Genomic DNA, 144,179 nt, shown 5'->3' with positions numbered 1-144,179 from the left:
GAGGGGGCAATACAGGCACCCAGATCATGTGAGGGTGGGTGGAGTGTTCCCCAAAGTGAAACTGAGGGAAGTTTCCCAAAACTGTGCCAATAGATTGGGAGGCAGATCACAGGATGAAAGGACGGAAAGAGGGTGAAAACAGTTGCATCGTTAGCAACATACAAAGGAAACCCCACATGCATACATAAATGTACCAGCACAACTGAATTTTTCTTTATATTAAAGCTTAGGAAACAAAATTGGGTAATCAAGTACCCAAACCGCAATCTACATTCTTACCTATTGAGGGGAGCATAACTCAGAAAAGATGGCAGTATTTTCTCTGGAATTCTGGATTCTTCTCCCTCATCAGGTTACCTAGAAGTTCAAAGGTTACCAGGGAATTCTAGATTTGGAGGGGATTGTTAAAGAAAACTAATGGGAGGTGATGGTTTTAGTGTAAATTCCTTCAACAGCCCCTAACAATCCAAATGGCTTTATTCATTCTAAATGTCCTATGACCAAACCAAAGCATTAAAGAAGCAGATAATTCCCCAAATAGCAAGTTTTTCATGAAAACAGAACATTCCAGTGTACCAGAGTTAGCATAATAACAAAGTTTTCTGTCTTTAACCTTTACCGAAAAAAAGAAGAAAGAAAGAAAGAGAGAGAGAGAAATAACCAACAGTAACCTCATGCCAACCAGTCATTTTTAAAATTGTCCTGCTTCCTTGTTCTTACCTCATTTATCGTACTGTTCTGCTATTGTTAAGTGGGAGCTTTCATTATATTTTGTAGAGCAGAGGCTTTCCCTGGTTCATAAATTATAAATAATATCCAGTTAGTTCTAAAACTGAATTTGGGTAATTTTGCCTTTGTCAGTCTTGGCAATTACAAAAGGCCTTGAAAGACACTGCTGAGGAATGCAAGGGGGAGTCACTTTTGAGGTCCCCAGTCTATCACAGGGAAACTCAAGGGTTGTACTTTCCTCTCAAGGTGAACTCTGCTCCTTTCTGCATTTGCCCCCACCCCCATCCTCACATCATTTTTCAGCTTTTGAGTTCAGGATTAGTGAACTGTGAAAGAGCATGAGAGCCTGGCACAGTGGTGTAGGCCTGTAAATCCAGCCAGTCACAAGGCTAAGGTATGTTCAAGGCCAGCTTGGTCAAGTTAGTAAGATTTTGTTGTAAAATAAAGTTTTAAAAGGGGCTGGGGATGTAGTTCATTGGTATGTACCTAGGATGCATGAGGCCTTGGGTTTATCCCCAGCTCAAAAAAAAAAAAAAAATATATATATATATATATATATATATATATATATATATATATATATGACCCTGGGGTTAGTTTGTGCTGTAAAGAAGCATGTGACATTTTGGGGCTGAGTCACTGGTAAGACCAGAAGATGTGGCAGAAACAGGACTGGGTTCTGCAGGGAGGCCTCAGGTATCTGACTAGTATAAGGACCTGGGAAAGGGGACATTATTAGAACCTCTGCAGTAAGTCCTAGTCTCCTGTGAGCCATGGCAGCACAAGGCCAATTAACTTATTATACAGGGAAGGTAGAAAAAATGAGACTTGGAGAAGAAGCTGAGCTTTGGGCCTGATCAGTGCTGCTCTGGGCAGCAAAGACAAAAGCTCCTGAGCTTGGGCACCCTTTATTCAGTACACTGGGAGAAACAAATGTAACAAATGAAATGCAGAGAGTTCAGTACCTCACACCCGGGTAAACAAAGTGTAACAAAAGACTGGGGGGCAGCAGAAATCCAAGAACAATGAGGAACTATGCAGATGAAGATTTGGTTCCTCCCAGGATGTTGTCCTGGAGCATAGGAGCATCACAGCATCACTGGATCATTGACGTCTCAGTTGTGACCAGATGTCAAAATGGAATTATGTCTGGAAATGCCATAGCTGGCCTGTAGACAGGAGAACTAGGCCTAATCAAATGACTATTCCCTAAAATTATGTAGCATTGCTCCCGACATATCTCCCTTTCTTTTTGTTTTATGTGAGGGTGATTTCAGGAAAAGTGAGCACACACAACCATGGCTTGTCCCTATATATTGTGAGACTCTATAGTGTGTTTGACTGCTTAGCTTTCTATAATAAGCATAATTTCTCTTAATTGGGGCTGTAAAAGGATTAAAAATCTAATAATTTTTTTAAAACAATGTTGGCTAAAAAACAAAACTTTTGTTGAACTCAAATAAATATTGTCTTCAGTTATACTTTTCTATTGGGTGTTTAAAACCAAGTTACAGTGAAACCTATATTAAATAAAATCAACCTCTTGCTATCTAACAAGGTCAATTAAGTCTCCGCAGGCACTGTCTTGGAACCATGCATAGACCCTCTTAGCTCCTCTGTCACTGTCACCCATCAGGATATGTCACAGCCTTGCTTGACCATGTTGCTTTCTGTGAAAGCATGGGAGATTTTTTTCCTCCAGGTGACATTCCTTTGGCACACTTTTTGTTGGATCTTTACTGTTTTGGTGTTCAGCAACCTCCCTGCTCAGGAGGTTGGATGACTCACCAATGATGTAGGATCTTGGAGAAGGTTCCCTCATGACCTGGATCTTTTTATTATTGTTGTTGACCTTGGAGGGCCAGGGGCAAAATATTGGCTGTCATCTTAGCCCAGATACCTTTTTAGTTCTGGTCTCTAAATGTTGGTTGTTGAACACCCAGAAGAGAAGATCAATAACATTAGCATTGTAGGAAGAGTAGTGAACTCAACTATTATAATTTTACCTGGATATTAAGCATTTTGGAATAAAAATATAGTTAAAAGACTGTTATTATTGCCAATCATGCTTGTTCTTGTGGTTGAATCCCTAAATAGCTTTTTATAGGATGTCATCTAAGGAAAATATATCAGCCTACAAGTGTGCCTATTATCATAGGTGGCTGGAGTGTAAGAGAAAGGCAAATATCTGAATCAAAAGATTATTACCATAAACAATATGTTAGAAGACCCATTCAATTAGAGGCCATGAATACATTTTGTACACCAGAAAAGGAGCAGTAATAAATATCACAGTTATATAAAACCTTATGTTCTTCAATGTAGTTTGGTACCAAAAGCATCTTTCTAATAACACTCTTTTGTTAATGTCACAGAAATTAATCTTTTGAAGGTGACCAATGTAGACATATCCAGTAACATATTTAGAACTTAACCAATGTAAACATTTTATAATAACATATTTAGAGCTTAACCAATGTAAACATTTTATAATAACATTTTGAGACAATATTTATTGTGGTGTATCTCCCATAAGATTATGAAAATTACCAGGGAGTCCCTTTAGTGGATTAAGACCAGAATAATTATTTTCTGGGAGGCCACTTCTTTAGTCACCAAAGGGAGTACCCACGGTCTCTATTTACTGTGACAAACAAATAATAAAAATATATATCTTTTTATTTTTATAACTGCTTATTGCAATTTGATTATTGCAAGTAGGTGACAATACACATTACTTTTGTAAAATAAATCTCAATGGCACTTCAGTCAGTTAGCAACCTGGGAAGGAGGGCATGCCTTTAACTTAATAACTTTTATCTGCAAGCCAATTTAATAATAGGTGAATATCTTTTAAGAAAAAAAATTTTGAGCTCAACTGTACAAATGGACAAATAGACAATAGACAAACATATAAGATAATTTATAAAACTAGAGTGCACTCAAATATATTTGGCCAAATTGAATTATAATATCCCTTTTATGGTTTTTAGGTTTATAATTGTATATAAGACTAGTCAAAAACTTTTATAGTCAATTAACAGAGATCTCTTGAAATTAAAATCAGAAGGAATGCAAGCGCTTTTATATCTGTAAATGTAAAAAGAACATTTTTAAGTTGTCCACCCCCCCTTTTATTTTACCATAAATCTATATTTGTTCTTCCTCTGGGGGCATCATCTCAGTCCTGGACCCCGCCGTGGATTTGTTGGTTGTCGCTGGTGAAGTGGGTTGCTCAGGTGTAACTGGCTCATCGCTCTCAGGGGGGATGCTATCCCTGGTCTCTGAGATGTTGGCAGTTCCACCAGTGTGACCCATGATCGCACGTTCCAGGAGGGCATCCACAAGGTTTCATCCTTATCTGTCAGCACACAGGCAAAATCTCTCCCCCAAGTTATTAAGGCAGGAGAATTTTTTGATGTATGGCCTTTAGTAATCTTAAAAAAAATTTAATAATTTAGGTTGTAAGGTACAGCAGACTATAGCTCCTTCCAGTCTTTGAGTCAAATAAATTGCACAAGAGGAATCAGTGAAAATATTAAGAGGTTGGGAAGGGAAGTTTTCAATCACAAATAAAATGGCTAGCAACTCTGACCTCTGAGCAGAAAGACCAGGTGTAGGCAACACATACCTAAAGGAAGAGCTCCAAATTGCTGCTTGGCCCTGAGAGGAGCCATTGGTGAAATAGGTTGAGGCACCTTGCAGTGGCTGAAATTGAGTATTCTTGGGGGGAATAAACTCATGTCGAGAAAAAAACTGAAACAGAGGATCACTGGGGTAATGATTATCTATCTGTCCAATGAAATCTGCAAAGGCTACTTACCAATATAGAGCAGTTTTTAGCAGCATCTGCATTTGAGCCTTATTAATTGGGGTAATGATGAAATGAGGATTAGCACCAAATAATTGTCGGGTTTGAATATGTCCCAAGAAAACTATTTTTGCAATTTGCTGTAGATATAATTGTAGAGATTTCACTAACTGGTTAGATAAAAACAACCATTGCATGGGAAAGATCTGTTTCTCATACCATTGCCCTATTAAACCTGTAGGTGGATGGGGGGTGTTAAGTACAAACAAATGAACTAGATAGTTAGAGTTGATAAGAAAAACCTGCCAGTTATGTGTTCTTTGTTCTATTAATTGTAATTCCTTTTGTGTCTCTGGAGTTAGTCTTTGCGGGGAATTAAGATCAGAATATCCCTGTGATATTTCATACAAATTCAGCAATTAAGTTGCTATCCAAAAAAAAAGAAAAGAAAAGTTGCTATCCCTATTTTAGGCCTAATCCAATAAAAGGCAAATCAAAGTTGGTTACTTGGCCACAAAGGAATGTTAAAGAAGTAGTCTTTTAAATCTATAATTATAAGTGTCCACTTCTGGGGACTGCCACTGGGTTTGGTAAGCCAGATCGCAATGCCTTCATGGGAATGAGGCTGGCATTAACTCTCCATATGTCATGAGGCAAATGCCATTTCCCTGACCTTTTTGGAGTAATAAAAATGGGTGTGTTCCAAGGGCTCATGGATGGGTTTAAATGCCCTTTGTTAAGTTGTTCTAATATAGGTTATTCTAAAATGGTTAGTTTCTCCTGCGGTAGGGGTCATTGATCAACCCAAATGGGGTCATTCAATTTCCATTGTAAAGGCAAACCTGCCTTGGGCAGAGAAACTTCAATAGCCCCAACTAAAAAATTTTTTATCATATCCAATTCCAAGGTGATTTTTCTGTTGCTGTTCTATAGGCTACATTCCACCCTGAAGTTGCTTGCCTAATCCTATTTCTGATTCATATCCCATTTTAGACATCATGTGTTGACCCAGTGAGGTTTCAGGGGGCAAAGTAGTCACTACAACTCTCCATTCTTCCAATAAATCTCTGCCCCATAAATTTACAGGTATGGGAGATATGTAAGGACAAATATGTCCCAACTGACCATCAGGCCCTTCATGAGGCAGGGGAATGGAGCTTTGCAAAACTTGTTGGGGGGAGCGCCAAGGCCTACCAGAGATGTTTTAGTTGGTTTTTTGCCCCAAGATGATGGCCAAAAACATGTGCCAATCATGGACATGTCTGCACTCATGTCTATCAGTCCTGTAAAGAATTTGCCATTCAATTTAATTTTGCACATGGGCCAGTTTTTAGAAATCTCTTGGATGAAATAAACCTCTTCTTGAGGAATTTCTGGCTGAGGATCCTCTCTGGAATTTTTAAAGCTAACATTATTTAATTTTGCATTAGGCAAGAGCAACAATTGTGCAATATAATCTCCTTGTTCTATTACCCAAAGTACTGTGGAACTAACAGCAATGCACAATTCAGAATTACAAGCAGAATCAGCAATAGCCAGAATAACAGTAATGCCTTTCAAAGTTAGAGAGAATTTTCCAAGTATCAAACCAATGGTTCCAGGGGGTGAGGGTCCATGAATTCCTGTGGGGACAGATACCGGAGTCTCACCTCCCAGCAGGTGAACTCTCTGACAGCAGGAAGATCTATCTACTCCTGAGCTCCCGAATGTTCCCCTGATGAGGGAAGAAATGTCCCTCCGGACACCCATGCCGTCTGATTTTGTACTTGTGCATGGGTCTAAACCAGGTACTGCTGACTGAGGGGGACTGGAGCCCCTTGGCCCTGATCTCCTATAGTTTCCTGGGCCCAATTTCCATTTTCCTGGCAGCAATGTGTCATTCTTATCATATTTAGAGTGGCAGGCTTTAGCCCAGTGAATGCCTTTTTGACAGCGAAGGCAAGGGCCAGGCAGTAACTTATTTTCTTTGGATGCCTGACCTAGTGGCTCTGGGTCAGTTTGTAAAGTGACTTTCATTTTGCAGTTTTTTTCTGAGATGCCCTGATTTTCCACAATTAAAACATTTTAAATCACTGTGTGTAATGTGTAAATGTTGGGAGATGGCTTGAGCCATCAGAGCCGAATTATATAAAGGAGACCCAATATTCTGGCATGCCTTAATATATGCTCCAAGATCTTTAGAGGAGCGAACAGGATTGCCTGTTTGCAATCCATATTAGCATTTTCATAGGCTAGCTGTAAAATCAGGATGTCTGCTGCCTGGGAATTAGAAATCGGTCTCCTAATAGTTTGTTGTAATCTTGCTACAAATTCTGTGTAATTTTCCAACAGTCCTTGCATGATTTGAGTAAAAGATTGCATAAAAGATTGCATTGGCGCACCATCAACTGGCACAGAAGCCCAAGCCCTCCACAGGAGGTCCTCTAGCTGGTGAAAGGGTAATGCTGGGCAACAGGCCTGCCTGGTTAAATCCCAAAAGTCACCTGTGCCAAATAACATGTCAATAGTAACTTCGCTTGGCTGAGCATCTCCCTGAGCATTCTTATGAGTCTGTTCCCTGATTAATGAACATAGTTCCACCTCAAAGTGGAGATACTGAGCAGGGGATAGGCATGTTTTTGCAAGGTGAAAAACATCATGTGGAACCAGAGAATAAGTCTGAAGTACATTGTCCAACAAACCCACTGTATAGGGGCTTTGGACGCCATTAATGAGCATGCTCTGTCTGAGGTCCTTTAGGATGTTAAAATTGAATGAGGCATGAACATATATGTTCACCTCTGAGTTGTCAGGATCTGGCAAAATTGAGATAGGAAAGCACAAAGGGTCTCCAACTGCCTTGCTTGATGTCACAGCCTTTTGCAGGGTACAGTGATAGGGAGTGGCCTCAGAAGTGGGCTTCACAAGAGGGGCAGCTAGACCTTTGCGAGATGGCTGAGGGCCTAGAGAATTAGGGTCCTCCTCAGCACGCTGCAGTGGTGGAGCAGAAGCCACAGTGAGATGAAAGCAAACCTGAGAAGCTGAACAAGGGGAAGCCTGATCAGAAGGGCGGGTGGGGGGAGAGGTAGCCAAGGTTTCCTGAGTTGACTGAGAGAATTTGAGAGCAGAGTGGACTGAGGCCCAAGTGGGGAGCTTTCGGGGGGGAAAGATGATCACCCCTTCACTGAGCCTCACGGAGAACGGTACCTACATGTTCCCATGCTATTAAGTTAGTAGTTGTCCCTTCCTGAGGAAAAGATGAGACGTACATTTGTATGTCTTTTAACAAATCTATCACAGCATCCTTAGGTACTGGGTACATAGCTTGCTTTAACAGCAACTTAAGTAATTTGGCAAAGTTACACTGCTCTGATGACAGAGACTGACCCTTATTTGTAACTCAGCAAAGATAGAAAATTACCCCCAGCTGGACTTACCACCAGTGTCCCTCGTCTGAGTCCAGAAATTGTCCTGGGAGATCTGTGTGCTGTCTCTTTTACTCTGAGTTTGTCTCACAGACAAGTTCACTAATGGATCTGGTTCATATCCACGTTGGGCCCCAAATGTAAGGAACTGGGAAAGAGGATGTTACTAGAACCTCTGCAGTAAGTCCTAGTCTCCTGCAAGCCATGGCAGCACAAGGCCAATTAACTTATTATACAGGAAAGGTAGAAAAAATGAGACTTGGAGAAGAAGCTGAGCTTTGGGCCTGATCAGTGCTGCTCTGGGCAGCAAAGACAAAAGCCCCTGAGCTTGGGCACCTTTTTTTCAGTACACTGGGAGAAACAAATGTAACAAATGAAATGCAGAGAGTTCAGTACCTCACACCCGGGTAAACAAAGTGTAACAAAAGACTGGGGGGCAGCAGAAATCCAAGAACAATGAGGAACTATGCAGATGAAGATTTGGTTCCTCCCAGGATGTTGTCCTGGAGCATAGGAGCATCACAGCATCACTGGATCATTGACGTCTCAGTTGTGACCAGATGCCAAAATGGAATTATGTCTCAAAATGCTAGAGCTGGCCTGTAGGCAGGAGAACTAGGCCTAATCAAATGACTATTCCCTAAAATTATGTAGCATTGCTCCCAACAGACTAAGAGAAACTAGCATTTAATGGCAATTACAGTAACCCCCACCTCTATCCACAGGGGATGTGTTCCAAGAACCCCAGTGGATGCCTGAAGCCAAGTATAGTTCAAATCCCTATGTTTAAACACTGTAAAATAGTGGATCTGATAACCAAGGTGGCTGCTAAGTGACTAGTAGGTAAGGGGCATGTATAACATGAATATTCCAGACAAAGGGAAAATTCTTATCTTGGACAGAATGTAGTAGAACAGTGAGAGGTTTTGTCACACTACTCAGAGTTGTGTATAATTTAAAACTTATGTTTATTTCTGGATTTTTTTATTTAATATTTCTGGACCACAGGTGACCACTGGTAATTGAAACTGCAGAAAATAAGTCCATTAATAAGGGGACAGCTTTCCTCAGCAGATATTCTATGTTTCTCCAATGTTGTGGGGTCTCCACTCTCACAGTTTCCCATATTGTCCTCTTAAGGGGGTATTTCTTGGCCTCCTGGACATTCCTTTGAATTCCAGGTGGAATCCTCCATGACCCCACAACTCTTGCCTAAAACCTGCACCATTTGGATGATGCTAAGGTCTGCCACAAGCATGGGCACTAGCCAGGCACACCATAACTGCAACAGCCTCTGAAGGCCTGGATAGCTGAGAATAATGAAATAAATCCCAGGGAACCAATTCCCTCAACAGGCTTTCTCCATCAGGGGGCCCAAGGGCTCTCTTCTCAAATGAAAGGTTTACACTTTTGCACCTTTGGAACTATACTGGGTATGATTTTACTGATTCCTGAGATGCTCTTAAGGTATCTGGATACAAAGTACCTATCTTCTTTTTAATGCTAATCATTTCAGCAACCGTGATCTCCTTTGCCCCAACTTTGTAGATTCTCCCTTTCTGGTAAAACTGCAAACTTTGTAAATTGCTCAGCTCTGCTGTTTACTCCTGATTCTCACTGTAAATGTAGCTCTTTTTTTTTTGGTACCAGGGATCGAACTCAGGTCCTTGCTCTTGCAAGGCAGGCAGCAGAACCACTGAGCTAAATCCCCAACCTTCTGTAAATGTATCTTAAAAGCAGCCAACAGTATCCATGCCACAGCCTGAATATTGGGCTACCTTGCAATTTCCTCTGCAAGATCAGTTAGTCCACCACTCTCAATCTCAGTCACCTGCAAAGTCTCAGGATGTACACAAAATGTAAACAAACTTTTTGTTAAAGTGTAATTCACATGGCTTCTAAACCAGTTTCCAATAGAGTCTTTGTTCCCAACTGAAACTTCATGAGCCTGGCCTTTAGTATCCTCATACTTTTCCTTCCTTCCTTCCTTCCTTCCTTCCTTCCTTTTTTTTTTTCTATATAGTTCAGGGTAGACTTGAATTTACAATGTAACCCAAGCTAACCTTGAACTCATGGCAATCTTCTTGCCTCAGTCTCTTCTGTGTTGGGATTACAGCCAGGCACTACCACACTCAGCTACTGATCTTCTAATCAGCATTCTGGTCCTCTGAGCTCTGACCAGTATAGAACATAAAGCTCTGCTTATCACAGCTTAGGGATTCTTTATCCTCTTTCTCCACACTTTTCCAATCTTCTCCCACAAACAAGTTCCAAAGACTTCTAGCCAGGATTTAGCTCAGTGGTGCCTCCTCCTGCCTCACGTACTCAAGGTCCCGAGTTTGATCCCCATACCAAAAAAAAAAAAATCACACCAAAGACTTCTAAACCACATGGTAAGGTACAGTGGGTCACAACAACAACCCCACTCCTATTGCTAATTTTTTGTATTAGTCACTTTCCTATTGCTGGGACAATATCCCCAATACCTGAAACTTAACAGAGGAGAAGTTTATTTTGGCTCACAGTTTCAGTAGGTTAAGTCTATGCTCCACCAGCTTCAAGGCAGAAGCAACATGGCAAAAAGGCAATGGTGGAGGAATGCTGCTCAACTCATAGCATCCCAGAAATAGAGAGAGAAAGGAGCTTAGGACAATGTAGCCTCCCAAGTTATATTCCAGGGACCTGCCTCCTCTGGCCAGGACCTACCTCCAAACACAAGACTTCTGGGGAACGTTTTAGATCTAAACCATCACACGCCTCTGTCTAATCCTATAATTCATTCCTATGATATTTTGTTGCCTCTGCATCTTCCCCCACCCTTCTCTCCTGCATCCATTTGAATCCCTCATGTCTCACTTATGAGACAATGGGACACACTTGAACCTAATTCTCCTCCTGGTTAAGGCTCTTTTAAGAGAGTGGCTGTTTTAATAAGCCAGTCAGGGCAAGGCCAGGTTTCACAGCCTTTCTCCAGAGAAAAATTACAAGTCTAAATACTAAAGGAAAATCCAGCTTTAGCAAAAACAGATGTTTTGTCTACCCAAAGGAGCTTTGGAAACAGTCAGATTTAAAATTAAGTCCACAACCCCTGTAAAATTCATCTCTAATAATAGATAACATGCCTTGGGCTCTTTCTTGGAGAAAAAAAAGCATTCTTTTTCCATGTATTTGAGATGTGATATTAGTCATCTTTATATTCCTGGGACAAAAATAACTGGCATATACAACTTAAAGAAGAGAGGTTTACTTTGGCTCACAATTTCAGAGATTTCAGGCCATGGCCATGTGGCTCCCAGGCAGAAATATCATGGCAGAAGAGCTAGGGAAGGAAAGCTGCTTCCCTCATAGCAGCCAGGAAAAAGAGAAGAAGCCATAGAAGCCAGTGAGAGAGAAAGAGCCAAAGAAAGGGATGCTCCCAGAAAACAACTTTCTCCAACTGGGTCCCATTTCCTAATAGTCCATTCAGCTATGAACTTATCAGTGGGTTAATACATTTATGATGTCAGGGCCTTCACAATCCACCCACCTCTTCAAGTGTCTCTTAATTCAATCAAGTTGACAAGAGTGACTGTCATAGATCTAAATCTTCCCACTGAGAGTTTACCGTTTGGAAGTGCTGATTTATAGTTTCATGGCTAACAATTGCCTAGAACAAAGGAACAGGTAGTGGAAAGATAAACTGAAAGAAGAGAGAAGCTATTGAGAAAGTGACAAATGAAAAATCTTAATGAAAGCTGTGAGATCTGCTTATGATTGTGTGTTTATGTATGTCTATACATGCATGTATGTTAGTATATTGATAGTTTTCTAACAATTCTAATGTTGTGTTGCCAAAATTTACAAAGAGCTCCATTTTATTGGCTTGAAAAAATGTAAGCACTTAAATAAATAAAATATTCTTTCAGAAAGATACAAAGGCATGCAGATGTCTTTTAGTTCAAGTTATCTGAGATAATCTTCAGTAAATAAAGATAATATTTAAATTGTTGTTAAAATAACAGAAATGTCTTCAGAGCTGACAGCAATAATTAGAGTGCAAATATGTTTTTTGAACCTAGATTTACTGATGAAACAAGTTTGTTATCTCCTACATGTGGAGGTTCATAAAACTACAAACCCATTTAAGAGCAGAAGGCACAATGAAAATAAATTGCTTCATATATGTTAGTCATGACAGTAGAAAGAAATGGAAAAACTCATGTTTAACTTCTTAGTTTCTTTGCTTCTGTGATATTTTTGATACTTGCCTAAAGTTTCAAAAAAAATAGCATAAAATGACAACCAGCCTTGTTTTCCATGAGCAATTAAAGAATAATTGCTGAGAATGCATAAAGTAGGTGAATGTAAATAGGATATTTATACTTTCAAATCTTTTTTCACTAACTTGAAATCTTAAAATTATGTTAAACATAACAATGTAGAGAGAGAAATTGTTTGAGAGAAAATTTTAGTGCATCTGCTATTGGATTGTAGTCCTAATCTTCCCCCCCCCCCAAGTTTTTGGATCCTAAGTTGCTCTAGGTTCCTCCAATCCAATTTTCTCTCAAAAAATCACTAACAAGAACTGTTCTGATCCTGAAGCACTCTAAGCAAGCTAGAGCTGAACAGCTTTCTGTAAATTTCAGGGGAAAACCCTCCTGCTTGACGTGGAGGTGCCACAGAGGGTTCACCAGAATGCCTCATGTTATAACCAAAGACATTCAAATTGCAAACCCATATGAAAAGATGACAACTTTTGTACTATGGACAGTTTTTCCCAAGATGTTAGAACAAGACTGTTCACCATTATGAGATTCTTACCTTATTTTGATTTTTCCTTGCTTGGGCCTATCTCTCTCACTTGGCAGGATAGTACAACTGAGCACTGGATCTGTGATTGTCAAATCCAAATCTTTACATGACCTAAGAGATCCTTTAGTTTGTACAATGGCCAACTTTAGCAACACTCCTAATGCAACTGTTGTTCAAATTGTACAAACAGTCCCTTTATAGATTTATATTTCTAGATCCTCTGGTTCTCATTCTTTGTTTTAATGAAACCCAGTAATGGGATACAAGATAATAGAATTACTACCTACTAGTTAAACAAGGAGGAGTCTGCACAGTTGCTGACACTCCTTGTTGCATGTGGATAAATACATTGTAGAGACTTGTTTTGAAGGAATTAACAGGCTCCTGCCTTAAAATGGGTAGGTTCCTCATCTAACTCACTCTTTGATTTATTTTATTTTAGCTGATTTGGTTCATAGGAACCCTGGCTAAGGAGTATACTCTAAACCAGTGGTGGCGAACCTATGCCACACATGTTGCAACAGTCTGTTTGTATCATTAAGAGCTTGGAAAGAGCCATCATTGCTTTAAACTCTTGGTACTATCCATCAGATAGCCATAAGAGGAGTTTTTATGAAGCATTTTATTATCTCAGAAGTTTTAAATGTTTGTGTTCAGCCATCTGTCAAATGTCAAATGGTCTCTCATCAGCAGAAATGACAAAAACTCAAAGAAAGGCAGCCCCCCCCCCGCACTGCCATCCCACACTCATAGGGCAGAGAAGCTAAGCCAGTCCCAGCACCCAGAAGGAAGCTCCCCTGCCACCATTCCACACTCCTAGAGCAGAGAAGGTGAGCCGTGTGGGTGCCAGAAGGAATCCCCCCCCCACCTCGAAATGAGAAGACGCATAAACAAGCTTCAAAAGCAGACTTCTGGATCACCTACAGCAACCCCAAAGGGAAATGAGATGGAACAATCTGATACTCAACCACCTGGACTCTCTGAACTGGCAACAAAAGAGGATCTGGGAAAAATGAAATCAGAAATAATTACTCAGATAACAGCAAAGATTGTGCTCATAGTGCAAGACATAATTAATAAATCTAGAGAGGACACAGACAAAAAAAAATAGAGGATCTGAAGAACATGATGGAATCCCAACATAGGAAACAAATGGAATCCATAAAACAGATGCAAATAGATTTCTAGGAGATTAAAAACTCCATCAAAAGTCTGCACAGCAGAATGAACCAATGTGAGGACAGAATTTCAGATATGGAAGATAAGATTGCAATTAGTGACCAGGAAAAGAAAAATTGCTTCAAAATTGTAAGGGACCATAAGAAATCAATCCAGCAGCTGCTAGATGATGCAAAGAAGAATAACATAAGACTGATTGGAGTCAATGAAGAAACAGGAGAGAGTGCAGATGACATAAAAAAAACTGTTCACAGAAGTGATGGCAGAAAACTTCCCAAGCAGAGGGAAAGATCTTGACATACAAATAAGTGAGGCATATAGGACTCCAATGAGCCTTGATCAAAAAAAATCTACACATAGGCATATAATAGTTAGGATTCCAGAAACCCAACAGAAGAACAAAATTCTACAAGCAGTGAGAGAAAAGAAACAAATCACATACAAAGGAAAGCCCATCAGAATCACAGCAGACTTCTCAATGCAAACCCTCAAGGCAAGAAGAGCTTGGACTGATGTATTTCAAGCCCTAAAGGAAAATAGCCTCCAACCCAGATTGATGTACCCTGCAAAACTATCTTTCAAAACTGATGGAGAAATAAGATACTTTCATGATAAAGAGCACCTCAGGAACTTCATGAATACCAAACCAGCAGTCCAAAAAATTTTAGGCAATACCCTAGGAAAAGACAATGAGGATCACAACCCCAGGAAACCCAGGAGAATGAATCCATTGGGCGTGACAAATTAAACACAAAGAGGGAGAATCCAACAAAAGAAAGTCATGACAAGGCTTTTAATACTTTTAACTTCATCTCCCTAATGAGTGTATAATCCAATGTTGTTATTGTACTGATTAGTATTTTTCTGATTCTAGAGTTGCACACCTTTCCTTGTGCTGTACTGGCTATTTATCATCTTCTTATGTCTACTTTTTAGTAGGGTTGTCTATTAATGAGCTGTAAGAGTTCTTTATATATTCTGGTCATAGGTTATATGCATTGTAAATATGGTCTGTTTAAGGACTACTTTTCATTTTAATGATGTCATTTAAAGTTCTAAATTTTGGTGGAATCTCATTTATCAATTTTTTTCTTTTATACATCATATTTTTTATATCCTAGGTAGTTCTACCTACCCTAAATTCATAAACATTTTCCCTTATAATTTCTTCTTAAAGTTTTATACTTTTAGGCTTTCATATTTAGGTTCACAGATCCCTTCAAGTTATTTTCATGTATGGAAATAAAGGGTTGAGGTTAATTTTTATATACAGATACCAGGAGTTCTAGTGCCATTTGCTGAAAACACTATCTTTTCCTCGGCTATTGAATTGAGTTTATATTCTATAAAATGCTGATGTTAAACAATCTTTCAAAACTCAGTGGACCATATATGTGTGATTCTATTTCTAGATTCTCTGTTTTATTCAAATGATCTATATATCTTTCCTTACAACAACACTGCCTTGATTACCACAGCTTTAGAAGAAGTCTTAAAATTAGGTACTAAGCATCTTCCAACACTGTTTTGTTTTACTTTTTTACTTTTATAGGTCCTTTGTACCCCTGTATAACTTTTAAATTTCAATATCCAATTCTTCATTTATAGCAAGTATACGCAGACCTGAATTTTTATATATACCTTGTGTTTTCTAATCCTGCTAAGTTCAAATACAAGTTCTAGGGGCTCCTAGAGATTTCTTAGTATTTTCTCTGTAGATGACTATTTCATCTACATATAAAGATTTTGCTTCTACCTTGCCAATCCTATCCTAATTGTGTCATTTTATTGCCAGACTATTTTGATGGGGCCTAGGTTTCAAAGTTTAATGGACAGATGAAGACTAAGCATATCTGCCCTTGTTCCCCACCTTAAAGAGAAAGCATTGTATCTTCTCCATTCACATAAGGCATTCTCACTGGAAGTATGGAGTACATGTCTTTGATCTGTTGAGAAGGTTCTGTTCTACTTCTAGTCTACACCATGAACAGGTGTAGAATTTAGTCCAATACTTTTTCTCCAACTAATGATAGGATCATATGGCTTTTTCTTTTCCTCTCTTAAGATGATGACTTTTGGGGGTGGATCTTCCAATGCTGAACCAACACTGCTATCCCTATAATAAAACCACTTTCTACATACTGCCAGATTTGACCTCTAATAGTTTGTTTTGTTAAACAAATTTCTATCTATGTTCATACTTTTTTTCTTCTATTATCTTTATCCAGTTTTAGTATTAGCAGAATGTTGATTTTCTAAAATGAGGGGAGAAGTGTTCCTTCTTTTTTCTGCTTTAAATGTTTGATATACTTTATCACTTAAAATATATACGGGCCTGTTGTTGTCATATAGGTAGGTTTTCAAGCTAGGAATATACCTTCTTTAATAGGTGCTATTCAAATTTTATATTTCCTCCAGAGTTTGTTTCATTAATTTGTCTTCCAAGGTACTTCTTAGAAGTTGTCAAATTTATTTCAAAACAGATTTTTGAAATATGCTTTCTATATCCTTTCAAATTTTATAAAATCTGTGGTAGTGTCTCCTAGATCTTGATATTGTAATGTTTAAAATGTATAATTGATATTGTGTAATAAGAAGTGAAGGTCTAAAGGAGCAGGGGAAGTGGGAAGGATAGAGGAAAGGAAAGAAGGGGGAAAATATGAGAAAAGGAAAAAAATGGAAACAAAGTCTTTGCAAATAGGGAAGGGTGGAGGGAGTGAAGGGAGGGCAGGGGAAGGGGAAAAAAAAAGAACCAAGATACTCATGTAATGGTACAGGATCCCAATGATGAATGTAACTGTATTTGATACCTAAAATGTACCAATAAACTTAATGGGGAAAAAAAATTTAAAAAAATTTAGAAAAAGAAAGGCATGCTCATAGCCAGGTACAGAGATGCATACCTGTGATTCCAGCTATTAGGGAGGCGGATGCAGAAGGATCCCAAGTTTGAGGCATTCTGAGCAATTTAGCAAGACCCTGTTGCAAAATATAATTTAAACTGGGTCTGCATATGAAATTGTTAAACAGAAATTGTAGTAGGCCATTGTTTTGTGGATTTTTGCTTGTTTTTTTTGTTTTATTTCTTTGAGACAATGCTAAATGCTACTCATGCTAAATGTCACAATCTCAAAGTGGAACTTTAAAGCAGACATCCAGATAGGCCACTTGTTCATTGAAAATAAGATTCCAGTCCACTGGAGTCAGCATAAGTGTCTTCTGTTTTAACACATACAAAAAAGCAGACTAAGGTAATCAAATGTTAACCAGTTTTTAAAAATAGTTTCCTTATTTTCACCTTACAGAACCCATGGTTCTGTTATTTCTCAATAGGAGTTTTCATTCTGTTTTGAAAAAATAGGCTCTCCTGTCCATAACTAAAATTAAAGTCAATTATATCTATAAGAAAATGTGTTGTAATTTTGTCTTTTGATAAGCCTTAAGAAACAAAAAGTTGGAGGATCAAGTTTCCAAACTACAATCCATATTCCCAACCAGCTAGAGGCAGTATAACTCAAAAGACAGCCAAGTCCTCTCAGAGGCTCTCAATTTTCTTTGCCACCATCAAGTTATCTAGAGGCCCAACCAGAGCCTGTAAGCACATGAAGCTAGAGCTACTGCTTGGAAGCTCACCTTCTCTTGCAGAAAGAGCATAGGCATTTTAGTTCTCAGATGCTGGAGTGGCTGTTCCCTGGCTGAGACCCAGGTTCAAGACTGCTAGAACAGAGGATCAACTTCTGCTCCAGACTCGGCTTGGGTGCAGCAATTTACCTCTGCACTCAGAAACTTTTTCCATGTCTTAAATGGCAGAAGGCTGTCCCCACTCAACCCAGCTCTGCATGTATTTCCTTGAGATGGGAATTTAAAGGCTATAGCAGTGGGCAACTCTATCTTGAATTTTTTTCAGACATCTTTTTCCCCTTCCAACAAGGAGCAAGGGTCATATAGCTGGTTGGTTTAGGCAGTCCGAAGAAGAGTGGGAGGGGGGAAGTAAGGAGAGTGGGAGGAACAGAGTTAAGCAGGGCACTAGCCAGGTTGTTGGATGTTGCAATCACCAAGATCACAGTCTTTGCCCCAATAAAATGACAATGATGCTTCTGCTGCCAACTCTGGCATGTCATTGGCAAAGGAACATTTGTGCCACCATGTCCTATCCCCTTTCTGTTGGCTCAGTGAATCTGCTCTTCCCACTGCTTCCAGGTCCTTGCCCCCTTCCATCTTTTTCTTTTTCTTGGCTTCTCTTCCACTGACCTCTGGGTCTCTGCTCAGCACTCCACAGTCTTGAGAGTGCTCCAGAGATTTCTTTTTGAAGAGCAACAGCACCTAGTCCTATAGTGAGGGTTGGGTACAGGCAGATCCCAGGAGTTAGGCAAATGGTTGGACACTTAGGAACCAGTGGAGAAGCCATGGTGCTGTCCATCATTCACAACTCCAACCTGTTCTCCCATTACCCCAATCACTTGGGCAAGGAAACCTGGCCTTCAGCCCAGGGTTGTAGCCTGGCCTCTCCACCTAGTGAGTGACTGGGACTCAGGCAAACAATTGCTCAACATCTTTCCCTCCTCCTCCCCTCAGCTCCAGGATGCTGACCAGAGACCCGGCATAGCTCTAGCCACATCTGCACACTCACATGCATGGATCTGTGCACCTACTCATGCATACCACACTTAGCCACTGGGCATTTCACCACTGGACACTATCAGTCAATCCCATCTCCATGCTCACACCTCAAAAATTTGTGCAGGATGATTTGAAGATTCTTCTGGTTGTGCAGAAGAATTTTAGTCTTCTATCTAGAAAGAGGCAGGAGGCACAAGCTTGTTTTGACCCAGCTTCAGATCAAAACCTAGTATGTAGACTAAAAATAGAAAGCAGGTATTGAGCCAGGCATGGTGGATCACACCTGTAATCCCAGCATTCTGGAGGCTGAGCCAGCAGGATTGCCATGAGTTTGGGGCCAGCCTGGACTTCATCAAGAACCTGTCTCAAAAAACTAACCCAAAACAAAACAGCAGGTATTGAATGATTCCTACAATTCACAAGAGTCATTTTCTGGAGGCTTCACTGTGACTCTCAAGATGGCTGTTGCATGATTCATCCCCAACCCCCACCCCACTGAAGATTGTATCCAGGGTGATGTGCATTCTAGGCAAGTGCACTACAGATACTGAGCTATATATATCAGCATGATTCCATTTTCAAGATGAAGAAAGTAAGAATCAGAGAGATCAATAGCTTGCTTATGGCTTATGGTCCACCAGTAAGTAGTGGAGCTAGAACTTGAACAGAGAAATCTGATTATGGTGCCCAAGTTTTTAACCCCAGCTCAAGACTCTTTTACCCAGGGATTCCGAGGGGCTCTGACCTCACAAACCTATCCTTCATGGCCCCATCTTTTCTGGGCTTTAGGCAGCCTTATTAGGAGTGCTTGGAGCCAGCCAGGCTGTGCATTCTCAGTCTGCTTCCATGACCAGCTCTCTCCATTACTGGTCCATTTCCACCCTCACCTTGACCTCAGCTCCACAAAAGAAGAAGATAAGGAGTTCTGTGCAATGACTGGCTTCCCCGGAGCAAAGGCACCTGAGATTGCCTAGGAGGAGGACGGAGGTCCGCCCTCTGGTATCAGGGACTGACCAGCTCCCTGACTCATGACCAGGCGCCTCCATTCCAGGCCTGGCTCCCTGGCCAGTGGGAAGGTGCTGAATGAGACTAGATGTTTTCAGAGATGGGCAGCTCATCTGGTGACAGCTCAGAAATGCAGGGCATAGAATAGAAATCTACATGTTCTGCTCTTCTTTGAGTTTTCTCTGCAATATCTGATCTGCTTCATTCCTTTACTGACTACAAGTTTGTTCTTTGTCCTAGTCTAGTCAAACTGCTAAAACAAACTACCATAGGATTTAACAACAGAAATGGATTTCTCACAGTTCTCTTGAGGCTGAGGTCTAGATCAAAACACCATTACATTTGTTCACATTGTAGTAATGTTCACAAGTAGGACACAAACATATATTTATATGATTTCAACAATATAAAAGAATATTGTAGAAGGGAGGAAGAAAAGAAGTGTTTAGGCTGAGATCCTTGTTCTGAAATTTTGTGAGATACCAGCTAACTTTGGGTTAGTTGTTCTGTGAGCTTAAACTTCCTCATCTAGAAAACTGGGATAATACTTTCTGTTTTGCAAGACTCTTCAAGTATTTAATAATATATTGCATTGGAGGCATATTGAGGCCATACTCTTAAGTGAAATAAATAGGACACACATGTGTAAATACCGAATAGTTTCTCTGGTGTGAGAAACTGAAAGTGTAAATAAGGATTAAAATGATTAAAATGAATAAATGATAATTTGAAATAGGAAGAAAAGGTCCAAAGAGGTAGGGGAAGTGGGAGGGGAAGGGGAAAAGAAAGAAGGGAAAGGAAAAATTATGAGAAAAGAAAAAATAGAAACAAAGTCTTTGTAAATAGGAAAGGGAGCACAGGGAATGGGGAAAAAATAAGAAGCAAAATACATCATGTACAGGTACAAGCACCCAATGATAAATGTAAATGTATTGTATACCTAAAATGTTTGAATAAAAGAATTTAAGCAAAAAAATAATAATATATTGCATTTTAGTACATTATTAGACACATAATAAGTTATTATTTACTTGCATAGTAATTTGTCTATTAATTATTACAATCAATACTTGTTATTATTTCATTTACATCCAGACTCCTTCATTTTGATATTCAAGAAAGTCCATGACTTTACTCTAAATGTGCTCTTCCAGCCTTAATTTCTGTCTTCCACTTGGTATAACTTATACCTTCACCAAGCTGCGCTCTTACCAATTTCTATACTTGATCTTAGTCACAAGGCAAAGAAGCAGTAACTCCTACTGGTGTCTAAACATGCTTTGTTGTCTCAACATTTTCTTTTACTCCACTTTTCCTGTCAAAATGTTATTCATGACCCTGCTATTCCACTCCTAGTTGTATACCCAAGAGGTGTGAAAACTGATATACACACACACACACACAAAAACTTTCATATGAATATTCATAGCAGCCTTACTTATAACAGCCAAAAATGCAAACATTCATCCACTGGGTAATAGATAAATGAGGAGTGGTATATTCACACAATGGAGTATTATTTGGCTGTTGAATGGAATGAAATATTGGCACATGCTACAACATAAATGAGCCTTGAAAATAGAATGCTAAGTGAAGGAAGTCAGTAGCAAAGGAACACATAATACATTATTCCATTTATATGAAATGTCCAGAATAGGCAAATTTATAGAGACAGAAAGCAGTTTAATTATTTCCCAGGGATCATAGGAAGGCTTAAGGAAATGTGTGCATCTGAGTGTATGTGTGTGTGTCGGGGGGGGTGATGCCTAAGGAGTGCAGCCTTCTTTTTGGAGTATGAAACATTTTTAAATTGATTGTGGTGATTAACCTGTGAATACGCTAAAAGTCATAAAATTGTGTTATTTAAAGGAGTGAATTCTATGATCTAAATATTATATCTCAAAGAACCTTTTAGCCAGTCATGTCAGCCACTGCAGATCCTGAAATTGTCAGCTTGTTCAAATAAACAAGCACATTGAGACATATTGTTATGCAACCAGCCCCACATAGCTGTGACATCGTGGTATTTGGATAAGAGGTCAGAGCTGCAGAAACTGCCCTCATAACTCTGGACCTCTCAGGCTTTTCTATGACTTTAGCAGCATGGAGGGAGGGAGGACGCCAGCACATGCTCTTGTCCCAGCGTGGACCTCATTCAATTCTCCAGGCCCCAGAGAAAGGACAGGGCTTTCCCAGGCTGTAGGCTCTGTCCTGTCCTCTCATCCAAGCTGACCCCCAGAAACAGACAGCCCAGAGCAAGAGCATTCCCCTTTCTCCTGCCCAAAGGCCAGGGCCCAGGTTGGCCTACCCTCCTGTATCCTGTCTGGAAACCACTGGCCTCCAGAGAAAATGGCATAAAATGAGCCATCAGGCTTCTGCTGTTGTGACATAGAGTTAGCTCATTTAGCATGTTTATGAACACTCTCAGGGTCCCAGGCTAAGGATAAGAGCTGAAGTTCCAGGAGCTCCCCTTGGGCAGTACTCATAATGGAAGAGATCTCCATGTCTCCAGCTGATGGAGCTCAGCACAGATTACTAAAGACTCCAGAGGAAAGAAATAGGCCAGGTGAGCATGGCAGAAGCAGGGAAAATTTCCTGGTGGAGGTAGTGATGTGAAATCCCACGAGGCCATTGGAGTTCTGTGTGGAGAAAAGCAAGTAACAGTTGAGAGACAAAGGATGGAAAGGGACTCTAAGGTGACACTTCACTGACTAGAACTGTTGTAGATGGCTCCTCCAGGACTCCAACCCAGCTCCCCCAGGGTGACCAAACATGGGTCTGTCCACACTATGCTCAGAGCTGTCCCTGACCTCTCTCTCACCCTAGCCCTTCTCCACCTGCTTCTCTCCTGTTGTACAGATATGCATGTGTACAAACACACAAATGTGTGTGCACAGACCTGTTTGCAAGTACATGTACGTGGACTAGGGAAGTAGCCTGTATCAGGTGATCACTACCTATCTCTGAGATCTGGTGACAGTTCTGCAGATCAGAGAGTGAGTGTAACTGGGACATCTAATGTCTCTGGGGCAAAGTGTGTGAGCTGGGGGCTGACAGCTTGGGAAGGCAAGACCTGAGGACAATGGTCTTGAGATAAGGGTGTTAGGACAGGGCCAGGGCTAGAGAGTTCTACAGTGGCCTGACCTTGTAAGGATGGCTCTCTCCAGGACTCAGCCACCCCCTTCTTCCTCTGGAGTCCTGCAGGGAATATTTCCCCAGCCTCAAGAGCCAGCCACACCTGAGCCTTCCATCTAGGATGGACACAGACAAGACAGGCAAATACAGTCCCAAGGCCTCCAGTGACAAACTAATGAGCTGAAAGGAAAGTCCTTCTTGCTCTGACTCAGCTTCTGGCCAAAGTGAGGAGCAAAAAGAGGCTTATTCCAGCTCTGCCTTTGTGATCACAGAGAGACACCCCCACTGGTTTCCTGTAGTAGCCAGGGTACCCAGAGGGAGGTTCTAGCTGTCCTTTAGAGTATAAACTAATAAGATAAATGTTTAATTCATTTTACTTTATGCATCATGTAAGTATAATATCCAATAAAATTTGGATTCTGTTATATTGTAGGTATGTATCCCAGCATTTTCCACATAATACATGATGAGCATTAAGTATTTAAAAATATTGTGGATTTCTACACAGTAGCCCATCATATTAATGTATTTATTTATAATTTATTTAAACTTTTCATCTAATGTTGAGTATTTATCTTCCCATTTTCAGTTTTGAAAAAAAATTTTATCAATTATGCTAATGGAAATAGCAGGATGGATTCCTAGGGTCAAGGGAATGAAGGATCTTGCGACTGAATTTCTGTTCAGGAAATTGTTAATTGCTGGGTAGTCTCCCTAGCTAGTTTATCTCTTTCATGAATGTCTGTCTCTTTTCCTGGTTCTGAGGAGATGGCACAGTTGAGGAATAGAAAAGTGGTTTGATCCATGTCTTCAACAAAGGATTGGTTGCAGGGTGCAGACTCAGCTCAGCTCACATTTCAGTGACCACAAAGGCTCACAGGTGGTGCAGTTCAGCCTTTCTTGCATGTTCTCTTTGGTCTTGTAACTTGGTCTCTTCCTCTGTGCTTATTAGCAGTAAAATGCTTTTGAATCTCAGGAAACCTTGTTTGCTGCAGGGATAAGAAGGCAGAAAAGAAATAGAAATCATCTTTATATTTCTCCATATCCCCAGAGTGGATCTCCTACTGTATATCCTCACAGCTCCATCTTTCCCTTGCAGTATTTCATGTGATTATACAAAATGAATTATTCACTCATCTATGGTGCCTATCTTCTTCATCATAGTGTAAGTTCCATGAGGCAGGGTCATGATGGTATTGTTTGCTGCTTCATCCCTAGAGCTAAGCATTGAACCAACCATACAGTTGATACTCAGTAAATACTTGTGCAATGAATTTGGACTGGAGTGAGAACTCCACAGAAGAATATGTCTCCTGTCATGGGGTGCTAGACTAGAACCCCACAAGGCTAGAACAAGATGGTATCTTGGGTGACTTTCCTTAAACCCTGAAATTTCACTAAGAATGTGTATCCCAATAAAGGATCTGTCCTCTTTACAGCCTTTGGACACACAGCCAACCAGCCCTCAGGTGGGTTTATGTAAGTAGCTCTGAGGGTAAGAAGAATCACCTTCTCTAGGGTACTCTTCTCCAATCCCCTGGCCTACATTTCCTTTCTCTCTCATGCCTTTCTTGATCCCCTATCCTCATGCAAAAGTATCCCTTTTTCTAGCCTGCAGCCTCGTACTCAAATGGAGAACTCTCAGCTCCTTGCCCCCCTGCCCGGCCCCACAAACACCATAAGCTAGCTACAGGTCCTTCCTGGTACCACTGGAACTCTGCCTAGAAGTGGTAATGCTGATGGATTGCTTAAAGCACATGAGTACATGATGTCTGGACCATACTCAGTAGGAGGGCATGATTGTGACTACAAAATAAGTCACTATGGGTCCAGGGAACTAAAGATTTGCTTTCTTTCTTTTTTTTTTGCAGTACCGGGATCAAACTTGGGACCTTGCACTTGTGAGGCAGGCACAGGGCCACTGAGCTAAATCCCCAGCCCCTTGCTTCCTTATTTTTGTTGTTGATGGCATCATCTACCTCTAACCTGGATTTACTTTATTCCCTCCATTATCAAATCTCCCACAGAAGGTGTGAACAAATAGACAGGCATATCTAGAAAAACCATCTAGAAATGGAAACAAAGCTGAGATCTCATTCAAAAATGATCCTGCAGGCCGGGGATTTAGCTCAGTGGTTCCGCTGCCTGCCTCGAAAGTGCAAGGTCCCAAGTTCAATCCCCAGTACCAAAAAAAAAAAAAAGATTCTGTGGGAGACATAGAAGGTATAAAATGTGTTCTACCAAGACTTGTCACATAAAGGAGATGATAGGAAGGAAGGAAAAGGATAAAGTATATCACTTTGATGAGAAGGTAAATCGCCTCTAGCTTCTGTAAGGTCCCTTTTGAAACTGAAAAAAAGTGTTATTTTCTTGGCTTTCTGGAGGAAAGGATGGTTTTGGTTCTGACAGGCCTCAAAGTCGACAGTGTGATTACAAACTCCTGCAGGAGCTCTCTCATTCAAAGATTCCTTTCAAATTTTCTCTATCTCAAACAGCATAATTCCATTTTGCTGGTACCAGCTGCTGGGAATGGTACAATGCAGACAACAGTTCTGAACCTATGTCCATCAGAAACAATGCTAACAGACTCTTGCCTGAAGGTATCCACCTTACTATGAACCACTGGGTGAGTGGAATATATAAGAATAGATGCTATGGGGGCTGGGGATTTAGCTCAGTGGTTGCCTTGCAAGCACAAGGTCCCGAGTTGGATCCCCAGTACCAAAAACAAAAACAAAAGAATAGATGCTATGGGAAGATTTAATTAATTTGTTTTGCCCTTCAGATAACACAGCTTATAAAGCCTTCTACATTCTATTATTTCAATCCTAAAACAGTTCTTCTGTCAGGCATGGTGGTGCACGCCTGTAATCCCAACACTTGGGAGTTCAAGGCTAGCCTGAACTCCACAGTGAGACCCCATCTCAAAAAACAAACAAACAAACAAACAAAAAGTTCTTAGGTGGAAAAAAAAACAGCCCTTCAGGTTATCAGAGCAGAGATTTTTATCAACAGTTTGGAAATAGGTAAACTAGTCTCAAAAGTAACTTGTCCAGAACCATATACCACTAGTAAGTTGCTGAGCCAACTGTTAAGCACAGAAATTTAATTCAAATTCAAAATTAAGACTCAGGTTTTGCTAAAGTAGTCCAAAGGCCGCCTGAGCCTCAGATGCTGCCCCCTGGTTGTCCTTTTTAACAAAAAAAGTCAATAGTCTGTAGAGTCTCAAGGACATGGAGAAGTACTGGTCATGAAATCATTAGGAAAGTCCAGGGGTGAGCTCCAGGGCTACTTGATTACCATATTTGCAACCTCTAAAGGAAGTTTAAACAATATAGGAATGCCAAGAACCTCCTGAGAAAATTTTTAAGCTATGTTGCATAACCTGTCTTCTGAGGCCATATGGGCTGATCCACACTAGGGAAAGGCTCAACACAGAGTAGGGAGTCCTGATAGGTGAACAGCTTGGCCTGGCCTTGAGCTCTCAGAATGGGGAAGCTTGTTGGATAATGAACTTCCTGGAGTCCACTCAAACCTCTATTGATCACAGGCCTTCTCCAGAACTTAGGATTACACCAAGGGGAGCAGAAACCATCCCTTATTTCTCTCCCTGCTCCTTGGGGGCCACACTGTTGGATTCTTGTTCCTCATCCTTTTTTGGAGGCGCAGGACAATTGTTCAAAAGATTCATGGGTGAGAGGCATCAGCATCCCTTTCCTGCTCACTCGGCTGATATAACACAGATGGTTAACACTGACTCAGCTCCTCATCCTTTTCCCCAAAAGAATGAGGTACCTTAGAGTGTGTCTCATTGCCTGGTACAATGGAGAGATGGATACTTGCTCACCTAGGAAGGATCCATGAAGTCTCTAGTTTCAGACAGGCAGAGAGTTCATTGCTTTCTAGTGTAGGCCTGGGGCACGAGATTCATGTGGCAGACTTGAGAATCTGCCACCCACATTTTCAACCCTGTTGTAGAAGATGGGGTACACTGGTTCATCAAGGGGCTCAGCCCAGCCCTGGGTTGTCTAGGAGCGAGATCTCCTGATAGGGACACTCAAGACTGGAGATCTCCACCAGGCTGATTCTTCGCTGAACTTGAAGGTGGCCTTCAGTCTGGTGCAACTACAAGCATTCCTGGTACTGCCCAAGGTGGGAATCCAGGAGTTGGAAGAGAACAGTTCCTTGCAGCCATCTAGGATGAGGAACTGCAGAGTGATCACCAGCACATGTGGGACCAGCATCATTCTGGGGCACAGTACTTGCCTGTAAAATGAGTCAGGATAGGTTATCAGAGGCCAGAGCTGGCCACAGGCAAGGATGTGCTTAGGGGCCCATGCCTTAGAGACTGGGGTGGAAAGAAAGCAGACCAATCTTGATATTTCTCATATTCCTGTTCTGTGCTCAAGCTTACAGTTCTACATTGAGTGCTAAATAGAGCCCTAGGAAATTATGAGCAGGTCAGTTGAGTTAAGATATTCACTTCCAGTGAAGAGTCCCAAATCATATTGTCCATGCCCTTTGCTCTCTGGCCCATCCTCCCTATCAGGACATATCCTTTTCCTAAGCTAAGCCCCATAAATTTATGAAACACTCTTCTATGTGTATGCCTCATCCATAGAACATGAGGGAAACTCTCAGAAAAGGCTCCAGCCACCTCAAACTCTACTGTCTCTTTTCCATCCCCATCAGGGGACAGAGACTTTGTCCCTTAAGATTTGAGATGGGAGCTCCATTCACCATTATTCCCTTTTTCCAGATTTCAGGGCAGGATGAGGGAGGAGAGCTGCCCTTCTCCACTCAGTAGGGGACAGAGGAGAGACATTGAAGAAGCCCGAGACACCACTGGCTGAGCCTGGTGGGGAGGCAGATCTTCTCAATCTCCCATCCCTGGTCTTAGTCCTAACTCCATGTTGGCTCTTTCATGAGCTATTAGTCGAAATCATCTCAGACCTGCAAGGGACTCCCACTCCCTCTTTCCTCAGCACCTCCCAGTTCCCTTTCATAATCTCTTCCATAGCCTCTGCACATTCCTCCTCAGGTACGATCTGGGCACACAGCATTCACCTCTGTCAACCATCCTTCCTTCCACTCCAGCTGCACATCATTCTCACCTTGCCCTCTCCCCCTCCTATTCAAACTCCTGACTCCTAGTTCCCTCCCAAGCCTTTTTCTCTTGTTCTCTGGGAGGGAGGGAGGGAAGGAGGGAGGAGGGAGTGGAGGAAGGGGGGGAGAGAGAGAGAAAGAAAGAGAGAGAGAGACTGATAGGATTGGTGGCCATCTTACCTTGTCCTCCTCTGCTCCTTCCCCCAGGAGGCCACAGCTCTCCCACTAAGGCAAGAGGCAGAGGCAAGTGAGAGCAGCTGCTCTCAGACTCCTTTGGCCCTCTGCTGGCTCAGCTAGCCATACCTTTGTCCCCTGTTTCTCTAGGTGAGAGTAGGCACCTGCAGGGCCAGGTCCCTGTCTCCTTCCCCATAGATGCTATGGGAAGTTCTGAGGGGCAGGAGCTGCAAAAACTGGCAAGGGGAGCCTGGGACAACCCAGCCTACAGTGGCCCCTCTTCCCCACAAGGGTCGCTGAAGGTCTGCACAATCTCTAGTGCAGCACCCACCCAGCCCCAGCCCAGGAAACCTGAAGATGGACCCCGAGAGAAGACACACAGGGGCCTGGTATCCAGCTGCTGCCTCCATTTCTGTCACAGTATCAGAGGTACTGGTTGAGGGGATATCTTTCTTGAGGTATTGGACTGAGGGAGAAAGGGCCACCTCAAGCTTTTAGTGAGGAAAGGTGACCTGAAGAAGAGGTGAATCTTAGTGTCTCTGTGACTTACCTGTGTTAGAGCTGCTTGCTCAAGACACAGAGGCCAGTGTCATAGTCTTCCAGAGAGAGCACCTGGCAGTCATTACCTGGGGCATTGTGGGGCATGTGAGAGCCAGGTTGAGGGAGGACATGAGGTGATGAGCCCCTAGACACTCCCATCTGGTACAGACACCTCTCTTTCATGACTTCGTTCTCTGTGACCCAGTGCCTGTCTACCTCAGGGAGTTTGGAGGATGACAGGCATGGGTGTGGGTAGAGTAGCCAGGTTTTACCAGGGAATGGATAAGGGGCTGGATTGGAATCAGGGTGAAGCCCAGGGTGGGACAACTCTCTAGGAGGAATGTTGCTGTTGGAGACTCTGCACGTCTCTCCAATATCCCTAGGACTTTGGGGAACAACGCTGACTGAAGACACAGCTGAGGACAGAGAACTGTATGTCAAGACTACCCTCCGAGAGCTTCTGGTATACATTGTGTTTCTAGTGGACATCTTTCTGTGTGAGTAGCCTCTATCGTCGTGGACATCTGACTGTGAAAAGCACCTATGTGTGTAGTATCTATACGTACACATCAGCAGGCAACACCTACGGGGCACCATCCATCTGTGTGAGCAGACTGCATCCTGGGAACTCTATATATCTATATTCAACTCCCATTTACTGCCTTTTCTGCTTAATATATTTCCTAGAAAAAGAATTTGTCATAGTGGAAGAAGGCAAATTATTAGAAAGGCTTTTAATATAAGTTATTTTGTCCAAAATTGCAAGGGAACCTAGTTTTTGGGTTCAAGTTCCTAACACCAACTCAGAAAGCACTATTTTCTGTTGGAAATGTAGAAATTTTTGTCCTTCTGTAAAGGGAAATCACCTCTTTCCGTCTGGAGTTTTTTGCATGGTTATTTATTACATACATCTTATCCATGTTTCTTTAGAGAGAAGAAAACAATTGAGCTCAGATCCCTAAAAAGAAGGCTAGGATACAATAGTGATAGCAGTCCCATGTGAGAGCCCACCTCCCCCCACACACACACAGAGCTATTAGCAGAAATCATCTCAGACCCGCAAGGGACTCCCACAGTCTCCCTCTTCCCTCAGCATCTCCCAGTTCCCTTTCATAATCTCTTCCATAGCCTCTGCACATTCCTCCTCAAGCACCATCTGGGCACACAGCATTCACTTCTGTCAACCATCCTTCCCTCCACTCCAGCTGCACATCATTCTCACCTTGTCCTCTCCCCCCTCCTATTCAAACTCAGAAGGCACAGGCAGCTGGGGACTCTTCTGTCAGGCTCTAGCTATTCAACAGAGTTGGAAAGGTTTGGTCACTAAGGTCACAGAAGCAAATGGAAAGAATGAAGGGTAGACTATGAGAAGATAGAGTCAAAGAACTATAGGTAAGAATAAGATTGAACCACATATACTATCAGGCCATATAGATAAGGGTAAAAATCCTACTTAGTTCATTCTTTCCTTAAAGTGTTGCAGGACAAGTGAGGTCTACCTCATTCACTAGAGGTGTGTGTGTGGTTTTCTGTATGTATTTGGTGACTAGAACTACAGCTTGTACCCCCACCCTGTGGAGCCTCCCTTGCTAGATGGACTCTGTCCTCCAGTAGCCTCTGTGGTTTTGAGAATGCAAGGATACACAAAACTTTGGAAAGTGGTTTGTGAAGGTCTGATAGCAGAGAGGTGGCTAGGAAATATCATCAACTCTTGGAGCCATGCAAACTTATGTGAGTCCCTGAGGGCTGGGCAGAAGCATTTGTTTCTGGACATGCTCTGAGACTCACTGTACTTGGCAGAGGGAGCAGCTCTAAGTTCTTCTTTCCTATAGGCAGCAGAGCATGAAGAAGACCATGTCTGTGAAATCAGTGGCCCAATTGGGGCACACTTTATGGGGTCCATTCCATCTTTTTCAGTATATTTGTTGACATATTGATTGTTCCTTCTAACCATCTGCTAGGAAGGAGAGTTTCTCTGCATCTACCATTCCCATGACAGTCACCAAACCCACAGGCAGAGCTTTTCTCTACCAATGACTGAGATGTATCTAGTTCCACATCAGTTTAACAAAGAGTTGGGAGGTATCTACCTCTCCAGAGCTACACCAAACCATTTTGGACTTCTCTGAATGGGGTTGGAAAGGTGGAAGCTTGGGTCCTGGACATGCAGAAGTCCCATCTGTCCCATGGTCTCCACTCCCTGAGATCTCAATGCCTTGATGGATGCCAGATGCTCTGTGCTTGCCAAAGTCTGAGTTACAGACTCAGTCAAGCAATTATAGAATCCTGGAGTGGCCAGGGGCTCTAGAGGTTATCTCGGTCAAGGTTGCAGAATATGCAGAATTCCTTCCCTGTGGCCTCTCCAATGGGACTTGGTCAAGTGTCCAACTAGCCCCATCCTTCATTGTCTCATGGGGAGCCTGTTCTACTGTGAGGAGCTTTAATTCTTTCCATTTATGAAGCTTCCTCTTCTGTGCCAGGCATTGGTCAGAGATGACTGGTACCTGAGCTATTACTTTCAGAGTTTCACCTCCTTTTGAGAACTGTCTTCTATTGAGCCATCTACTTTTCTGCTATTCTCCTATTCTCCTTTGAACTGTTGGGATGAATGTAGTGATAATGCTTCTCCTTGGTCATCTGTTCTTCAGGCTAAATAGCTTGTTTTCTTACCAAAGCAGTCAGTATAACATGGTGTGCAGAGATGCTATTATGCATAGATTAAAGCTATGGGCTCTGAATTTGAACTTTTGGATCCAAACACTACACTGTACCATTAACCATTTGAAGAAACTTAAACAAGTTGCCTAACTTCTTTGAGTCTGTACCTACCTAATCCAATCATCTCATCTGTACCTACCTAATCCAATAGGATCATGTGGGCATTATGTGGGCTACTATTTCTGAAGTCAGAAACTCAGCCTGGTATATCCTAAAAACTTCTTCAACTGCTGGTTGCCTATCTCCAGACCTGATCAATTTGATGTCCATTACTGAAGAAAATGCTCCATGAGCAATGTGATCCATTACTTCTGTTGTATCCAGATTTGGGGGATCCATGAGTACATGCACAGGAAATGATATCTAAGCTGAGACTGAAAGAGGAAGATCTGGCCCCTTGAAAGAGAAGTTTCTGGAAAGAAGGAACAGTTTGGCCAAGGTCCAGTAGGGACAGAAGGCACAGTTTAGTGAAAGTGCATCATTGTGGTTAAAGCAGAAGACTGAAAGAGCAGAGTGGAGAAGAAGTCAATGCTGGCTGCAAAAGCAGGCAGGTCATGAAGGCCCTTACTGGCATGACATGGAGATGGACCTCATCCTAAGGCTATCAAAGGAGCCCCTGAAGGATTAAAATTATAGGAGTGACACTATACATCTGAGTCCCTCTAATTCTGGGGAGAAGATAAAGACCTGTACTTTGTTCAGGGAAGAGAAGTATCTCTGGGAAAGTTGCATGGGAAAGAAGATGGGCCTGTACTAAGCACACTCATGGAATATTTTATTTAACCCTCACAACAGCTTCATCAGGACTACTGAATCAGCTTAATCAATTTAGTATAGCATGCTGGTTAGCACTTGGGCTCTGAAGTCAGGTTATCTGAGTTCAAGGCCTGGCACTTTCAATAGTTAGCTGTGTGATCTCAGAAAGTTTGCTTACCTCTTTTAGCCTTGGATAATGATCATACCCACCTGATAAGATTATTGTAAAGAGCTAGGTGAGGTGCTACACACCTGTAATCCCAGCCTTCTATGAGGATGAGGCAAGATCGAAGGTTCAAGCCCAGCCTGGGAAATTTAGCAAATTAGTGAAACCCTACCTCGAAACAAAAATTTAAGAGGCTGGGGATATAGGTCAGTGATGAGGTCCTGGGTTCAATTTCCAGAAACACACACACACACACAAACACACACACACACACACACACACGCGCGTGCCCAGATGGTTGTGAAGTTTTAATAAAAGTATTCTACCAATATTGTACTAAGCATTTAGTGCAATGTCTTTCTGGAATATAGTAAATAAGGCCTATTATCCTTTAATCACAACAGATATCATAAAATTATACTAAAGTGTCATGAACCCAAGTGCTGATGGAGACTAAAAACAGCAGAATTAATCTGAGACCCTTATATCTCTGAAAACCTTATATTCCTCTGGAGTTGCAAACCTTGAAATCATTATACTACCTGAAAATGTGCCATGTAACTGCTTTGACCTTAAGAATTGAAGTCTGCACCTAAATGCACCAGTTTTACAAGAACATTATGAAACACAGCTGGGCGTGGTAGTTCACACCTATAATCCCAGCACTCTGGGAAACTGAGGCAGAGGGATCGCAAGTTCAAACCCAGCCTAGGAAATTTAGCAATTCAACAGGACCCTGTCTCAAAATTAAAAATAAAAAAGGGCTGAGGGATAGACTTCAGTGCTGCAAAAACAAACAAAAAAACGTTTTATGAAACAGAATCTGATCATTTCTACAATAATTAATAAATAATACCCCTGCTAGTTTCCTAGCCCTCATTGTTTTCCTGCCTCTTCCTTCTTTCAGCAAGTCTTTAGGCAATATGGAGCCTTGAACAGGGTCTCAGAAGGGCCACTTTGGTTCTATCCAGTGTCCTGGCCTCAACTTCCAGGCCTCCTGCTCTCTGTTAGCCTCCTTAAGTCCTAGCCATTTGAAGTTAGATGATACATTCTCGGTGGAGATGATGGAGCCCCCAAAGGTATGAAAGGAGATTCTTGGAGGATAAAACATCAGTAGATATTACAATAACTTTAGGCATTCCATAGGGTCACAGTATATAAACAAATATAGAATCTATCTGTGGTATTAAAATTTAACTGGGGTGAGGGGTTATTAGGAAGAAAATGTCTAAAGAGGATCCTGGAGGGATAAATAATGCAAAAGGAGTTAAGAAACATGAGACTGGACTCATCCAATTTTTCTGGTCAGTACATTTATTGGACTCAATATGTTGACTCCTAGCTAAGGATAAGGAATATAAGTCCTCCTATACCTAAGGATAAGGAATGCAAATCTGATTCAAAACAGGCAGCAGTTGTGTCATTCTATTGGGATGCTGTCCTCTAATAACTGGAATGCCATACATGGGCTATACTTCTCTGCCTTTATCCTTGACCATGTGACTAGTTCAGTAAAGCTGCCCACTGCTCCAGGATTCATGTTTAGTGTCAGGGTAAACACGATGGCCTAATGGAAACATAAGAACACTGGAGTCAGAAAAACTGGGCTGGAATACTAGTTCTGTCACTGATTGGCCCTGTGACCTTGGGCACTTTCTTGTCAGTAAAACAAGGATAATACTACTTATGGAGATAACATATACTCTAACTCTCCTACTTTTTTTTTTTTTTGGTATCAGGGATTGAACTCGGGATCTTGCAAGCTTGTGCGTCGGCGCCGGAACATGTACTCTAACTCAATGAATGGTAGTAAGTACAGTTTGTCTTAAGTCTCTTATCTTTGATTACTAGTGAGGATGGACAGTTTTCTCATGTTTTACTTTATAACATATTTTTTGTGTGTAAATTGTATAAGCTATATTTCATGGGGGAGAAGTCCAGCGGAATTGGGAGAAAGGGGGAGGATTTTCAGGGAAAATAGACCGTTAGATTCTTGGTAGGAAATCAACCACAAGGGCTCTTATTTCCAGCATATTGTTTCCTGGGAGTGAAAAGAGTAGCCAACCATGTTGGACCTTACCTGCACAGCAATTTGGCCTGGGATGAACCATTAGAAACTATTGCTGACAGCATATTGACCATTTTTCTTCTCCCTTATGCTTTATTCTAGCAATTTGATGGGCTTAGAATTCAGAACTATTTGGAGTCTTATCTGGCTAAAATAGAGCTATCTTATTATGCAAGTAATGTGGATAAATCATCAATCTTCTCATAGCAATATTAATTGTGCAGCCCTTGAAACCTTACAAAGACCTTTCGCACTTATCATTCCATTTGACCCTGACAGCAGTCCTGTAAAGAATAGATACTATTATTTCTATTCTGAAGATGAGAAAAATGTCCTTACAAATACTTGAGGAATTATCTGTCATACTAAATAGTTCCTGATGGGTACAACTGGGTCCTGTCCCAGCTATTATTCAGCAGAGAAAATGCTGGAGAATGATAATCTTTCTGCCTTTCCCTCCTGCTTTCTTCCACACTACCAACATGATACTGATGAAAGGGCTTCCAGCCCTTTGTCTTCTTGGAGGGATGGTTGTGGCCTTTTGTTGATGGAAGAAACACTGAAGCCCTTTGTGTTGAAACAATGGCTGTTTATTTTGGGAGCCATTATTTTTATCTCAAAGACACACCTGGGACTGTCCTTGTGTAGGAGAAACACTGAGCCAGGACAGGGCTAGATCTGGTCACAATGGAGTCAGAGAGGAAGGCAGAAAACCTGGGCCTTTGATGCCTCATGTTTACCCATCTATTGGTATCAATTGTGTACCCTTATCCATCCCTGGCTGGAAAGAATTGCTTGCCTCTATGCACTGCTTTTATTCAATGGGTTTCAGGGTTCTTCCCAGTTTGGTAGAATCTTGCACCATCAGGAAGGATGCCGTGAACTTGGCAATCACTAAGAAGTTGTCTTTTTTTTTTTGACAGGGTCTCACTATGTAGCTCACGCTGTTCTTGAACTCACTGTGTAGCCCAAGATGCCCTCAAACTCTCAGTGATCCTTCTGCCCCAGTCTCCCAAGTACTGGGATTATAGGCATGTGCCAGCACCTTAACTAAGCATTTCTAGAATTGACAAGGAAGGGAACAGTAATGTATTGGAGGTCCAGGTAGTGTTTGTGGGTGAGCCCTGCTGTGACTCTAATGAGGGCAGAAGATAACTGGTCATACAGAACCATAACTTTAGTGAAGGTGCAGAGGTAGAATGGAAGAGCACAAGGCCTGGAATGAGGCCATCTCATTTAAAGAATGATGCTATTGAGCCAGTCAGAGACTACCATAGGGACAAGGAACAAATTCCTGAGTCCTCAACCTGTTAATTATTAAAACCATTATTTGTGTTTTCTTCTGAAGCAGTCAGGGAATTGAAAGCTTCTTTTGCTAAAAACAAACAAACAAAAGCAGTAACTCTTCACAGGTAACTAAAAGCAGAACAAAGCTTGACCTTCATTGTGCACCTCTCTCCAGTGTTATCTTAAAATTCTGGGTCAGATCCTTGCTCAGGTATAGGCAGGTTAATCATTTAGAGAGTGTCTCTCTGAAAGCTACCAATACAAACTGACCAGCCCTAAATTTGTATAACTTGTTTCATACCTCTTCAAGACTGAGAACATTGAGATGTAAGCTTCACAGTGCGATTCAACTACCAATGGGTGCCTAAAAGCCTAAACCTATGGTTACCACAGTTTCTAGCAGACACTCTGCAAAACTGAAACTGCCCCAAACAGAAACCATCATCTCACTGAGATCAGATTTCCTCAAGTAATAAGGACTTCTCTAGGACCCCCTTGTAAAATTAGAACTGAGATAATGATCAACCAGACTGTAGACCACTCCAGCCACTCCATAAAAACTAGCCTTTTTCCTTTGTGAGGGCCCAGTCTGCTATTCATGGAGCAATTCCCCCTTCAGCTCCTCAAGTTGAAGTTCCTTCCCCATTTTCTCACTGAATTTTTTTTTGTAACAGTAAGTCAAGAATTTGCCCAGGTTGTGTTGAGGTCTCCATCTCGTCTTTAGGGTGATATTCACAGTGATACGACCATTTATTAACAAGATGTCTTTGGCAAGATAATCAAGATTCTTAAATATCTCTGAACCTTGATTTTCTTCTCATGAGAAAGTAATGTCTCCTTTTGTGAGGTTTGTGGAAAACAAAGAAAGTACTTTGTGCCTGTTGTAGGCTTTCAATAAATATCAGTTGCCATTCCACATAAAGGAATAGATTAGGAAAGTACTGAAAAATCACCTCAATATTCTACATCAGTGATGGTGAATCTTTTAGAGCTTTCAATGATACAAACAGTCCGAAGTGGCACGCATGCGAAAGATTCACCAAGACTGCTCTAGATTGTCGTAGTCAAGATCAGGCTCTGACCTAGTGGTGTAAGTGACCAGGGATAAAGCAAGTAGCAAGTATCACATGGCACAGGCACAACTTCTGCCTCTCAACAGCTGAATGACCCTGTGCAAACCATAGAAACTCTGATCTTCATGATTCATAAAGAACTTTCCTCATAGGTAAGGTAGAATCATCAGATGTGTCTGGCAAGCTGTTGGGTGACATTCTTTGGAAAGCTCTGAAAACTATGTAACAAAGACACAGGTAAGAGATTATAAGGACACAATATTGAATTATTTATGTTACTGGTGGTGGCAGCAGAAAGGCTGATGTTTTAAGTTTAGCCAGTTCCTCAGGACTGGGCGAAGGTTCTAGTCTCTGAAATAGCCATATGACAATGATTCTCCAAGATGTATTTTGAGAAGCCCTGGGCCCCTCTGTGATCCTTTCAGAAGGGTTGCAAGGACCTATTTTATTCAATAACCTATTTGTGTTAGGCCATTTTTCTTTATATACTCCACCCAAAGCAACATTGCAACAATTGAATGCGGAAGCAAATAGTAGAATCCAGCTGTCTTCTATTAAGCTAGACATTAAAGAGGCTTGCAAACATGTAACACAGTGCCACATTTCTCAGTTTGCATTTAAGAAAATATAGTGATTTTGTAAAATAAAAATGTTACTTATGTTTATATGTATTGGATTCATTATCCTTTTTCCTGATGCTGGGGATTGAACTCAGGGCCTTGTGAATTCTTAGCATGTGCTCTACAATTGAGCTAATCCTCAGCCTGTTACAATTTTTGAATAAATTAATTAATAGTTACATTTTCCTTCAGTTTTAATTTCTAGTAAGGTGATTGTCACTGGACTGGTTCTGAGAGATTCTCAAAGCTGAAATGAAGAACTTAACCCACTCAAAACATAGAATGTTTGGAGGTTCACTGACTCTCATTTTGGAAAAAGAATTTTTAGGACACATCAGTAAAAGGCACAGGAATAGTTTCTTGGGCAGAAATTTTAGTACACACTCAAGAGTAGAGTGTGGATGCTCAGAGAAATGAGACCCAGCTGGAGCTGGGTATATTTAGGGGCCTTGAGGGAGTTTTTAAAAATGGGTGATCCAGGCTGTGTATTCCCACTGTCTGTCAGGTTACCCATTTGGCAGGCTATGATAGAATGCAAACCATTTGCACATGTTTGAAGTTGAGATATGCTACCCACTAATATTGCTGCTTTTATGAGGATGGAAGAAGCACAATGCACAGATAAAAAGGACAGGTCCAGAGCCCAAATCACAGGCTTACTGTGTCTTTAAGGTCTTAGGGTTTTATTTGTTTATTTGTTTTTTGTTTGTTTGTTTTTTGAGTGAGTTTCCTGGAAGGGAAAAAGGCTTGAGTAACTTTTGTGTCCTGAAGCTTCAGGGGTTTTTTTTAAGTGCAATTTTAAAAATCCAGACTTTTTGTCTATTTTTTTGGCCTATTTTAAAATTTCTTTTATCCTACCTCATTCCTCTCACACCCTCAAAATTGGATCTGTTATTCTTAAGGGGTACAGAAGACCTAATTATCTGTCTTCATATAACCACTTTATGCCAAGGAGGGGTGTTGAGTCTGCCTGGCCAAAGACCAAAAGTCTCATCCTGACTGATTTAAAAGAGACATAGGAATATTATGTTCCATCTTCCGAAGAACCATCATCTTTTAATAGTCTGAAAACAAGGGCAGGGGCATACGAGATATTAGCCCACCACAACAATGAACCAGGCAGTATAAAAGAATTCCTATCCACAGTATCATTGCCAGAAAAATGAGAGCTCTTTCCTACCAGGTTGATTTGAAGAACCAGGACATCAGCCAATCATTGAAGATTAACCATTTACCAGTCGAATTATTTCAATACAGGATGACCAATTAATTTTTATAAGATAATATAACAAAAAATATAACAATGACAATTTTATCAAATTTATTCAATACAAGAATCAAGTGGTTGGAATGACACCTGTATACACTGATTACATACATAATCAGTACGTAAACAAATGCACTGCCTAAATGACCCTCAGGATAAATCATTAAGTGGTTAAGGCAGAGTCACTCATTGCACTAATCTGAGAGCACAGACCTTGTAATGTCGAATACACCTTTGCAAAGTTGTCAGGAGTCTATACATAACATTCTGTTTTGATAATAACATGGGTTCCACCTTGTGCTGCTGTCAGAACATCTAGGGCAATTTGGCTTTGTAGAATGGCTTTTCACATCATTTTTACTTCTGAATTTAGTAGTGAAATACCCTCTGCAGTGTCATTTAGAGCCTTTTGTATATAGTTAGTAAGAGATTCAATATGCCACATTATATCTTTAAGTCCTATTTCGGGAAGAAAGATGGAGGCCAAACGATCATACCAGTGAAAAATTGATCTGGTACATCAATGTTGCAGACTAGGAAGTTAGCTGGTTGATCTATGGTTTTAACCCAGTGCCCTTGTAATATAGATATCCTACTGTGCATCTTTCTACCCACCCTCAAGGCAACCATGGCCATAGATTTGTGCCACAGAGTCACTGGGTCCTGTTTGAGTCTGCCCATCTTATTCAGCTCTTGCCTTCCAGTCAGTAGCAAACAAGTTTGTATCTACTAACACAACAATGTGATTACAGCTTTGTGTAGGAATCCATCCCATATTTTTGGTGGCATTGTTCCATTTATCATAAATATGTTTTAATATGGTCTAAGATAGTATACAAGTTAAGGCCTATAGAATGCTTCATTAATAGCTCTCAAATCTTGGACTAATCAATATTCCCCGTTTGGTTTTAGTACTGGAAGGATGGAAGTATGGCATGGGGATTGGTAAATGGACCCAAAAACTATGTTTGAGGAATTTAGAAATTAGAAGCTGAGGCCCTTGGTGGGCTTTGGGCTTAATAGGATATTGCCTTTTATGGGGATAGATGTTTGGGTATTTTAAGGAAATGACAACAGGTTGGGCATGAACAGCCTTTACTGGAGTTTTCATATCCCAGACTCATGGATCCACCTCTGATAAAATTTCCCTAGGCATGTCTCTAAATATATATTCTAGTGTGTTGGATGTTAATATTTTCCAAATAAGAGGTAAATATAAAGGTAAACGTTTGCTCCTAATGAGGCCAAAAAAATGTCTCTTTCTAATAATGGTGTAGGATTCTGGAAAAAATTAGGAAAGCTTGAGTGAAAATTATTTCCCTGAGATCTATAGGTTAAAGCTATTTTAAAGTGTTTGGACTTAGGGACACTATCAACACCAGTTACCACACAGGTCATATTAGAATAGGATCAATATTAGAAGGCACAGAATTATGCTCCAGTGTCCAAAAGAAAATTGATATTTTTACCTGTCATGTCAAGAGCTACCTAAGATTTTTCCAGGGTGATATTTACTTTGTCAAAAGGGACTTTGAGAGACCTCAGTCACCTTCTATCTTCCAGGGCAGCCAAAATGGAATTAAGTGGCTTCTTTTACCTTTGGAAGACAGGGCAGTCTCACTTGCAGTATTTTCCTATTTCCAGAGGTGTACATCCTAGGTGGAGGATCTTGCTTACCACAGTATTTTCACCAGTGTCCAGGCTCTCCACAGTGATAGCAACCATCTTGTCTCAGATTCTCATCTTTACATGTGGAGACTTGGGGTTTTTTTATTGAGGATGAAGGATTTTTTCTAAGGCCAGGGTGATTGACTGGGCCTATTCTTGTGCCTGTAGTCATTTACCCTGGGCCTTGGGACTCACCTCTATTTTGTTCCAGTTGTTAAGGCCCAAAAGGCCAAGTTTAAAAGTTCATTAATGGAGATCCAAGCACAAATAACCTGCTTCTGAACTTTCTATGAATATATGGACCAGACTGGCTAATAAAATATGTTCCTAATAAAATTTGTTCCAGCTGTGAGTTAGGATCAATATTAGTATATTTATGGAAGGTTTCAGTTAAGCATCCCAGAAAAAAAATCAAGATTTTCTTTCTTTTCTTGAGTCATTTCTCTAACCTTTTTATGATTGACTGGCTTCTTTATGCATTTTCTCATTCCCTCAGTCACATAAGTAATCTTATCATTACACTTCTCATGACCCTTGTTTCCAATTTAATATTGCCTATTAGGAGCCCTTGTTGATACTGCTACTGTCCATACACAGGCTTTTTCTTCTGGGATGCAGGAGGTAGAAAACAATACTTGAAGATCTGCTCATTAGACCATAAGTTATATTCAAAGTCTGAAACTCTTCTATAAATCTATCTGGATCCTCTGAGAACTGTGCTAATTTTTGTTTACCCTGGGCCAGATCACTCATGGAAAAGGGGACATGAATGCTCATAACACCCTGTTCCAAGACTTCTTGAAACAGACACATATTGGGAGGTCAGACACCTATTAATTTTTGAATCAGTGGGATGGTAAGAAGTGTCTCTTCTTGTTACATCAGCAGGGCTGAATTCTTTTGGTAATGGAAGATAAATAGGTTTATAAGGAGGTGGGATGGAGAAAGTGGCCCTGAGAGAGGATGAAGTACAGGAACCAGCCGAGCTAGGTTCCAAGCCTTCCTCAGAAGTCTCTGAAGCCTCTACTGGCTGTTACTGGTGGCTCTGTTACTGGTGCTCTGCTTTGGGCACTTAAGCATTCAACTTCTACAAGGTGTGGTTCCATTCTGACTGATCCTGTTAGCACATGAGCATAACGTATTGTACAAAATTCATGTAATTTTGTATCATGTATAGGACCATAAAAAACCTAGACAAATAGGATTTCTGTCCATTTTTCCTCCCTCTTTCAGAACAAATCAATTAAAAGTTAAAGTTCCATTTAGAAGCCACGTCTCTGTGCCTTCTAACTTGCACTGAGCCCATGGTAAGCTGCAAAGAAAAATCATCTTTAAAAAAAAAATCCTTGGCTTTAAAACGGCCCCAATTTTCCAAAATACAACCTAAAGGTAATGTTTCAGAGATAGATACCAAGTTATCCATACCCTAGTAAAGTGCACTGTATGCATTCAAGATTTCCCTTGTGTATTTTTGGAAGAGAAAAAGAAAAGGAAAAGAAAAGGAGAGGAGAGGAGAGGAGAGGAGGGGAGAAGAAAGGAAAGGAAAGGAAAGGAAAGGAAAGGAAAGGAAAGGAAAGGAAAGGAAAGGAAAAGAAAGGAAAAGAAAAGAAAGGAAAGAAAGGAAAGGAAAGAAGAAGGATGAGATCCTATTTAAGTCCTTGAAGTCAGGTTGTATAAGCTGTCCACCTCATCCTGGGGTCATGCTGCATGAGCAGCCTGTTCCAAACTGAGGTCAGGTCATGCCTGTCTGTCCTTTGCAACTCAATATACTCATGTACAACCCACCCTGTTTCCCAGAGCCAGAAATGCCCAAGGAAGCAGTTCTGTCCCATTATGTCAGGATCAGAGCCACCCAAGATTGGCAGTTCTGTCCTGTTTTCTGTCACTGACTAGTCTAGGCATCCTTGTTAGTCATGCAGAAATTTGTTCCTCTTGTCCAGGACAACTGTCCTTGTTCCTGACAGAGCTACTTCATCCACAGATCAGAAAAGGAGGAAAAAGGAGTTGTAAACAACAGCTGGGCTTTACTAAAAAATTTACCCCAAAGATCTTTAGAACTAGCACCCTATAACATACATAAGGAACTCACAGAGAGTTTTGGGGGGTTTCTTTTGGGCGGTTGGTGTTTTTTGTTTTGTTTTTTTGTTTGTTTGTGTTTTGAGACAGAGTTTCACTATGTAATTTAGGCTGGCCTTGAACTCATTATGTAGCTCATGCTTGCCTCAAACTCACGGCTATCCTCCTGCCTCAGCCTCCCAAGTGTTGGGATTACAGAAGTGTACCACCACACCCAGATTCACAAGAGGGTTTTAAAAGTCTGGAGATGTCACTCAGCAACTACAAATCACACACTATTTTAGATAGGGAGATAAACTTGAGGGTAGAATTATTACAACAATATCAGAAGCAAATAAAGTGGAGGGAGGAAACAAGCCATTAGAGAAGCAACCTCAAGAGGCTCCAGGAAAAAAAAACACCTATAGGTATGGCTCAACAGGTGACTCTAGGACCCAGGAAGGCCATGGCAGACAGCTCTTAGGGATTTAAATGGAGACTTTCTTACAACCCAATGGGCCTCTCCTATCACGTTCTTCCCTCCCCACTCTGTCATGGTGGGTAGGCCATGGGGCTTCCTTCTTCCTCAACTCAGGCAAAGGCATAACTATCCCCAGAGCCATAAGAAGACTTCCCAAGCTTTAGCACTCCCACCAACCTCCCTCCACTTTCCAGTTCCCTGCCTTTCCCTAATAACTAATATCAGAAAAAAATTAAAAGGGGATTGGGGCTTTCTTAAGGGAGAGAAAAGGAAAAAAAGAAAACCAGTGGGCTTCTTCTTGTTTTGAGTCCATAAACATCACCAGGTCCTGAGGATAATATCAGTTATCACCTGAACGACCACTTGATTCTCCCATGGCTTAGGAAATGTTCCCAGCCTCCAACAAAGGGGAGCCATGACATCAAGCAGACCAAATTTATGCCCTTCAGGAGAGAGAGAGAGAGAGAGAGAGAGAGAGAGAGAGAGAGAGAGAGAGAATTTAAAGAGCAGTTTAGAAGATCTCCTTTTATCTAAAGTGTTTAGGACCCAAAATGTGCATGATTTAAGGAAATTACTTCCTTGAGTGTTATCCAAAAGTCTGGTCCTCTCCATGATGGCTTAGGTCTGGGTTTCCCATACCAGTTGGCTGAGAAACTTTGCTTGACAGTTTGTCTCCCCAGTGAGCAAATTTTAAAATCACCTGACCCAGGAACAAGGTATGTTGACAAGGCAGAGTATCTAATGAGGCTGCTACACATTACAGAGAATACCTCTTGACATCTCTTCCTATTTTTGGTAGAGAGAGCCAATGCTTCTTGGCTTTGGTGCTTTTACATCCAAGCACTCATTTTCTAGGGACTTGGGTCTTATAGTAGCAAAGGAAGAAGCTAAGGCTGTTTGTAGATAGGGAGAAAGAAAATGGAAAAAAGAATAGACAAAGTGTGCTTCAGAGGGCAAGGGGATTGGGGAAAACTACATATCAGAGGGTAAGTGGTTGAAGGAAGTGGGGGATTAAAAATGAAAAGCCTTTGGCTGAACTTACCACAATCATGGTCCCTATGACACTTTCACTTTCTGACTGGCTCACCAAGGGAAAATATCACCAAACTGGGTCTGAGAGGTTCCCAAAGCTGAGATGAGGAACTTAATCCACCCTAAACAGAATGTTTGAAGGTTCACTGACTCCCATCATGGAAGAAGAATTTTCAGGATGCATCAGTAAGAGGCATGGGAAGAGTTTATTAAGCAGAGATTTTAGTACACAGAGTAGAGTGTGGATGCTCAGAGAAATGACACCCGGCTGGAGCTGTGTATTTATGGAGCCTTAGGGGTGTTTTCAAGATGGGTGATACAGGATGTATGCTCTCACTGTCTGTCAGGTTACCCATTTGCCAGGCTATGTCAGAATGTGAACCATTTACAAGTGTTTGAAGTTGAGGTATGCTGCCCAATAACATTGCTGCTCCCTTGAGAATGGAGGAACTGTAATTTACAGGTGAAAAAGACAGATCCAGAGCCCAATTTACAGGCTTACTGTATTTTTAAGACCTTTAGGATGTATCCATTGGTAAAGATGGCAGCCTCATGATCCAATTACCTCTATTGGCCCTACCTCTGAGCATTGCTGCACGGGGTATCAAACCTTCAATACATGAGTCTTTGGGGAATATTTCATGTTTAAACCATGACAGTCTCAAAGCACAAGCAAAAAGGAAATGTGTGAGAAAATTTCTCTTCATTCCATTATAGAATATTTGTACTAAATTTGAACCTAGTGCATTGTACTTGTCTTTGAAAAGTAAATAACATAATCTCTTCTCTGTAGTCCCTGCTAAAGTCTGGTGTGTATCATCTCAGCTATGTTCTAGACACAAATTAGTGTATATATATTTTTATATATATATACTGGGGATCGAACTCAGGACCTTGCACTTGCGAGGCAGGCAGTGGAACCACTGAGCTAAATCCCCAGCCCCTAGTGTATAAGATTTTTAGACAATAAGCTCTGGTTGTTTTCACCAAAAGTATGCGTGGGGCCAATTGAGGCCATATGACAGATCAAGTATCCCCTGGAGGTGACAGAAGCAGTGCAGTAGGTCTCCTACAGTGCTGACAGCAGATGGCAGTAGAGTCAGTGTAAGAGGACTTCAAGGTGCATGCTGTGGAATGTGAATCATGCTTGCTGTGAAACCCAGGATCAGGAATCTGCCACTTGCTGAACACTTCTGAGTCCTGGACTGGCTCTCCCAGCACCTCCTCCTTCCTTTTCTCTCTTCTCTTTCCTCAGGTACTGGCCCATTTGCTTCCTCCTCACCCACTTCTGGCCACAGCTTTGGTCTCCTCTTTATGCCCTAACTCCTGTCTCATAGCTTTTCCCCTATCCTTTTGTTCCTGACACAGGCCTAGGGTTTTGTGAGATCTCTTAAGGATCCTCTGCTAGGAGCTCCAGGGATACATTTCCACGTTTAGTTCTTAAACTAGTGGGAAAACTTGATAAATGGTAGCTTGTGTCCTTCAAAGTAGTAATGACATAATGCTTGTTTAAATTAGTTTAAAATCAATCAACATATCAGTTACTGAGATATGCTTTCTCTTCATGTAGATCCATTTGAGAGCCTTCTGATGTGTCCTTTAGGGAAGAGGGAAAAGCATTTCTCTGGGGTGATCAAAACTGTCTTCATCAACTCTTCCTGGACTGCTTTTATTTTCTAGTACTTCATGAGCCAATCAAGACAAGGCTATCCAGAATAGACCCAATAATTCCAGAGAGAATCAGTTCTTGGCATTAGGTGAACATATGGTTTGGTCATGGTGTTCATTATCCTATAATCATCACAGGACCTTATTGACCCATGTAGCTTGGATTGCATAATTACAGGCAAAATCCAAGACATGTATAGTGAAATCACCCATTACCAACTCTATTAACTAAGATAATTCTCATTTATCATTATTAAAACAGTGCATGAGATGGTGGCACCCCAAATGTTGTGACCCTTATTATATATATGGCTGTTAGTTTTTCCTGGCTCTTTTCTCCTTTCTCTTTTGGGCCCACATTTTCAAAGACTCTGGCTTTGGCAGTCTTTAACCTCAAAGACTATACTTCTAATGCTTCCTTCATTTCTAACTAAACATATTTTTTATTCAAATAGATATAGACAGCACAATGTCTCTGGATCTCAGTTCTATCTGACTCTCTGTGACTTTAGTTTTTCCAAGATCAATCTCTGGGAAATCTTGGGAAACATAATTTAAGGTGGTACATGCTTATAATCACAGCTACTCAGGAGGCTGAGACAAGATGATCATAAGTTTGAGGTCAGCCTGAGCAACTTTGCAGGACTCTGTCTCAAAATAAAAATTTTTAAAAAATAGGGCAATGATGTAGCTAAGTGATAGAGTACTTGCTTAGCATGATCAAACCCCTGAGTTTAATACCCCATACTGCAAGAAAAAGAAGGAGAAAAACATGGAGAAAGTTCAAGGAACACAATAAGCACAAGTACAAGCTTTGCTCTATAACCTTCTACGGGAACCTGCAGACAAGCCGCAGCAAGAGAATTCTCTATATTCAGAAAGGTCTCTCATGATATATTCAAATTGGAGTCTTCGGCTCTCCTGAAACAGTGTGCCCTCCTTCCCAGACACCATAGCTTCAAAAGTCTTAGACATCTTTCATGACATTGAAAGTCTTGGGCTTTCTGGACAAAACATAATGATGTTATCTGGGAGGCAGTATTTTCCAAGATGGCTCTAAAGACCATCCATCTTCCTCGGGACCTTTGACCTCCTGGTTTGATTGCTGTCTTAACAACTTTTCAAGTATTCTTAAATGATATAAGAATTGACAGGACCAAGGATTTAGCTCAGTGGTTCTACCCCTGCCTCACAAGCGCAAGGTCCTGAGTTCAATCCCCGGTACCAAAAAAAAAAAAAAAAAAGGAATTGACAAACTACTGGCTAAGGCTACATTAAACTTATGAGTCAGTTGCTGTGCTCTCTTGCATCTGTATTCAGAATTGAACAAAGAACTTCCTGTAGCTAATCGCAAATGTACCCAGTGCCCTGTTTCCTAGTCCCATTTCCAATATTCTAGCCATTTGGTTTCCATATTTCTTCCCTTCAGATACACTGACCCAGCATGCATTAGTATATATAGATAGTTCTATTGCTCCTTCTATGCCAAAGTCTTGGAGCTACTAGAAACTTTAGGGAGATCACCAATCAGTTCTTGGATTTGGCTTTCATTTTTCCAGAGTGATCCCCTTCAGCCTGGTTGAATTCCCTTCAGCAGAAACTCTTAAAACTCTTTGGCCCTGAATTTGATTTCCTAAGAAGAAACCAGGCATATATTGTCATAGGTTCTCGTGAATTTGAATCTCCTGAACTGAAGTTCTAGGAGGCTTGCTAATGCTCATAAATGTTGTTACTGGGACAGGTGAGAGTGCCCTAGTTTTCTCAGGTATCAACTCTGTGAAGACACTGTTGAAAAACACACTAGTTTTTCTACAATCCTTCAGGTAATGCATTGAGAATACAAGTAATACACTCTGAGAATGTAACCTTTCCCTCATTTCCAAGTTACAACCTTCTCTTGTCTACTGCCTATTCAAAGATACATGAGGTATTTGAAACCCAACTTGAAATGATCCAATAACATCTACCAGAATGTGTGGGTGGAATAGGAGCAAAGAAGAGATTGAATGGGGAATTGCCCTAGAAGAAGAAAAACAACTATAAAAGGACTTTTAAATAATGGACTTTCTATTTTAAAAAGGGACAGGGCATGTATACCTAGTAAATAGTTTTAACGAAAAGATCTGTGATTAGATTTACTTTTCTAAGAATAGAAATTTTTGCCCTATCAGTTTTCTTTTATCTGTGCCTGTTCTGATTTTCTTAGAAAAGTTCCTTTTGCAAAGTACCAACCTAACATGGATAGATTCATGTAAAACCTCCAGTTAGGATATCGATTTATCTGTAACAACAGAACCAAAATGGTAGTGGCTTAAATAAGATAGAAGTGTATTTTTCTGTGGCACAGCAGTCTGGGGTATAAGAGGCCAGAACTAATATGGGGCTCCACAGTCATGGGTCCCAGGCTCCTATTCACCAAATGCTCTGTCATCTTCAACACATAACTTCCATTGCATGTTCTAGCTGCTGCACTTATAACCATACTCCAGCTAGTAGGAAGTAAGTAAGTAGAAAGGAAGGCATTTCCTTTCCTTTTAAGGACATGGCCATAAGTTGTAAGTGGAAGCCTGTCACTCCACTCACATTCCAGTGACTAAAAATTAAACAGTTACCATACCTGGAAGTAAGGGAAGCTAGTGGAGTTTAGTTAGGCAGAAATGTGCCCCCAGAGAAAAGTATATTACTGTGAAGAATGGGAGGAAAAATATTGGGGGATAACTAGTAGTCTGTGCCAAATGAGGTAAGAAGAAATTTTATCCATAGTTTGGCACTGGGGAGAGCATTGGTTAATAGAGCTTATAGAAATTGATACATTGCCTGAAATAATCTTCCTGAGACAGAATCACTGGAGATATTGATGAAAGCTGATTCTTTTCTACTAGGAGAGGACATCACAGTGCTTAGCTAAGCTATTGTATAACTGTTATCAAGAGGTATTGGGGAGGCATACAAAGAAATTGTTTCATAATGCTGTATTTTATTTCACAAGAAAGTAGAACCAGTCAACAGAGTTCCCACACCTCTCTCAAACCCAAATTGTTTATATTATCAAAGCCAAGCTGTATCCAATGTGGTAAGAAACAGGTAGAGTTGTTTCAGAGAACTCAACTTGTCAAGTGATAAGAGGGATTCAAGTAGAAGCCATCAGAGGAGCTGCATGATCAGTTTATAGAACTGGTTGCCCAGGGATCCCAACTCTTCAGCCATGCAAAATGACAGAACAGAGAAAGCTCTATCCGTACAATGGCTGTCAGAGCTGAGATAGGGTTGGAATAGACTTCCACATTGCTAGAAAAATATTTTCAATGCTTCTCTCTGGAGGTATAAAGTAGAGAAAGGAGCAGTTGGCTTTTGAGTGTCAAAAAATTAAAGGTGTAAAATTTCCCACATAGGAGTAGTGTAAGTGCATGAGGGAACTATATACTTGCTGGCAGAAGCATCCAGCTCTTTGAAATTCTTTGTCAGTTAATTGAAAAAATGATCCTTTTTCTGGCCAAGGAGAGTGCTGCTAGAAAAGAACAGCTGTATTCCATTAAATAGTAATTAGGAGCAGGGAAGACCCTCCATAGCACATGATGGCTTATATGTCAATTACTTGGGAGAAGGAAGCACAAAGCACTGTGTTGACTTCTTGTTATTTCTCTTTGCCAACAGTTCAAATGAGAGGACAGAACTATACAGTCTCTACTATAAACACAGGGACGGATAGTCAATTTAACGTTCAAGCTTATGATGATGATGATTAATAATTATAACTGTCATACTTCTTTAATAACAATATATTTATCTCCCACCCATGTCTAAAAGGGATCTGAGACATAAAAAAATAAATAAAGTAAATTACAGCCTATTAGAACTATAATAAGAAGACATGGGGAAAAATAAGGGAGGGATATAAATAAAAAGACTTGGGAAAAGATAAGGAAGGAAGATAACTTGTGCTGGAAACCTTAAGATTAAAAAATACTACAAATAAAAACAAAGCCAGAGGTTACTGGCAGTCAAAGCAAATGAGAAAATACAAGTAGGTTGCCTAATTTTCATTGTTGAGTAAGAAAAAAGCATATTAATTAATAAGGAGCTGCAAACTCTAGAATAATTTGCATTGTTGATTTTGATATAAAGGGCATGGAATAATATAATGCATAAAAACAATGTTAAAAAATTAAAGCTATTTTTCATTGGACTACCTTTTGTATCTGCCTTCTTTACCTCATGTTCAAAACTCATTATATAAAATATGTGTGTTTACTTATATATGTGCATATGTGTGTGCACATATATATGTGTGTGTGCATACATATTTTTTTCATGGTATCCTAGAGATGTAGCTTTGGGCCGGGGATTTAGCTCAGTGGTTCCAGCACCTGCCTCGCAAGTGCAAGGTCCCGAGTTCGATCCCTGGTACCAAAAAAAAAAAAAAAGTAGAGATAATTACCCAGAAAAAAAGATTGGAGAGCCTTGAGGATTAATAGTGGCATGTTCCTACATTAAAGGAAAGATAGCCTCTTTAACAAATGGTGCTGTTTGGGAAAACTGGCTGTCCATATACAGAAGATTGAAGCTAGATCCATATCTCTTACCATATACTAAATTAAAATTAAAACTGATCAAAGGTTTAAGCGTTAAACAGACACAGAATCTGCTGAGAGATAACATAAGTAAAGCTATGTCTTGAAGACATAGACATAGATACATAGGTGAGGACTTCCTGAAAAGAAACCCAGTTGCCCAAGAAATAATGTTAAGAATCAAAAATAGAATCATATCAAATTGAAAGGCCTCTACAGAGCAGAGAAAACAACTGACAGAGTGCAGACACAACCTATATATTGGAGAAAAAAATTTTGCCAGCTATTCCTCAGAGGAATCAGAGGAAAGGTAATATAATAATAATGATGATACAATAATAAATAATCAGAGGATTAATATCTAGAATATATAAATAATTCAAAAATATAACGACTCCCTAAAATTTAAAAAATAATAAAAAATAGGCAACTGAAATGAATAGACAATCCTCAGAAGAAGTACAAATGGCCAATAAATATATGAAAAAGTGTTCAACATCTCTGGCCATTAGAGAAATACAAATTAAAGCAACACTGAGATTTCATCTCACTCCAGAAAGAATGGCTATCATCAAGAAATCAAGTAATAAATCTTAGTATGTAAACTAGTACAATCACTATGGAAATCAATATGGAGATTCCTCAAAAAACTAAAAATAGAAATTTCATTTGACCCAGCTGTTCTCCCTCTAGATATCTTCCCAAAAGTTAAAACATCATATTACAGTAATATATTTATACCCATGTTTATAGTAGCACAATTTATCATAGCTAAATCTTGGAAGTGGCCTGTATGTCCATCAAAAGATAAATGGATAAAGAAAATATGGTATTTATATATAATAGAATACTTTTCTGCCATAAAGGAGGATCAATCAGTCATTTGTAGGAAAATGGATACAGCTTGAAACTATAAGGTTGAGTGAAATAAATTAGACATATTAAGCTTAAATATTACATGATTTCTCTTTTATGAGAAACCCAAAATATAAATAAAGAGCAAAATAAAAGATAGTAGGAAATAAGGAGATAGATCTTTTGCAATAGGGAAGAAAGGAGGGAGGAGAGAGACTGGGAATGAAAAAGAGAATTAAAATGTGCTATGTATATGTGCTAACTCTCCACAATGAATCTGATCATTATGTGCTACAAACATGTACCAATAAAATATTCTAAAAAACATAGGCATGTTCCTAAAATATCATAGTTATTTGATTTGGTCAGCAAGCTCCCTTTAATGTAGGGTAAGAAAGTATTTAATATAAAGATTCTTTGAAGATGGTAACATTTTGAGTATAACAACTGTTGCAATTTACCTTTGCCTATAAGAACATCTTTAAAAACTTGAACAATTCTAACTGTTTGGATTGATTGTTTGAAGAACAAGTTCCTAATCAGAAGGATTTAAGGTGGTAGAATGATGCGTTAGTGTACTGTAGAATGATGTTCAATTTTATGTTCTTTGGACTAAGGCAAACTTGTCTTTGAATCCATATTTTGCTTGCTTGTTCTATGACCTTTCAAGAAGCTGTTGAATAGCATTCTTCACAGAATGAAGATGGTAGCTCATACTTTATCTGGAACTTTTTCAGAATTGTGAGAGACAATGTGTACAAAGCCTGGTGAGTAAGTGTTAATGGTTGTGATCATTATGATTGGGTAACTACAAATTTAATATGAGGCCAAGATTAACAGCCATGACATGGTGTGTGTAGAACAATTTCATTTCTGTCCAAGAAAAAAATTAGATATTTTGTGTATTAGATGATGAAACTACCATGCGGTCTCTAAATTCCCTTCAGAGCATTCTCTTGTTGTCATTGTCCAGTCTCTGATAATCTCCTGAAATAAGTACTTCAAAACGGTAGCAATGTATTGACATACAGTACTGGCATTTGACATAGTCAAATTCTGACTCCTTCTATTTTTGGTCTAATATCGCCTTTTGAAATATATACAGAAGTTCCATTCCTGCATTAGGTCTTAAATGAAAGAATCTAGAAGGCCAGCCTTGTCCAGGTCAGGCATCCCATCAGTGTGCCCCTCAGCATATGTTCCTTTGCTGTCACCCTCAGGGGAGAAATGGGTGTTTGTGAAATGTCCCACTACATGATGGAAAGCTCTAATGGCAAGGAAGGGCTACCTTTTGTGGAGCCTTAGTTTTAGCTTGCATGTGGTTCTCTCCTTGGAGCAGTACAGAACTAGTGTACTCTGGAGGCAGACAGATTTGCAGTTGAAACCATTAGATATCTATCTTGGTAAGCGACTTAAGCTCACAGGGCCTACAAAATGGGGACAACAATAGCATCACCACATAGGGTTGTTGCATTAAAAAGCATGTTGGCCAGGGATTTAGCTCAGTGGTTCTGTCACCTGCCTCGAAAGCATAAGGGCCTGAGTTCGATCCCCGGTACCAAAAAACAAACAAACAAAAAAGCATGTCAAGTACTTAGCACAGGGTACATGAGAGGTGGCTACTCTGGTTATTTCTTTACTTTATACCGAGAAGGGTGATGGTGCAGTGGATATGCTGAGTCCTTGTCAGATTTAGAAATCTCTGAGCAAAGTGTTCCAGTTAGACAAGCTGGTTCTTCATGGTAGTCAAACTAGGACACTTACTAATGGGGAGTTGAGGGAGGGAGAGAAAAAGACCAACAAGTTGTTTTCAATCTTCTTCTACCACAATGTACTGAGGGATATAATCCTCTTGAGTGACTATTGGTGGTTAATGCGGATTATAGATTCAGTGATTTTTCTTTTTGCCCAGGGCAGGGAGGGCTTCTTCTAAGTGGTCTGTTGTAAAACTTTCCTAACCCCAGGGAGATCCTGAAATCCCTCAAAAGAGGTGTGTTTTCCTCTTTCCCATTCCCAGTCTTGAGAATCACTAAAACAGACATAAGGAAACCCACTGCCTGACATCTCTGTGGAAGATGAGTGGGATTGATTGATTGCAACAGTGGTTCTAAAAATGTGAATCCTGGACCCATAGCACTGATATTATGGGACTGGACAGAAGTGAACATATTAATCCTATAAAAATGTGTAGAAGAATAAGAACTAGAGAACTAAACTGAGTCAGGAAAGAAAAGTGAAATTCCAGAATGATAGCGTCAAGACACAATTACTGAATAGAGGTGATCTTGTAGCCATACCCTTCCCTAATGCATTCCCTGACTTACCCAAAACCACAACCAGCCTCCCAGACAACTCTAAGGAGTAGATCTAATGGCTTCCCATCTAGAGAGCATCTCTGATTCCTGAGAAGTGTGCTTTCTGTTTCTTCTGGAGAATGGAAATGGAAACTCTGAGAAGGACATGATCTCTGGGTTGTTTCCTAGTGACCTATGGAATGACAAGCTCCAGTGCTTACTACTGCACTAAAGTGATGGCCGAGCTCTTCTTATATACCCCATCAGACCCTGGAGTCTCCTTTCAGGCCATCGGCAGCATGGGAGACTTCTGGGATGTGAGTATGAGATTATCTCCTCTACTCTCCCTCCTTATCAATAGCCTGAAACCACAGGTCAGAGCTAAGGCCAAGTCAAAGGATCAAGTTGAATTAATAGGTTAGGCTAGAGTTCAGTTGGAGGTGGGTGAGTGATCCGGATGTTGATCTGTGAATCAAACCAGCAATTAGGTTAGAACTGGGAATCAGAAGGTAGGCTGAACTCAGTTTTTTGCTTCATTTTGTTTTGTTTTTGTTTTTAAAAACAGAGTCTTACTATGTGGTTCAGACTGGCCTTGAACTCACGGCATTCCTCTTGCCTCAGCTTCCTGAGTGCTGGGATTATAGGTGTGTGCAATCTTGACCAGCCACAAAGTAGATTTTAAATGTGTCAAGGATCTGGTCAAGGTCCATGAGATAGTTGAGAAGTCCAACAAAAAAGCTAGAGATGAGTTGGGAGTCACAGAGTGAATGTCATCCTAAGGGTAGGGGTTCAAGAGGAGCATGGCTCAGGACCAACTCAGCTCATGGTCCAGTTTGCCCAGGACCCACTCCTGGACAGTTCGTACTGGACCAAGTGGTACAACAACCAGAGCCTGGGCCATGGCTCCCACTCCTTCATCTGCTATGAGAATCTGCTGCTGGGTGTACCAAGACTGTGGCAGCTGCAGGTCCGCAATGACTCCTGTGTGGTACATGAGGACTTCTGTGGGGATATTTTGAATTGCTACGAAGTCCACTCTCCAGTCAAAGAAGAGCAACTCCCCTTTGGGCCCCTCAATGGCACAGCATGAGTGAATTTCCCATCAAGGTCACAGGGCTTCCCCTCTAAGCCTGACAGCATTCCAAGCTGGAGGTGGCTATTTCCACTGAATCTTAAACAGATTTGGGGGTGGCTTCCTGAGTCTCAACTGTGATTCTTTGGAGACCTTGGTGAATGTCACTCAGAAATAGGACAGGCAGAGCCATAGACTCTAGACCTGTTCCCACACACAGATCACTATCACACTTCCTTTAAGGAAGTCCCCCCAGAAAAAGCATCTCATGGGCCACTTTGCCCAGGGCCCACTCTGGCTGTAGAGAATGGATGAAGTTGGGCTGGGGATGTAAGTCAGCAGTGTTGCCTCTGCCTGGCAAGCATAAGGTCGTGAGTTTGAGCCTCACCAAAGAGAGAGAGAGAGAGAGAGAGAGAATGGATGAACTTGACCCTGCCACATGAGTCATTGTTGGAAAGTCTCACCCTTGGGACAGATGGAGGAAGCAGTAAAAGGTTGAAGGTGGATGAGGGAAGAAAGGGAAAAGCCTGGTCAGAACAAGAAAGAAGGAGGAGGAAGCAGGGGTCCAGGATAAAAATTTGGTGGGGGAGCTATGGAATTATGGGGTCAAGCAGCCAGTTTCACAACTACAAGAGACAAATGATCTTTTCTGAATATATGGTCCAAATGCTTCCCTTATGGGGATTACCTGGGTTTGGGCCAAAAATGGGTTTTGGCTTTGTTATCCATAGCTTTGAGAAATATAGTAAATGATAAGACTTATCTCTGAGTTTCAGTACTATCTCTATGTAGCTGTTTATCTTGAAAATCACTGAATCCCAGTTTTCTCTTCCGAAAAATGTAGATAATACTTTTGAGCAGTTGTTAGTATCAAACAAAATAATATATATATGAAATACTTATGTGATATTGTATATTTGTATTATATACATATCTCATGTAATACATATCTCATATATAGTATGAGATATATTTCACATGTACTATATATTTATATCACTTATAATATATACATATATATCCATATGTGTGACCATATATGTAAACATAGTTTGTGTATATAGGTACATGATGTGTATAATACTGAAGTGACCCAGATGATCATAAAGTGTTGGCATCATCTTGGGTGATGAGCTTTCAGGCTGGCTCAGACTTCTCTCGGCTCAGATGGATTTTTCTGTGGCAGGTGGACATACCACTCACAAGATGAGCTGGGAGGCTCCTCCCACTGGGGCAGGCTCACAAGCTACAGTGGAGGTGGCTACTACCTGGACCTGCCAGGATCCCAACAGGCCAGTGCAGAGGCACTCCAAGATCTTCAGAAGGGGCACTGGCTGGACAGAGCCACTCGTGTGGTGTTCATTGACTTCTCGTCTACAATGCCAACATTAATCTTTTCTGTGTTCTGAGGTGGGTCTCCTTTCCCTACTATATCCTTCCAGCTGTGGTTCCTAGTCTTAGTATGTTGTGCTTCAGATCATTCCCCAAACTTGTAGCCCTGGTGGACCTGGGAAAGAGAGGAAGTGGGAGGTACTGTCCCAGGCCCTACTAGCCACCTCCCTTTTCCACAGACTAATGGTGGAGTTCCCAGCTACAGGAGGTGCCATCCCATTCTGGCAAATCCGCATAGTGAAGCTGATCCACTATGTCAGCAACTGGGACTTCTTCATCATTGGCTGTAAAATTGTTTTCTGCATCTTCATCTTCTACTATGGGGTGGAGGAAATCCTGGAGCTCCACCTGCACCGGCTTTACTACTTTACCAGCATCTGGAACATAGTGGATCTGGTGGTCATCTTGGTGAGGGATATGTTGGATGTGTAACATAGTGAGAGGAGGAAGAAAATTCACCTTACTAGGGGCTCCAAGTTCTTCCTTTCAGAGCTACAATCCCTCCTTATTTTTGGTCAAATCACCATGCCATAGCTGCCTGAGCAGCTGCCCTGGGTCAGCCCCTGGGAAACCCTGTCTTGCTCATCTTTCCTCCTCATCTGTGATCTGTCCCCTGCTTTATAAGCACTTGATATTCTCTCTTCTGCCTCTTGCCTATATGACCTTGAAAACAGTGTCTTGGCTTTTTCTCTTGTCTCTTCTTTCAAGTATTCTGCCCCTTTATCTTCATCTCCTCCCTATTAACAGGACACATTCATTTCTTGACCTAAGTGTAGAAGTGGGCATGGGAGGAGTCATGTTTCTTGGCTTCAATTCCCTATGGCTCTTTCCAACCAATATCTGTCACTGACCCCAGAGTCTACTCATGGGCTTTAGAACACTTCAGCTGCTCCCCAATCATCCTATGCCATTCCACTGGAACCTGAACTAGTGAACCCCTTATCAGGGAAGGATGTTTCTTGTCCACCTGTCTTACTTGTTCCAGCTCTCCCCTAGGATCTCATATTTTAACTTCCATTGAGATCCCCTTAATTTCTCTGACAGCCCCATGCTTCTTTCTGACAGCTCTCTATTGTGGCGGTGGGCTTCCACATATTCCGAACTCTCGAGGTAAATCGGCTAATAGGGAAGCTCTTGGAACAGCCAAACACATATGCTGACTTTGAGTTCCTGGCCTTCTGGCAGACTCGGTACAATAACACGAATGCTGTCAATCTCTTCTTCGCCTGGATCAAGGTAACTGGGGCTCCCCCTGACAGTTCTGCCTCAGGGCACTCACTGTCCCTTCCTTAATACCTGTCTCATTTTTCTTGTCTGCTTTGACACCTCCAGTGACCTCCATATGTCCCTGGGGTAGACTTCTCAGTGCTTTTCACTTTTTCTTCTTCACTACCTGGTTCACCATTACCCTTACAGATATTCAAGTACATCAGCTTCAATAAAACCATGACCCAACTCTCCTCCACACTGGCCTGCTGTGCCAAGGACATACTGGGCTTTGCCATCATGTTCTTCATTGTTTTCTTCGCTTACGCCCAACTTGGCTACCTGCTTTTCGGGATGCAAGTGCAAAACTTTAGCACTTTTATCAAGTGCATGTGTCTGCCCCGCCCCTCCTTACCTTCCCAGAATTTGTGTAACTTGGGGAAGATGGAGGGGGGAGGTACATGGGCATATCTGTACTTAAAATATCTGAGTGAGAGTCTCTGGAAGCCCAGGTATGTGCTCAAGTAATTTACTCACCTGTTCTGTTGCCATTAGATTGGGTCAGAAGTGAAATCAGGGGTCCATTTGTAGTTAGGAAAGTGGGATAGGGCTGTGGAATGGGGTCAGGGTTTCGTTTGGCTCTGAATGAAGCCTAGATCTTCATCTTCAGTTTCACTCAGTTCTAGATAATCCTTGGGGACTTTGGCTACAATGCTATCAACAATGCCAACTGCATCCTGGGTCCCGTCTACTTTGTGACCTATGTCTTCTTCATCTTCTTCATACTCCTGGTAAGGGTCCTTCTGAGGGCTAGCAACATAGAGGGTCTCTAGGGTAGAATTTTGACCTCTTCTGTCCCACATTTAGAATCATGATGGGTTTAGCAAATCAAAGATGGAGAGAGGCCATGTGTATGCTAGAGGTAGGTATTTTTTTAGGGGGGGTGGTCTTCTGAGAGCTGGCTAATTGGTCATTATGGCCAACATGGTAAAGTGGTTTGCAAAATATAAGGGAACCTGGTGACTCTCTTGAAAAAATCAAATGCCTGTCCACCAAGGATGGTAAAAGAAGGAAAATTTCTCACAAGGAGAAGTAGCTGCCCCTAGAATCTTTTATGCCTATTCTCCAAAACAAGACCCCTGTTCCTCTGGGGCATCTTACTGTTTCTACTGTCACTGCTTGATAACTCTCTCTCTCTCTCTCTCTCTCTCTCTCTCTCTCTCTCTCTCCTGAGTTTGATTTTTATTAACATGGCTAGCAAGTTTCTTTATTTTATTGATGAATGATGATACAAACAGATGGGAGGGGCCAGGGATTTAGCTCAGTGGCACCTTGCCTGCCTCCAAGCACAAGGTCCTGAGTTTGAGCCTCGGTATGGGGGGAGGGGACACAGATGGGAGATAGGTAGTAAAGAGAGCAAAACTGTACTCTTGCCCTGAAAAATTTCTAACTTCAATGATAGGCAGACCCTTGTACAGAGGAGGTCTGTGGCTTCTGTTAGGGTATCTCTGTGGTCAGAAAGGTTATTGCAAGAATTAAAAGTAAAGACCTCAGGTCACTGCTGAGAATATTGGCCTCTTTAGAACATGTGTCTGGGACATGGGGTGAGTGGGGCGAATGCTTTTAGTGAGTCCAAGGGTAAGGACACAGGTTTCCACTTTATTCTCTAGAATATGTTCCCGGCCATTATCAATGACACATATTCAGAGGTCAAGGAGGAGTTGGCTGGACAGATGGATGAGCTGCAGCTGTCTGACCTGCTGAAACAGGTGACTACTCAGTCTTCCTGAACTACACTGCTGCATCTATATCTGATTTCAAGGCTCTGTGTCATGGTCTGTTCTGATTGTTATAGGAGCATATATCCTTGTGTGTCTTCAACTTATCCGTGGGAGCCTGGCATCATTTGGGTGGAGAAGGAGGCCAGGGATGATGAGGGGTCTATGAGGCTGCTGTCTGTTTCCTTTTTCTTTCAGGGCTACAACAAGACCCTAACAGTACTGCATCTAAGGAAGGAGCAGGTTTCAGATGTGCAGAAGGTCTTTCAGGGTGGGGAGCAAGAGATTCAGTTTGAGGATTTCACCAATACATTAAAGGAGTAAGCAAACAGAAATCCAACTTTCTTTGATATTGGCTTATAAGTTCTTGATCCTCAATTATATATGCCTATAAGCCTTTAGGCTTGGAGTATGGATCTATGACCTTGACTTGTAGGCTTCTGATCTTCACAGTAGGTCTTTGATACCAACTTTCAGAATTGTGTCCTTGGTTTAAATAGTACATAACAATATGGTATTTAATATATTAGTATATAACAATAGTAAATAACAATAGTATGTGACAATGGTATATAACAATCTTGACTTTAATAATTTTTAAAGCTAATCTAACAATATAGTATAATTCCCTCATTATTGTATATATCCCCTACTTCCACAAAACATTGAACAAATGTATTTGTGAGCACCAGCTGTGGGCCAGGCACTGAGCAGAGGACAAGACAAAATAATTAAATGAAATAAAGTCTTTGTCCTTTAGGAGTTCATAGACATGTAAATTAAAAACAAATCACAGAATAAGTTAAACAACCAAAGTGACTGACTTAAGGAGAGGGAGCATGGAGTACAGAGAGTTCTCAGTTCCCTTTGAGCTTAAGAGAAGGCTTCTTGGAAGAGGTCTGAATAGAGTCTTTGAAGATGAATAGCTTACAAGTAGACAAGCAGAAAGAAGCCATTTTAAGAAGAAACAAAAGCATACACAGAGTCATAGAGGTCTGAAATCCAGCAGCATTAAGAGAAACAAGTAGTTAAGCATTGATAAGGTATAAAAATAAAAGGTGGGTCATAACAGAAGATGAGGCCAGAGAAATGGGCAAGGGCTGCACTGGGAAAGGCCTCTATCCAAGGAACAGGGTGCCCAAAAGGGATTTTTTTTTTTTTTTTTGGTACCGGGGATTGAACTTGGGACCTTGAGCTTGTAAGGCAGGCATCAGAACCACTGAGCTAAATCCCCGGCCCCCAAAAGGGATTTTTAAACAGATAAAGGTTATATTAGACTTGCACTTTATTTTGTTTTGTTTCTTTTGAGGCAGCATATGGCTATGTTGCCCAGGCTTGTCTCAAACTTATAAACTCAACTGATTCTTCCACTTCAACTTCCTGAGTAACTGAAACTACAGCCATAGGCCACCATTCCCAGCTATTAGGCCATTTAAAAAATATCAGTTATATTATGGAGGACAGAGTGAAGGGGAAGCTGAGGGAAGTAGGTAGCAGGTTATTTAGAGGCAAGAAGATGTTGCAATAATCCCTGCAGCAAATCATGAGGCCCCAAAGCCAGTCAGCACAGATCAGGACAGGAAGAAGAAATAGATTCAGATGATTTCTTAGGGATAACCTTTCTAGGCTTTAGAGATCCTGGCTTTCCCATATGGTCCCCTTCTTTCCTAGAAAGCAAGACCCAGAAGTCAAGATCCTTACCAGAGACTAGTTTAAGGGTGAGGAGTCCATAGTTGAGTAATCACAGTCCCAAAAGGGCAGAAGTCATTCCATCATCCTGTTCTCCTCAGACTGGGGCACACAGAGCATGAGATCACTGAACGCATGGCTGCCTTCACTAGGTTTGACCAGGATAGGAATTGCATCCTGGACGAGAAGGAACAGGAACAAATGCAGCAGGACCTGGAAAAGGAGAGGGTGAGAACTGCTGGTTGGTGGGAAGAAAATGATATTGTTTCCCTGCCCCTCTCCCCAACATATCTGGGGCACAAACCCAAACTGAAAATCCTCCCATGGGTGAACAGGAAAAAATTCTCTGGAATCGTGGTTCTCAAGCTGCTACATATTAAATATCCTGGGAAGACTTTTAAAACCTCATACTCAGGCCACACATGAATCAATTTGATCAGAAGCTGAGAGGGTGGGGTCCAGATATCAGTACTTTCTAAAACTTTGCAGGTGATTCCAATACATAGCCAAGATTGGAGTGGTTATTCTAAAACATAGTCTTAGGGAAGGGCCTCAATTGCCCAAGAATCCCTGACATGTCCCTGTGAGGACTTGCCTTCTCCTTGGAATTTTCAAACTCTGACCCTCAGTTGTTCCTACAATGCTTGCTCCATCCCTTTCTAGTGTAGACCAGGAGTCAAGGGTACAGTGACAGCAGCCTAGAAAGAAAATGCCAAGAATTCTTGTACATCCCTCCTTTCCCAAAGTGAGTTAGAGTCTAGAGAACACTTCATTAATCAAGTATTAAAGGACCTCACGTTTAGTTTCTTTGGGAAGTGACTCTCTCTCTAGAGATTGTTCAGTACCACCACACTGACCATATTGTCTCCAGAGTCTGGGAGGGAAGGGGAATAGCAAGTACTTAATCCCGTGGCTTGTCCCTGGGAACCCATTACGACAGGTGTTAGAACAGGCATTGATGGCTTCCCAGAGTCACTTCCTCTCTCATGTTTGACTTTTGATCAGGTGGCCCTCAATGCTGAGATTGAGAATCTGGGCCAGCCCATTGTGTATGGCAAGTGGGTCTCAGAGGCTGCCACAGCAGGAGGCTGGGCTTCCGGAGAAGAATTCTACACATATGTGCAGCCAGGAGCACAAAGATGGCTGTGTTTGTAATACCCTATCTTAAGCTTCTTCCCACAACCTTCTAATCCCTTGCCCTTGTCCAGGGAAAACTGCTGCTTCCCTGTGATTCTCTTTACATAATTGGGCCTTACCTTCCCTGCTCCCAACCAGACACACACTATTCTGTTATCCCTGTCCCTGTTAACACCTAGGCCCCCCCATCGCCCATATTTCTGCTTCCTTGGTCCCTCTCAAACCCTGCACGGGCTTACAAAGAGAGTTCTGCAACTGGAGACTGTTCTGGAAGGAGTCATGTCCCAGATTGATGCTTTGGGCTCAGAGCTGAAGATGCTGGAGAGGAAGGGGCAGCTGACTCCATCCCTGGGAGTGGTGAGTGGCCTTTCATTTGGGTCTTCTTAGTACCCCACAGCTAAACTCTAGTCAGTTAAGGTTGTGGGGAGAAGAGAACTTTTGAAAAACGTATGTTTTCAGGGTCATGGAGGACCAGGTTCATAGTAGTCAGTGTATCAGTAGAGGTGAGGGGAGAGGTAAGGCCTAGAAGTTGGTTGCTCTGGGCTAATAACTGCCTTACCCTCCAGGAGAGGTCTGTGTCTTAGTCTGTTTGGCTTGCTATCATAGATTGTCTGGCTTATAAACAATAGAAATTTATTTCTCAGTTTGGGAGGCTGGAAAGTCTAAGATGCTAGCAGATTCAATGTCTAGGGAGGGTCTTTCTGATTCATAGACAGTGGTTTTCTTGCTGTGTCCTCACATAGTAGAAGAAAAAGAGAATTCTTTTATAAGGGCACTAATCCCCTTCATGAGGGTTCCACACTCATGACCTAATCACTTATCAAAGGCCTAACCTCCTAATGCTATCACCCTGGGGGCAAAATATTTGATCTATAGCAGCTTGGGTTTGCTTGAACCAGATCCAGAGAAAGGGAAAATGGAACACAAACTCCTTTAAATGACTTGTTTCTCTTTCTTTCAACAGGAGGAACAAGCCATTTGGGAACACCTGCCATCAGCTCCAGCTGCAACTCCATCCTTTTAGGGAGTCCAGGGTAGGCAGAAGAGTGGCAGAGGAGGGGGTCCTAAAACTGGAAACCAGGCTCTTTTCTCTCTCTGCCTCTCTAGAAACCCCTCTTCATATGCTTTCTACTTCTAGGGTCTGCTACCCTGTGGTCCATCATGGTTACTGCTGAATCCCACCATGTGTCTGGACTTTTGAGCCAATGTTTTTGTGTGTCAGTTGGGGATCGTGCTTAAATTAAGCTTGTAACTCAGTGTTTCTTATGTAACCACATAGTTTTGTAAAATAATACTTCTCACTGGACTTCTTATTTGCTGTGCATTTAATGAAAAAAAAAGTGCTGTGGTGTTAAAAATGTCAATAACAAACAGTACAAGAAGGGAGAATAATGACTCTCACTAAGATTCCTGACTTATGAAAAAGTAGAAGCAACGAGAGTAGACAGTATCCAGATGTCTTCCCATTTACCAGTAAATCTTACACTTACCCTTTGTGCATCTAGAAATCTGTTACCACCCATGGGTTTCTTGTTTCCCCCGTAGAGTTTCCCTGTAAAAGAGAAGGGGAATCCTTACACTGAGATTCTAGCACTACAGAGGAGTTAAAGTGAAGCCTTTCCTCTCCAGAAAAGTCCATGAAGGTTCTTGTGGTGGAGGCTGCTCCTGGCATTCCACTAAATGCTAAGAACTGAGGGGGCTGCAAAGCAGGAGACAAAAATGGAGCTTGAAGAAAATCATGCAAGGAAATGACTTCTGTACTCAGAGATCTTTGAACAAATATGTAGTGGGTTCTGCCTAGTCTTTCATAGGACAATGTAATTTCCTATGTGGCTATCAATAAAACTCCTTCAAAAAGCCAGGTGTTTGCATTTGGTTCTGGTATTCTAGACAGAAGAAAAGAATTTGGAACGGTGAGCTATCCATGTGTTTGGGCTGAGGTGGGTTCATACTTTCTGGGAGCTATTCAGTGGGCCCTGTGACAACATGAAAGAGCTGGGCTGCCATAAAAGTCTTGAAATAAGAACTTCTGGCTCATAGCAATGTTTTTAGATGGTAGGTACTATGATTGCTCCATAAGGAAGAATGGAGACAGGTAACCTAGGAATATATAGTTCTCTGGGTACAGAGAGTCTGCTTGAGGGACTAGGGGCAAGGGTGGTGGTGGTGGTGGTGGTGGCGGCAGCGGCGGTGTGTGCGTGCGTGTGTGTGTGTGTGTGTGTGTGTGTGTGTGTGTACATGCATGCAGCTGGGGACAACCAGGGATAAGACAAAAAAATCCTACACCAAGATTTTGGGTGTCCAGGAGCCTGCATCCTGAGACCTGCTTCCCCCCAACACACATCATGAACTTTATTTCTACTGATGTTGCATCTTCCATTGCTCCACTTTTTCTCATTCGATCCCTTCACTCACTTCAGTTCTCTCATTCCATTAAGTGCTCTACACACCAAAGAGATCTGTGGAACAGCTAAAGGCAAGTAAGATAAACAGAGTGTTTCCTCATCCCTAAAAAATTACAATCCAATGAAGGCTATATCAACTGAAGAGAAGTGGGTGCCAGCCTGAAGAATAAGAAACGGGGGCGAATGAGTTGAGGTTAATCCAGAACGTTATTTAGGATCAGGAATCAAAGACCTGCATCAGTTTCCCCAAATTCCAGATAAGACTATACCTAGAAATCATGGATTCTCTGAGCAATCTTTTGTGACTAACACTTGCCAGAACTCGGAGTGTCTGGGGAGGAGTCAACTTGTCTCCAGAGACACTGCTGGGTGGTGGGCGGTACAAGCCAGTGATTGTAATCAAATGACAGGAGTGTGGCCGTCCAGGGATAAGCGCATTCTCAGTCCCAGACGTCGTGACTCTCTGCAAGCAGATCGATACACTATAACCTCTAAGCTTCAATTTTGGCTCACGAGCTTTCAGTTTGTTAAAAGTCGTTTGCAAAGCGAGCTGCTTCGGATCGCCCCACCGCAGCAAGGGCAAGGAGGCAGAGCCCAGCCAGGGCGCAGACCCACTGCGCACGCGCAGACACCCCAGACCCGGAAGCAGCTCGGTGCCGGGCATGGCGGCAGCAGCTGAGGCAGTCCCAGCAACGAGACAGGAGGAGCGGGCCAGAGGTACCGGGCGTAGATGGAGATGACGTGTCCGGTGGGAGAGCTGGGACTCCGGGCAGGAACCCAGGACGGCGGGGCCGAGTGTGTGATTGGCAGGAGCGGGCAGAGAGGAGAGGTACACCTGTCTCTGTCCTGTCAAGGCAACTGAGGTGGTTTGGCTAGAGGATAGGATTTAAGCGAGGAGTCTGTGCAAGAGAGCAAAGTTGGCGTGTCGGGTGAGCGAAGACAAAGTGAGGGATTTGAGATTATGGCAGATGGACAGTGGAGCGTACTTGATCGAATTAAGGACAGATGGGGAGGCATGTAGACAGAGGCTGCTTTGGTTGGATTGGTTCGGGTGTAGGGCAGAGATCACTTACCCATTCTCCTTTGGCCCAGACGATGCCGCCGTTGAAACAGCCGAGGAAGCAAAGGAGCCCGCCGAGGCTGACATCACTGAGCTCTGCCGGGACATGTTCTCCAAAATGGCTACGTACCTGACTGGGGAACTGACAGGTGAGGTGCTGTCTAGGTTGATTTAGGTAGTGTGCTCAGCTGAGACTCAGGAGGTGCCTTAGCAGCCGCGGGCAGCGGCTCCCCCGCTTACCCCACTTGCTGGTGGAAGTCTTGAGAGGTCTTGAATGGGAGGAGCCCCATTCCTTCCCCGGAGAAGCTCAGACACCATGTTCAAAATCACAAACCACTTTCGCAAACAGGCAAGAATCCACACTTCATGCAACTCTGCAGGCCTGTAGTGTAACAGAGAGAGATGTGTGTGAGAGAGTGAATATGAATTTACTACTTGGCTTAGGAGAGTTGTATTTTGAGCAGGGTTGTGAAGAGAACGAATGGTGAAAGGGAGGAAATGATACAGTTATTGGATGGGGTGCAGTAAGCAAAGCATTTATTTAGCTAAAGCAGATGTGTTTACTGGGATGAAGAGAAATGAAATGAATGAGGAATGAAGAGTGAAATGAATGGGGAATGAGGAGTGACCTGCAGATTAAGGAACCTATGAGGTTGGTCTGAGTATTTGGTGAACCACCCTTTGAACATGGTTAATTTTTGGTTGACTCAGTTTATATTTCCAGGTGGACATATGGCCTCTGTGTGGAGAAGAGTCAGAAAGTAGTTTGATTTAGCGTGGTCTTTCCTAAGCATTTATTGTATTGTTTCACTTCCCCAGAAAATTGCTGTGAGCTAAATTTGTGAACTAAATCTATGAGAAAAGCTTTGGAGCTTTTTGGAGTTGTGAGTTTTTAATTTATCAATGTGATTATTTGTTTATTTTTGAATAAGAGAAACCAAGCAGCAAAATCTAGATTTTTGATTTCTCTCTAAAAATTCCAAGGATTTGGCAACACTAATGTTCCATTTATGTGCAGTTGTATTTAACAAGAGTTGAGCAGATGCCTCTTCTAAAAGGACTAATGTGATTCAGTTCATTCCACTACTCTGTTTTCTCCCCTTTACTAAGACTTACTGTTTGTTGTCATTTATCACTATTCCCCTATTGTTATTTTACTAATTGTAGTGCAGAAATGGTTTTCTATACCAATGTCTTTATCAAAACTGGTAAAGTAAGTGATAGACTAAGAGGACCACATGCTTCAAGAATTGGGAGGGAACACTTACAGAAGTGAATAATTTTCTTATGTATGTTTAATATGCAGACACCTGAGTTGCTTCACTTGTTTACATTATCTTGCAGGTTTCTATCTTTGCTGACTTCTTCCTTGTTTCAGAGAGACTGTAACTTGAGAGCAGTGAAAGTACAGATATGGAGGAGGGAGACAAGAGATAAGATGACCAATAGTTAGGATGCAAAGCAGTGATGGTCTGAGGTAGAATGATGGTAAAAGGAATGGAAAGGAGAGAGTGGATTCAAGAATGTTACAGAAATGAACTTTATAGGACTTGTTGAGGTGTGTATTGAGCAGCTTAAGATGTTTCTGAGGTTTAGGCCTGGGTGATATAATCAAAATATGGAAGCTGGAGAAATGATGTTTACTGTGAAAATAGTGTTTTCAGGGTTGGCTGCTTGTCACTATTACTAGGATAGTCAGATCACTTTTTTCAAGATACTCACGTGACTTGTACATGTGAGTCCAGAGCTCAGAGCCTAATCGGAGCAGGAGAAAGAGATTTGTGGATCACCTGCAGAGTTAGGTATGAGAATGGAGGCTATACAGGATGATATTGCCAGGGAAGAGCTTAGAGTAGGCCTCTTCAGAAACTAAAGTGTTGGGGAATGCTCATATGGGCCAATTAATTTGTTTTTAATAACTGTATAAAATACCAAGAATTCCTAAGGCCTATTTACTACAAAATTAATTTTAAGCAGATTGTTATTTCCCCATTTTTATCATTCTTACATACACAAATGCTTTTTTGAGTTTGAGAAGAAGCTAGCAGAATCTTGGGAATGCCCGTGGGACTGTAAATATCAGTTACATGTCACAGCTGAGAAGTTGAGAGCTGATGGTTGAAGGGGTTGAATGAGAAAGGATCTGGCATAGAAACCTGAGAAGAGCAGTCAGAAAGATTGGAAAATAAATATAGTACAATACTGTAGCAGCCAAGGGAAATGAGGATTTCCCCAAGAGAAGGATAACAGTGGGGTCTGAGACAATGGAGAGGTACAGGAGGATAAGCACTTAGAAAATACCATGAGTTTGGTGGTTAGAAAGCCATTGATGACCTTAAAGCTTGTAATTTCTCTGGGTAGTGGGGGCAGAGAACAGACAAGGTTTTACATGGATGAATGGTAAGGAACAGGTAGCAGTGTCAGCTACTATTTAAAACTGTTTAGCAGTAAAGTTCCTTGGCCTTACTGAGCAAATGAATAAAAGTAGTTCTGTGGAGCAGGAGGAAACCTAAATATATTTCTAGATAGAGGGAAATGTGCCAGGATGGAGAGACAAGTTGGAAAGACAAGTGAAAGGAGATGATTGAAAAGAGGTCTGAAGAAGCAAAAGGTTTGGGATCAAGAGCACAAGGGGAGGAGTTGTCTTTGTCTTGCCTTGAACTACTACTTGACCTAATAGTCTACATTCCAGTGATCTAAGACAATCTCAAAGGCATCATATCTTCTATTTATTTTAAAGCCACCAGTGAAGACTATAAGCTCCTGGAAAATATGAATAAATTAACCAGCTTGAAGTATCTTGAAATGAAAGATATTGCTGTAAACATTAGTAGAAACTTAAAGGACTTAAACCAGAAGTGTAAGTAATAATTTTTATAATTAAAGATGTTTGTATTAAATGTTCTTTTGTGTTTGGAGCCAAGGCAAAGAGTAGGGAACATGGCATCCCTATCTCCTGGGGGCAGATAAATGAATTACAAAATCAAAATCAAAGTGACTTTCTTCACTTCTGAAGATTAGCATGCTTTGATAGTATGTTTTTTCCTGCCTCCAAATCTTTTTTAGAAGGTTTTTTTGGTACTGGGGATCAAACTTGGGACCTTGTGCTTTTGAGGCAGGTGGCGGAACAACTGACCTAAATCCTCAGCCCCTCATACCTCCAAATCTTTTTTTTTTTTTTTTTGGTACTGAGGATCAAACTCGGGACCTTGTGCTTGTGAGGCAGGCAGTGGAACCATTGAGCTAAATCCCCGGCCCATCTAAATTTTTTTTTTTTTTTTTTTTGTACCAGGGGTCAAACTTGGGTCCTTGCGCTTGCCCAGCAGGCGGCAAAACCACTGAGCTAAATCCCCGGCCCTCCAAATCTTGATTTTATCAGTTTAGTTTTGGAAGGGGTGGGGGAAAAAGGGGAGTAGCTAGATTCTAGTGAAATGATTTATAATGAAATCCATAAAGGTCTGTTCTACATAATACATGAAAGACTTCTGTTTATAACAGAAAAACAAAATCTATAAATGGAAAAGGGTAATTTAGAACATAGTTGGATGTATTTTTCCACTGATTTATATTTGTGTTCCTTGTCATTAGAGTGGTGGTGGTGAACCTATGGCATGCATTCCGCAGCGGGCTGTTTGTATCATTGAAAGCTCTAAAAGGTTTGCCATCACTGCACTAAAGTATCCTTCTTCAGTATGCAAGTACACAGGAAACTAAATCAGTAAAGAAAGGTTGCTTGAGGAACAAGGAGTTTTAAAAAGAGGAAAATTAGTAGATAGGGAAAACTTACTTTGATTAGGTCACAATTGTGCCTGATTATGAGTTACTGTCTTCTAAGAAATCACCTGCCCTACTAATGATGAGAAATGTACCCCAGTCTGTGTGAGTCATAGCTGGAGAGACACTAGCATTCTTATTTTCTGCTCTTTTTTTTCTACACTTCTTGTTGAAAATATATAAACACATGGTTTGTCTTTAAAGATGCTGGACTACAGCCTTACCTGGATCAGATTAATATAATTGAGGAGCAGGTAGCAGCTCTTGAACAGGCAGCCTACAAGCTGGATGCATATTCCAAAAAACTGGGTAACCATTTTTTTCTATTTTGATTTCATAAAGAGTGTGTCTTGCCAGTGATGTCCTTAAATAATGTAGCATTTGTTGTGTGCATACGTTGCTCTATTGAAATCTAATGAATAATTATTATTTAAAAAATTTCCCAAATACTTAATGACCTACTGGGCAATGTTCTTAGTGTTTTACATACATATGTTTTTTATTTTCCTAGTAATTTGTGAGTTAAGTACATAATCTTTTTATTCCCAAACTATAGGGGAGGAAAATGTGATTTAAGAGGCTAAGTAACTTCCTTAAGGACACAAAGCCAGTAAAGCACATGGAAGAGCCACATTCCAAGTTAGGACTGTTTGATGACAATGCTCAAGCTTTTAATTGTGGTTCAGTATACTGAATCATCTTTAATAAGGTACATACATGTGTATTTAAAATGAAATAGTCGTGGGACGAGGTGGCAGAGTGGTTAAGACAATGGACTGCTGAAATGGAATAATCAAAGATTTTTTTTGAAGGATTACTTTTACTTTAAGAAGAAAACTAATACTTTTAGTGTTGCTAACTGGTTCTGGCTATTATATCACTGGTGAAAAGTAATGAATTTGTTTTTATCCTATACACATTTTATTTTCATCATTGACAATTGGTTGGTTTATAACAGGCTGAAATTTAATATTGGTAGTGAGAAACAATCAGTTTCATTGACTGCAGTTATATTTAGTACTTGTTTACTGTGAACCTTACCATATAGAAGGCATTATACCATGTGCTTTTGAAGTTTTAAAGGGAAAAAGAGAATTTCTCAGCAAGGGGCTTATTTGATGGCCTTTAAAAATCTCTGGGGCTGAGGATTTAGTTCAGTGGTTCTGCTGCCTGCCTCGCAAGCGCAAGGCCCCGAGTTTGATCCCCGGTATTAAAAAAAAAAAAAAATCTCTGTATCTTTCTGAATTGCTTTCCTGGAGTGAGATGTAAGGATAAGAACATAAAATGGGAAACATACATCTATACATACTGAGTATTCCAGTCTGATTCCAGAGAGCACCTGGGATTGTGTCTGGCAAGGCAGTTTCCAGTGCTTACTAAGACTCCAGATGAGTCAAATACCAGGAGATCTGCTCAATTCTGGTGAAGCTTTTCAAGCAAGTGCAATATTGACAGGGTTAGAACTTAGTGACCTTGTTTTGGTTCTGGGTATATACATTTGACTCTTTAATTTCAGTTTGTACAGATTAATGGTATGTATTTTTGGGCTGGTGATGAAACCAATGCTAATAGATTTTTAGAAATATATGTGTATCTGAACTTGCTTAGAAATACTAAAAGTGTCTTTGTGAGAGTCAGTGTTAAAACATATCATGTTTTCCTCTTCCCCATGCAGAAGCCAAGTATAAGAAGCTGGAGAAGCGATAAAAAGCTTATTCCTATAGCTAAAAGGCCTTTTTAAATGTGGAAGAATGTTTTATAGCAGCTGAATCCTGAGGCTGATGAATTGTCAAAATTCCTCAAAAGGAACCTTGCTGGTCATCCCAGGAACATCCCAACGTTGGATAAACTCGAGGACTGTGGATACTCTTGAACCTCCTTTGAGGCAGTATCTGTCAGAAATTCACACTTACAGCTCTTTACCTGTTACTTGAATGCTTCATCATCCACCCAAGACAAATACTTTCTCAAAGTTCAGGATAAACCTGGGCTTACCAGTAGTATCAAATGAGAGGACCTGTTTTCTCTGGCAGTGGTTGATTACTATATTATTTTCTTAAATGGCTGGCTTTTGAGTTACTGTGTAAATGGTTGTTTTTCTATTAACAATGCTAATGTTATTAAGATACTAAATTAAAAAAGGAAAGCAAAACGAATGTGGTTTTTATAGTCTGTTACCTTTTGAATGTCAGTAATTTACTTTTCCATAACATTGCAAATAACAAAATGTTAAAAAACAATTCCAAGCTGAATCTTAACAGACTGAGCAGAAGTAGTGAAAGGAATATTTTGATAGCTTGGTGAATGGGATGGGTCCCTCTTGTCTCTTTCTGTGTGAGTCAGATGTCTCAGTGGGATGGTATCTTGACATGTGTTCTCTTTCTGAAATGCAGTAAATCCAGGTGCAGTAGCACATGCCTGTAATCCCAGCACTCAGGCTGAAGTGGTAGGATCACCACAAGTTTGAAGCTAGCTACATAGTGAGTTCAAGGCCATCCTGGAATACATAGCAAGACACCACCACCCCACCACCACCCCACCCCAGCAAAAAAGAAAGAAACACGATGACAAGATGTGGATGTATTAGGTGAGGAAGTGATGGTTGGCATCCATGAAATAAAATATTTTTAAGGTATTTCATATTTGTGTCTGTGAGGCCGAGGTGGGGCTTCTGGGAACCTGATTGTCAGCCTTTTACACTAATGATGAGATGATAAAAGTTACTCTGACCAGTTGGAATACAAGTGATCTTATCCAGAGTAGTGTTAGAAGCTAACAAAGTCCCAGATGCTGCCAATTCCACTTCCAAAACAATTCATTTCTGTTTCTGTCTTTTCCCACTATGTCTATTCCAGATCCCATCACTTGTCCTTTGCTCCTTTATACTACTGGGGTCCTTTCTCAACTGTCCTAAACCGTCTTCCACATTGCTACCACAGCAATCTTTCTAAAATGTAAATTAGCCATATTACTCTCACTTAGAATCCTTTTGTGACTTTTCATGGCATCTGAAAAGGCCAGGCTTTTAAAATTACTATTGTATTTATACAAGGCCTCTACTTTAAAGAAAATTTAATTCCATTTCCTGTTACTCCTATATTTACAGTATATTCAGCTCTCGTTAGCTACCTTAAATTTCTACAGATAAGTTCATAAACATTAGAATAGATTTGGATATTCAGGAAATTTATACAGATAGTACAGAGTTCCATGAGTGAGTTTTCATAACTTACTGTTATTTCTTCATCTGGGATTTATTGCCTGAACATATTTGGCAAACTTTCAGCCTTGAATGCCATTCCTGGGCAGTGCTGTATTAATGAAAAAGTAGGAAAAAGTGCATGTTCTATGTGCCAGTAAAGAAGGGCATCAATATTTATGGGGTAAAGAAATTAGTATTCCCCTTGAAAGCATTGCAGAAATTGTGGGCAAAAACCCCCACAAAAGCTTTAGGGTTCTTGCTTAAACTTATGTTTGACTTATTTGGATGTCAGAAACTTTCTCTTGTTTCTGTTTCCTCATTGTATTCTTTGTCTTCTGCTAATTAGCCTACAATCCTCAGAAAAGTCAAGGTGAAAAACAAAACCAAAAAGATTGGTAGAGTTTTGCTGACTAAGAGATTAGAGATATAACCAAATGAAAGTGTGAAACCTGATTGACTCTTGAATGAAAACAAAGCCGAGGCATAAAATCAACGTGAGAGGCTAACTGGAGAACTTTAAATATGGATGTGTATTAGGTGATGTTATTGAATTCATGTTAATTTTCTAGATGTACTAGGTATTGTGGTTACCTTGGACGATGATGTTCTTGGGTCTTGTTTTTTTTTTTTTTTTTTTCCTGCTACTGGGGATTGAACCCAGGGCCTTCGTACTAAATTGTCCAGCATGCGCTAGAACTTGGGATCCTCCTGCCTTGGCCTCCCAGAGCTGGGATTACAGGCGTGCACCACGGCAACTGGCTGTGGTCCTTATTCTTAAGAGACAAATGCTAAGGTATTACTGATGCCTGCACTTTCAAAAGACTCAACCGAAAAAAAAAAAAAAATGCTTGGGCACCTTGATAGAAAGAGAGCGTGCACAAGTTTGGTAAGGTGCTGACACTAAATCAAAGTGATGGCCATTACTCTTAATTATGTGATAGGTTTAAAACTTTAGAAAACGTAAAGTGGATCAGCCTCGCTCTCTAAACCACTGTGGTTACCTTACGTTTGGGCTCAACATTGTGCGGGAAAATTACTTGTAGCTTACTAACTTCAAATGCTTGGGTCGGGGGCGGTATTTATAATTGGAATTCTTTTGCTTATTTCCTCTTCCTCCCGCTACCTCTTTTTTTTCTTGATTCTGCTTGAGGCAAAACCACCCGACAGGTTTCTGTCCTTTGGTGCTCTCCGTAGCTACTGCATTCTCATTGGCTAAAGTACGCTGACGTCTTATAGTAGCGTGGTGGCATTTTCCTAGGAGCGTAGGTTCCTGTTTCCAATCGTAGGTGGTCGGCCCAGCCAAGGGTACTGGAACTAATGGCTCAGAAACCTCTGCGCCTGTGAGTGACCCTGAATTGGAAGTGTTTGTGTGTATATGTATAGGGATAGGCGGGGGTCAAGGGATTGCAGGGTTGCTGGGAAGGTCGGGGTGTGTGTGTGTGTGTGTGTGTGTGTGTGTGTGTGTGTGTGGAGGGGGGGAGGGGGAGAGGTGGAGAGAGAGAGAGAGAGAGAGAGAGAGAGAGAGAGAGAGAGAGAGAGAGAGAGAGAGAGAGAGAGAGAGAGAGAGAGAGAAAGAGAGAAAGAGAAAGAAAGAGAGAAAGAGATAGGTGGGATCAGGAAGTCACAGGGCTGCTCGGAGGCTCCGGAGAGATCTTCACCTGGCTGGAGTCGGCCTCTTGCAGGCGGTTTGAGGAGGCATAAGCTCCCGGAGTCCGGAGTCCGAATTCCTTCATCTTGTGCCGTCTTGGCCTGTGACACATCATCTCCCCTTCATTTCTCCCATCACACCATTTGCTTGTTAACCAGATATTTCTAAGCCTTAGGCACACTGATGGGCCCTTGGCAGTGATGGTAAGGATAGAGAATAGCTCTGCCCAGGCGCACTTGGGTGAGGGGAGGTAGTGAAAGGGAGGATGGTGAAGAGAGAACTTCGTTCATTCAACAAGTATTTATTTAACTGCAGTATGCTAGCCGCAGTGCTAGGCTTTGCACAGATGGAGTTCCCTCTTTAATGGAGCTTGTAGTCTAGAGGAACAGTTATTAAAATGTACAGATAAACGTAAAATTACAAAAGTGCCACGGTAACACGGTTCTGCAAGGATGTATAGTAGTAGTATTTAGCTTAATGGTCGGAATCAGGGGCGTCTTCCCTGAGAAAAAAAGGGATTAAGTCCTTTAAATTATTTTTGTCTTTAACCCAGAGAAGTCATTAAAACGTTTATACTTCTCGGCATGATCAAATTTTTGTTTTAGAAAGTGATTCTGGCAGCAGTGGGGAAATAAGTGACATCAAAAGTAGAGGACAAGTAAGATTAGATAGAGTGATAGCAGAGCAAAAATTCAGGAATGAAAAGTTTACTAAGGAAGTGAAATCTGTAAGGCTAGTTTGATTGTGAGTGAGTTGTCATTGTTCAGTTATAGATCTCCTTCAGTAGGATAAGGAACACTGAAAAGGAGCCCAAATGAAAAAATAAAATGAAAATGAAAAATTTGTGTGTGTGGATCAAAATCAGGTCCTAGGCAAGCAGTTCACCATGCATCTAAATCCTCAGCCTGCAGATAATAAATTTTGAGGTGTCTCACGATGTACAAACTGGACACTGTATCTCCCAGACATAATTATAATTTCATGTAACAATTACTATGGGAGAAGAAGTGCAGAATCCTGTGGGAGCATCAAGAATTGGTAACTAATAGGGACTGGATGCTTCCCTAGAAGAACTGGTATTCAGAAGATAAATCAAAAAGTTAAACAGTTTATGACAACTTGTTCTGACATGCTATGTGGGCTTATGAGATTTTGAGAAGCGAGTGGCTTCCTGAATTGGTCAAGAAAGTTTCAGAGACATTCTGGGCCTTGAATGATGGGAAAAGTTTAGACTCAGGGTGGTAGGGTGGGACTGTTAAGAGAGGTAAGATCCTCTAGGGAATGGCAGAGACAGAGTGATCAAATTGACAGTATCGGGAAGTTTCAGCATGGTCACACACTGATGCTTACAAGTTCCAGTATCTAATAGAACCAATAGTCTTGATAATGCAAGTCATTTTTTCCCCATCTTTAGAAACCTACATGAGAACAACCAGATCAAATAGATCTGTAGCTAATGTGTGTATATTCTTTTTTTTTGTTACCGGGGATCGAACTCGGGACCTTGCACTTGCAAGGCAGGCAGCAGTACCACTGAGCTAAATCCCGGCCCGCTAATGTGTGTATAAATGAACAGTTTCTTTTGCTTCATGTCTGAATGCTGCACATCTGTTTGGATTGAATATTGTGTTTGTGTATTTATGCTTTGATTCATAGTAATGTCTCATGGAATTGATGTAAGAAGTGGGAAAACCATATAAATCAGAATTAGAAAAACTCAGAAATGACATGATAGAACAAGTCACTTAACAATTTGGGGCTAGTTTACCTTACCAATCTTGGCTCTTGACATGTTACTTCCTGCTCCATATTCATGCCTCCTATCATAGCCCTTTCTATATAAACTTACCAGAGTATCTTTCCTACCTGATTGTAAACTCTTTGAGGCTTTAACAGTCTTCCTCCTCTTTATGCTGCTCACATGTTCTTAGCATTGTACTTGGGATATTGCACTTAACATAGTGTAGGTGTCTGTTTGTTGAATGAATGACTAAAACCCTCTACTAAGATAGAGGCACTGGAAATAAGGAGAGAATGAATGTGAAAAATGTTTGGCAAAAGGGCTTGATGAGAATTGGTGGCTAGATGGAGGATTCTGGACTCTTGGTGACCAAGTTGGTGATAGACCCATCCATAAAACTTTGGCATAAGAAGCTGGCTCAATTGTGAAGGAAATAAAAACCCAAAGTTTAGATATGATGAGTTGGAGGTATTGATGAGACCTTCAGGTGGAGCTGCTCAGTGGTTAGTAATAGTTTACAAATATCAAACCTTGTAAGGTAAGTGTAGAGACTGGATCATTATTTACCTAATCCAGAAGACTAGTACATGCATACTAAATCTGGTAGACCCATTTGTGTTTCCTGAATCACCATAATGTTTATTTGTTGTTTGCAGCTTGGCTTGTGGAGACGTTGAAGGAAAGTTTGATGTTTTATTCAATAGAGTTCGAGCAATTCAGAAGAAAAGTGGAAGCTTTGATGTGAGACATTCCTTTTTACTGAATTTAATTTTACTGATGTAGTCAAACATAAAATAAAATTCAGACTCCTTTATTAATCTCTTGATTGAACACAGACTCTCCATTTTTGATAGATTGAGTTTCTTTTAAGTATATGAGAACTCAGGAGCTGTGGAATGATGGGGGAAAAGAGACTTCATAGGTGATTCTGATCTCTGAGTTTGGAAAGCACAGATCTACTTCATGAATGTGGTGCAGATTAAAGCAGATAATGTGTGTAAATCCTTCACAAACTAAAGAGCTGTCAGTCAGTGTTATATTTGATTGCCAACCAGACTGTAATGTCTGAGATATAGAAGAGTATTGTAGATATGGGAATAATTTTGTATTTCACAGAAGGATTCTTTAAAGTCCTATTTCTCCATCGCTGTATATATTCCAAGGAAGGAGAGCCATGAAGGGGGAGATTGGGACTGTGAATATTTGAGGAGCCCTTAAATTCTGAATAAATTTTGATTTCATTGGAAAACTTAGTTTCTTGATTCCTTCTTCCCTTTCTCCAACTTGAATTTGACAGGCAATGAGCCAAAATTTAATAATTCATAGAGTCAGTAACAGAATTGCTGATAGATTATTGTATATTGAAATTCTGCAAATTGGTGACGAGTAAAACTTGGTTTGAGACCATTAAGCAAGATAAATAGCCAGATGTTACTATCGATAGTAAACGGTTTGATATTTAACAATCTGATATGTCTGTTTAAAAAACTCATTTTAGCTGCTGTTGTGTGTAGGAAATTTCTTTGGCTGTACCCCAGATACTGAATGGGAGGAGTATAAGACTGGCATCAAGAAAGGTATTGAAATTATTTTTGTGAACATATGATTTCTAACAAAATTTCAAGTGCTACAGTTCTAGCTGGGTTGTTCCCCCCATGTTAGTTATTTAAAAATTTCCCTCTTGAGCTCTGCATTGAGTTGGAAAGAATACATATGCATATTCTACATGTTTACATTTTGAATTAGTTTTATTTTAGTTCCAGAAAAATATTTCTTGTTTGATTGGCAAGAACTGAATAAATTCAGTCAAATGTGTTCTTTCCTTTTTCCAGTGTTGGTATTTTTTTTTATTAAGCTATGTAGGCTCTGTATTTTTATTATACATTGATCATCCACTTTAAGATACCACTTCATTGGTCTAGTGACATCATCTAATAGTCCACCCACAAGGCTGGGTGTAGGATATTGTTAGTGGTAAGTATGTTCCACATTTAGGATTGCTGTGAGGGAATACATAGACTATTTTTACTATGAGCATTTTTCATACAGGGAAGAATTTCTCAATATTCCAAACCAGATCTGGTAACTATATGGGATCATGTCTGTTTCCCTCATTAGCTCCTATTCAGACATATGTGCTTGGTGCCAATAACCAGGAAACAGTAAAATATTTCGAAGATGCCAATGGGTGTGAATTAGCTGAAAATATTACTTATCTGGGTAAGTTGTTATTTATGTGTTTGTAATGAACATAATGCTGTATTTTCAAGAATTAATGTCCCAGGAAATTTTTGGCTGGATTCTTCTGTCATTACTACCTGAAAGAATGGAGTTGGGGAAATTCTTGCCCAATATCTGCCTATGCCTTTAGGACAGTGGTGTTTTTCCTCTATTGTTTCTCCCACTTGCACTCATTCTCCTTTTTGTTTCTATAACCCAGTACACACTTTTAGCCAACCGCAGGAATAAACTAGCCTCCAGTGTATGGAGTACTAAAGTATGAATTATGTTCAATAAAGGAATTACATCCGTGTGGTCATACCAGAAACCTTGCTGGATATCTGCAGCCTACTTATTAGGTTCCTAACAAGCTTAGCTTTAAGTTTCATTGTCAGGTTTTGGCAACTCAAGTTTTTAGGGCTGGTTCTTGGGCATTTTTTATTCCCTTTGTCCAATTTCAGATCTATTCTTCAATTCCAGGTTACAATTGCTCCCTGTACAATCCTCTGTATTACTTTTAGTGGTTCTTTCAATATGTGGTTATTTCAAATTTTGCTTTTGTTTTTCCCTGCTTCAGTTTACTGCCTCTTGGATCATTCAACTCATTTTTTTCCTAAAATAATTCCATTGCTCTTTGGATTTTTGCTGTGTTGTTCTGTATTTTCTTTGCTATAAATACCCTCTTTCTTTCTCCCCACCATAGACCATTTTGGTCTTAAGTCTCTGTATCTTGCTGTGGTCATCATGTGAGCAGTCTCATCTTGCTCCAATCATATGGGATTCAGCAAAAAATTGAGGAAAGGATTTTAATATATATTTCTGTTCCTTTCCTTCTTCTTTTTGTTTGTTTTGGTTTTTTTTTGTTTTGTTTGTTTGTGTGTGTTGCTGGGGATCTAATCTAGAGCTTCACATGTGCTCTTCCATGTGCTATGTCCCCAGCCTCTTTTTTTTGTTTGTTTTAACCACAATTGTAAAATACATATTTTGTAGTCCTTTTGTTGAGCTAGACATGGTGGCACATGCCTATGTTCTCAGCTATTTGGAAAACTGCAGCAGGAAGGTAACAAGGTTGAAGCCTGCCTGGTCAACTTAGTGAGGCTTTGTCTCAAAACTATTTTAAAAGGGCTGAGTATAGCTCAGTGTTCTATTCCCTAGGCTCAATCCCCAGTCCTCCAAAGTAAATAAGTAGATAAAAATCATTTGTTGTAGATGTTAACATGGCCATGACTTCAGCAATTATCATTGTAGATTTAGATTTGGATATTTGTTATTTGGCAGCCATTTTGCCAAATGAATAGTGCCTGGGTACTTACTTCTGTGAATTAAATTTATTTTTGAGATCCAGTAGAAGGAGCAAGCAGTAATTTTTTTCTTTGATGTTTGGGGTCAAACCCAGGGCATTGCACATATTAGGGTAGCACTGTACCACTGAGCCATATTCCCAGCTTGCAGGCAGTGGTCTTGATGGTGAACCTGGGATAGTGAGCTTGAAGTGCTGGCAGAACACCTAACATACAGTTAGAAGTTTTTTCTAGAGTATATGAACTAATTCAGAGTAATGAACACAAGACTATTCTTCAGAAATTGGAAACTGTAAAGAATGAAGTTTCTTTGTGCTCATTTAACATATACTAAATGAGTTAGAATTAAGCATATTCTATTCTTTTCTAAACAGTAAGAGCCTGTTAAGAAAACTCAATAAATAAAAGGAAGGAAAAAACTGATGGCACAAGGTCTGGGAGGCAACACGAAGGAATGGAACTAAGGCCACAAGCTGGGAACATAACTTTAGAAGAGAATAGTGTCTCTAATTTTTCCCAAACAGTTGCTCTTTACAATATTTTCCTTCACTTGGAAGTTTCAGCCTTTCTAAAGAGTAGGTTTCTCAGAACTGCATTTATTTTTTCTTCTTATTGCCTCTTCCTGTTTCTAGGTGTCTAGGTTTCTTTTAGTTTGCCTAGAGTCGTCTCTAAAAGGCAGAAAGTATTTTTCTTCTTAATCACTGCTTCTGAGCTTTTATCAATAACACAAGGCACCTAGTGTAAATAGACTGACCTGTAGGTACCATCAGCCTCCACATAATGGCTTCTCAGACTTACTGAACAGGAATACTGTTGGAGCAAGGCTACACTGATATCTAGCAGGCAGTAGGGGAGGCTACAAAAAAAGTTGACACTCCTTCAGGCATGTCGATTGGCAGGGACATAGAGTTCTGAGCATGGGCACTCACTGCCATGTTGGTGATGTTCTGAAGTTTTTTAGTAAAACTTACCTGTTTTTCTTTGCACCCAGGTCGTAAAGGTACCTTTACTGGAAGCTCAGGCCTGCAGATCGTGTACCTCAGTGGGACAGAGTCCTTAAATGAGCCAATCCCAGATTACAGTTTCAGTCCCCAGGATGTGTCTTCTCTGAAAACAATGCTGTGTTCAGCGTCCCAGTTTAAGGGTGTTGATATCTTGCTCACATCCCCATGGCCCAAGTATGTGGGGAACTTTGGGAATGCTTCTGTGAGTAGTGCTTGTTCACTTTGAATTTCTCAAAGCAAATTGCATTGGCTTAAGTTGGGCTTTTTAATTTTTTAAATTTTTTCTTTTTATATTGAGTAATTTACCTCTTGATCTCTTTTAGTAGGAATCTTTTGTGAACTTTTTCAGGATTCTCAAAGTTATATAAACTGACCAAAGCAAGAATTGATCTCAAAAATATGGTTCACAGATGAGACTGCTAAACTCTTTATTATAAATGAATGCTTCAGGCTGGGGATTTAGCTCAGTGGTTTCACTGCCTGCTGTGCAAGTGCAAGGACCCGAGTTCGATCCCTGGTACCAAAAATAAATAAATAAATGCTTCTTTAAATTATATTCTCTGCTTCAAGTACCTCCTCTCAAAGCTCCTCTTAATATGTTTTTGATAGTTCACTGATTTTCAGTGAAAAGATTTATCGCTATTGGCAACTCTGCAATTTCATTTCCTCATTTCATTACAGATTATTGCTATCAAAAGAAAAAGATTTTTTTCCTGTACCGGGGATCAAACTTAGGACCTTGCGCTTCCTAGGCAGGTATGGCGCCACTGAGCTAAATCCCTGGCCCTATCAAAATATTTTAAAAATTGAATCATTATAGGCCGGGGATTTAGCTCAGTGGTTCTGCCGCCTGCCTCGCAAGGGCAAGGGCCCGAGTTCGATCCCTGGTACCAAAATTGAATCATTATAGGATTGAGTTTAGTAATCCAAGGATGGGAAACAAGGTATTGAAAACTTTTATGCTTCTCTGTTAAAAATACTTTGGTTCTGGCATACACTGTAGCTAATTACTGTGTGTGGTTAATATTCTTATAAGTAATGTTTGTATGTTTGAGACAAGGTTTTGCTACGTAGTCCAGGCTGACCTTGAACTCATGGCGATCCCCCTGCTTCAGCCTCCTGAGTTCTGGGATTGCAGGTGTGCACCATCACACCCAGCCAGAAATCTTGACAAAGTTGTACACCAGGAGTTGTAGCTATCATGGGGACTGAAATACTACATTGGTGGACATGAGCCTAAGGAAGATCTTGAATAGGATCTATCTGGGCCAGGGCTGTAGCTCAGTAGAAGAACACTTGTTTAGCATGTATGAGGCCCTGAGTTTGATCCCCAGCATTTAAAAAGAGAAGATTTTGTGGTTGTGGGGGCAGAAAGCATCAGTTGAGCCTCACTGGAGGGAAATATAAGAATGCATTTGTGGCTGGGCATGGTGGTGCACACCTATAATCAATCCTAGCACCTGGGAGGCTGGGGCAGGAGGATTGCCACGAGTTTGAGTCCAGCTTGGGCTACCTAGTGAGTTCCAGGCCAGCCCAAACTGCATAGCAAGATCCTTTTTTTTTTTTTTTTTTTTTAAAGAATGCATCTGGGGACAGAGCACCATGGCTGGGTTCCAGGTTATCAGTAATGACCCAAGAGAGGACCCTGTAGACCATTCCCTGCCAACTTCAGCACTAAGTGGCTGTGACCAGAAAGGCCAATAAGATACCAACATTGTCAAGAAAGATATTGAAAAGCGACAAAGCTCTCTTCTTCTACCAACCTATGCCTACTTTTTACCTAGGATGTGGGGGGTCACTGCTGGTTGCAGCACTGAGATATTGCAAACCTAGGGAAGAGCCAGAGAAGGGTTGTTAAAGTGACAATGGAAGTGGGAAAGCACAGATGATACTCTAAGGAAGAATAAGAAAATGAAGCCCTTTCATTTTAGGAAGAACTAAAACAGGATCTTGATCAAAGTTTATAAATAATCATATGAGATGCTTATGGGGGAAAAAATAATATACCAGCCCATAAGATACTATACCCAACTTTAAACCCAATTTCCTACCCCTCAGAAGAAGCCTGAAGGAGGCAAACAAAGAAAAAAGGAATTCTTGTTTTACTCAGTGAGAAATAAGCACTTATTATATATTATATATTATTATAAGCACTTATTTCCACCTAATAACTTCTATTAGAATAAATAATGTTATGGATGAGAGAAAACATAGTTGATTATTATCAGAAGCTCAGAATATTCAGGGAATAGGCCTAAATTTGACAAACTTTGTTACTTACAAGCTTTTCTAACAGGGATATGGTTGTACCCTTTCATAAACTACCACCTCCTTACTGAAGCAAAATAAAAGATTGTATGCTTATGTGACAAGGTCCTTGAATATTCTATGGATAGTAGGAGCTCTGAAGGCTAGCTTTTAATTTCTATTTTCTGCATTGACTATGGCTGACAGTAGTGTGAAACATACAGGTGCATTACAGAGTACAATATATAGGCAGGCACAGTTTGTGGGCTCTAGGGACTATTTACCAAAAAAAATTTGTTTTGTTTTGTTGGTACCGGGGATCGAACTCGGGTCCTTGCCCTTGCACAGCAGGCGGTGAAACCACTGAGCTAAATCCCTGGCCCCGAAAAAAGTTTTAATAAGCTGTGTTTTGAATGTTAATAGGGAGGAGTTAACCTTATCTTTTAATATCTGGCTTCCAATAATTGGTCTTATTTCTGCATAAGTAATAGTGCAGTACCTTTATGAGTCTTGATTTTCTCTGATTACCATATGAAATTTACTATGCAGCTCCTACTATGTGCATTTGTATCCATATACAAATCTTTTTTTTTTTCCAGTACTGGAGATCAAACTCAGGACCTTATGCCTGCCAGGCAGGTGTAGTGCCACTGAGCTACATCACCAGCCCCCATGTAGAAATCTTAAAGAAATTTCAGAGTGCCTTATTTTGCAGCACTTTGTGATAATTTCCAGGTCTATGTGAATGACTAAGTTTCTATTTGCTAGGGAGAAGTGGATACCAAAAAATGTGGTTCTGCTTTGGTCTCTGGTCTTGCCGCAGGCTTGAAACCAAGATATCATTTTGCTGCTTTGGAAAAGTCATATTATGAGAGGCTTCCGTATCGGTGAGTAGCATTTATCTCTTGACATTTTAAAGATTTGCCATGTGTCTTCTGAATAAATTTATCTTTTTCATTTTTAGCCATATAACATCTTGATTCCTTTGGGTTACTCAAGCCCAGATATTAGTAATTCCCAAGTTTTCATCTTTTCTGAGTTTGTTCCCTACCTTGAAATAAAAAGGTTTGGACTATAAAGCCTCATAAAAGTCTGAGGGTCTGAGGTAATAATACTGTGTAGTCATTATAACTTTTTGAACTACATTAGATCCTGTTTTCATCAGGTCAAACCGTATTCTGTATAGTCTTGAAAATTTAGCTCTCAGTATAATCACTTTGGAAATAGTTCACTTTGTGAATCAAGAACTTGTACACTTGTATCAATTCTTTTCTGTTGGTTTGATTAAACATTTTTCTTTTAATTACAAATAATTGGTGACCAATGTAGAATTTTTTTTTTTTTAAGGAGGGAAGCAATGCTAGGAATGAAATCCAGGGCTTTTTACATGCCAGGCAGGTGCTCTGCCATGGAGCTACACCTCTACTCAGCCTTACAATACTTTTAAAACACAGAAAAGCTCAAAAAGTATTTTAGTATATACAATCTGTTATTTTTCTCTGTGACATATAGACACTCAGGTATTTTTATATTTTTTCCTCAAAAGATGAAATACTATATATGTATTACTATGTGAGGCATGTTTTTTTCAGTTACAACATATTTCTTTTAGTTTTTGTTTTTTTGTATGTTTTTGTTTTTGGTGGTACTGGGGATTGAATCCATGGCCTTTGCACTAAACTACATCCCCAGCTCTTTTATTTTTTATTTTGTGACATTATCTTGCTGAGTTGCTAAATTACCCAGGCTGGCCACAAACTTCTGAACTTGCTGCTTCAGCCTCCCAGAGTGCTGGGTTTACAGGAATGTGCTACTACACCAGGGCTTATTTTAGCTTTTTACTATACAAAAAAAGAAAATAGTAAAACTCTCATGTCTCCATTACCTCGCTTCAGCAATCATCCAAGCTTTCTTAAAGCCAGCGGGGCATGGTGGCACGCATGTGAAATCTCAGCTACGCAAGAAGCTGAGGCAGGAGGATTACAAGTTAAAGGCCAGCTGGATAACTTAGTGAGAACCTATCTCAAAATTTAAAAAATCAAAAAGGGAAGAAAGGGAAGAAAGGCAGGTTGGGATGTAGCTCAGTGGTAGTTTTCTGGGAGGGAGGGAGGTAAGTCAGTGGTGGAGCACTTGACTAGCATGCACTAGGCCCTAGGCTCAATCCCCAGTACTGTAAAAACAAATTACCCCCCCCATTGCCATTTTGGTGCTTTTCGGAGATATGATCTCATTTCTTCATAACAGCCTAGTGAAGTAGGGGTTATTATCCCACTAGATATATAGGTAGATTCTCCTGTATGGAAAGGTAGCTTCTCTGAGATTGTATGATTTGTAATAGTGAACTTAGCACCTCTGCTCTTTTCTTGGCTCAATGGAATCTACCTATTTCATTATTGCAAATGAAAAATAAAGTTCTGTTGATCTGTTAATCTCTTAAATGTGTTCCAGAAACCACGTTGTTCTACAAGAAAATACACAGCATGCCACTCGTTTCATAGCTCTGGCAAATGTTGGAAATCCAGAAAAGAAAAAGGTAAAGAATTGAATATGTGGTGGTAGGTTAATATTCATTATTTTTTTGGTGCTTTTTCTTTTGCTCTTAGCATTCAGATCTTTCCTTCACCCAAACTGCAAGGCCCCAGAAGCTTAAGTGTCTCCTTAAGTGTCTCCAGTAAAGTTAAGGTTATGAAAGGTCATATTTCCTTGGGTACTTTGTAGATTTTAAGCACGGTTTGGGAACATAGATAAGATCAGTGGAATAAAGGCAAGGTATCAAATGAATGATGTCCTTTTCTTTCTATATCGATGTGGTTGTCTCTATAGGTATTGGTATGTTTGCCTTCAGATGGTACTCTTGCTTCTTTTGGCAATTTCACTTAGCTAAAATAATGAAACCCTTCCAAGGGTTAACCTAGGCCTTCTTAGGTTTCAGGAAATATTAGTGATTCCTAGAACCTCTCCTTGTATTGGAAAACAGTGGAAAAAGACTACCAGAAAAGTAGGTGTTTTTCTCTTGAGAGCTTTTTCTTTTTTTTTCCAGTGGTACTGGGTATTGAACCCAGGGCCTTTGTACGAGGCTGCTTTCCAGCCATATTTTTTTTCCAATATCCGGAATCAAACTCAGGACCTTGTGCTTGTGAGGCAGGCACAGTACCACTTAGCTGAATCCTTGGCTCCTTTTATTTTTATTTTTGAGACAGGGTATCACTAACTTGCCTAGGTTAGACTCAAACTTGCAATCCTCCTGCCTCAGCCTCTCAGAGTTTGGGGATTACAGGCATACACCCCTATGCATGACTTACTTTTCTGACTTTCTAGGGCCCAAAACAGCATTTTTAAAAATTGAGACAGCTAATAACAGGATAATGTTCAAGTAGGAAAATAGGCGAAACAGTCTACCTAAATAACCTGAAGATTATTCCACTGTAACAGGCCGTAGACTATGTGGATACAAAAGATAGCAGATACATATTTCATTTTTTCCACACTTTAAGCTTTCAAGCCCAATTTTTTTTTTTTTTGGCACCGGTGATCCGGTGATCGGACTCGGGTCCTTGTGTTTGCACAGCTGGCAGCGAGACCACTGAGCTAAATCCCCGGCCCACCAATTCTTTCTTTTTTTTTTTTTTTTCCACCAATTCTTTCTTAATAAGTTTAGGTTTGTAATTTTTTAAAATGGCCTTTCAAAGTGAATAGCATAGGACTAGGGATATAATTCAGTGGTGGAGCAGTTGCCTAGGCCCTGGGTTTGATCCCCAGTACTGCCACACACAAAAAAAAAGAAAAGAAAAGAAAATCACTCACAACATTTTCAATCTACAGGTTCATTTTCAGACATGTAAAGCAGTTCATACTTCAAAGGTTCTACATATTTTTAAATTTGACAAGCATATTCATCTCAAAATTGTATTCCATCTGTACTTTTATTAGCATTATATGGCTTGGCTATTTCTCCACACTCTCATTGGGTTATGGCAATTTTTATTGAAGTTTTTGCCAATCTGATAGATAGAAGATAATGTATCATCATTTCTTAGTTGTATTTCTCTGATTGTAATGAGGTTAAACATCTATTCATTTTTTTTTTAACAGTACTAGGAATCCCAGCCTTTCTTATTTTATTTTGAGACAGTCTTACTTAGTTGCTCAGGCTAGTTTCAAAATTGTGATCCTTCTGCCTCAGCCTCCCAAGTAGCTGAGGTTATAGGCAGACACCACCACAACCAGCTTTATTTATATTTTATCTAAAGTTTTTAATAGTCTAAGATTCCAGATATTTATATGCATAGTTACTTTTTTACTTAAGAAAATTTTTTTCAGCATATATAGCACAATTCGTATAATACAAGAGAGGGAAACCTTAAGTTATCTAGTTGTAATTGTCATTAGGAAAAAAGAATGGCAGTGCCATAATTCTGTTGACAGCATTCACAGAGGACTCAGACAGAAGCAATTTGTCTTCAGGTGTTAAGGAGCAACGATTTTGAGTATATAATTCTTTGAGCTTTGTAGTGACACTATTCCCTTATGCAAGTGAGGTCGCCTGATTTGTGTAAGGACTAGGGTTTGATCTCTCATTAGTTGGTAAGCCCCTGAAGAATTGGCATTGAGGTACTGCTGTGTATTCTCCAAGTCACAAGCCAGCTTTTAATTTTACTGAATTTCAGATGTTTTCTGTGAAATTTTCACAGTAATATAGGTTCATTACATTTGTATAAACAGTATTTCCCTTAATGTTATGTTCTTTTTCTTTAAAGTATCTTTATGCATTCAGTATTGTTCCCATGAAACTAATGGATGCAGCAGAATTAGTAAAACAGCCTCCAGATGTCACTGAAAACCCTTATAGAAAATCTGGGAAGGAAGCATCCATAGGAAAGCAAATTCCTGCCCCTGAGGTACGTTTTGATTGAGGGGTGGAATTTTCTGGGCAGGGTTGCCCTTGTGGATGTACTTTTCCTGGTAACACTTTAGTACATAAAATACATTTAATGCTTAGAATCAAAACCTTGTTTCCCTCGAGAAATCATGGTAGTATTTGGAAATTCTTAGTAGATTTCATCTAAGCTCAGTGATTTTTGTTGTAGTTTGGTATTGTTTCATATTAAGTCTTTCTTTGGTTAACCTTAATTCATATATTAGGGTTATAGTTTCATATGTTAAGTTTTTCCTTGTCTAAATTGATTATCCATAACTCTCCAGGTAAGGATACAACTTAGTAGCAATATAATTTATGATTTATAATAAAATTAATTTTTCTCTCACCAAAGCAAGGAATGTCAAGTTCGTTTACTAGGATACATAATCTACCTTCTCAGACTTCTCTGTCTTCTCAAAAAGACTTCTCTGTCTCTCCATTTTACTTTTGCTCCTAGTGATTCTTTCCTCTGATGTCTTTAATTAAAGTTGAATTAGACTTGTTCAACCTGTGAAATTGTAGGACTACCCCTTGTCTCTATTGAGAGAGAAAGGAAAGGAATCTTGTTAGGTTTATATTGATTTTAGGTTAGAATTACTTTATACCTTGCATTTTAACTTGTATTTCCAAAATGGTGAATTGGTAGTAGCTTGGATAAGTGTGTTGAGATACATGACTGACAGTCTAGTTATCAGATTTGGGAGAATATTTTTCTCCCATGAAATAGGCAGGAAGGGCTAGAAAGAAACATGAGAGTATTCCCTTGTATGTGAATGGTTGGCTTCTTGTCTAAAGGTTAGTCGAATAATATACTCTTCTCCCTTGTGCCATTCCAGGAACAATCAACTTGTCAGTTCTTCTTTGATTTAAATGAAAAACAGGGAAAGAAACGTTCATCCATGGGCAGAGATAGCAAACCTTCTCGTCACCCAAAGCAGCCTCGCAAACCTCGTAAGTATCTTGGTTCCAGTGGTCTTGTATGTGAGCAGTTACTGTTTGTATTTTGTTTGGCAAATAGCATTGCTAAGAAAGCATTTTCTGGCAGAGAAAAATTGTAGAGAATCATTAGGGACAAAAATAATGTAAAGAAGGCCTGACTTTGAGGCTATCTGAGCCTTTTTCTCTAAAAACTATACAAAAAGCTTCTTTCTTTTGTGTTTATAAAACATGATGAGGTAAAGATATAGGTTCATAAAATAATAAAATAAAATGAGAGAGAATTTTTATTCCTATCTCCACCCTCTTATTTCAAAGATGAAAAATCTGACTGTAGGAGGGTAAACTGTTACCCAGGGTCATGTGGCTAGTTAATGGCAAAGTTGGGACTAGAATTGGCATGCAGTGAAATCTTAGTGTTCTTTCATTGAAGCCTATTGCCAGTTATATAGAATATGAGAGTATTACCAGATACACTCCAATGATGTTCCCAAAGCCAAGACTCCTGGGGGACCCTGACTTACCTCACCCATAGGATGGGTTGCAGGTTCTCAGACTTCCATCCCAGAAAAAGAATTTTCAAGATGCATCAGTTAAGTGGCATATAGGGATTCTCTAGGCAGAATCTTAAAAGTTCACACTCAAAGAAATGGAATGGGCTCTCAAGAGGGATAGAAGCACCTTGTGGCTTTGAGCTGAGCATATGGGAATTATGGGAATTTGGGTATGTCTCTAAAATGGATTATCTAGGGCAGTGATAGCAGATCTTTTAGAGCTTTCAATGATAAGAAACAGCTGGCTGCAGCATGGGTGCCATAGGTTCACCACCACTGATCTAGGATATGTATTCTAGTTTTTGTCAGGTTTTACCTATTTGGTGAGCTATGTTAAAAATGCAAACCATTTACAGTATATGTGTTTGAAGCTGAAATATGCTGTCCTCTAAATAGTATGCTTCCCAAAGATAAGGGTTGGTAGGAAGGAGTTGTCTTTAAGGCCCTTAATAAATTTTCAAGGAAGGGAAGAAAAGCTTAAATAACTTTTGTGTCTGAAACTGCAGGGTTTTTTAAAGCACAATTTGAATATAATTCTCCTTGTCTCCTTTCTATCTTTATTTTTTCTGTTCTACCTCAAGATAATCTATTTGTGGATCACTACCTGGAATTGGTTACAATTGCAGAACTTTTCTAGTAGAAGTTTAGTTCCATGGAAAATGGTGTGTGGATGGAGTTCATGCTGAAGAGCCCAAGTCCAGCTTCTTAGGGCTATGCTATATATACTCTTTGCAGTATATAAAAATCAGACAAGGCTGAGTTTTATAGGATGGTTATATGTTGTAGTGATCAAGCTCTACTAACACTTAGCTTTCTTCCACATGAAGCTCAGCCTCCAGGACCCTGCTGGTTTTGCCTTGCCAGCCCTGAAGTGGAAAAACATTTGGTGGTCAACATTGGCACACATGTAAGTTATTCCAGGGATCTTTTACAGAGAAGGAGATACCTGTTTATTTTTTTATTACTGTTACTGAGGCATGATCTGCATATAAAACGTAACCATTTTGAGTATATAATTCATCGATTTTTAGCAAGCTTACTGAGTAAGGCAAACACCATACAACACAGTTTTAGAACATTTCTGTCACTCCAATAAAATGTCTTTTGAACATTTATATTTGATCTCTATCTCTACCCTTTGCCCCAGGCTATCAATAGTGTGCTCACTGTCTTTACAGGTTTGTGGTTTTTGGACATTAACTGGAATCATACAGTATATGGTCTTTAGTATCTGGCTTCTTTTTAAAAAAATTTTTATTAGTACATATTTGCAGTACATAATGAATACATTCATGCATTCATTGTGGGGAATTGGTACAGGTACATAATACATCTCAATTCTTTTCTTTTTTCCTCTTCCCCTCCTTCCCTGTTTTTCTTTCTTTCTTTCTGTTATTTTTGCCAGCATCAGATTTATTTTATAAGACTTTGTTAAGTTAATTGGCACACACAGATTAACAGCCAGACTTACAGGTGAAGAACCATATAAAACACATGAAATAATCATACTAAATCAAGGTACACTTTTAGATACATTGGCCATGGTGGATTACAATAACTTTTTTCTCTTTTTTCGTATTATCTGTCTTTTATTTTGCACTTAAACTTTACATATTAGATTTCTCATGTAGCAGAAACCATGCAATATTTAAACTTGTGTGTTTGATTTACTACACTTAAAATTATGTTCTCAAGGTGCACCAATTTTCCTACAAATGACTCAAGTTTATCCTTTTTTTTAAAAATTCTTTTATTGGTACATTTTAGATATAAAATACAGTTTCATTCATCATTGGGATCTTGTACCATTTGCACGGGTATCTTGGTTCTTATTTTTTTCCCCCTTCCCCTGCCCTCCCTTCACCCCCTCCACCCTTCCCAGTTTGCCAAACTTTGTTTCCATTTTTTACCTTTTCTCACATTTTTTCTTTTCACTTTTTTCCTTTCCGCTACCCCTCCCACTTCCCCTACTCCTTTAAACCTTTACTTCCTGTTACACAATATCAATTATACATTTTAAAATTTACAATATCAAGATCAGATCTAGGAGACATTACCACAGATTTTACAGAATTTAAAAGGACATAGAAAGCATATTTCAAAAATCTGTTTTGAAATAAATTTGACAACTTCTAAGAAGTACCTTGGAAGACAAATTAATGAAACTAACTCTGGAGGAAATACAAAATTTGAATAGCACCTATTAAAGAAAGTATATCCCTAGCTTGAAAACCTACCTATATGACAACAACAGGCTCATAAACATTTTAACTGATAAATTATATCAAACAATTAAAGCAGAAAAAAGAAGGAACACTTCTCCCCTCATTTTAGGAACTCAGCATTGTGCTAATCCTAAAACTGGATAAAGATAATAGAAGAAAAAAGTATGAACATAGATAGAAATTTGTTTAACAAAACAAACTCTTAGAAGTCAGATCTGGCAGGATGTAGAAAGTGGTTTTGTTATAGGGATGGCAGTGTTGGTGCAGCATTGGAAGATCCACCCCCATAAGTCATCATTTTAACAGAGGAAAGGAAAAAGCCATATGATCCTGTCACTAGTTGGAGAAAAAGTATTGGACTATATTCTACAGCTGTTCATGGTAAAAGCTATCCGGAGACTAGAAGTAGAACAGAACCTTCTCAACAGATTAAAGACCTGTACTCCATACTTCCAGCAAGAACGCCTTATATAAATGGAGAAGATACAATGCTTTCTCCTTAAGGTGGGGAAAAAGGGCAGATATGCTTACTTTTTATCTGTCCATTAAACTTTGAAACCTAGGCCCCACCAAAATAGTCTGGCAATAAAATGACACAATTAGGATAGGATTGGCACGGTAGAAGCAAAGTCTTTACATGTAGATGAAATGATCATCTACAGAGAAAATACTGAGAAATCTCTAGGAGCCCCTAGAACTTGTATTTGAATTTAGCAGGATTAGAAAACAAAAGGTATATATAAAAATTCAAGTCTATGTATACTTGCTATAAATGAAGAATTGGATATTGAAATTTAAAAGTTATGTGGGAGTACAAAGGACCTAGAAAAGTTAAAAACAAAAACAAAAACAGTGTTGGAAGACGTTTAGTACCTAATTTTAAGACTTCTTCTAAAGCTACAGTAATCAAGGCAGTGTTGTTGTAAGGAAAGACATAGATCATTTGAATAAAACAGAGAATCTACAAATAGAACCACACATATATGGTCCACTGAGTTTTGAAAGATTATTTAACATTAGCATTTTATAGAATATAAACTCAATTCAAGAGCCGAGGAAAAGATAGTGTTTTCAGCAAATGGCACTAGAACACCTGGTATCCGTATATAAAAAATTAACCTCAACCCTTTATTTCCATACATGAAAATAACTTGAAGAGATCTGTGAACCTAAATATGAAAGCCTAAAAGTATAAAACTTTAAGAAGAAATTATAAGGGAAAATTTTTATGAATTCAGAGTAGTCAAGAACTACCTAGTATACAAAAGACATGATGTATAAAAGAAAAAAATTGATAAATGAGATTCCATCAAAATTTAGAACTTTAAATGACATCATTAAAATGAAAAGTAGTCCTTAAACAGACCATTTTTACAATGAATATAACCTATGAGCAGAATATATAAAGAATTCTTAGAGCTCATTAATAGACAACCCAATTAAAAAGTAGACATAAGATGATAAATAGCCAGTACAGCACAAGGAAAGGTGTGCAACTCTAGAATCAGAAAAATACTAATCAGTACAATAACAAGATTGAATGGGATGAAGTTAAAAGTTTTAAAAGCCTTGTTATGACTTTTTCTTTTTGTTGGATTCTCCCCCTTTGCGTTTAATTTGTCATGCCCAATGGATTCATTCTGCTGGGTTTCCTGGGGTTGTGATCCTCATTGTCTTTTCCTAGGGTATTGCCTAAAATTTTTTGGAGTGCCCATTTGGTATTCATGAAGTTCCTGAGCAGCTCTTTATCATGAAAGTATCTTATTTCTCCATCCATTTTGAAAGATAGTTTTGCAGGGTACATCAATCTGGGTTGGAGGCTGTTTTCCTTTAGGGCTTGAAATACATCACTCCAAGCTCTTCTTGCCTTGAGGGTTTGCATTGAGAAGTCTGCTGTGATTCTGATGGGCTTTCCTTTGTTATGTGATTTGTTTCTTTTCTCTCACTGCTTGTAGAATTTTGTTCTTCTGTTGGGTTTCTGGAATCCTAACTATTATATGCCTATGTGTAGATTTTTTTTGATCAAGGCTAGCTGGAGTCCTATATGCCTCACTTATCTGTATGTCAAGTTCTTTTCCCCTCCTTGGGTAGTTTTCTGTCATCACTTCTGTGAACAGTTTTTTTTATGTCATCTGCACTCTCTCCTGTTTCTTCATTGACTCCAGTCAGTCTTATGTTATTCTTTTTTGCATCATCTAGCAGCTGCTGGATTGATTTCTCGTGTTCCTTTACAATTTTAAAGAAATTTTTCTTTTCCTGGTCACTAATTGCAATCTTATCTTCCATATCTGAAATTCTATCCTTACATTGGTTCATTCTGCTGCACAGACTTTCGATGGAGTTTTTAATCTCCTAGAAATCTGTTTGCATCTGTTTTATGGATTCCATTTGTTTCCTATGTTGGAATTCCATCATGTTCCTCAGATCCTCTTATTTTTTTATCTGTGTCCTCTCTAGATTTATTACTCATGTCTTGCACCATGAGCAAAATCTTTGCTGTTATCTGAGTAATAATTTTGTTTTCATTTTTCCCAGATCCTCTTTTGTTGCCAGTTCAGAGAGTCCAGGTGGTTGAGTATCAGATTGTTCCATCTCATTTCCCTTTGGGGTTGCTGTAGGTGATCCAGAAGTCTGTTTTTGAGGCTTGTTTACGTGTCTTCTCATTTCCACGGGGGGTGGGGGGTGCTTCTGGCGCCTGTGCGGCTCAGCTTCTCTGCCCTAGGCACTTGGGATGGCGGCGGGGAAGCTTCCTTCCGGGTTCTGGGACCGGCTCAGCTTCTCTGCCCTAGGAGCTTGGGATGGCGGCAAGGGAGCTTCCTTCCAGGTTTTGGGGCAAGTTTATCCTTCTTTATGGCTGAGTAGTGGTCCATTGTGTATAAATATCACATTTTTTTTTACCCATTCATCTGTTGATGGACATGTAGGCTGCTTCCAAGATTTAGCTCTTATGAGTTGTACTACTGTAACCAGCTATGCATGTTTCACTCTAATAAGATCTCTTTAACTCTTGGAAAGATACCTAGAAGGGGAATAGCTGGATCAAATAATAATTTCTATTTTCATTTTTTTGAGGAATCTCCATACTGATGTCCATAGTGGTTGTACCAGTTTATACTCCCACCAACATTGAAGAAGAGTTCCTTTTTTCCCCTTCAGCCTCTCCAATATTTGTTAGTTTGATTTCTTGAAGATAGTCATTCTTTCTGGAGGGAGATGGACTCTTAGTGTTGTTTCAATTTGCATTTCTTTAATGGCCAGCGATGTTGAACAATCTTTCATGTACTTTTGTACTTTTTCATCTGAAAAGTGCCTGTTCATTTTCAGATGCCCATTTTTTGATTGGGCCTTTAAATCTGTGAGGGGGTCCTAGTTTTTTTGCATTCTTTATATATATTCTAGGTGTTAGTCCTTTGTCTGAATAGTAGCTGGCAAAAGTTTTTTCCCATATCCTAAGTTGTCACTTCATTCTGTTGGTTGTTTCCTTTGCTGTGCAGAAGGTTTTTAATTTGATGTGATCTCATATGTTGATTCTTGGTATTGTTTCTTGTGCAACCAGGGTTCTGTTCAGTCTGCCTACACCTATGTCTTCAAGAGTTTTACCAATTTTGTCTTCCAACAGATTGTATTTCTGTTTTAATATTTAGATCTTTGAGCCATTTTGGTTTTAGTTTAGTTCATGGTGAGAGAGATGTGTCTAGGTTCAGTCTTCTGTATGTGGATAGCCAGTTTTCCCAGCACCATTTGTTAAACAGGCTATCTTTCCTCCAACAAAAGTGTTTGGTCCCTTTGTCAAAGATAAGGTAGCTAAGTGTGTCTGGGGTTGTTTCTGCATCCTGTAATCTGTTCCATTGATCCACAAGTCTGGTTTGGGGTTTTTTTGTTTTGTTTTGTTTTGTTTTTTTGTCATTAGCATGCTGTTTTTATTGCAGTAACTTTGTAGTATAACTTGGAAGTCCAGGATTGTGATTCTCCCTGTCTTGCCCTTGTTGGTATTCTAGGACTCTTCTGGTTTCATATGAATTTTAGAATTGTCTTATCTAGTTCTGTGAGAAATGCTATGGTATTTTGATTGGTATTGCATTAAATCTGTATAACAGTTTTGGAAATATGGCCATTTTGACTATATTGGTTCTGCTTATCCATGAGCAGGAATATCTTTCCATTTTCTGATGTCCTCTTTGATCTCCTTTTTCAGAGTATTGTAGTTTTCATTGTACAAGTCGTTCACTTTGTTGGCTAGGTTAGTTCTTAAGTACTTAATTTTTCTTGGTGATATTATAAAAGGTATTATTTCCCTAATTTCTTTCTGGGTGAGTTTATTATTGGTCTATAGGAATAATATTAATCTTTGAGTGTTGACTTTGTATCGTGCTATGCTACTGAATTTAGTTATTAACTCTAGAAGTCTTTTGGTGGAGTTTTTGGGGTCTTCTGTATAGAGAATCATGTCATCTGCAAATACAGTAATGATATATTTTTTTTTTGGTATCAGGGATCGAACTCGGGTCCTTGCACTTGCGCAGCAGGTGGCGAAACCACTGGGCTAAATCCCCAGCCCCAGTAATGCTAATTTAATTTCTTTCTTTCCTATCCATATTCCTTTTATGTCTTTGTCTTGTCTAATTGTCTGGCTAATGTTTCAAGAACTGTATTGAACAGAAGTGGTGAAAGCTTGTCTTGCTCCTAATTTTAGAGGGAAAGCTTTCAACTTGTCTCTGTTTAATAAAATGTTGGCCATTAGTTTGTCATAGATGGCTTTTATCAGATTGAGATAAAGACTTTCTCTACCTATTTTCTTCATGGTTTTTATCATGGATAATGAGTTTTGTCAAATTTATTTTTTCTGTTGAGATGATCGTGTGATTTTTTTTGTCCTTGTTTCTATTTATGTGGCATATTGCATTTATTGATTAGTGTATGTTGAACCATACCTGCATCCTTGGAATGAATCCTACTTGGTCATGATGTATGATCTTTTTGATGATTTGATGCATTCTCTTTGTCAGTTATCTTATTGAGGTTTTTTGCATCTATGTTCATTAAAGAGATTGGCCTATAGTTCTCCTATAGTTCTCTTTTTTCAGTTGTGTCCTTTCTTGGTTCTGGAATCAGGGTAATGCTTGACTCCGGGAATGACTCTTGAGAGTATTGGTTCCCTCTCAATTTCATTAAAGAGTTGGAGGAGTATTGGCATTAAATCTTTTCTACAGTTCTTGTAGAATTAGGCAGTGAATCTGTTGAGACCTGAGCTTTTCTTAGTTGGTAGTTTTTTTTTTTTTCACTTTTTCAATTTCGTTGAATAATATTAGATTTAGGATATTTATTTCTTCTTGATTTAGCTTTGGTAGTTCGTATATATCTAGGAATCTATCCATTTCTTCTGAACTTTTATTAGAGTATATGTTCTCAAAGTAGTTACCAATGATCTGGATTTTGGTAGAATCTGTTGTGATTTTGCCTTTTTCTTTTCTAATTGCATGGATTTAGGTCTTTTCTTTCCTTATTTTGGTAAAATTGGCTAAGGTTTTGTCTATTTTGTTTATTTTTGAAGTACCAGCCAGGCATGATGATGCATGCCTGTAATCCCAGCATTTGGGAAACTGAGGCAGGATGATTGCCACAAGTTTGAGGCTACCCTGAACTACATAGTGAGACTTTGTCTCAAAAAGAAAGAAAGAAAGAAAGAAAGAAAGAAAGAAAGAAAGAAAGAAAGAATTCTTCAATTCATTGATTCTTTGTATTTTTTGTTTAGTCTCAATTTCATTAATTTCTGCTCTGATTTTTGTAATTTTCTTCCTAGCTTTGGATTTGCACTGTTCTTGTTTTTCTAGGATGTTGATATGCATCATTAGATTATTTATTTGAAACTTGCTTTGTTTTTCTGATGTGGGGATTAACTGCTATAAGCTTCCCTCTTACAGCTGCTTTTGTTGTGTTCCATAGGTTCGGGTGTGTGGTACTGGCATTACCGTTTGATTTTAGTAATTGCCTAATTTCTTCCTTAATTTCATCTGTGACCATTGATTATTCAAGAGGATATTGCTTAATTTCCATGTGTTTGTGTGGTTTCTGCTCTAGTTTTATTGCACTGTGATCTGATAATATGCATGGGATAATTTTGATTCTTTTACATTTACTTCAGCTTGCATTATAGTATAGTAGCCAATATGTGGTCTGTTTTGGAGAAAGTCCCATGTGCTTCTGAGAAGAATGTGTATTGTGTTGTTAGATGGAACACTGTAGATATCTATTAAGTCCATTTGTTTGAAGGTTTGATTTAATTCTGATAATTCTTTTTTGACTTTTGTCTAGTTGATCTGTGCATTTGTGACAGCAGAGTATTGAGGTTCCCCACTGCAATTGTATTAATGTTTATCTGATTTTTCATGTTTATTAATGTTCATTTTATGAACTTGGGCATGCCCATATTTGGTGTGTAAATAATTATTATCTCTTCTTATTGAAATGTCCCTTTAACCAATATGTAGTGACCTTCTTTGTTCTAATCAGTTTTGTCTTGAAATCAGTTTTCTCTGAAATTAGGATATCTATTTCTGTTTATTTCTGGGCTCCTGGTGCATGTAATTTTTTTCCATTTTTTAATTTTTAATCTTTGAATTTCTTTGGGTTTTGTTTCTTGATCCATTCTGCCAATCTGTGTCTTTTGATTGGGGAATTAGGACCATTCACAGTGATGGTGATCCTTGTAGAGCTTCCAGTGATACAAACAGCCTGCTGCAGCTTGCATGGTATAGGTTTACCACCACTGCTCTAAGGTATTGACCTGTTCCTGTCATTACATCATTTTCCTTTAGCTGATTTCCTTATTGGTTTTTTGTTTTTTGGGTTTTTTTTCATTTAGCTGCTCATCCTGCCAGGTGTATTCATTCTTTTAGACTTATTGGCATTCTCGACTTCATTATCTGTTTCTAGGATATCCTTGAGAATTTTTTGTAATGCTAGTTTGATGGTTATGAATTTCTCAAAGTGTTCCTTGTCATAGAAATACCTTATTTCTCCATCAGTTTTGAAGGCAAGTTTTACAGGATACATAAGTCAGGGTTGGAAGTTGTTAATTTTCAGGACTTGAAACACTTCACTCCAAGCACTCCTGACCTTTAAGGTTTGAGAAGTCTGCTGTAATTCTAAATTCTAATGGGTTTACCTTTATATGTGATTTTCTGCCTTTCTCTGACAGCTTTTAAGATTTTTGTTCCTGTCTCTGGTACCTTGAGTACAATGTGGAACAGAGATTCTCTTTTGATTGTGCCCACTTGGGGTTCTATATGCCCTACTTATCTCTACCTTTATTTATTTATGTTTGGGGCATTTTCTGCCATTATTTCTGTAAACAGGATTTTTTTTAATGCCATTTGTGTTGTCTTCTAATTTTTCACTTATTTCAGTTTATTTGTATTCACTTATTTGTAGATGAGTCTTCATTGTACCCCCCAGTAGCTGTTTGATCCATTTTTTGTCTTGTTGTTTTTCAGTTGTCTTTCACTAGTTGGTCATTGTCTTTTAGTTCTGAAATTCTGTCCTCACATTGGTTGCTTCTGCTGCCCATACTTTAAATATAATCTTTAATCTGGATGTCTAATTGAAACCTTTTTAATGACTAATTCTTTGCTGTACTGGTTATTCATGTTTTATATAGGTTTGTTTAGCTTGGCTAGCTTTTTATTAGTGTCTTCTGAAAGCTCCTGGATTATATTGATTATTACTTCCATTATCTGTTCAGTTATACCTTCTGTGATCCAACTGAGGAATTCTTTGACCTGTTTTGTATCCTCCTCTTATATGGTCAAGTAATTTGGGTGTGTGACTTAGCTATTTTCCCCAATGGTATCCTGTATTGGCTTCTGGGGAATTGGGAACTTTGGGAGACATTTTGTTACCTTGTTTTATGTTTCTGTTGGTTTTTTGTTTGTTTTTTTGGTGAGATTTGTGGATGCTTGTAGACTTTGTTGTAAGTATAGAGTTGTCTTTTAGTTAGTAGCTTTTCAGTGACGTACTTTAGGCATGGCTTACTATAGTCAGTTGCCTCAGCCTCGGGATCTGAACACCTTGGTTAATTTTGGAGGGGTGGATACCGTGTAACTGGCCCAACACCAAGTTGTCTGGGAATGTACTGTAGTGTTGTTAATGTCACAAAGGTAATTTGAGTGTTGCCTTACAGATAAAAAACCTATTAATAGCAATAATTGTGTGATCCTGGTAATAACCAAATCAGCTACAGTAGTATTGTTCAAGACAATTGGATATTAACATACCATAAAAACCAATTATGTACCACCCTTCATGCTAGAGAAGAAATTTACATAATAGTATAAAAATTAAGACAACCCCATTATTGACTTACAGCTAATATGTACCATATGTGATAGCTATATCTCTGCTAACGTTAGAAAAGAATTCAAGAGTAATTTTATAGAGTCAACTATGTAAAGATTAGTAAAGCTGTATGGTTATTTTATTAAAGATGGTAGGAGATTGGAAGCCGAAGAATGCAAGAAGAAAAATTTGAAACTTTATATGATATGAGAAAGAGGAGAGAGAAATGGTACAAAGGATCCTATTGGGGATTAGATGGAAGATAATAGAATTAGGTAAGTGTAAGAGAAAAAACTGACAAATAGAAGATAAAAGAAAAAGGAGAAAAAAGAAATTATATAGGGAGCATAAGAGGAAAAAATTGAAGAGAGGAGAGGAAAAATAAATTAAGAAAAAGAGATGAGGTAGGAAAAAAGCAAAGAAAAATCTCCCAAACCCCAATAACTGGTAAAGAAGAAAGGAGAAAAGGAGAAAAAAAAAAAAGGAAAACAAAAAACCACAGACACAAAAGAGAGATAGAGAAAAGAAGTTTCTCTGTGATTTTGAATATGTGATTTTCTTTTTGGATCTACAATTTTGGAGCAGTACCCCCAAGTCAATATGTATCCCTGCTCACACTGGTAGATAAAGAAGGCAGTCAGACCTGATATCAGTGATTGATGCAGGCACCAGCAGGCAATAGAATTAGGGCAAGGGCACCAATACTGTGACTTTCAAACCCAGAGCTACTCAGGCTGAACCTGCCCTCTGGCTGTGAGGGCAGAGCCTGTGTTCTTTAGCTTTATCTCTTCAGGGGAATCTCTCTCCTGCCTGCTCCCTGACTGCAGCTGTCTACAATGGCAGTGGCTCATCAAGTCATGGTGGGATATAACACTGAGAGCCCTGAAGTGAAGCTGTCCAATGATTGCTTTGAGTCCCTGGATTTAAACAATTAACCTTTTCCCAGAATGGTGTCCAACCAAGCACTCTACAGGGATATAGAGGGACTAGAGCATAGTGGTGAACCTATGGTACATGTGCTGCAGTGGGCATGCAAAGCCCTCTCTGTTGGCATGTGAGCCAAGCTGTCCCAGCAGCCAAGCATCAGATAACAATTATTTTTTCTAAATTAAAACCTCAGTATTCAGGTTTAGTTACAGTGTTGGCACTTTGCAATAAATAAGTGGGTTTGGGGTTGCAGTTTGGGCACTCAGTCTCTGAAAATTTCACTATCACTGGACTAGAATCACCCATCAGCTGTTTCCTGTTAAAGGACTCTTATAGAAACAGAATCCCACACTTTCCTGCAGATCACAGAACCTGCCAGGTCATTCTACCACAACATTTTTTTCCCTGAAGACCTCTGGAGTCTTTGTCTGTGTCTGTGTAGATTTGGTCTCCCTTTTCTGCAAGCCTTGAGCTGGGAGCTAGGGAGAAAATGCATACTGTCCTTTGCGTGCTCCTGTGTTTTGTCTCTTGAATTTCTTTGTAGGTTTTAATTTTTCTGTCAGATCCTTCTGGTACCCAGGGATCTACTCTGCCCCCCCTCTCCCCCGCAAGTTATTTTCTGTGTCTGGCTGGATTCTGAATCTCAGAGAGGCTGAGTTGTTAACACTTATCACTCTGACATTTTCCTGGAAGTCCCTGTGTCTGGCATCTTCAGCGTTGTATTCTTGAGATTTATCTATGTTATAGCATGCACCAGTATTTCACTCCTTTTTATTGATAAATAGTATTGTTTGTGTGGATATAACACATTTTGTCTATGTATGTATCACTTGATGGACGTTTGGGTTGTTTCTACTTCATGACTATTAGGAATAATTCTTCTGTTAGATTTGCATATAAGTATTTATGTAGATAGATGTTTTCGTTTCTTTTGGAAAGGTACCAAGGAATGAAATAGCTAGATTATATGGTAATTTATTTTCTTAACTTTTTAGAAACTACCAAACTTTTTCAAAAATGATGACACTATTTTATATTTCCATCAGTAATATATAAGGATTTCTACATCCCTGCCAACATTTGTTATTGTTTTGTGTTGTTTTGAGAATGCATCCTAGGGCCTTGCAGATGTTGGGCAAGGTCACTACCACTAAACTACATCCCCAGCCCATTGTCAGTGTTTGAGTATAGCAATTCTTCTGTCTTGTTTTTGTAGAATAAGTTTCACAAGATCACTCCTGCCTTTCCTTCCTCCCTCTCTCATAAATAGGTGTGGATCTCCTAGGTTGATCCTTTTATATGCTTCTCAAACTTTGTATTTTTAGTCCATACTTCTTGGGACTGTTACTTTGCTTGTGTTAATTGCTTACTATTTAAAATGGAAATTTTCTTTGTCCTGACAAGGGAATCGTTCTGTTGGTTATACCTATATTAGGTTAATAGTGTTGATAGCCAGTCGTGGTGCACATCTGAAATCTCAGCTCTCTGGAAGGCTAAGGCAGGAGTATTGAGAGTTTGAGGACAACCTGGGCAATTTAGTGAGATCCCATCTTTTTGTTTGTTTGGGGTTTTTTTTGGTACTGAGGATCGAATTCAGGTCCTCATGCCTGCCAGGCAGGTGCTGTGCCACTGAGCTAAATCCCCGGCCTGAGATCCCATCTTTAAAAAAAAAAAAAGTTGCTATTTTCTTTATAGCTTCAGATTTTGTTTTTTATTTTGTTTTTTGTTGTTGTTATTTTAATTTTTAGACAGGGTCTTGTTAAGTTGGCCAGGCTGGGCTCAAACTTGCTGTCCTTCTGCCTCAGCCTACCAGATTGCTGAGGTTATAGGCATAAACCACTGTCCTCAGCTCAAGTTCAGAAATTTGAACTTAATAATTTTTTTTTGGTACCAAACTCGGGGTTTGGGGTACCGAGCAGGAGTATCAAACTCAGGACCTGCATTTGTGAGGCAGGCAGCAGAACCACTGAGCTAAATCCTTGGCCCTAATAATTTTTTTAAAAATCTAGAATTATGTAACAGTGGGAACTTAATGATATGAAAGACTAAAGTGACAAATTTGTTTTGGGTAGTAGTAGAAGATGTAGCTTCCTAATGACAGGAATGCCCACATCGCCATTCCTGATGGAAGTATCTGGTAACCCCAAGATAATGATCATAAAGTTGCTTGGTTAGAAAGCACTGAATCAGACTATGAGAACTGGGAGATCTTGAGTATGATTTTTACTCAAGCTGAGAAAGCCCTGAGCTATGTGTGTCTCACAGGAAAGTCATTCTATTTCCCATAGAATAGTACCTCTAGATACTTGTCATTGGGCAGGGCTCAGTTAGACATTAAATAATTATATTCTTTGATGAACATTTCTCCAGGCTCCAAATAGACTATTTTCTTTCAGTTAGAATTAAGAAAGGTTAATATTCAGGGTTATAAGTACACTCTAGTCACGCATGAGTAAAATCAGATGATCACCAAGGTTCCTGAGGGAAGTATTTACAAACGATTTGTTAGGGTGTAATGGTTCTGCATACTGTTTTCATCGATTTATTGTGAATTTGGTTTCTGAGGGTGACCTTACTTCAATGTAACCTAACAGTCTGAAGGTCCTATATTGTGGCCTCATACATTGACTAGAACATCAGTTTTATTTTTCACTTTGTTTCAGACTAAAGAGTTTCTCATGTCTTATACTAGCAGACTTGTATCTCTGGGAGGTACTCCTAGGATCAAGGCTTCTGGTTACTCTTGTTTTTTGGCAATACTGTGGATCAAACCCAGGACCTTCACACTGTGTTACATCTCAGCCATTTTCTATTTTTTACACAGAGTCTGGTTAAGTTGCCCAGTACCACAAAAAGAAAAAAAAGTTAGTATAAAACTAGTACCTCTGAGATTGTGATGAACTTGTCACCTAGTAAATTAACTTATTAGATTTGCTTAATCCTCTCTGCCAAATAAATCGAGGATGATGATGCTTTAATTTGTTTCTAGTACATATCTTGTCATTCTGTTGGACTTTCTTATTATAGATGAGAAATAAATGACAACATCTTTCAGCCTTAACTTTGAATCCATTAAAAGAATACTTTGCATTGGAATTTTTTCCTAAAGTACCTATGTTTGCATGCTTCGATATTCATTTGTTTCTTTTCTGCTTACTCATAGTATCTTCCCTTCAAAGAGTGTATGACTGGTAGAATGATCCTGGATATTTTATTTTTGACAGAAATATATTTAGTTGCTATGAAAGACTAATATTTATTGTAGAGAACCTTAAATTCTCTATCTTTTTGGGTAAATCTGAGTTTAAGGTGTCTCCTTTTTCCACTCCCTTAGGCTGTATGTTTTCTCTCATTTTGTAGAATTTAGTTAGCAACTTAAGGCTGCAGGGACATTGGGTGCTAATCATGTTACCTTAGCCATTTTTGTGAGCCTGGGGGTTTGTTTGCTGACATATGGCATAGGATGTTATGGGAAGGCAGAAAGTAGTCATTTTGAAATCAGAAGTACTATTCTTCTGTGGTTGAAGGCAAAGAGATAATAGCCTAAATGTTGTTTTTAAGTTTGGAGCCTGGGAAGGGCAACCCAAGTGGTGGTGGTTCCAGTCTCTTTATGCTGTGGTATTTGAATGCAAAAGCCTTCCTGTGTACTCCCAGTTCATTTGATATTTGCACAAGAATCTGTTACCTCTGATCTCATTCTTCAGAAGATACTGAAGAACATTATTGCTCTAACCTCTAACATCAGATTTTTTAAAAGTAGAATTTCTATTAATAGGGTCTTGAGTACTTTTTCCAGTATTCTCAGGCTCACTCTTTATATAGGCTTTTCTCCCCAGAGAACCATACATATACTGTTGGTGTCTTGACTCTGTTTCTCCTTCAGTGCTACCTTGCTCTGGCCAAAGGAGGCTTATCTGATGACCATGTCCTCATCCTGCCCATTGGTCACTACCAGTCAGTGGTGGAGCTTTCAGCAGAGGTGGTGGAAGAGGTGGAGAAATACAAGGCTACCCTAAGACGCTTCTTTAAGAGTCAAGGGAAACGATGTGTTCTATTTGAGAGAAATTATAAGAGCCATCACCTCCAGTTACAGGTAGGTGATTGCTGCCCAGGAATTTAAGAGGACACTAGGGTGATCTTGATATTGATAAAAAAATATTTAAGTAGTGGTTAACTGAAATATTTAAATTTAATCTAATATTTAAAGTATTTAATATGACTGGTCATAATAATATTAAAGTATTCATTTAAAAGTTTAAGAGTGTCTATGATAACTCTAGAAATTTCACAGTGAAGTATATTGTGGGTAAAAGTGAACAGCAGGATGCTGAGTGCTAGAAAAGGAGTGAGTAGTTGAGAGAGGTTCCAAGGACGATACAAACCACGCTTAGGTAAGAGTTTGGAAAAGAATGGAAAAGAATTTTGTGTGGAGGTCCAGCATGAGTGATGGCTTAGAGATAGGAAATAGCCTCAGAGGCCACATCAGCTTAGAAATTCGGTGATTGTGGTTGTGGTAGTTTCTTTCTGGCACATTTGTTAAGGTTTCAAATGGGCCTGACTCTACCACATACATTGTAAGGAGCTGGCAAAGCCTTAAAGACAGAAGGATCTCTTTTGAGCTTTTTGTGCATCAGATATTAGCTCTCACAGTCTGTCTCATAAGTTTAAGTCCTACAGACAGGCTAACCAATGCCTGTTGGCCTGAGGAGAGTCTGTGCTGAGGGGTGCTTCTCCACTCCTGTGATGGATTTTCTACTTTCAGAAAGTGTACAGACATAACCTCTCTGGGACCTGTACAATGAATTTCTTTTATTCCCCCAACCCCTGTCCAGGTCATTCCTGTGCCACTTAACTGTTGTGCTACTGATGACATTAAAGATGCCTTCATTACCCAGGCACAAGAGCAACAGATAGAGCTACTGGAAATCCCAGAGCACTCGAACATCAAGCAGGTAAAACAGGAGGGTCTGGTGATTTTCAGGAAGGAGTAAAGGTCTAGTTTTTGACATACTTAGCCTGAGGTACTATCAAGGAATTCCAAAAATGTTAAATAGGCATTGGACAATTTGGAACCAGATCACAGTATGTTGATTAGACTGGAGATGGAAATAGCATTACACCAAAGTCTTAATGTTTTCTTGGGAAGAGCAAGAAATTAGACATTTGCCAAGTTGGAAACTTAGCAGGAGGGTGCCCCTGGGAGGATACTGGTAATATCTGACAATCTTACTTTTTAAACTCTAGTTACACTAAGTAGTTTGAGATCTGTAGTTATTCACATATCCTTTTTCTTGTACTTTTAGACTGAATTATTTGCCAAGTTAAAGCTTTTAGGAGATGCGCTAGGGTTTTAGATTTTCAAAGCACTATATATGTCCTCATACAACTCTGTTTACTTTAGATTGCACAACCAGGAGCAGCATATTTTTATGTTGAACTTGACACAGGAGAGAAACTTTTCCACAAAATTAAAAGGAATTTTCCTTTGCAGTTTGGAAGGTTTGTATGTTTTCCTTCTTTTCAGTATATTTTCACTAGAACCATTATAAATAAAGTGGTGAGCTGCATGAACAATTGATAATAAGCCATGTAGGAAACATGCCTTACCCCAAGGAACTTACAGTGTCAGAAAAAGTCTGATTTGCCATGAAATACAAAATGTGAAATGTAGCTTGACAGAGTTTTGGGAAACAATCTACTTTAGAAATTTAGAGGTAATCCCAGCACTCAGGAGGCTATGGCAGGAAGAGCACCTCCAATCTGAGGCCAGCCTGGGCTACATAGTGAGTTCAAGGACAGCCTGAACTGCATTGTGAAACCCTGTCTCAAAAAAAACAAAAAACGAATTAAGATGTGGTATAGAGATGTACAAACTCCCATGATAAATATAATTAATATGTACTGCAAACATGTACTAATAAAGTATAAAACAAAAACTGGGGTAAGAGAGAAATGAAGAGTAACTGCTAATAGGTATGATATTTATTTTTGGGTAATAAAATAGACTAGAATTAGATAGTGGTAATCAGTGCACAAGTTTAAAAATACACAGTAAGTGCCCAACTTGCAAATGAGTTCTGTTTCGGGAGAACGTTTGTAAGTTGGATTCGTTTGTAAGTCTGACAAAGTAAGTCTTATATACCTTTGACACAGATATACAGTGTAAAGCAAACACATTAAAAAATCAAACACACACAAAAATACTGTAAACTGTACTTTTAAGCACATAGCAGCACAACTGTGACAATGTCTGGCACACACATGAGCTACTTTCACTATTCACATGTATGAATGTTCCTAATGCAAGGTCCATTCCCATTGGTTAAGTTTGCAACTCAGATGTTCTCAAATCAGGGACTTATTGTACTAGCCAAGTATGGTGGCACATGCCTGTAATCCCAGCACTCAAAGCCTGAGGAAGAAGGATCATAAATTTGAGGTCAGCCTGGAACTTGGGAAATTGAGACCCTGTCTCAAAGTAAAATTAAAAGGGCTGGGGTTGTAAGTCAGTAATGGAGTACTTTCCTGGCGTGTGTGAAGCCCTGGGTTCAGTTTCCAGTACCAAACAAACAAATAAACAAAAAGGAACAGTGCTAATATCTGATCTGAGGTGATTTGAGTAGAAACTGTATGAGAACTGAGTAAGATTAACAGATTTAACATCTGTGTTAAGTGACTGTGTTTGCTATTGGGATCTATGTTTAATTAGGAGTGCTTCCTCAGACTCTGCCAGAAATATTATAATATATATAGTATATTATATGAATCACCTTTTATATTGTTGTTTTTTGAGACAAGGTCTTGCTATGCAGTCCAGGCTTAAAAATAGATAGATAGATAGATAGATAGATAGATAGATAGATAGATAGAAAGAAATTAATTCAGAGAAGGAAGAATTTATTTCTGTTTGGTATAAGGGCATTATGAAAGGATCAAAGTGAATTTAAGAGATAGATTTAGAGGGCAAAGACTGGGGTGAAGGCATTCCAACCAGAGGTAGTAAAGTGCTACCATTGAGCATATGCCATGGATCAGACACTGCTAAGAACTTTGTGCATTTTCTCATTTAATCTTCACAGCTTTGTAAAGTAGGCATTATCCCAATTTACTAATATAGACATTGAGGCTCTAGAGCAGTGTCCAAGAGAATTTTCCACAAAGATGGAAATGATCTATAAATCTGTACTATCAAATACAGTAATCACTAGTCACCTGTGGCTAAGTTGAACATTTGAACATGTGGCTAAGTTATTGAAGGACTGAATTTTTAATATTATTTAATTTTAATTAATTAGAATTTAAATGTAAATAGCCACATCTGCCTAGTGGTACTAAATTGGTTAGCATGTCTTAAAAGGGGTAAAGTAGCATGCCTATAGTCACACAGTGGCAGATTTAAATCCAGGTCTGGTGGACTGCAAAATGTGATGTCTCAATCTTATTATTCTGTAGTATTCTAGAAGGCTGGATGAGGCTTTAGTTTTGCTCATAAGATCAGGCAGAACATGACTGCAAGACCATACAGAGAGCAGTATAAGTTAGGCAAAATTGAAGACAGCAAGTTACAGGCATGAAGAGACAGAGTCTGAAGGGGAGTAGAAAATACACAGAATGTATTATCTCATGTTAGTATCTGATTTGCAGCTGTTTTTTCTCCCTAGTTAGAATTGGGCTTTGAATGACCCCAGAACCATTTCTGGATTAATTTGGAAAACCTCTAAAAGACTGCTCCATTGTCTGCATTTTCAGAAAGATAATTGATCAATGAGAACAATGGTGTTACATGCTTCAAACATCTGCCTTGATCTTTTTGTTGTTGCCTTAACAACAGTTGCAGATACATATATGTGGAACAGCAAACATTTATATGTATATTTACTTTATATGTGTGTATATATGTATGCATATATATTTGTGTAGTGGTGCTTTTAATGATAACTAAAAAGCCATGGAAAACTTTATCCCTCCAGGATATTTTATTTTCTCTTTCTTCCAATTTGTCCAGCGTATATAATATTGATATATTAATGGTTGGCAGTCTGATGAGATACAGCAACAGATTTATTATATACATTTATAAATGATGGAACTATAGCTTAGAAAGCTTAACTGCATAGCTCAAGGTCATATGTTACTCACATTCGAGCCTTTTATTTTGTTTTCAAATACCATTCCATTCTGTTTCTAAACAAGTATATATTAACCTCAGGTACCTGTGATTTTTGTAGTGTCCTAAATCTTTTTCTTTCTTTATTTTTTTCCTCAATAAAGAACTGTAATTTAAAAAAAGAAAAAAACAACAGATGCAGATAGGCACATGATTAACAGTGTACATAGGCATATGTCTTAGTTACTTTTCTCATTGCTGAGACAAAATACCCAACAACCAAAGTTAAAGGAGAAAAGGTTATTTGGTTCACAGTTAGTAGAGATTTCAGTTCATAGTTGGCTGGCTCTAAGAGAGGCTGGCATGACAGAGGGGTATCACAGAGGAGAAACAGTTCATGGCAGGCAGAAGGCAGCAAGCAATAAGGGATGACCCTCTTTCTTTTCCTTATATCTTATCCAGGCTGTCCACTCCTAGGGGATGTAGCTCTCACCCTTAGTCCTAGCATTGCATTCTTGATCCCAAAATCACACACCGTAAATCCAGCCACCTCCAAAAAGCCCCACCTATGAGCACATGAGTCTTTGGGGGGACATCTAGATGGAAGCCATAATAGCATATAAAGCTTACAAATGGGAGATCCTTTGATGGTGTTTGTGACAGTCATTTATATTTTCAAAGTGAATATTTTCAAAATAATGTATAGTTAATAACATTTTACACTTACAAAATACTTCAAAAGCCATTCTTTTTCTAGCTGTTAAAGAAAAGTGATTCTATCCTAATTTTACATCTAATGAAATAGGCTCAAAGTATGCCCAAAGTATGAGCTTAGGTCTTCTGTGCCTTTTAGAGGACTCAGATGATTTATTTCTACCCCTATTTACTATAGCTTCAAAGTAGAAAATGGACCAAGTAGATACACAGAATTATTTATAATATATCGACATAAGTAAAAATAAATAAAAATATGAAACAATAGAAATTAGAAGCAGATATATCTATTTATATGTTATTTTCTTCACATTGAGCTTGTGTTGTTGTGCCAGAAGGAAAGCCAGGAGAATTTTAGGTCAGAATGGATATGACACCCAACTCTACTTTCAGTTAGACTCATGGTCTAATTGAGATGACAAAACTAGTCTAAAGCAGGATGTATGTAATGCATAGCTAGTATAGTGCTTTGTGTTATATCTGTACTTCATAAAACCATACAAGGTAAGTGTTGTTATTTGAATTTCATAGGTAAGGAATCCAAGACTCACGAGTTGAAGTAATCTGTTCAAGTCATAGACAGCAAGTGACAAGAGCTAGGGATGGAATCCAGTCTTTTGATGGTGTCAACCAGAACCTTTCCTCCTTGTAGTATGCCATGTTGCTTCTCTACATACTGTACCAATAGTGTAGTTTCAAGTTGTTCAAGAGAGGGAGAATGGATTGTAAGGGGTCAGAAAAGGGGTGGGATCTGAGCTGGTCTTTCAACATGGGTATGATTTTGATAGATAGGATGGGAGAGATGCCACTCAGGGCAGGAGAACAGATAAGCAGTCAGAAATCTGCATACTTGCTTTGGGTGATGTTGAGAAGAGCTTTCTGGTTGGAGCAGGACAGAGAAAAGAGGGAATTTGGAGCTAATACTCCACATTTTTACTTCTTTGTGCTCTTTCTGCAGGGAAGTACTGGCCAGTGAAGCAATTCTTAATATTCCTGAGAAGTCTGACTGGAGGCAGTGTCAAATCAGCAAAGATGAGGAAGAGACCCTGGCTTGCCGCTTCCGCAAAGATTTTGAGCCCTTTGACTTCACTCTGGATGACTAACCAAAGGGAGGAACACTTTGTGAACTTTGAAAGAAATTGTTCCAGCCAGTATGTTTTTAATGAAACTGCAGTCTCTCCTGGGGATTGTTTCTCTGCCTCTTTTTCATGCATTCCCATGGAACTGCCTGCAGCAAGAGACCTAGGATTGAATTTTTTTTTTTTTTTTTTTTTTTTTAGGAAAGTCATTCTAAGATGAAAATTCTATGCTAAAAGCATGCCTGTTACTTAACACTAAGAACAGCGTGTGTTTAATCTACATTTTCAAAACAACTATCAAATAAAATCTAAGTTTTTTTTGGTCTTTTGAGACAGGGTCTCACTATGTAGTTTAGGCAGGTCTTGAACTATGTAGCCCAGGCTGGCCTCAGACTCCAGGTGATCCTCCTGCCTTAGCCTCCCAAGTGCTGGGATTACAGGTGTGTGCCATCACATCTGGCTACAAATTGTTTTTAATAATTGAGAACCCTCTTGTATTCATGTTGACCACTGAAATGAAGTACTGTGTAAAATAGGAAGGGCCGGAGTTTTAGGTCTAGCTCTTACTAGAATCATAGAGGGTGGTTTCTTTCGGGATAACCCAAGATAGAGAAGAGACTAATGGTCTTTTTCTCTTGTAGCATCATCTTATTCTTAATATAAAAGCCCATTCAGTCCTTCAGATATTTAACTCCTATGTACCAGGCATTCTTCTAGGCTCCAAGAATATAGTCATGCCTCATCATGGTGCTTTCTGTCCCAGAGTTTAGTCTAATTGGGAAGAGAGGGGAAAGATTTAAAAAGAGAAGATGAGTTCTGCTTTTAATAAGCTGTTTCAGATGTCTAACAGATATGTCCAGTGTACTGTTGGATAATCCTAAACTCATGGAGATCTGAATTATTGATAAGGCTTTAGGGACCATCAGGGTGTAGGCCATAAATGAAATTATGAGTATGGATGAAAATAAGAGAGGGTGATTCTTTTGTGCCTCAATGATCCTGCCAGTGGATTTTCTACTGCTTTCTTCCAGTCTCTCTACCTCTTGAGTGAGCAGGTACTAGCTGGCCTGGAGGAGTTCTGTGGGCCCTTCAGACAGTAAACGTGGCAGGAGCAAGTTTCTGGGGCCTGAGGACATCTTCATCACTGTCAAGTGGTGAACGTCTCCTTCTGGGGCTCCTGGCTCTTCACACCCATGTCCAAGATGGCAACTATGAAGTGTAAGCTTATGAAGAATTTCACCTCAGAAGAGCCCATTTGTCACAGTAAGGTCTCCATTAGAACTCAATCATTGGACATGGCCTGTGCTGTCAGCATTTTATTAAACTTGCCCTGGTGAAGTTCAAGAAGATGAACTGAAGGGTGAAGTCATGGTAGCCCTTTTGTGAAAATGTCAAATACTGTTTGCAGCAAAGATTAACATGTTACTGCGAACTCCAGCCTAGTGATTATCACAGTAGGTACATGCCAGGAGAGAGGAGAATCAGGGCTGAAATTTTTAAAGTAATGATTGCCCCTATTTTCTAGTACAGCCCCCACTGATTGTTGTTTACAACTTAGTAGATACCTTATGTATCCTGGAAACTGAGTGCATTTCCCAAAAACTGTGTTATTGGAAGTGGCTGTAATCTGGATACTGCTCATTTCTACTTCTTAACTGGGCAAAAGGTTAGTACCCACTCTGAAACTGTCATGAGTATGAACTTGGAAAGCATGGAGATTCAAGTGTTCCTATATGGAGTGTAGTTAATATAGCTGATGTCCCTCTAAAGGATCTGAACTCAGCTACAGGAACTAATAAAGATCCTGACCAGTGGAAAAATATCCACAAAGAAGTGATTGCCAGTGCCTGTCAGATAATTAAAATGAAAGGTTATACCTCTAGGGCCACTGGCCTATCTGTACTTAATAGAAAGTATTTTGAAGAATGTAAGAACGCGTTCAGTTTCCACCATAGGGGCCGGGATTTAGCTCAGTGGTTCTGCTGCCTGCCTTGCAAGCACAAGGTCCCAAGTTCGATAGCAGGTACAAGAAAGGAAGAGAGAGAGGGAGAGAGGGAGAGAGAGAGAGAGAGAGAGAGAGAAGGAAGAACAGAAAGAAAGAAAGAAGAAAGTTAGTTTCCACCATAATTAAGGACCTCTATGGAACAGAGAAAGAAGTACAGTATTCCTCAGGGTCCCATGTATCCTGGGAGAAAATGGTATAACAGACTTTATAAAGATAAACCTGACCCTTGAAGGGAAGCCTATTTTTTAAAAGTGCAGAAACACTTTGGGAGAATTCAGGAGTGTAAGCTTTAAAATCCAAAGCCACTAGTCTTAAGTTATTGAAAATAAGATAGCAGATGAGACTGTATATGCCAAAGTTCTGGATAAACTTGAATTCCTGAAAGTTTGAAGAGATTCCCCCATTTATTTAGCATCCAGATGCTATATGGTCCTTAACCTGTTTACATTTCCTAAGTAACTGCACCAAAAACGGTATCTTTGGCATCTCTGATCTGCCAGTATTTGTAAGTATATGTATGTAGTTTCCATCTGTTCCAAAAATCAGTAGGATATTGGTGGTTACTGTGTTCCAAAAATCATTACTTTCATTCTGGGTTGCTTATACCAATGTTCATTTATACACTATTTAAAAAAGTTGTAATTTCCCCTACAATGTAGAAATAAACGTATACAAAAAAAAGAAGATAAGATACGGTAAATATAGTCCTAAGCTAAAGATCTCCAGTATTTAAGGAGTGCTTGGATATAGTGATCCAATAGTACATGGACAAGAAGCAGAGAGCTCACAGAAGAATGCTGTATGTTGGAGTGAAAAGAAAAATAATTGTTCCTATTATTGAGCATTTATGGCCCAGACACTGTTTCACTTAATCCTCATAAAATCTCTGTGTGGTATTACCTCTGTCTTATATATGAAAAAAACAAGTCAGCCAGCCCAGGATTTTTTTTTTTTTTTTAAACTTGAGCTGAGAAGGGGAATTTCAAAAGACTAAACTATGGAAACCGACCTGATTTCTGCAAAGATGGCCACTTTGGGTCAACCCAATCATCAGTATCTTGGCTGGGATACTCAGCAACTGTCATTATCTCTTCTGGGTAAGAATTAAGAGATTGAAACTCCATTGCAGCAAATGAGAGAGCTTCATACTTTCATGACAGTATGCACCACAGTCCTATATACGGTCTGTCCAGCTATCAAAGATGTGTTCTCAGAGGCTCTATTTGCCATTACATCCAACTGTTATACACCAGTTCTACATAAACCATCCAAATCTGGAAACCAGCATCTCCCATACAACAGCGTCAATGGCCCACGACATTGATTGGCTATGTATTTTACAGTCAACGTTCTAGTTGCACGGACACCTATTTTTTTTTTTATGAGAATTTGATTCCATGTTGACTCTTAAACCTATTGAGATCCCTGGGTTCCATAAAGTAGATGACTGAGTCAAGTAGAAAACCAGAAGGTTGTTACCCTAGGCAATTTGCCACTCAGAAGCACTTCTTGTTGCACCAAATAGCATTCTTGCCTTCGCAGCCATGCAGCAAGCATCAGAAACAATTCCCATAATGAAGAACTACCGCTAGCAAACTGTAACTAGAAGGTTCTCGGTCAGCAAGCTCTGAAAGACATTTAAGGAAGCTCTCCAAATCCGGAAGAACATTCTTTACTCCGGAATGCCGTCATCGTTGAGTTGTCTGTGATTATAGGGGCGATCTTGGGAACGGGTGTCATAGAAAGTCATAATTAACTGTGAAGGCTAATTCATCCATGGGCCTGTTTGCGCAGGGGTCTCTCGAATTGTTTGTACACGATCTAAGTCTTTAGTGGCTTTTGTCAGTGCCGGCTCAGCAGGTGGTGGAGTTGGAGGATAGATGCCATGGATTTTTTAAAGGGTGAAATGTAGACAGGAATGCAGAAAATGTGAAGTTTAGAAAACACGTAAGAGATCGCTGATTTGAAGGTAATGTAATGTTTGAAGAGACCTTTTTATTTTTCAAGTCCAGAAAAACATACGTGGGTTCCCTCGGCCAGGAGAATGCTCGGGGCACTTAAGACGCGCTGCTTCCCACTCTCGTCAACTGGAATTCCGCAGCTCCTCGGAAAGACCTAGGGTGAGGCTTTTCCTGCAGCAGCTACCGGAAGTGACGCATGCATCTCGCGAGAACAAAGGCGCGCGAGCCTCAGAGGCCCGGAACCGGCCTTGGAACTGCAGCGGAACTGAAGCTGCTTGCCCTCCCGCCCCATGGAGCGGCCCCCGGGGCTGCGGCCGGGCGCGGGCGGGCCTTGGGAGATGCGGGAGCGACTTGGCACCGGCGGGTTCGGGAATGTCTGTCTGTACCAGCATCGGGTGAGGCGGGGCGCAGGAAGGAGCAGTGGTGGGTTTGTCAGAGCTTTTCTAGAACACAAGGGTTGTCATTGTGTGAGGCAGTATATGTGAACCAGTGTGTGTGTATGTGAGAGAGAGACAGAGACAGTGAAGTGATACTATGTTTGTGAGCCTGGGTGACTGAGTTTGAGGTTGTGTCTGAGTTCTCCGGAGAGTGTGTTGAAACAGCTATTAGGGCGAATTTAGGTATGAGTGTCAAGATGTGAATAGCTGTTTCGTGAGCGCGACAGTGATTATGTGTCTGTGAGTGTAGAGTGTCAAGGTGTGTGAGACAGTTCCACACCCGAATGTATGTGTGAGTTCGAATGGGTGAGAAATGGGGTTGATGGGGAGGGACCTGCCTTGTGTGTCTGTATGTGTGTCTCATTGGTGGGATCAGTAGAGACTGGAGTAGACAAGGAAGGCTTCTTGATTAGCCAAGAGTCAAACCTTTGGAAGCATTGGTAGACTTTGGAATTGAGGGTGCATTCCACATAGAGAACAAATTGAGAGTAAGATGGTGAAAATGATCATAGCTTAAAAAGGGAAAGATACAGATTGAAGGTGGGAACTCTTTTGTGGAAGACAACATCAGACTCAAGGAATTTACTTTTTTAACTGAAAATGTTTTACCATTGTAACAGTAGTTAATGTTTGAGTCATGTATCTTTTAGTATACCAATAAAAAGTATGAACCCTTTACCCAGAAAAAAGCACAGATGCCCATCCACACAACCTGATGATGCCTTGCTATTTAAGGGGTTCATGCTTTCCTAAAGAACATTTTTGGTGAAGAGACCCTGAACTAATAATTCTTAAAGTATAGTTTTTGTTTTGTTATCAGTTAAATAGGTATAATAATGTATATATCTGGGGTGACCGAAAGACACAATGAATGTTTAAATTTTTAAAAGACACATTGCCAAGAAAGATAAATGTGCTCAAAATGAGAGTATTTTGAGGGGAATTAGTGCTAATGTGTCTTTTACTGTAAAAAAATTTTAAATTGAAACGTTCACCATATTTTATGATCATCCCAAATTAATCCACCGTTTATGGTAATTTCTATCAAAAACATTATGGACCATCCTCATCCACTGTATTCACCGGATCTGGCACTTTGCAACTTCTGGCTCTTCCCCAAAGCCAAAATGGCCAGGAAAGGTAACATTTTGAATGGATTTGAGCATTGAAGCACCCGGGACAGTGCCAATAAAGATACTCAAAAAAGACTTCCAGACTGCTTCAGAAAATGGCAAGAGCAATGGGATAAGTGTTCAGAATGAGAGGGAGTATTTTGAAGGGTATTAATGGCAGTGTGTCTTTTACTGAATTTTTTTTTTGGGGGGGTGCCGGGGATCAAACTCAGGACCTTGCACTTGCGAGGCAGGCAGCGGCACCACTGAGCTAAATCCCCAGCTAATTTTTAAAAATTTAAACAATTACTATATATTTCTATCATACCTCATACATCCTGTGTCTATTTGAGAGTTAAGTAAGATGGTAATGTATGTAAAACTAAGTAGTAGTACTTGGCCTGCCAAAGGCCTCATCGCAGCTCCAGCTTCTGGTTTGTTGTTATTGTGTTTATCATAATTTTCATCATCTTTAATTGACCTTAAAAAAGGAAATGTCAAGATAAAAATAGTTCTGTAGGGAAATTACTTTTGTAAAGGATAAATTTGGAAAAACATGGACAAAATGAGCAGTTAAGATATTACTAAAATGTCTGTACTTGGCTTATGAATAGAGAAGTGAATCCAGAAGAAGAAATTATAATTTGCTATTTTAAGGAACATGGTTGTGGATAGAGAGCCTATAAGTAAGGATAGGAGAGAGGAGAGATAGGTGTCTACCTTCAGAGAATTGGTGTATTTATGGGGCAATTAGAATGACATATGTCATTGATAGAACTGGAGAAACTGAAGCAGCTTTATAGATAAAGCATGGGAGGAAGTCTTAGGTAGAGAAGAAGGTGAAGGACTAAGGCATTAAGTATTTTCATAGTAAAATGTAAATTTAATAATTCTTAGCATCTTAGGGAACATAATGCACTCAAAGAAAAAGAAAGAGACATTGCTTTCAGTGAGATGTTTTTGTGTTATCTAAGCCTGCTCATTAGCCTGGTCATAAGGAAAAAAGTGTGCATGCTGGTATAGTATACTTTTATAACTGCTTCTTTTTTTTGAGACAGTGTCTCGCTATGTAGTTCAGGCTGGCCTTGAACTCACTATGTAGCCCAGGCTGGCCTTGAACTTGGAGTAATCCTTCTGCCTCAGCCTCCTAGGTGCTGGGATTACAGGTGTACAGGTGTGTGCAACCACACCTGGCCTGTGACTACTTAAAAATTTTGACTGGCTGAGGACAGATGAAGATGAATTCTTCACTTTTTTTTTTTTTTTTTTTTTTTTTTTTGCTTACTGCGCACCAGGCCCTGGTTTCAATCCCCAGCACCGAAAACAAAAACTGAAACTTTTTTTATTGGAGTAAAGAATACATAAAGTTCACCATTTTAACTGTGTAGTTCAGTAGCCTGGAGCACATCCACATCAATATGCAACTGTTACCACCATTTATTTCCAAAACTTTTTTATCTTCCCAGACTGAAACTCTGTACTCATTAAACAATAATTCCCATTTCCCCTTCCCCCTATCCCCTGGCAAACTATTCTACTTTTTGTCTCTGTGGAATCCATTACTTTAAATAGAAGAGATTTGGACCCCTGAAAGTCTTAGAAATCTCTTGGGAACTTTCTAATTGATCAGAGTACCCTTCCCCAAAAGGGGACATTTGATAACCAGGTCTGTAGTAAGGAGAGAAGGAATAATCTATAATAAGATTAGGAAACAGGATCACTTAACTTTCAATATATACTAATGTTTGGGTAGAAGCCATGTCCCAGTATTTTATGTACAGTTCTCAAAGTACAATGAAGAAGTAAGGACCTGAGATGGTTTATTTAGTTGGTTACTGTGCTGGGTACTGACAGTGCCAAAATCAGAAAGAGGCTTATCTACCTTACAGAAGATTTCAAGTCTATGAAAGAAATAGACATAAAAACAAAGTAGAGTGTGGTACTCTATATATTTGTAAAGTAATACCGAAGCATGGCAGAGGAACCAAAGAACTCTTTCTAGGGAATATGGTAGTACTTCTCAGATTGTGTTGGAAAAATTAGTTCCATGAAATACTTTAAAGAAAGGGTATAGGGGCTGGCAAAACAGATCAGGGGTAGAAAGCTTGCCCAGCAGGTGTAAGACAATCCCCAGCATAGGAGGGAGGGTGGAGAAAGCAACAGTTGGTCTTCCATGAATTTTGTATTCACAGATTCAACCAACTGTAGATTGAAAGTATTTGGGGAAAAAAATGCACCTGTACTGAATATGCATAGAAGTTTTCTTGTCATTATTCCCTAAATAATACAATGTAGCAACAATTTGTATAGCATTTATCTTGTATTAGATATTATAAGTAATCTAGAGTTGACTTGTATGTAGGATATGCATAGGTTATATGCAAATACTGTGCTATTTTATGTAATGTACTTGAGAATCTGCAGATTTTGATATCTTCTGGAGATCCTGGAAACAATCCTCCACATGTCAAGGGATGACTTTATTATGTTCAAATGCATTGGGTAAATGCTGTATATAGTATTCCTTTGTTTAGAGGTTGAAAAGTTGGAAAAATAAGGAAACTAACTTAGTATTTTCCATCTATTAATTATAAAAAATACATATAATGTAAAATTTATTATTTTTAATTCTGTATGGGGGGGTGCTGGGGATCTAAACCCAGGGCCTCGTGCAATCTTAATAAGTGCTCTAGAACTCTATCATTGAGCTAAACTTCCAGTCCCATTTTGACAATTTTAAGTATACAGTTCTGTTATATTAAGTGCATTTGCATCATGCAACTATCATTGCTGTCCAACTCCAAAATATCCATTCATATGAGAATTTAGAGTTTAGTGTTTATGGCTAAACAGATAGTCTATATGGTAGTAAAACTACCTGGGATGTAGCTACAACCAGGGTCCTGTTCATAATGAAAAATTGAAGAGAGAGCCTACTATGGTTAGGCAAGTTGATAGTCTGTCCTAGTTCCTTTCTTCTCTCTACACATTATCAACTATCTTGTCTTTAGCCTCTTTCACCCCCCCAGCTCCCAATTCAGACTCCCATTCAAGGTGTGTCTTCCCCATCTGTATTTTTTTCCCCTTCCAGCCCCTGGGCACTTCTCTCTTTATTCATAGAACCTTTACCACACCTCTGGTTTTGTGTCAGAGATTACACATTTTGAAAGCATTGATTTAACAGTCTCATGGTTTATCTAACAAAAGTGTAGACTCAAGAAAGCTGTGGATAGTATGTTTAATTAGTAAGCTAAAAAGAGTTGTTTCCCTGAGTTAACATTTCTTTGATAGCAAGCAAATCTGTACAAGAACCTAACTTATTTTTTCTGTTGACTTTCTGTTTTGGCAGGAACTTGATCTCAAAATAGCCATTAAATCCTGCCGCCTAGAGCTAAGTACCAAAAACAGAGAACGGTGGTGTCATGAAATCCAGATTATGAAGAAGTAAGTGTACTCAGTGACTTTTATTTCTCTGGTTCTCCAGCCCAGCCAATAGGGAAGGGTGCCTGGAATCCACTCTTCTCAGGATCTTTTGGAGAACATATTTTTCTCTTTGTCATCAACTATATTTATTCTGTTTCATGTAATTACATCACCTTATGTATTAATTTTCTCTTGTTGCTGAGACAAAATACCCAACACCCAAAGTTAGAGAGGGAAAGATTTATTTGGGTTACAGTTCATAGAGGTTTCAGTCCATAATCGGCTGGCTGCAAGGCAGAGTGGATGGCAGATAGACAACCCTTCCAGAGCAGAAACAGTTCATGGCAGCCAGAAGGTAGCAAAAGCAACAAGAGTTTATCAGCGGCTTTCTGTCCCTTTTATCTTATTCAAACTACCAGGATTAGGGTAGTGACAAACCAATCAATGTACTGGTTTAGTACACCCTTAATCCCAGCATCACACACTCTAGATTAAGCCACCACATGAGGCTTTGTGGGACATCTAGACCCAAACCATAACACTATATGATTAAGTTTAGTTTAAAAGTCAGCTAGTTATTACTAGACTTAGTTCTCTCAAGGCAGAATTTATTTCTTCTGGATCTTGAGAAATCCCCATGTATCATACTTTCTAGTTAAACTACTACAAATTTTAATAAATCACTATTCTCATTACTTTTGCATCTACTTCTGTTAAATAGTCCTACTTCTTTGTAAAAATTTACCCCCAAATTTAGTGGCTTAAAACTAAGCATCTACTAGCTATACTTTCTGTGATTTAGGAATTTGGGAGTGGCTTAGTTGTTTGGTTCTAGCTCAGGGTCTCTCTTGAGATATCTCAAATTGTTGGCCAGAGCTGAGGATTTAACTCAGTGGCACCGAACCTGCCTTGCAAGTGCAAGGTCCTGAGTTCAATCGCCGGTACCTCAAAAAAAAAAAAGCCAAATTGTTGCCCAGAGCTGCAGTCTTCCAGGGTTTGACCAGGAATGATATAGTGACTTCTAGGCACACTTATGTAGCTGTTGGCAAGAGGCCTCAGTTCTTCACCATGTGGGCCTCCATGGGGAAACCTGAAATCCTTAATGACATGGCAGCTAGCTTCCCCAGAGCAAGTGTTGTATGAGAGAGAGAACAAGATGAAGGCTGACATCTTTTATGAAGTATTTTCGGAAGTCACACTTCATTTTTTCCACTACACATCATTCTTTCCACCAAATTCTGTTCGTTAGAAATGAATCACTAGCTGGACATGGTGGTGTACCCTTTTAATCCCAGCACTCAGGAGGCTGAGGCAGGAGGATTGTTGAGAGTTGGAGGCCATTGTGGGCTACATAGTGAGTTCTAGGCTAGCCTGAACTACATAGCTAGACCTTGTCTCAAAAACAAACTAACAACAAACAAACAAGAAACAAAAACAAAATGAAATGAGTCACTAGTATATCATATACTCAAGGAGAAAAGAATTAAGCTCTTTAAGGAATAGGTGGACATACTTTAAACTTTCACAGATAATATGCTTCTACCGGTAGTGTAACTGTACTGATCATTCCTCTAGTTGTCATTACAGCCCTGTGTTTAGATATTATCCCTATTTTGTATATGAGTAAGCTGGAGCTCATATAGTCACAGCTGGTAGTAGAGTCTAGGTTTGAAATGAACACTTTCTGACTCCAGTGTTGTGCTCAGTTCAATTTTATACTTCTCAAATGTGGGTACATAGCAGAATTACCAGAAAAGCATAATATAAATTCTCAGGCCCTCCATGTGGAGATTCTCTTTTTTAGGTCCTGGAACATGGGAATCTATACCAGTTGATGATGATGATGACTGACATATTGCTAATAAGAAAAGAACTGTTAGATAATATATAGTATGATTCAGCATTTATTGAAAAAAATTTGTGCCTAAAACTAGAAGGAAATATGTCCACATTTTATTAGTATTCACCTCTGGGTAACATTGTAAGTGATCATTTGAGAGGCAGTATAATATAGCCCAGTGATGGTGAATCTTTTAGAGATTGAATTCCCAAACTACAAGCCAAAACCTACTTCTTTATCACAAAGTGCCAGCACTGCAATTAAACCTAAATGCTCAGCTGTTGGAGCAGTGCTGGGGTGACTTGACTCACGTGCCTACAGAGTGATCCCTGGTGCCTGCTGCAGCACGTGTGCCATAGGTTCACTAATAGAAGCTTTGGAGCCAGACTGCCAGATTTGAATCCTTATTGACAACCTACTTACTGTGAGATCTTGTCACTTTACCACTTCATGCTTCAGTTTTTTTCCTGTTTTATGAAACTCAGTGGTGTTGTGACAAGTAAATGAGTTAATATATTTAAAGTGCTTACTGATTTCACAAATCTACTAGTAGTAATGATGGTATTTTAATTTTCCTTCTAAAAATTACTGATTTTTAGTTACACAAATCACAAATTAGAATTTTATAAAATACCAGTATTCCTCATGTCACTCCCTAACCTCCAGTTAACTACCATTTTAAATCCAGTTCCTTTATAATGTCTTTCCCTTCTTGTTAGGTTGAACCATGCTAATGTTGTAAAGGCCTGTGATGTTCCTGAGGAACTGAATTTTTTGATTAATGATGTGCCTCTTCTAGCAATGGAGTACTGTTCTGGAGGAGATCTCCGGAAGGTAGTGTGGATGCTTTGAGATTATAAGATAGTATATCATAAACTTTAGCAGTTTTGGATCATATTCTATATGATAATCTATAATAAGAATCAGAATACTATGGTCTGCTACCTATTTTGTAAGTAAAGTTTTATTGGAAGACAGCCATGTTTATGTCTATGGCTGCAGAATTGAGTAGCTCTGACAGAGACCATGTGGCTTGCAAACCCTAAAAATATTTACTCTTTGTCCCTATATAGAAAATACTTGCTGACTCCTGGTTTAGAACATGCATTTTTTGTTGTTGTTTGCAAAATTAGACTAAATTGATAGTGTTAAATCAAAATATCAGTGTTTAAGGTGCTTATAAAAAGATTATCTTTTCAGCTGGGCATGGTGGCAGAAGCCTGTAATCCAAGCACCAAGGCAGGAGGATCGCCATTACGTTCAGGACCAGCCTGGGCTCCATAGTGAGTTCACGGCCAGCCTGGATCACATAATGAGACTCTTTTAAAAAACAACAACAAAGTTGTCTTTTTTACTGCAGTCTTTCTTTCCTAACTCATTTGAAATTTGTCCATATGGTTATTTGTATATAGATATATCTCTATGAGATTTCCCAACCTTTTTCAATTTCAATTTCAAATATTTTTGCCCTTTTACCTTTACTTTTGTGAGCTTTGTCATGAAATTTACATGTCTTCCATATGAATTTCATAATTTTTTTTCTCCTTCATATACATTTTTTTTTTTTGGTACCAGGGATTGACCACAGTACCTTGAGATTGCGAGGCAGGCAATAGGGCCACTGAGCTAAATCCCCGGCCCCTTCATACACTTTTTATCATGACTTTTTCCTTATTTGAGAATTGTCTTCAAGTATAGTGATTAATATGTGTTGCTATTGCTGCCCAGCAATTTGTAGTACACATTTTTAGACTTTTTTTTTTTCTTTTCCTTTAGCTACTCAACAAACCAGAAAATTGTTGTGGACTTAAAGAAAGTCAGATACTTTCTTTACTCAGTGATATAGGTATGTAATCAATATTTTAAAATAACCATTGGGATTCAATGCCCCTTTATGTATAAAAGATTTTGTATATAATATATATAATATATAATTCTGTTGGGAATTAAGGATAATTGTTAATATACTATGCAAAGCATATAGATATATAACATTTATAAGAAATTATAATATGTATTATTATTCTAAATGAAAACTGTAATATTTTGTTATGTATTTTTTAGTTTTGTCTAGCAGTCATTTGCTGAATAGATCTTCCAGGTACTGGCAAGCAATAGTATGAAATGAACTTGCTCAGTTTCACTCCCTGCGCCTTAAATTGACATAGTAATTTTGTTCACTATGGGATTAGAGCTCTTTAGGGGAGAAGTCCTCAAATCAGTTCTTAAGAGTGAAATTCTGATTTAATCAGAACTGTTCCTGAAAAATCCCTGAGATAACAGAACCTAGGCCCTTGGAAGATGCTCAAAAGCTAAGAATTGGTTTTCCTATGTATATTAGTTTTGCTTCTTTTCCTAGGTAATGAGGGCTGAAGTTTAGTTGAAAAGGGTGATTTAGGTGGGAGGAAAATGTCAGAAGGGTTATAGGAGTTTTCTCAGTTGATCTTTCCATTTCTTTTTAATGTTAACTGTAATAAATTAAATGACCATATATTGTAGCTTCAGTATGTATTTAATGTTACTGTATTTTCTGTAAAGAAATCCGATCTTTTGTAATAACTGTAATAGTTGAGAGGCTGTGATGGTCCATATAAATTTGAGCATCAGTGCAGATCTGTATAAAATGTAATATGAATTTTTTTAACTCAATGTTTTCTCTTCACAATCCTTTTTTAACTTTTTATAGGGTCTGGGATTCGATATTTGCATGAAAATAAAATTATACATCGAGATCTAAAACCTGAAAATATAGTTCTTCAGGATGTTGGTGGAAAGGTAGGTAAACCTGAAGAAATGTTCTGTGCCTATTGCATATAGTCTCCTTGATGCAGTTTTTAATCTTTGGTGTCCTTGCTGTGTACCCGTAGCACTCTACACTTTTTCTATTTCAGTCCTCACCATACTCAAGTGTAATTCTGTGGTTAGCTTTTTTCTCATTTCCTAAACATTGGCTCCATTAGAGAAGAAATTGAACCTCTCTTGTTTGTGTGTTTTTCTAGCACTGTTTGTAGCAGAGATAGTAGGCAGTAAATTTATCAACCCTATTTTATTGTTAAGAAGCACATCTAAAATATACACATATACATCCTGAGCCTGCTTTGCTCTAGGAAAAAAGTATGTTTCTTTAAAACTCATTTTCCTTCTTCCAAATCCTAAGTTCTGTATTTAATTAAAACTTGATTTCTCAGATTCCTAAGTAGATCATGTTAAGAAGAACCGGAAATTGTAAATTTATTTTAACATATTTATTTATTTAACATTTATTTTCATCAGAATAATTTGAGCAGTTTTCTTGTTTCCAGCATGTAAGTTTCATTCCAGTGAAGAATTAAAGCCAGGAGTTTAAAACTTGCATTGGATTATGTGGTAACTCTTAGTGAAGATGATAATTGGTCAACTGGAAGTGATGGCATTATGATGGTGCTTCACATAGGAGTCTTTTATGTATACTTTGCACCAATCTCTGCTTGCTGTTTTTGTTGTTGTTGTTGTTTTTGTTTGTTTATTATCTATCTGAAGACTTAGGACCATACTTGAATTTACACAGGTGTTGCTTCACATTTAATCCTTCCTATAGTAGTATACTTCTTCAAATTTGGAAATCATCCTTTGCCTTCCGGTTTAATGGGTCAAATTTATACAGAATATACCAAAATAAAAATTAATAGTCAGCCTATATTTATTTTTTACCATGTATCAGGCACTGTGTTAAGTTCTTTATTTTCACTATTTTCCTGACTCAATAAATAATTCTAAAAGTAGGAACTATTCGTTATCTCATCAAGAGGTTAAATAATTTGATCAAGAGCATATGGCTGGTTAAGTGGTGGAGCTCAGCCTTGAAACAAATTGTTATGTCAGAGCCTAAGCTTTTTATTGCCACACTATCTACAATCTTAGAAGGATGTTGTTGCCTTGGCTTTCCAATATTTCAACCATGTAATAATTATTCTTGTCTTATTATTTTGCAGGCAATGCACAAAATAATTGATCTGGGATATGCCAAAGATGTTGATCAAGGAAGTCTCTGTACGTCTTTTGTGGGAACCCTGCAGTATCTGGTGAGATATGTATTATTTCTTTGAATTTAAGTGCATTAGAGTCTTATTCTTGTTTATGAAGGTCATGTGTATAGTAGTTCAAAAAATAGCTGTTCCCTTACAGCATTGGCCTTTAAAACATTTTCTTTCTTTCTCTCTTTCTTTCTTTCTTTCTTTCTAGGCCCCAGAACTTTTTGAGAATAAGCCTTACACAGCTACTGTTGATTATTGGAGCTTTGGGACAATGGTGTTTGAATGTATTGCTGGATATAGGCCGTTTTTGCATCATCTGCAGCCATTTACCTGGTAAGACATAGATGAGAACTTTGATGTGTTTAATGAGAATGTAAACTTTTTCAATTGTTTGCTTTTTTCATTTACTTTATAATTGCTTTTTAAAATCAGAATTGAATAAAATAAAATGGCAGGAAATCAGAGTATCTGTAAGAATCACGTTGTCAACTGAGGTATCTTTTGTTTTTTTAGGCATGAAAAAATTAAGAAGAAGGATCCAAAGTGTATATTTGCTTGTGAAGAGATGACTGGGGAAGTTCGGTTTAGTAGCCATTTACCTCAGCCAAATAGCCTTTGTAGGTAAGTGCATTTTAGTTGAGAAAGTTTGCCTCAGTTTGTTCAGGGTTGTAAAAGAAGAGTAAAGTAGTTGTCTGTTTCAAGTAGCGTTATCCAGTACAACTTTCCGTAATTGTAGAAATGTTCATTTATTTACATTGATCACATGAAGTTTATTAAGCTTTTTGAACACTTGAAAGGTATTCAGAGGGGATTGGGGCTTAGTTCATTGATAGAATATTGCCTAAATTGCCTAGAACAAGTGCCAGCACTGCCAAAAAGAAAAAAGGAACTGGCTAGTGTGACTAAGGAACTGCATTTTAAATAAATAGTAAATGTAAGTAACATTGTGACTAATGGCTATCGTATTAGACAGTACAGATATTGATGAAACCAAGAACCGTTGCATTCAGGGGATTGGCTTAGATGCTAAAAAGACCCAGTGAATAAGTTCCCTGAAGAATGCGATTAGACTTATCAGAGTTGTCATTATTAAACTTACATATGCGGGCTTTAGGCCTGTTTTCTTACGGAAGGAAGTTTGTCTCCTATCATTTCATGAACTATCTCAAAGTAAGATATAAAACAGTATAAGTGGTGGAAAAAGAATGGACAGCCTATAAAATTGTTTTTTAAACAATATTGAAGGAAAATTGGAACACAACCACATTCACCCTATTTTTGTACATTTTTTAGTTTGATAGTAGAGCCTATGGAAAACTGGCTACAGTTGATGCTGAATTGGGACCCACAGCAGAGAGGGGGACCTGTTGACCTTACTCTAAAGCAACCAAGATGTTTCATATTAATGGATCACATTCTGAATTTGAAGGTTAGTTTTAATGAGGTACATTTCTTAACACCTACATTGAAGTTAACTAGTTTACTTGAAAACTGAGGATAAGTATATTTTAATAATCTTTTTGTAGTATTTATCATAAAGAAAATTACTTTCTTACAGCTGATGCTTTTCTATTTCTTAAGGAACCTTTTTCAGTTTGTTTCTAAGTGGCCCTTATTGATTATTTCTTTGAAGCATCTTTATTTTCTTCATCCCTTGTTGCTACCATTATTACCTCATTCGTTTAGGTTTAATCATGTTAGATTTAGTTTAGTGAGAAAGGTTCTCATCTAACTTTCATATCTCTATACTAACTCTCCATCCTGTAGTCTATGCAACATGAACTGCCCTTCATCATCTTCTGAGATTAGAAGATAGCAGGCTTATTCAGGGTGGTATGGCTGTAGATTGTCCCTCATCTTCTGAAAATGCTTTTGTTTTTTTTAAAACCTTCTGTCCAGGAAATTAACAAGTGTTGTTGGAGGGGTTGGGTAGGTTTTGTTTGTTTTGCTTACTAAGTTACATTTAAACTGATCTGCTTATCTGCTTGGCTTTTTTATGCTTTTTAATGCAGGTCCACCCAATCAAATACTTGCCTTATATCTGCTTCTCTTGACTGTTACTTCACTTAAGACAAGCTTTTTATTGCCTCTCATGCCATCAAACCTTTTATCTACTTTTGTGCTTTGACAGATGCCGTCCTTCTGTCCAGAATGACCCTCATGTCTGTGTATCTCCTTGCCCACACTTGCATGTCTTCAGTTTGCTTTTTTTTTTACATGCTGTCTGCCACACAATATGTCAGTCATATTTTGTATATTTTCTAATTTTCTCATCTGCTATTCATTCCTCTCCACTCTGTCCTTGGTTATCTGAACAGAGCCTCACTTTACTCAGTTTCACACTCAGCCTATATCAGCCATCTTTCAGTGGAGGTATAGGTGAGAGTATTAAGAATGTTTTATCTAACTTTAGGCCTTTAGGCTGGTCACTGCTCACTGGTTGGATTGCCTGATGAGGATAACAATATTTTTTTCCAAAGAAATAGAGGCTCACTCTTCTACTAGATGGTTATTTCTTGAAGAACACGAGGTAGTCAGACATGAGTTCAGATTCAATCTCTACCAGTTATCAACTGTGTGATCCCTAATAAATTATTTGACTTCCCAGAGCCCTTGTTTTTTCCTCTGCTACAACAGAGATTAGAATTAATGGGAATGTTTTGTGGAAGCATTTAACTCGGCAGTTGGTATCTATGAGGCACTTCACACATAGGGATATTTCCTCCTAGTTTTGTGATATTGTTACTCAAAATAAATACTGTAGGTGCTTTTTTAAACTGGAATTTTTATTTTTTATTATGTGCATCCCTAAAACTTTGAAATTTCATTTTTTGGAACTAACATCTGTTGTACTAGAAAAGTAAACTAGTCTTCAGTTTTCACAATGTTATTTTATAATTGCAGAAAATGTCACTTTGGAGAATGAGTGACCCTTGTTTTGTGGAAAAGTAATGCCTTTTGCTCATATTCTCCTTTCAGTATCTTGCACTGAACTGTTATGTTGCAAATGATTAGTAAATTTATCTTTTTATTACTCATACAGATAGTACACATCCTAAATATGACTTCTGCAAAGATAATTTCTTTTCTGTTACCACCTGATGAAAGTCTTCATTCACTACAGTCTCGTATTGAGCATGAAACTGGAATAAATACTGGTTCTCAAGAGCTTCTTTCAGAGACAGGAATTTCACTGGATCCTCGGAAACCAGCTTCTCAATGTGTTCTAGATGGAGTTGTAAGAATCCTTTTTTTGTTTTTTAATTGATATAATATGTGTACGTATTTATGGGGAACAGTATATAATTCAATACATATTACAAGGTATAATGATCAAATCAGGGTTATTAGGATTTCCATTTCCTCAAATACTATTAACAATATGTTGGTAACCTTCAAACTCCCTCTCCTTTGGTTATGTTGAAGTCTGTAATAATTGTACACTACAGTTACCCTACTACGCTATATAAAAAGAGTTTTAAGAGAATTCTAATATAACTAGAATCCGATAAGAAATCTGTATAGAGTTGTTGTATGCCCTGCATTTTTCAGTACATACATGGAATCCCTTGGGGGTGGAATACATCTTATAATTCTTTTAGTTTTGCCCCACTGGTGACTTTATCATTGTTTTGCAGGTTAAACAAGATAGAAATATCACATTTGTTGTTTTGAACTTTGTAAGGCTTTTTCTTTGATGCCAATTCTATCGCACATTCTTTTTCTTCTTATAATTGAAGCCTAGAACCTTGAAATTAGACTAGCAACCTCATAGGTTCTGCCACAGGATAATCAGATATAAATACGATTGTGATCATGGCTTGTATTTTCTATTTTGTTGTGTGTGACAGAGGCATATTTTATATATATAATTCACCCATTTCAAGTATACAATTCTGTGGGGTTTTTTAAAAAATAAATTTAAATCAGTTTAAAAATATTTCCATATCAATAAGATCCATCATATCTATTAACAGTTAATCTCCTTTCTGCCCACCCTATGTAACCACTGATCTTTCTGTCTTCACTGGAATTTCCAAGAATCTTTGAGCAGATTTTGAATTATTTGTTTCTTTTCAGAGAGGCTGTGATAGCTATATGGTTTATTTGTTTGATAAAAGCAAGACTGTATATGAAGGGCCATTTGCTTCCAGAAGTTTGTCTGATTGTGTAAATTATATTGGTAAGTATAATTCATTTATTGGTGAACTTTAATCCTGAAATAGGGTAATTTTGTTTCTCAACATGATCTGTTTCTCTCATACTTAAAATTTCTATATGTAGTGAAAAATGGATTCATGTAATTTGGAAGATGAAAGCATAGATTTTAAGCCACCAGCAGATATCTCACTTAGAATATTTACATTACTTCCTAAGGTTAGGCCTTTCACAAACAGGAAAATAAAATTCCATTCGTTTTTTTGGTACCAGAGATTGAACTCGGATCCTTGTGCCAGCGAGGCAGGCGGCGGAACCACTGAGCTAAATCCCTGGCCCATAATTCCATTCTTAATAAGCTTACTTTTTCATTGTTCCTTCTCTGAGTGTTTAAATAATTATTTTCGTGTGTTTTTTTTTTACCCCCCCTCTGGTTCTGGGAATTGAACCCAGGCCCCTCTACATGCTGGGCAAGCACTTTACCACTGAGCCCTATCCCCAGTCCTCAAATATTTATTTTATTTTATGAATACTGCTTGATGTTCAAATGTTTTGTCCTATGAAGATTATTCTTTTCCTTTGAAGAAGTTTTTGATCAATTTATATCTCTCCAAACTAAAATTGGGCAAAAAATTATAAAATCAAGAACAAAATTGGGCCTTGGCTAAAATATATATACTTTTTCTTGAGGAATTGCTTACATGTAATAAAATGTGCAGATATATAGTTTGATGATATAGTTTTTTTGGTGGTGGTGGTATTGGGGAAAACCCAAGGCCTTCTCAGAAGTAATACCCACTCCACCCCACCCGCCTTTTATTTTAAGACAGAAGGATTTCACTAAATCTCCAAGTTGCCCAGGCTGAGCTTGAACTTGCAATTCTTCTGTCTCAGCTTCCCAGAATGCTGGGATTATAGACATGTGTCACCATGTGTGCCTAAATTTGAAAATTTTTGACATGTATATACCTGCAAAATCCATACCACAATGAAGATACAGAACATCTCATTTTCCTTAAAAAGTTCTTTCATGTCTTTTTCAAGTCACTCCCCTACCTCCTACCCTGACTTTATTTAACTCTTTTACTAATAGACTTTTTAAGGGCTGGGCATGGTAGCATAGACTTGTAATCCTAGGACTAAGGAGGCTGATGCAAGAGGATTGTTATGAGTTCAAGGACAGCCTGGGCTACATAGTATGTTCAAGCCCAGCCTGAACTTCATAGCAAGACTCTGTCTCCAAAAAAAAAAAAAAACCTAATAGAAGTTTTAAAATATTGTTTTAGGATTTTGTTTTTTTTTTTTTGGTACCAGGGATTGAACTCGGGTCCTTGCACAGCAGGCGGCGAAACCACTGAGCTAAATCCCTAGCCCTCAAAATAATTGTTTTAGATTTATAGAAAAACTATGCAGATACTATAGAGTTCTTACGTAACCTCTCCCTCACACATGTAGTTTCCCCTTTTATTAATATATTAGTCTGGCACATTTTTTACAATTAATGCACGAATATGTTATTACCTAAATTTATACTTTATTTAGCTTTCCTTAGTTTTTAATCTAATGTCCTTTTACTATTCTAAGATCTCATGCAGGATACCACATTACATTTTGTTGTCATGTCTCCTTAAGCTTCTATTCTGAGACTTTGCTTATTTTGATGATGTTGACAGCTTTGAGGAGACCAGTCAGCTATTCTGTAGGGTGCTCCTGGTTGGAATTTGTCATTTTTTTTTATCTTTTCTCATGGTTTACACTGAGATTTGAGGGTTTGGGGTTTTTTTTTTATTAAGAAAGATCACAGCAGTAAATTGATATTTTGGTCACAGATAAAGTATATACCATCACCATGATTTATGACTGTTGGTGTTGACCTTGATCATCTGGCTGAAGGTAGTGTTTGTCAAGTCTCTTCATTTTAAAGTTTAATCCACCATCCCTTTATATGCCGTTTTTGGAAGGAAGTCACTACATAAAACCACATGTAATGAGTGAGGAGTTACATTCCCCTTCTTTATGACAGAGTATCTACATAATTAATTGGAATTCTTCTGCATGGGAGATATGCCTCTTTTCTCCCATTTATTAATTTATTCAATCACTTATTTATATTATTTTGGGGTTTTTTGGGGGGGGTTTTGTTTTGTTTTTTTCTTTTTCGTACCGGGGATTGAACTCGGGACCTTGTGCTTGCGCAGCAGGCAGCGAAACCACTGAGCTAAATCCCCGGCCCCTATTTATATTATTTTGGACACATGGCTATTTACTTTATACTTTGGATTATAATCCTTGTTCATTTTATTCAAATTGTTCTATCTTTGACCTTTAGAGAGCTCTTTCCATTGATTCCTGTCCCTTTTTCACATGTCCGCGTCAAGAATGGGAAGACATAATAACAGGCAGTTAATTTTATAAAGTCTGGGATATCTTATTAAAGTGCCATTTATTCTATAAGCATGGTTGAAGCTGAGTTGGTTGTCTAGGAGATATATTTATTATTTTAAAATAGAAAAGACTGACAGAGTGAGGGAAGGATAGGAATGATTTAGAAGTTGAAAAAAGTAAAGAATTTAGATTAATAGAGAATAAAAGGTATTCCAGGTTAGAAAGAAGCAAGAATAAAAGATGTAGAAGCTCTGTGAGGGTAGTGATTATATCATTCATTTTTATGTCCCATTCTACCTGGAGTAGGGCTTTTGTATTGCAGCTCTTCACTAAATGTTATATTGAACTGAATTAAATGGTAAGGAGTAAGTTCCTTTTAGCATCTGTGGGAATGCTGTTTGGGTGGACAGCAAATCACAGAAAATGATAAATGAACTCCCCTGTCTTTAAAAGTAACTCAACACTCCTTTTACTAATTTTCTTGCCTGTAGTACAAGATAGCAAAATTCAGCTTCCAGTTGTACAGCTACGTAAAGTATGGGCTGAAGCAGTACACTATGTGTCTGGGCTGAAAGAAGACTACAGTAGGCTCTTTCAGGGACAAAGAGCAGCAATGTAAGTGGATTATGTTCTTTATAAGCACAATCTCATGTTCATTATATACTCTTGCCAGCTTTCCTTAATCAGTATTGCATGTAGTACTAAAATATTTGGCCAGTTTGAAATGTAATATTTTTATCAGACTTAGAGATTTCTTATAAATGATTGAAACCACCCATTGCTTGACAGTAGTAGTTCCTAAATGATCGTAGTATAAGAACATTGTTTATCGCAGAATATCTCAAGCTAGAGGTCTTTTTTTTTTTTTTTTTTTGGTGCCGGGGATCAAACTCGGATCCTTGGCGCTTGCACAGCAGGCGACAAAACCACTGAGCTAAATCCCCAGCCCATCAAGCTAGAAGTCTTTAGAGATCAGATTCTAGAGATGAGCTATTTCTCATAGATTGATAATAGAAACTGAAGACTTTTGGCTTCTGGAACTTTTATGTTTTTAAATTATTATTCAGTGTTTTTGAGTTCTGATAATTTTGTTTTGTTTTGCTATGTTGTAGGTTAAGTCTTCTTAGATACAATGCCAACTTGACAAAAATGAAGAACACTTTGATCTCAGCATCACAGCAACTGAAAGCTAAATTGGAATTTTTTCAAAAAAGCATTCAGCTTGACCTGGAGAGATATAGTGAGCAGATGACTTATGGAATATGTAAGTTTCTCCATGTATTATATTTTTTAGGAATGTCTAGTCTTGAAGCCACCTGTTGTTTTGCCTTCTTAACACATAACCAGTTGTTACTTTACATTGGAACAAGAGACAGAGTAACTTAGATCGCCATCAGCCATGTTTGTTCTGAATGTTAGCTCTTTTTTTAAAATCTCTTAATTGAACGACTTACTTTCAAAATTGAATAAAATTATTTAGTTCTTGAAAAGCTAAATTACACAGGAGTGATTTAAGAATTGATGAATTTAAAATCTCATTTTAAAAATAGAAACAAAATCTATACTGGAGTGGCTTCTTAGCCAGTGCTATAGATTAAATATTTGTTTTACTCCAAAATTCATATGTTGATATCCTAAGATAATGGTATTTGAAGGTAGGGTTATTGAGAGATGATTAGGTCATGAACATGAAACTTTCATGAGTGAAATTAGTGTTCTTGTAACAGAGGCCTGAATGAGATTCCCTCACCCTTTTTCTGCCATGTGAGGAAACAATATGAAGCCAGCCATCTATGAACCAGAAAGGAAGCCCTCACCAGACAATGAATTTGCCATTGCTTTGGTCTTGGATTTCCTAGCTTTAAGAACTGTGTGAAATGAATTTCTGTTGTTTATATGCCACCCATTATAGATCTTTTGTTTTTAATAAACAGCTTAAGTGGACTAACAAAGCTAGGGAACTATTAAACTACTTATCTTTCTGGAAAAAATAATGCAGATAATTCCAAGGTTTTGTTTATTTCCAAACCACATACTGTGGACGCCTACTGTTTTTTTGTACACAGTTCCCAGATTTTTATTATTTGACTCCAAGCTTGTCTCCCTTCAGATGTACTAAGGAACTGGAAAAAACATAGTTAAAATTTGAATAAACTGAAAGAACCACCACCAGCATTTCTGATGTGTTTCAAAAACTAATCATTTTTTAGGAAAAAAAAATACATTTTTGCACTTGCTCTCAGAATAAATGATCCAAAGTGTCCCATAAGATGAATACATTTACTCCCCAGAACAGGTGCTGTGATTGATGTTTTATTTGTGTTTGTATATTGTAGGCATTCTGGTGAATGACAAAACATTATAATTATTTCATTAAAACATCTTTGACTTGTCAAAGTTGTTCTTTACAGTTATAAAAGATTGAGGTAGGTCTGTATGTGCTGGTATTAAAAGATCACTTGGGTCTTTGGTTGGCAGTGATATTTTAAGTTGTGGAAAAAGCAAAGAGAAGTATGTATATATTCCCCAACTTGTGAGGGAATAAGATATGTGTCTAGTAATAAATAATAATAATGAGATCTCTTGGGTTATAGGAGAGGAGAAAAAAGTCTTTTTATATCCTTCTATACTGTTTGGCTTTTTAAAAAACATTCATGTGTTACTTTTTAAAATAATTTTTAAAGAAAAATCTACCTGTATTGCTTCCCTAGGAGTTCCATAACAAAATACCATAAAGTAGGTGCTTAAAACACTGAAATTTATTATCTTACAATTCTGGAGGCCAAAGGTCCAAAATCAAAGTGTTAGCAGGATATGATCCCTCTGAAGCCTGTAGGGAAGTATCCTTCTTTGCTTTTTCTTATTTACCCATGGTTTGCCAGCAGTCCTTGGTGTTCCTTGGTTTGAAGCTGTAGCACTTTAGTCTGTTTCCTTATTGTCACATTGCACCCTTGTGTATCTATCTCTGTGTCTTTTCTCGTAAGGATAATGGTCATAATGGATTAAGGTCCTAGCTTCTCCAATGTGAGTATGTATTTAGCTGATTATACCTGTAAGAACCTGTTTTTAATAAGGTGACATTGTAAGGTATTAGAGGTTACAACTTCAACATATATTTGGGGGTGGGTGTCACACTTTAACCCATAACATCTTTGATGTAGATACAGTAGGAGGTAGGCAGGCCAGTAATTTAAGCTATGGCTATTTCTGAGATAACCAATGTAGACTTTTGTTTTAGCTTCAGAAAAAATGCTAAAAGCTTGGAAAGAAATGGAAGAAAAGGCCATCCACTATGCTGAGGTAAAATCACTGAGCTTATTCTGGGTGCTTATTAATTCTTGGTGTCTCCGATTGTCTTTGGTTTTGATATAAAAAGAATGTCTATTACATTAGCCCTGTTACATTTGTCTGAATTTCAGACAAATATTTAATAGATGCTTTGTATTTATAGAGGAAGGTATCATAGTGGATAAAAACAAGGGCTTTGAACAAATTACTTAGCCTCACTAAACTTCAATTTCCATATTATTTTGTAGGGACAATACTTTTTATAGTAGGGTTATGGAGACTAAATAGGAATCAGTAATAAATGTAGGTCTATTATTTTTGTGGCTGGTTTAAGATAGCTGTACATCCTGGTTTACATAGGACAATCCCAGTTTATCTCTGGTACCTTTAGTATTTCCTTTCACTCTCAAAATTATACTGGTGTAGATAATAAAATATATGAGTCCCCTAGAGATAGACAGATTATTTTTAGGTGGCTGGTTCCTCCCTTATACTGTACTGCTATCGATGGTTCTAGATTATTGTTCTCCTTGTGCCAGTACATACTTACCCTGAGAATGTGGGAAGGGGTAGTTGATATCCTGTAGCTCAGATGCAAGTAGTGCCACTGGTTTTGTTTACCATGTTTTTTGTCTTGTTGGTAATACTTCTACAAACATTTTACTTCTCCAGGAAAAAAAAGCAAAGCTAGTAGTATATTGCTGTCAGGAGAAGAAAGAAAGTAGCTTAGAAATAACTATGTTCTTATGTGAAAGATTTGCAGAATATAAAGGCTAAAAAGGCCTTAACAAAATTAGTGTTTCATGTTAAGTTAGTTCGCCTACTGCCAGAGCAGACCATTCTCTATCCTTAATGTCTGAGTTTTGTTTGGTATTATGTGGTGGTAAGCCTGTCATTTTCTTTTTGTTTTCATTATTCTTTAGGTTGGTGTCATTGGATACCTTGAAGATCAGATTATGTCTTTGCACACTGAAATCATGGAGCTACAGAAGAGCCCCTATGGAAGACGCCAGGAAGACTTGATGGAATCTCTGTAAGGATGTATTTATGTTGTCAGACTTATTGTCTATAATTTTTTATCGCATTGTTTTTTCTGCTTACATCTAGCAAGTGAAGCTTCTGTGTAGTTCTTTTCTATAGTTTTCCTTTCCCCAAATATATCATATTTTCTTTTCTTTTTTTTTCATGTCATATTTTAAAAGGAAGCTATTCTTAGTTACAGGAAATTTTGGAAATAACTCTTTGGGTTGACCTTTGTTCTTTAAAAAGCATCTTTTCATGAGTGTTATGAAGAATTTTCCAAGTGTATCCAAATTGCAAACTGTGTCCTTACTTACTGTATTTCTGATCCAAGGTATTGTCTCTTAAGTGCCCTAATGAGATTAATTTCCTATATGTCTGTTTTAGAAACCAGATTTTTCTGTCTAATCACAAGCCATAATTTTTGCTTATTTAAATGTTTCTAATGCAAGAATATTGTATTTGTGGTGGGGAACAGAGCAGGTATGAGGTATACTACCCTTTGCATTTTATTTTTACTCAGTGAAATGCTCTATAAAATAGTGATTGGCAACTTGTACTTGCTTTAAAATGAGGATCATTATGCATATAGTATTATTCATTTCAAGAGTCATTAAATTACCTTCACATAGAAGCGTGTTTTTCTTTTGTAGGGGACAGCGTGCCATTGATCTGTATAAGCAGTTAAAGCACAGACCTGCAGGTAAGACACTTTTGTCACAGTTCTTAGAGATATTTTAGGAAACTCAATATTTGAACAAATTCAGGGAATTTTAAATATTTTAAAAACTGTAAAATGAATTTCTTTTTTGGTATTACCATTAAAACACCTAAAGTATAATAGCTTTAACTTTGTGAGAATTTAAGAGATTAGAAGGGGACAGTAATAACGAAATTGTGTAGAAAAATTTTAAACATGGAAATCAAAAGAAGGAATTGAAGAGAAATAAAAGGAACTCAAAGAAGAAGAAACAGAAATCTGTATGGAAAGATGGAAAAAAGATGCTTAAGATTAAGGAAGTTGGAATGAATTTGATGCAGTTGGTTAAGTGTGGAATGGTGAAAGAGAAGGCTTATGTTTCAGGCAAAAGCACTTTACCTTGAAAATGATGCGTGTATCTATACTGGTCACTGATTGCTTGTATCATTGGCAAAATGAATCCTATTGAACGTCTGCTAACTGCAGAGCATGTTCTGCTGGAAAGACCCATGGTTGGGAATCAGAAGACTTGAATTGTAGATTGGATACTTTGCTGTGGTACTTTACTGACCAGCTGATCTTGGCACATTTCCCTGTATCTCATTTCTCTTTTCTAGAAAATGATATTGAAACCTGTCTTTCCTAACTCAATTAATATGTCACGGCAGTATATGTTAGAGTGTGTTTGTGAAAATGCTTTGAAAACTATAAGGTGTTACATACCTGCAAGATACTGTTATTTAGTCAAAAATTTTTTGTTTTGAAGGGATGTGGAATTAAAAAGTGAATTTTGTGCCCTAGAGTGCAATTTACTTAAATTAAAAAATTTAAAATTTATAAGCACATAACAGCACATGCAAATTAATATATACTTGACATGGTACTTAAAAACAACATAATTTTCTCATTTTTTTATTGCAGTGGAATTTGTTCATTTTATTTTTGTAAACATTTATAAAGTACATGTAAGATGGGCACCTAACTTTTTTGGTACTGGGGGTAGAACTCAGGACCTTGTGCTTGCGAGGCAGGCAGTGGCACCACTGCTTATAAAGACTTTGTTTCCATTTTTTCCTTTTCTCATATTTTTTCCTTTCCCTTCTTTCCTGCCTTCTTTCTTTGAGGCAGTGAAAGTTGTCTTTTGTTTTTGTTTGGGTTTTTTTTTTGAGACAAGGTCTGGCTATGTAATTCAGGATGGCCTTGAACTCACTATGTAGCCCAGGCTGGCCTTGAACTTATGGCAGTCTTCCTAAGGCAGTGAAAGTTTGATAGATTATCCTACTGTTTCTAAATAAGTGATGTTAATCATATGAGAAAAATTGGTCTCTTGGCCAGAGGCTGCATATGTGTGTGGGCATAGATTAGTAGTAAAGCTAGCCAAGATTGCTGTTCTAAACACAGGCAACTAATGTCTCTGAAAATACGCTGATACTGTGTGTGTGTGTGTGTATCTATTACATATACATATGTATATGTAATATCTATACATATGTGTATATTTACATGTCTATAGATACACATACATGATGTGTGATTGAAAAATACAGTGTTTAGATTTAAGATATTTTTACAGTAAAAAACACGTTGCCATTGATCCACCTCAAAATACTCCCTCTTACTTCAGTCACACTTATCCAATCTTTCTTGCCATTTTCTGAAGCAGTTCTAGAGTCCTCTTTCAAATCTTTCACTTTCATGGGTCCCTTGAGGTCCTGAATCAGTTCAGAACACTTACCTTTCATGGACTTTTGGACTTTGGGGGAAAACCGGAAGTAATACAGTGTCAGATAAGATGAATAAGGATGAGGACATACCACAATGTTTTTACAAGCCTATCTTTCTGTTGGATAGCACTGAACAACAACATTCACCATGTTTTTTGTTCCGCCTCCTAAAGGTATTCACCAAAGAGAACTTACATAACTGCTTTAGAAAGTGGCAAGGCTGATGGGATAAGTGTGCTCAAGCAAGGGGGATTATTTTGAGGGGGATTAATAGTAATGTGTCTTTTGCTCTAATAAATTTTTAAAATTTAAATAGTCACCATGTATTTTGATCATATTTGTACATCTGTATATACATTATGCACATAACTTTGTTTTTTGATATATAATTAACCATTGAGGTATATCCCTAGACTTTAGAATTTATTTATAGGTAATCTTGAAATTTTAATCCAATTTTTTATTTAAATGGAGATGTTTGTTAGCCTTCTTTCAGACTTTTAAGTTTTTGAGAAACTTTTTGCTTGGAGACTGGTACATTCTGCAACAGAAAGGTTGTACTCACTGATTAAAATCTTTTATAGATCACTCCTACAGTGACAGCACAGAGATGGTGAAGATCATTGTGCATACTGTTCAGAGTCAAGATCGTGTTCTCAAGGAGCTGTTTGGCCATCTAAGGTAGAAAAATTGTTTTATTTCCTCCTAAAAAGCATTTTTTTCAAAGTACCACCTCTTTTTGATGAGTATTCCAAGAAGAATTCTGGCTGTATCTTGAGTAGCTTGGCCATAACTACATACACATTGCATGCATTTTTATTACCTGTTTGCATGTACTACTTTGGATATCAGTCATTAAATGTAATGCTGATTGTAGTTCATTTCCCCAGCTGGGTTTTGGGAGTATGGTGTATAGTCTTGAGGGATATAACAAGTATCTGACGTTGATTTAATCTCTCCAGCAAGCTTTTGGGCTGTAAGCAGAAGATTATTGACCTACTCCCCAAGGTAGAAGTGGCCCTCAGTAACATCAAAGAAGCCGACAATACTGTCATGTTCATGCAGGGAAAGAGGCAGAAAGAAATATGGCATCTCCTTAAAATTGCCTGTGTAAGTATTTACTAATGAATTATTTAATATGATATTGCTTGCTACTATTATCTGCAAAAGGGATTTTTATCAGCACGAGCTGTCTCCTTGAAGATGTATGTTTAATATTAGGTTGATGCTCATGTTCCTTGCTTGGTATCTGACTAGCAATGGAAATGCAGGACTTTTGCACTGTCACTCTCCTTTCCCGTTAATTTATTTTTATAGTTCTCCTGGCACTGGACCAGTGTGACATCTCTACTCAACATGGAGAAAGAGATGGCTGACTAGTTAGTGAAAGCAGCACTATGTTCAGCCGGGTTTTTTTCTTTCCCTTTCAGTTAAAGCAGTTTTAGAGAAGTAAATACATTCAGTTTAGTCAATGAAGATAGGAACCAAGGACAGTATAGTTAATAATGGTATATAAAGGTAGGAATTGTTTTGTACAGAAATACTCTGTACAATAAACTAGTGATGAAATGTAAATCTTAGGAGTATGGTAAATTATGTGAATCAATAGAGGTGCTTACTTATAATCTTATGATTTTCTTTTTCTTTTTCTTTCAGACACAGAGTTCTGCCAGGTCCCTTGTAGGATCCAGTCTAGAAGGTGCAGTAACTCCTCAGGCATCAGCGTGGCTGCCTCCAACTTTAGCAGAACGTGAACATTCTCTGTCATGCGTGGTAACTCCTCAAGATGGGTGGGTTCCTTTGTAACAATAGATAGTTGTGTTTCCAGAACAGTGGTAGGAATGAAACAGTAAAGCGCAGTGAAGGAGGTCTTCAGTACCTTCAGACCAGGATTGAGTCTCAACTGTCCCTTCATAATAATTTTGGGCAATGTACTTGATTTTTTTAATGTCTATTCTTTCTCACCTGTAAAATGAGAATTTCAGGTGAAAATGTAAAAATTTGATTAGACAATGTGTGTAACATGCTTAAGTGGTAAATATTCAACAAACATTACCTGTAATTATTTATTCCAAGTTCTAAGACCTTCCTGTTATTGGTGTCTCAATTTTTTTTACCCAAACTTTATTCCTTCCTTTACTATATCTCTATGAGAAATTATGCTATCTTTTTGCATTTATCATTTTGGGGTCCTTGATTGCCCTTTTAATAAATTATTGAGATTGAATTTACTGTATAATTTAGTATTTTTAAAATTAGACTTTTTTCAGTGCCTTAAATCAACTTTGCAAATAATTCAAGTTTGAAGTCCTGTATTTTCTTTTATTAGTTCCTACTCTTCTGCTAAAAGCTGAATGACTATCCATCTCTGTTATTTTCTCAGCATAAGATGTGCCGTATCCAGAGCCAGTGGCTCTTTGCTAGCTTGTGTATTTGTCACTTTTCTCACAACTCATGGAGACCTCTACAGCACCAGCATTTCCTGGAAGTTCTGCCCATAATTAGTTTTGCAGAAGTGCAGCCATGTTACATCACTGCTCAGGAGGTCATGCAATTGCACATTCTATACGCTACTTTTATGAGAGAAAAAGCACATGGCAGGAAGGCAAGCTGATACCAGGTATTTGATTTTTTTAAAGGAAAGCAAGTTCAGGGTCTGTCTTGTCATCATTATAGATTTGGCCTAAAGTAAAACATCCACAAATATAGCACAGATTATATAGTGTTAAGGAAATATTCTGTGATCAGAGTTAAAAGAAATAAAGTTTAATACATTTTCAACCTTCTGCTTTTAGTAAAGACATTTAGGTTTTTTAGGGGACATTAATGGTTGCAAATGGTACATCAATAGGTAATTTCCAATTTGAGGTTGTGGTTCTTGGCCAAAGTGCATCTGATAGATATTTTATTTTCAGGTAGGAGTACATTACAAAGGAAAACTTTTTTCAGTTATAATGTACGTATTTACTTAACTACAGAGGGTTAGAAACTGTTAACCTAAGTTTTTCCACCTGTTAAATAAGAGCTGAATCAGCATTTAATACTAAGCTAATAGTGGCTATCATGCCAGAACTGACTTTGGTAGAGGAGGTGCTGAGGGTTGGTAAATGGTGAGTATAGAGGCCATATGGAAGGAGAAATCATGAAGGTAGAAACCAGAATCAGGATCTTCTTTAAAAATAAACTTCCAGGGATAGTTCTGGTCAGCTCCCCTGTCACACTGTTTTTTGCCGCTGTCATTAAGAGTCAGCTTGCTTGTTTTCCTTTTCATTGCTGTCATCTATTGTTTCCAACCAAAGTTTTTCATCCTTCCTGATCTTTGCAGAACAAGTTGTACTTTTGAATCTTCTTCTCTATACATATGTATGTGAATTAAGCTTGCAGGTATTTTTCAACTTGTAGGGAAAAGGAAATAATCCAGAATCAAAAAGTGGCTTTCCATCTGTCCATGCAACAAGAATCTTTTTCACCCTTAACATTTTTTGGGGAAAAATGTATGTTAAGTGCTACTTAATGTTTCAAAGAAAAGTCTGATTGGAGTTATAGTGGACTATTTTTTTCTTGTGCTATGGGAATTGAACACAGCCTTGTGCATGGTAGGCAAGAGCTGTACCATTGAGCTTCATTTTCAGCTCTTTTTGTATTTTGAAATAGGGTCTCTAGGTTGCCCAGGCTGGCCTCAACATTGCAATCTTTCTGCCTCTGCCTCCCAAGTAGCTAAGATTACAAATGTACACGACCCTAACCCCTTTTATAGTGGACTTACCATTAGAGACAGCAGTGTGGATGAAGTGGGACTCTGCCTCTGGGTGGGAGAGATGAAGGAACTGAACATTGCAGGAGTTAGCTACATTAGGGTGCTGGGTTGCAGCAAGGACAATAATCATCCTTATTTAGAAGACCAGAAGGTAGAGGAAGTTTATGTTTCTTTGCTGAATTTGAAAAGGCTTTGTTCTTTCATCCCACAGGGAGAGTTTAGCACAAGTGATAGAAGAAAATTTGAACTGTCTTGGCCATTTAAATACTATTATTCATGAAGCAAATGAGGAACAGGGCAATAGCATGATGGTAAGCTTTGTGTGGATATTAGTGTGTGTTTTATGTATGTTGGTTGCAAAAGGATTTAACTTTCTGTGCTACCTTTATATGGCATTCTGGATGCATATAGGTAATAGGAGTACTAGGAAAAAAGAGCATTTGAAGAATGTCCTCAACCTCAAATCCCCATCTTTTACTCAGGGATGTGCTAGGGTTACATTATCAGTAAACATCAACAGTACCATTTTTAGTCAGATTAAATTTTCTTTGCAATGTGAGCACTGAAATTGAATGATTTGTACCATTTTGCTTCAGCAATTTCTCCAGTAAGATTGACCTTGCACAGTAACTCAGGTCCAATACCTGCTTCATATAAAATGAATTATCTTAATATGTTTGTAATTTAAGAGAGTGCTTATATTACTTTGTGATTACTATGAACTATTGATTTGTTAGAACTAGGTGAAACTAAAATGTGCACTGAATTAACAAGTGCTGCATTTAATCTCAGTGTCAACTTTATTTTCTAAGGATAATTATTTGCTTCAAATTTTTATGAAAACTTTGAAGTACTTTTTGAAATTAGAGAATAAAGTGAGCTAAACTCTAATTATAATTTATGTATTTTTGATTTTTCAACTTTAGATTTTGTGTGTGTGTGTGTGTGTGTGTGTGTGTGTGTGTGTGTGAGACAGGATTTCACTAGGTGGTTCAGGCTGGCCTTGAACTCACTGTATAGCTCAAGCTGGCCTTGAGATCACAGCAGTCCTCCTGCCTCAGCTTCCCAAGTGCTGGGATTATAGGCATGCACCACCATGCCTGGCTCAGTTTTTGTTAAAAATGTCTAAAAATATAAAAATGAACACCCATTTATTTACCACTTATAGTAAACTTCTAATTGTGACTTTTTCATGCCTGGTTTTAGAATCTTGATTGGAGTTGGTTAACTGAATGACTTGCCACTTGTTCACTGCCCTCAAACCTATGGAAGTTGTTGCTACAAATGTTGGAAATTTGTTTTTCCTCCATGAAACCATTCTTCACATACTAGTCAGTGGAAGAAAGGGCTATATTCAGAAACTACGCGAGGCTTTACTCTTGATTTTGAGTAATTTTAACCTCCACATAGGATTTTATGAAAAATCGATGGATGTAATTAAATATTTGTTTTAATACTACAATTACTTAGGAGCATCATTGTGACTTATGTTTTCAAACTTAGTAAAACATTACTTATTTACCTGACTAAAAATATCTTCTGAAGTTTTAACTTTTAGGCATAAAGCTAAACATAGTATTGTACACAGAGAAGTCATCTAACATCCATTTTAAGTAAATGTTGCCTACTTGTGTTTTTATGGAAGAGATTGCTTACAAGTAAAATCGTACTTCTTGAAGAATAAATCCTACCTCCTTGTGTTGCACTCAACTAGTGCTCTTCCTGGCATCATAGGGAGTTGACTTAATCCTATTTTAATTTTATGGTACATTTAATAGTATCCCCTTCTTACGGAAGGGATTGTGCATCCATGCCTTCAATTCCAGTTGATTGTCATAAATCATGTGTGCTATATGTATTTAAGATGTACATTTAATAATATCAAAGAGAAAGATGTCTGTTAATTTATAATTATTTGAAAGCTTATGTTTTTTCATTTGTAAAAAAAGGTCATTTGTTTAGTTTTTTGTGTCTTATAATACAAGTGTATAAAGATCTGCATTCCCTTATCTGTAATTGTAATTTCAAAATCCAAGAAATTCTGAAAACAAGGTTTTCATAAGTGTGGTGACAAAATTAATTTGCTTACATATCTAATCTGACAAACCGTTTCACTCATTTCATGTGAATATTCATTTATTTTCCTGCAGAAATATTAACATGTTTGATTACTGGGGAGGGGTTGCTACTACTTAGGTTAATGTAATATGGTATATGCACAGTACCTTTTTAAAATCTGAAAAATGTCATAATTTTGAAACATCTGCCTCCCAGAGCTTTCAGATAAAGTATTGTGGCTCTCTTATGTTAAACAATTTAGAAGGTATTATTTGTTTTAAAAATGTAAAATGCTTTTATATTCTAGTTTTTCACTTTATGTATTAAATGATTTTTAAATTAAATTTTGAATCTATTCATTATAAAAACCAGATTGTAATACAACAGCTGAATATGGCTTGGGACAATGTGAAAGTTAACGAAGTAGAAGCAGAGCACAAAATAAGCAGTCCCTGGCTTTGTGGTGGTGGTTGTTTGCAGTACTGAAGATTGAACCGAAGGCCTTTGGACCAACATACATCTGCAGCCCTTTAAAAATTTTTTTGAGATAGGGTC

General features: G+C 38.9%; 4 protein-coding genes, 1 non-coding gene and 1 pseudogene across 11 annotated transcripts; all 6 read left to right on the top strand.

Moving 5' to 3' along the window:
• The first annotated feature begins 53,262 nt into the window (after positions 1 to 53,262).
• Pkd2l1 (polycystin 2 like 1, transient receptor potential cation channel) lies at positions 53,263 to 62,586 on the top strand. The gene is given in 15 exon segments (XM_087185351.1): positions 53,263 to 53,390; positions 53,906 to 54,180; positions 55,332 to 55,513; positions 55,516 to 55,555; positions 55,717 to 55,945; positions 56,603 to 56,773; positions 56,954 to 57,135; positions 57,414 to 57,534; positions 58,414 to 58,512; positions 58,720 to 58,841; positions 60,312 to 60,438; positions 61,216 to 61,324; positions 61,580 to 61,704; positions 62,312 to 62,381; positions 62,486 to 62,586. Coding segments are annotated over 15 exon segments (2,070 nt in total). The 5' UTR covers positions 53,263 to 53,273.
• A 1,515-nt stretch (positions 62,587 to 64,101) lies between these two features.
• Bloc1s2 (biogenesis of lysosomal organelles complex 1 subunit 2) lies at positions 64,102 to 70,742 on the top strand. Of its 2 annotated transcripts, XR_015440410.1 has the most exons (6): positions 64,312 to 64,469; positions 64,845 to 64,961; positions 67,553 to 67,672; positions 68,791 to 68,895; positions 69,143 to 69,295; positions 70,262 to 70,742. XR_015440410.1 is itself a non-coding variant. In XM_087185124.1 (5 exons), exons 1-5 carry the CDS (start codon positions 64,415 to 64,417, stop codon positions 70,291 to 70,293), a joined length of 429 nt encoding a protein of 142 aa, XP_087041250.1. In that variant the 5' UTR covers positions 64,102 to 64,414; the 3' UTR covers positions 70,294 to 70,742. The 2 variants fall into 2 exon arrangements, 1 of the variants encoding a protein (XP_087041250.1); XM_087185124.1 differs by lacking the exon at positions 69,143 to 69,295 and having other exon boundaries at positions 64,102 to 64,469.
• A 222-nt stretch (positions 70,743 to 70,964) lies between these two features.
• Cwf19l1 (CWF19 like cell cycle control factor 1) lies at positions 70,965 to 110,068 on the top strand. 3 transcript variants are annotated; one of them, XM_021253198.2, is made up of 14 exons: positions 70,965 to 71,173; positions 75,834 to 75,918; positions 76,676 to 76,754; positions 77,296 to 77,397; positions 79,690 to 79,904; positions 82,718 to 82,836; positions 84,398 to 84,482; positions 86,707 to 86,847; positions 87,704 to 87,818; positions 89,185 to 89,264; positions 103,727 to 103,936; positions 104,676 to 104,795; positions 105,245 to 105,342; positions 109,623 to 110,068. In XM_021253198.2, the coding sequence occupies exons 1-14, from the start codon at positions 71,151 to 71,153 to the stop codon at positions 109,765 to 109,767; spliced, it is 1,617 nt and encodes a 538-aa protein (XP_021108857.2). In that variant the 5' UTR covers positions 70,965 to 71,150; the 3' UTR covers positions 109,768 to 110,068. The 3 variants fall into 3 exon arrangements, with proteins under 3 accessions (XP_021108857.2, XP_004838720.2, XP_021108858.2); XM_004838663.3 differs by lacking the exon at positions 70,965 to 71,173 and adding an exon at positions 73,001 to 73,128; XM_021253199.2 differs by lacking the exon at positions 70,965 to 71,173 and adding an exon at positions 73,043 to 73,128 and having other exon boundaries at positions 76,692 to 76,754.
• LOC147825689 (small nucleolar RNA SNORA12) lies at positions 104,350 to 104,495 on the top strand. Its single transcript, XR_015440601.1, has one exon. It is a non-coding gene; the product is annotated as a small nucleolar RNA SNORA12 (small nucleolar RNA).
• A 669-nt stretch (positions 110,069 to 110,737) lies between the features above and the next one.
• On the top strand, positions 110,738 to 111,901 carry LOC101718615 (L-lactate dehydrogenase A-like 6B; annotated as a pseudogene).
• Positions 111,902 to 113,919: 2,018 nt separating this feature from the next.
• Positions 113,920 to 143,968, top strand: Chuk (component of inhibitor of nuclear factor kappa B kinase complex). 4 transcript variants are annotated; one of them, XM_004838661.3, is made up of 21 exons: positions 113,920 to 114,104; positions 118,608 to 118,702; positions 121,241 to 121,355; positions 122,298 to 122,367; positions 123,208 to 123,296; positions 124,493 to 124,582; positions 124,743 to 124,867; positions 125,048 to 125,155; positions 125,828 to 125,963; positions 127,578 to 127,772; positions 128,615 to 128,717; positions 131,569 to 131,692; positions 132,190 to 132,341; positions 134,316 to 134,377; positions 135,289 to 135,398; positions 136,039 to 136,088; positions 138,394 to 138,490; positions 138,772 to 138,919; positions 139,466 to 139,582; positions 141,778 to 141,877; positions 142,773 to 143,968. In XM_004838661.3, exons 1-20 carry the CDS (start codon positions 114,000 to 114,002, stop codon positions 141,844 to 141,846), a joined length of 2,160 nt encoding a protein of 719 aa, XP_004838718.1. In that variant the 5' UTR covers positions 113,920 to 113,999; the 3' UTR covers positions 141,847 to 141,877; positions 142,773 to 143,968. The 4 variants fall into 4 exon arrangements, with proteins under 4 accessions (XP_004838718.1, XP_004838717.1, XP_087041248.1 ...); XM_004838660.3 differs by having other exon boundaries at positions 139,466 to 139,599; XM_087185122.1 differs by having other exon boundaries at positions 113,940 to 114,132; positions 139,466 to 139,599.
• Positions 143,969 to 144,179: the final 211 nt, after the last annotated feature.

Source organism: Heterocephalus glaber, unplaced genomic scaffold, assembly GCF_053883595.1.
Source record: "Heterocephalus glaber isolate CG9 unplaced genomic scaffold, H.glaber_assembly_v1.0 deba00001497, whole genome shotgun sequence".
In the NCBI taxonomy this organism is placed as follows: domain Eukaryota; kingdom Metazoa; phylum Chordata; class Mammalia; order Rodentia; family Bathyergidae; genus Heterocephalus; species Heterocephalus glaber.
The sequence above is the reverse complement of the archived record's forward strand: the minus strand, read 5'-3'. Positions and strand labels throughout refer to the sequence as shown.

Excerpts from the sequence above, each read along its gene's own strand:
- Bloc1s2 (XM_087185124.1), top strand. The coding sequence starts at position 64,415 with ATGGCGGCAGCAGCTGAGGCAGTCCCAGCAACGAGACAGGAGGAGCGG. Across the intron at positions 64,962-67,552 it reads CCTGACTGGGGAACTGACAG|CCACCAGTGAAGACTATAAG; the intron begins GTGAGGTGCTGT and ends TTTATTTTAAAG. Across the intron at positions 68,896-70,261 it reads TGCATATTCCAAAAAACTGG|AAGCCAAGTATAAGAAGCTG; the intron begins GTAACCATTTTT and ends TTCCCCATGCAG.
- Cwf19l1 (XM_021253198.2), top strand. The coding sequence starts at position 71,151 with ATGACAAGATGTGGATGTATTAG. Across the intron at positions 77,398-79,689 it reads TGAAAATATTACTTATCTGG|GTCGTAAAGGTACCTTTACT; the intron begins GTAAGTTGTTAT and ends CTTTGCACCCAG. Across the intron at positions 104,796-105,244 it reads AGCACTCGAACATCAAGCAG|ATTGCACAACCAGGAGCAGC; the intron begins GTAAAACAGGAG and ends TGTTTACTTTAG.
- Chuk (XM_004838660.3), top strand. The coding sequence starts at position 114,000 with ATGGAGCGGCCCCCGGGGCTGCGGCCGGGCGCGGGCGGGCCTTGGGAG. Across the intron at positions 118,703-121,240 it reads GAAATCCAGATTATGAAGAA|GTTGAACCATGCTAATGTTG; the intron begins GTAAGTGTACTC and ends CCTTCTTGTTAG. Across the intron at positions 138,920-139,465 it reads ATCTCCTTAAAATTGCCTGT|ACACAGAGTTCTGCCAGGTC; the intron begins GTAAGTATTTAC and ends TTTTTCTTTCAG.